The sequence below is a fragment of the Zonotrichia leucophrys genome, chromosome 3, assembly GCF_028769735.1.
Source record: "Zonotrichia leucophrys gambelii isolate GWCS_2022_RI chromosome 3, RI_Zleu_2.0, whole genome shotgun sequence".
In the NCBI taxonomy this organism is placed as follows: Eukaryota; Metazoa; Chordata; class Aves; order Passeriformes; family Passerellidae; genus Zonotrichia; species Zonotrichia leucophrys.
In genome coordinates this window covers 102668432-102812610 of record NC_088172.1, presented here as the reverse complement: position 1 = coordinate 102812610, position 144179 = coordinate 102668432, and the positions used below count along the sequence as shown (strand labels likewise).

Here is a 144179-nt window from a genome sequence, read left to right as displayed (position 1 = left end):
TTAGTCAGGGACCAGCAGGGTAGCATTAAGTATTTGTGGCTGCTCTGCTTTTCCAAGGTCATTTTAATTAACCAAAATAACACCAGGTGATAGAATATTTGATCTAAAATCCAGATAGCAGTGGGGATAAATGAGGAATAATTCTAAATGCATGTGCCAGAGGTGTTGGTAATGGATAAGCAGCATCACAGTCTGTTTTATACTGAGTGGGAAGTAGAAGTGGGAAGCAGGCTGCCTTTAAAATAAATGAATCTATTTAGGCAATCAACCTCTGCTGCACAGTCAGTGGCCTGCAGGAGGCCAAATTGTAATGTGGCAATGGTAGCTCCTAAAATGTCTTTACAAATGACATGTTTTCTGTTTTCTGCTGGGTTCCCTCAGTCAAATTGATGCTCTCTGCTTGGGGAGAACAGGCACTACAGTGTCAGGGAAAAAATACTGCTGATTGAGGGCCAGTAAAGGCTTTTGAGGGAATGGCAACACATCCTTTCTGCTCCCAAAGCTGGTCTGCACTTTCAGATGTGCGCTGATGCATTCCTACACTGAAAAAATAAAATTGTTGATGGCTGTAACTCTATGAAACACACAGGACTCACTGAGAGCCCTGGGGGCTTTCACTAATTGCACATACAAGGTTGAAATATCTTGATGTGAGAGCATTGAGGTTTTTTGAATGTGTCAAAAAGAGGCACATTTGATAATGATTTTTAGATGTTATTTTATGAAGAGAGTTAAACTCTCTGTAGCTCCAAATCAAGAATTATTTCAGAGTTATTTGTAGGCAGAGTAATAGGGATGTTATCTGAAAGTGCTGCAGTTGGAGCAAAGCATGTCAGGCACAAACTGAATACATCCAAGATATTTGCAATTCCACTAAATGTCTGTTCTAGCCCTGAATGCATCAGGATGGTGTTCAGTGGACCAGACACTGACTGGTTGAACAGAAGAAATGAGAATGACTGTTTCAGTCCATTTCCCAGAATATGTGTTTAACACTCCTGGTTGTGCATGCCCATCCTGAGGTTTCCTGTACCACAGCAGGCTTTTTGTTTGGTTCTCATGGAGCTTGTGCTACAATCTCTCACTCCCACTGCCAGACTATTCCTGGCTTCCTGGAAATGCTGGGTTCAAAGCCCACCTCTCCTGGTAAGACCCACACACCCCTTGCCTTATTTAGGGCTGAATGTGGCACTAGGGGAGCAATTCCTCTTGCCTCCCTCTTCACATGTTTTCTGAACTACATCTGAGTGGAAGTGATACATTTATAAATAAAGGTCACATAACGCTGGGTGAGGCAGGAGGCTTCTGTCAGTTATTTTGGTTTGGGTGCATCATTAATTAATAAGTTGAGCCTGCTTAAAAAAGTAACAGTAAATGTTTTCATCAGCTGTCAGTGTGACATGTTATTATATAACCTGACAATGTTAAAAAAACTTGGAAATTATCTGAAGCATTTTGGTCCATCATAGTTTTAGCATTTATTTTTCTCTCAGACCTGAAGGGGTAAGTGAGCTGAGGGGCTCCACAGGCACATCCCTACTGTTCCAGCAGTACAGGGCTACAAGACAGGCAGCTCTTGGCTCATGCAAAGGTCAGCTGGATTTTGTCCATCCCCCTTCTAAAGGTCTCTCCCTTTGGGCTGGAGAGGCTGGAAGAGAGTCCTTTGAGGGTCACTTGGTGCTGAACTCTGTTGTCACCTACTACAGTCCCTGTGTTGTAGCTGAAAACCAGGAACAGGCAAAGCAGGTCCTTATCTGCAGAGTAAAAGGGACAGTTCTCCCCTTGGCACCCCCTTGGTGACAGCAGCAAGTGTGCCTTGTCAGTGGCTTTGCTACAGTCAGAAATCTGAATCAGTGATGCTGTTGTGGCCAAAAATTCCACCTGAAAGGCAGCTGGCTGCTCAGCAGTTGGGTTGTAGGTGTGGAAAAGTTACAGGTAGGATACAAACAGATAGTGCTGGCCTTTAACATGTGGAGATGTCTGAAGTTGATTTCTGTGAATGATTGATTGGATCTGTGGGGGACCATGCTCCTCTTTGTTCATCATTAACACACAGAAGGAACTGCTTTCTCAGTGGATCCAATACCAGACAAGTCCTTGGAGCTTGACCCCAGAGCTTACCATTGCAGAGGCTTTAAAGAGCAGGAGGATTTGGGGGTATTACCTTAAGAGCCCAAACTTGTTCCCAACCAGTTCCCTGAGTTTCCCTGGAGGGTTGTCAGAGGAAAGGGTCCAGCTGCTGCTGCCAAGGATGAAGTGCTTCAGCAGGATGAAGTACTGGTGCCAAGCTCTGTGCCAGAGCAGAAGTGAGACACTGCTGCTTGGGGCTGCCATGTGCCTTGATGAAATTGTCGATCCTTACCAGGAGCAGTAGTGCTGATTAAAATGCCAATACTTGCTCCAGCAAGTTCCCTTTTTCTCTTTCCTTTTAGTTTCCCCAGAAAATGGCCATTTCCATGCATTGAAACCTTGCCTTTAAACCATGGTTACATTTGCTCTTGCCCTGTTTTTGCACACTATGGTTATAAACTAGCAGACAACTTAGGTTGCTTTTCATGTAGGGATGATATTTGCCCCTGGTATGTTTGGAGCAGTTTCCAGCCTTGCCCTACAGGAGCTTGTGCTCATCCCTTATTCCTGTGCCATCAGTGCTAGGTAGGATCCTTTAAAAATCTGAGCTTCAGGAGTGAGTCAGGCTCTTCATGCTCTTCATCTATTTTCTGCTGCTTTAGCCATAGCCCTCAAGCACATTGTTCAAGTGCAGTGCTGCCTTGTGGAGGCATTTGATTCCTTATTTTATTGTTTAGCACATTACTCTGTGCTTCAGAGGCTCACTTATGTCCATCTGTCAGACCCCATAAAAGCACAGGACATTAAGGTGTGAGGTTTGCACCTTGTGTTTCCCCAGTGCACACCCAGGAGTTTGATTTCTGGCTGAAATGTTGCATTTGCTTTGAACCTGCTTGGTAGATCTTTTTCTATTAGTATCACTGTCGCCAGCCATGGGTTTGCTGTTCTGTGAACTGTGTGTGGAAGGCTGCAGAAAGGCACTGCCATTGCATTGTTGTTCAAGGAAAAAGGAGATTTTCACATTAGGCTATTGTAGCTCTCAGATTTTTTTGATGCCTCCTCCAGATTCAGAGGTTTGCCAGTATTTCAGCAGTTGATTTAGTTATAAAGTTGGATGAGGAGCTTGTCTTTTTTTTTCTTGCCTATAGTTGTGGTTTGTGATTTTTCTGGCCAGGGAGAGTTTTAAATCTGTTTTAAGTAGAACAGAAATTTTGCCTGAGATGTTCCACATGTTAATTCCAATACATGAGCTTGTAAAGGAGGTGTTGCCCAGTTCATCTCTTTGCTCTCTTGCAGCAAAGGGAGAAATTAGACTTTTGCATCAATGTTCAAGTTAGGTAAGAGTTCAAATAAGTGTTAAGAGAAACATTAATCAGCTTCACATGCAGTGCTGTATTTTATATGTTTGTGATTTATACCTGTGTGAGTGTTTAAATTGAGTCCATGAATAAATTGATGATGACTGTAAAATTCAGCAAGAATTATAGAATATGGCTGCAGACAAGACAACAAACTTGGTTTAAATCTGTTAGAGAGAATAAGGTAAAAGTGCACCTGAGCAGACTGAAGTCACTGCAGGATTTTAGTCTTAAAAGCTGCTGAAGGATTCGTTAGACCACTGCAGAAGTTAGGAAATGCCACTGAACAGAGCAACAGAGGAACAATCCAGGAATTTCAGACTGGAAAACTTAAAAAAAAGGTGAGGTTTTCAAATTGGTATAAATAAATATTTTTTCAAAGCAACAATTTGAGTTTCATTACCTCCATCAAGCTATATGCAAGTACATTCTTCACAGTTTGTTGGGTTTGGGGTTTTGTGGGTCTTTTTTTTTTAGTAAGTAATAATATTAAATTTCAGAAAACTGAAGCTTCTGGCAAATGAGGAGAGGAGTTGCAGGAAATGAGAAAATATTCATGCATCAGTTCTATGATTCTTTTCACTTGCTCTTTGAAAAAAGCTATCAACTTTTCTGTGAGGGAAGGAGACTTACCTGAAATGGAGGTAATTGTGTCTTTGACCTATGGACTGGATTCCTTAATCTGGGCTTGTGAATTGCAAAAGTTGAATTCCTTTTGAAACCTAGTTAGCAAATATCTCTGGAGAATAAAGCAGTGTGAAATGGAGCCCTGGTTTTATTACAGAGGCTGCTGCAAGGGTGACTTTGTTTCATGTAATTGCTTGGGGACCTCTGTCTGATCTCTTCACTTGAAGCTGATACTGCAGGCTTTAATTGTGTGAGGCTGCTCTTGAAGTGGAAATAGTTTACATTGGGAGATTCACTTCTACAGCTGAATATCTTGGCCTTTGTCTCAGATAAAAATTAATTTTGTACCTCTGCATCCAGCACTGCTGACAATGGCACTTGCTGCTGCCCCTCCAGCCTGGAATTTTCAGCACCTCCAGGATCAACTCCCCTTTCCAGGTGGTTCAAATGCAGTGGTGAGATCTTTGTCCCTTTCTAAAATACTCCACATTAAGGGTGTGGATAGCCCAGATCTCAAATCCCAGGAAATAGCATTGACAACTTTTAAAAAATAGCAGGATAAAGCACAACTTCGCTTGTTTTCCTGCTTTCCAGTTTGGGTTGATTTATGAGTGTATTGCTAATTCTTTTAAAACTCAGGATTGTCATGGAATGTTTGGGAACCCAAGTGAAAATGAATGATAATTCCTTCCTTGAAGTAATATTTCAACTTGCAGATGGCAATTCCAGGTTTGGCTCCAGATTTAGAAACAAGAGAGGAATCTGAAGTGTTTGAGGTTGATTTTTAAAAATGAGAAATCCATTTGGAAGGGAGCAGGCAGAACAAAGGGCAGATAAAGCAAAATAATGCCTACAAATACCAATTTGTCTTGTACACGTCCTAAAGCCCAGCCTATTGTGTGAGATCAGGGTGTAGGAGAGTGCAGGTTGCTCTTATCAGTAAATGTTATCAGGATAGAAATCTCTGAGTGATCCTGGGCTGAAAGCCAGTCTTGGCATGAATGAAGTAATCTGTGTAGGTTTAGTGACTGAGAGCCTTTCTGGTCTCTGGTGTCAATCTTCTCCAAGAAAGGGCTGTACAATCCTGCTGCTGCCAGTTTCCGTCTCTGCTGATGCTAAATGTAGCAGCCTCAGGATTGGCTGGTGCTGGTAAAAATGCTCTTTGCTGAAAGAAAAACCTTTGTATTGATGAGACAAAAAGAGGGTTATTTTTAAATTCCTTGACCCTTCTGTAGATGAGAAAACACAGAACAGTTTGGTTGCAGGTGGCAGTGATCCTCAGCATCCTTGGACTCTGAAGCAGGTTTAGTCATGGTTTTGTTCCGTACTCAAAAGCAAGGAAAGACAAAATGCTTCCTGCAGAAGGCAGAACCCAGTGAGAAAACCTATTTATTATTTATCCCTCTGCCTCCTGCTGCAGGAGGGAAGTAGCTGGTGCTGGTCATAAAGCTTTTCTTGGAGACTGGTGCATTTTCTGAAGCAGTCTTGTAGTTCTGGAGAGTCACCTCTGTCTTGGATCTTCCTTCCAGCCCTATTTGTGTTTTACACCCTGGCTGTTAATGCAAACACACAGCCTGGCTTAAAATAGAACTGATACAGAGCAAAGGATGAATTTCCTGCAGTGTTTTTGGAGGTGTTTTTGACTTGTCTTTGCACACTCATGTCCACCTTGCAGAAAGCTGTCTAGGTAAGCAGTTGTTACACCTGTCTTGGAAAGTCTGTACATTTATCACAGAGAGTTGTGCTGCCTTTCATCACATGGCTGCTACACTTGGGTGAAGTCATGAGCTTGAGTCTTCAGCCAGATTCCTTTAGTGACCTACCTTGGGTTTAATCTGAAAGGATTTTGTGAGCCATTTACATTCCCTTGGGATTTGTCAGGATCATGACAAAGTATTCTGACAAATGACAAATCATTTCTTTTAATGCAGTTTGAATTAGCTGGATAAATATAAATGCTCTCTGCAAATTGAGATGAAATCCTGTCTGAGAGTTACACAGACTAAAAGGTATTTAAGTGGAAAGATCATGCAATGAGTGTTTTAGCTGATCCCTTTGATCACACTGACATTCAATATATCCAGTGTTTCTCATTTTCTTTGGGATCATGGGGTGCCATTTCCTACATCCCAGTATAAGCACTGGAAGAGAAGAGGCCGCTCTCACTGCCTGGTGCATGCTGGAGCATTTTTGTCAAGGCAGAACTGATTAAAAACCATTAATGATTAATGTATGATTTGCACATTCAGCATTCATTGTTGGAGCTGAAATCTCTCCTATTTGACTTCAATGTGCTGGAATATTTTCAGGAATGTTAGGCAAAATTACTTCAGTCCTTTTTTTCCAGTGAAAGAATTTAAAGGAAGAAAGGTTTTCCAGCTGCTGAAAAATGGAGACCACCTATCTTTGATCAGGTTTCTTTAGACTAACAGTGTTTTAGAAAGGAAGGTTGGGGGTGTAAAAGGCAAAACTATCAAACCTCAAGTTAAAGAAAGCTAACTCTTAAAATAACAATTTTTCTCCCCAATTGACCTTTATAATATACATAATAATTTGTACCAAACAGATTAATCATTTGAAGCTTATTCAACAAACACAGCATTACTTTTAAAACCTGAAAAAGGAATCATGGTCAGAAGACAGAGCCCTTGATTGCATTCAGAAAGCTGAATGGAATTCTCCATGCAGTCTCTGAGGCACTTTCAGATTTCATATAGACATCTTACAGCTTTGCTGAATGCTTTGATGTGATTCTCAAATTGCCCAGAATCACAGTCCTGAGCTGGATGCAGCCACGGTGGTGCAAAAGGTGAAAGAAGCAGCCTTGATTCTGCTCAGAAAATGGGGAAAATCAAACCAGTCTGCTGGCATGGCATGATCAGAACTGTTACAGCTCAGGTCGTGTCTTTTGGCCCTAAGCTGGTCTCAAGTCTTGGTTTATATGGCATTAAAATAAAAAAAATGGTATCAATATCAGTCAGTATAACATCTCTATTTTAGTATGTTGTTTTTATGTTTTATGTCACCCACACAATGGGGAAGAGGAAAAATGTGACAGGTTAATTGTGTAAAACTTCCTAAAAATTTTGATTCAGTTTAGAAATTTTATTTCAGTAGGCATTTGTAATATTTAATTTCTCTTATTATGTGTCTTTCCTCCAATGCACATTTTTTTCATCCCCCCCCCCAAACTTTTGATGAACACGATTCCAAAAATAACTCTCCAGCAATGATTTCTTTCAGGAGTGCTTCTGTTTTCAGCCTATAGAAATATAGAAATAATTTTATCTTCTTGTTCTTACGGCAGTGACAGATGATATTTTCTTTTTCTCTACATTTAGACACCTTATATTACCCAGCTCACTGAGGTAAAAAAGACCCTTCATAAACGGAAGCTAAAAAAGCCTTGATGTGGTCAGAAAAGACACTACATTATTTACTGTCATTTTCCCCTCATTTTTTGACATTACAACTGTAATCACTTTTATTTTTTGCATAAGGTTATTTCTGAAATCCAAAAGGAAAGAAAAATGGCCTCATTTGGTTGAGGCCAGGAGTGTTTTGAATGAATTTTTGTATTGAAAGTGTTGTGCTTGGATTGCTCCTGGTTAGAGCCAGCTGAGCTGTCTGTATAATAGATCAGAAGGGATAAAAAATGCACATTTTAAACCAAATCCTGCTATTGCTCAGGATGGGACTCACTCAGCAGAAGGATTTGAGGAATGGGAGCAGAGAGAGCTCATCAATATGGCAGTTCAAGGGATCTTTCTCTCAGGTTTTTTTTTGGTGTGTGCACACACAGGTTATTTGTTTAAAATTCCTTGTATATATGCATTTGTTGTGTAGTGACTTTTGGATTTTTCAGTTTTCTGGCTGTTGTCCACTGTTGTTGTTTTGCTGTGGAAAGGACAGGCCTTGAGGTGAATGGGGCCTAGTCCTCACTGCTGTGAGGGTGACAAGGGCACACAAACTATCCTACTATCCCCCCCACATCAGCCAGTTGGTTTTTATTGCCAAATCCCAGGGAAATGTGCTTTTCCTATAAAATAGTGTGTGTAAGACACTTAAATGTTTATTTTTTGGAAGATTTCCCTCAGGGCCAGCCGCCATTTTCCCCCTGAGGTGAGGCCGCCATTTTCCCCCTGAGGGGAGGCCGAGGGGTCACCAGGGCCCAGCGCTGGGTCCCCTCATGGCTCCCACGTCCCCTGCTGCTTGCCAGAACACTTTTGTCTGCTTGTACTGCAAATATTTTGGGAATTGAGCTTGATCCTTGCACCACCAGAGTCCTTGGCATCTGGGCTGCAGTTTTTCCCCGCAGAGTTGTAGGAAAAGCAGGACAGCAAAGTTCCCGTGAGGGGGAATCTGCCGGGCTGCGTAAGGTGAGCTGGGGCTGTTCATACCCTTCCCCTGTCATGGTGTTTGAGAATATGTTACTTTCTGTTGTCATAGGACTTAAAATTTCAATCTTTATTTTAACCCCCTGAACGCACTTAGTCCTCTGAGGAGATTTGCATAAAAATAGTAATAAAACCCCAAAACAATATAGGTGTGACTTGTACACTCATAAGAGCACTGGTAGATATAGAGGGATTTTCAACAAAATTGTCTTCAGCAAATCTAGAATTACTGTATAGAAAAGGCTGTGTGTTTCTGTGTATCCTGAAGTTATTGTTTATTATCCCCCAGATCACAATGTTTGTGGAATCCTTTAGCACAGCTGTGTGGGTTGTGCTGGTGAGCACTTTCAATATTAACTTTTTTGATAGGATTGTCCAGGGAAAAGCAGCACTTTGGTGAGGCATTTGGACCTTCAGCAGCCCCAGCAGAGTGTCCATGGAGGTTTTGTGTCCCTTCCTGGCACACTCCAGTTTGCTCCTGGGATTTGTGAATTCCTCAGGTGTCTGTCTGGTTTTGCTCTCCTGGGTGCCACAAAGCAGCTTTATTGGCTTCAGTGTGTGAGATCCTGTGACTGTTTAAGCTTGTCCTCCTTTGTGGCCAATGTTAGTGCTGCTTCTAGCCAGCTGCACAGCTTTCAACCTGAATGATCCTTCTTTTGTTTAAAAATAAAAAATCAGAGGTGTGTTTTATCTTCCCCTCTATGCTTGGCAGAGAAAAAAATAATCAGTGTGGCCCTGATCATGATAGATCTCAAGGTATTGGCAATATTGCTTTCAACTCTGACCCTCTGAAATTCTTTCTTTCATGTTCTGGGTAAAGCCTTGTATTCTTCTACATGTTTGTTCCATAGAGATATTGATAAAATCCTGTTTTATTCCTTTACAGTGCTCCTGACTCAAGGTAGCCTTTATGTTCATTTCTGGGACTTGATTGATTTCTGAAGTTAAATGGCTTTGTTAATTAACCAACAATTTCAGCTTCTTTACCAAAACCAGGGAAATCTGCCTTTTTGCTGTTGGGAGATCTAAAATGAGAGTGACCCAATTGCTGTTTCCCTGAACTAATTTAGAAAGGGAACTAGAAATGCTGGGGGCACACTTGGGTTTATTGCAGTATTTTATGTATTCCATTAACTTCTTCAGTTGTCGTGGCAATGCAGAGGCACAAGGATAGCAAGCCATGAATTAGTGTTCATGTTTCAAATATGACAACATCTTTTAGAAGATAAGTACAGTTGATACTTAGCACAAGCCCAGCTCTGATATGCTTCAGGGATTCCTTTGAATTCCTGTTCCTGAAAATGAAAGAATCACTCTGTGTGGCAGATGCAGAGGGAATTTCCTGTGTGCAAAGAAAAGAAAAACAACCCACCTTAATTAATCTTTCTGCTGAAAAGAAATCTGCAGGGAGTCAGAGGAGCTTCTCTGCAGTTGCCAGCTGTGGAATTTGCATTTTGGGCGTTTATTCACAGAAATCATCAGGGTTTTGTGGCATTTTTGTGTGGTGTTTCCCCTGCTCTCCACCCATTTAATTAGCATCATATTTATGATCCTCAGTGGTTCTAAACTGGTGTGATTCCACCCTGAATGAAGTGTCACAGTGGCTTCCCGCCTGTGTCGATGGAACAGAACATCAGCTGTTGGAGGGTTAGGGTCAGTCAGAAAAATAGTAAGTCAAGGATGGCTGGTTACACTTTCTGAAAATAGTTAGAAATATTTTTTTGTAATTTATTTCATTTTGGGGAGTGGGCATGCAAAAATAAAGTATCATAAAATCAGTTGAGGGAGATGTATGAGATACTGTCAGTAACATTTTTGCCTTCTTTTGTAAGAATTATTGAAAGTCACTCACCTGCTCTGTGTAGCAATTACTGGCACAGACTGGCAATTAATGATAAATTGGCAAATTAAACTGGTTTTGCACATCCAGGGATTCTGTTAAAACCAAAAATGATGTGGAGACTGGGCATGATTCAGCTGTAGACCTCTTGCTTCCCTCCTTCCATTTCTCTGTGTTCCCTTTGCCTCCAGCCATACAACTGCAGCTCCTTCTCTTGTGTCTGCTCCACATGTGAATTATCAGAGCTTGTCTGAATGTGCCACTTCACCTCCTTTCCCTCAAATCCCCTGGTACATCAGTAACATATGGGCAGCATTTTGGGTACAGCTCACATTCAGAGTTTAGATCCAAGTGTGATACTGAGCTTGGTTTGAGCACAGCTGCCTGATTTCCTCTCAGAATTCCCATTCAGAAATCCCTGTCAGTACAGTGCACATGAGGACATCACAAACCTATTTTTTCACCCCTGATAAAGTGCTGGGTGTTGTCCATTTTATCCATAAGCAACATTAGCTGCACCAAGTTCCTGGTGTGGAACTGATGCTGGGAAGGTGTGATATCATGACATTGGTGACACTCAGTAAATTCCTCCTGTCCCCTCCTTGTTCTTTTGGTCCCTTTCTAATTTTATTTCCCAACTACAAATATTTTTTCCAAATTATTTAAATAAAGCTAAATGGACATCTTTCCGGTTCATAGTTATTGTTAACTAATGGTAGCAAAAAGAGGCAAGATTAGCTGGTGCATGGCAGATGGGGATTGTTTCAAATTTGCTAACCTGGTAGAGATACAAATAGAATTCAGGCTGCCTAAGATCAACAGAAAATCACTTATTAATCTTAAAACAACGTTTGACCCAAATTTATTGAATAATTTTTTCAAGCTCATGGAAGTAAATGAGATTTTGGGATCAGCCTGTACTTGTGATTATTTAATTTCATGGGAAATAAGACTTATGAAATGTTTGTTGTTTTTTTCTTTCTAGTGAAACAATGAATGTTAACTCAAAAAATGTGAATTATTTGTAATTTCCTGTGGAAAAGCTTCAGACATCTAACCTCAAGCCAGAAGAAAATGCATCGTGTGTTAATCAGGCAGAACAAGGAATAGGAAAACAGGAGCCTGGATGCAAACATTTCACAAACCTCAGTGGTGTGGTAAGTGAACTTTGCATCTATTTGTAGCTAATTAACTTGCTTCTGCATTAGTGTAAATTGTGTTATTGTGGCACCGTGACACCAGGGTCTCAAGGTGCTCCCAGGGAGCACACAAGGAGAGGAGGCTGGAAAATCAAGGAGAACAAAAGCCCTGGCTTTTCTCCAGCCTGGCTGGAGAGCAGCAGTGCCAGTGATGAGTCCCTCATCATACGAGGGATGTGCCAGTGCTGTCCCCTCTCCATGGCACTGCTGGCCCCTCCAAATGAGGGGTCCAGTGTTGATCCCTCCCCAGCCTCTCCATCAGCCCCTGGTGCTGGAGGTGTTTGCACTCAGCAGCTGCAGGAGCTTTGCAAGGAGTTCTCATGGACAAGGTGGGCTTGGGAGGGAAACCCAATGCACTGCTCCTTGTGGCCATGAACCTTGCTCTATCCCCAGGAAAATAAAAATGTAATGAGAAGGAGGGGGAGCATTCCCAAAGGGCTTTGTGGATCAATGTAATGTTGAGCTCAAGGAAATGAGAGGTTAGCTGATGTTCCCAGAGGTACAAATGGTGTAAACTGATGTGTAAAGAAAGAATTTGCTCTGCAAGGAACACTCTTAAAGTGTTCCACACACTACCACACATTCACAGCTGCATTTGCAGTTAAGTTGCAGATCAGGTCAAGTGTGTTTTGCTCCATGGTTTTCGTTTTCCAAAGGTCTGGGACGCAAAGCTGACAAAGGACAGGTTTGTGCTTTTCCCCCTCAGTGTTTTGGGTGCTGTTGTATTTTATCACCGAGGGGCAGTTTACAGAAGTGTTACTTGAAGTGTTGCACGGACATTTAGAGGCCAGCACCAGTGATACAGCATCAAGAGGGGTGATAAAAGAGAGTTTTCAGCCTGTGCCCTTTCTGAATGTGGTCAGGTAAGTAGAAGGTAATACAGTTAAAATGTTGGTGTCATGCCTAAACTTCTGGCCTGTCTTATTACAAGTGCCTGATGTCAAAGATCAAGCAAAAACAGCAGAGATCCTGCAGGTCAGTCTGAACCTCACTGGGAGGAAGCTCTGTTCATCCTGAAACATGGCAGCCAACAGTGATGGGCACACTCACTGCAAAAAGGGAAATAAAGTTGGCTCAAAGTGACCCACAACCTTCTGTAAATAAAAAAAAAAAACAAAAACAAAAAAAAAAAGAAAAATAAGTCCAAACCATCCAAAACACAAGTGATGATGATTAAGAAAGTGCCTTAAGTCTACTGTTAAAATTACTTTCTATTGTGCAACTGTAATAAAGTTCCAAGTGTCAAATTAGCATTTCTGTTTTATTTCCAATTTCACTTCTTGTATTTTACATTATAACTGCATGAAGGTGCTATTAAGAAAAGCAGAGCCCAGATGTTGCTGCTGATTGTATCGTGTATTGTTGTGCAGAAGGAAAATAATACCTGATTTATGATAGAAAGCACTGTGGAGATAAATGCAAGTACCAGAGCTGGGTTTAAATGTTGTTGCTACAAGTGAGGTGCATTTTCCCTTTCCCCTCTGTTAGGGATTTAGGGAATACCTAAACCCCCTGTAAGGCTTCTAGAGCAATATTCTGCAGTCCCTGTACAACCCAACTTTCCTCAAGTCTGAGAGAGATTTAGAGTTATGTGACTTTTGTCACTCAGAGCATCATAAAATCTGTTTCCCAGCAAGAAAACAAAGACTGCTGCATCTCAAAGAAAAGCACAGTTCCAGGTAAATGCTCAGATGCTGTGATTTCCCAGAACTGCCTCTCTATTTTGGGCCATGTTGCCTCTTAGAATCACAGAATACTTATCTTTTAAAGATTCCTAGAGGCCTCTAGTCCAAGTCTGTGCCTAAATCAGTGCCAGCTTTCAGTTCAGGCACTTTGCTCGGGGTCTTGTCCAGCAGAATTTAAGGAGATCCCATGGCTTATCTGAGCCCCTGTCTGTGTTTCACCTCCCTTATCTCTCCCATCAGAATTTCCTGTACCCAACCTTGCCTTTAACTTGCAGATAAACACTATCTTGCCTGTACAGGCAAGAGGAAAGATTATCCTTCCCCCTCTCTGGTGACTCACTGGTGTAGTTCAGCCCCAGATCCCATACACTCATCTCTATTTATACATTAACTGACGTGTATGATGCAAATGGGATAAATATAGGTAATTTCTGCCTCTTGAACGAGACCAGATATGATGGCAATCAACCTGGAGTGTCTGCTTTCCATTTTGTTTGTCCTAGGCACAGCCTAACAGCCTCTTCTGAGTGCCTCACAATGCTTTTAATCATAATGCACTTTCAGACAGTTTAAAAAGTGGCCCTGCTGGGAGAATCACTATTTGCTGTTAATATAAAGCATCTCTAAAGGCAGCTTGCCATTACTGTGTGCTTATCGCAGGTAAGCTCCTGTTTTGTGCCAGGGGAGCCTCCAGCACAGCTGAGGTTTCCCATGTGTATAAATACCTGCCTCATTCTGCTGCCCCCAGCAGTGCTAATTAGAGTCATTAATTCTGCTTGGCTGAAGGGATGCACTGGAGGCTCTGAAGCTCGTGCTACAACCACTTCTCTGATGGCCCCTTAGGAAAAACAATCTTCTTTTAAAAGGCTCAAATCCTTTTTCTTCATTTTTGCATGTTGGAAGTGACATTCCGAAGACAGATTAGTGTGTGCTGTGTGGAGGCTGCTGCTGTGAGGCCACGTGTGCCCTGCTCTGTGTGCCCATGAGAGCAGGGTCCCTTGGGCTTGTGAGTCACTGCCTGTAGCTGATGTCCACGTGCGTATTCAGAACAGATTATGGCACAGGGAAGGATGGCACTGGTGTGACTCCAGCAGCAATTGCCATTAAATTGGTGCTGCTGACACATTGCTCTGAGTGACTTTGGCTGTTTGTAGCCATGATATTTTCTGGAAATTCCTTTCCTTAAGATTTTTTCTCCTGAGAAGCTGGGAGGCCTCAGGAACAAAATGCTAACAATGGTTATCTGCTGCTGTGGGATGCAACAGGTGGATCTGTCATTGGTCTCATGTGGTTGTTTCTCATTAATGGCCAATCACAGTCCAGCTGTCTGAACTGTCTCAGTCAGTCACAAGCCTTTGTTATCATTCCTTTTCTATTCTTAGCCAGCCTTCTGATTAACTCTTTTCTTCTGTTCTTTTAGTATAGTTTAATATAATATATATCATAAAATAATAAATCAAGCCTTCTGAAACATGGAGTCAGATCCTCATCTCTTCCCTCATTCTCAGACCCCTGCAACACCACCACAGCTGTTGGATTGCAGATCACCCCAACAGGGGAACCAGGATTGTTGAACTTTGTTAAACACAAGCAAGTGTTGTGATTAGGTTTAATATAAAATGACACCTTCTGCTGAGTTCATAGGTTCATGTGTGGGTCAGTTCCTTCTCTTCTCCCATTATTCCAGTTACCTGAAGATAATTCAGAGTTTTACACAGCCCAGGATTTTGCACAATGCAGGTGCATGGGCTATACTGTGAAATACATGGCAGTGCAGGCACTTGGAGATTTATTGGAGCTTGCAGCTTGTCCCAATAGACTTGGCTTAAAAATGCATCTAAAAGATAAAAAAGAGAAGATTTTTCCCATTCCACGAACCACATGAGACTTGGGTTTGTTCTGTTTTGCTTTAGGTAAAAAATTGCATTTACTTTGGATTTTTTCCTAGAAAAAAAAACTAAGGAAAGGGCCTGCACTAAGCAATGGTGTTGTGGTGAGAGAGGGAAGATTTTAACTTCAAGTCTCTGATGTAATAGCTTAAATCTGGGTTTGAGGTGATTCTCACTTTAATGATTAATGGTCACTTGGCTACTTTGGGCTGTAAATATTTTTCTTTTCATCTTCAAATTTCATTTGATACCTAAGGGCCTAATTAAAAAAGCAGCAATAGACTGGTAGGAAAAGCTCCGGATTTAAGTAACTCCTGCTTTTATTTTTTTCTTTTGACATAAATCACACATGAATTGGTGGGGGAAAAAACCCTAATGCATATGATGGCTCACTGGGCAAAATCAGGGCTACAAGTCCCACGCTGACTTCCAGGAGAAGGTGTATCCAAGAAAGTAAAAATAGCATTTAAATTGCTTTGAAAAGTCAATTTTCTCTGTGGCAAAATTGTTAAGTGCTTTTTGTTTTACAGAATCTATGAATATTTTGATTTTTTTCATGTTGATTTGGAATGCAAATAGGTACTGAGTTATCAGAATTTGCCAGTGGGCAAAAAAAATCTGACTTTCAATCAATTTTGCTAAGTACCCAGCAATGAAAGGTTTCTTAGCAGCTGTGCTCAATATTTTTCATTGTACGTGTACAAGGAAACATGATCCTGAATCTTGGAGATCAGCAAGTAATTAGTTTGGGTTTTATCCCAGTGAAAACTTCAGAAGTCCAAAATGCTACAGAGCATAGATTTGGTTTTTAATGGGAAAAAAAAATAGAAAATTTAAAAACAGCAAACTTTTTATTATGTTTACCATGAGTGTCTTGATTTTTCTTGATGAAAATTTAACTTTTTTTTTTTCCTTTCAAAAAGAGAAAATCTCACTGAGAATCAGCTTTGCAAATTCCTGTTTGGGTGGTGCAGGGGGTGCTGCTCCTCCAGCTGAGCAATACTTGTGTATTTAAAGTGGAACCTTTTGCTCCCCCATGGGCTCTGGTTCTGCTCAGTGCCTGGGTTTTATAGGAGTCATTCTGTGCCTAAAACTCAGTGCTTTATTTCTTGGGATTTTTGTGAAGAACTGTGACATTTTGGGCAGAACATGGAGCTGGAGTTTGGATGTCTGCAGTTACCAAGCACTACAGTAGGCCGTGGCTTTTCTCCCTGGCTGAGCTGCCAGGATCCAGTTCTGGAGAAAAATCCAGAGAGGATGTGCCAGGTGTGCAGTGAAGTGGGACAGGGAAGAGCTTCCACAAAGAAATGCAGCAAGTCCTAAAGAAACAAATGCACTTTTTCGCCAGCAAGAGGAGGCATTGTAAATGCTGCTGTGAGAGCAATATTAATATGGAATCCTATTTTTCCCCTGTTACTGGACCTTTCTCCATGCTGTCTGTAGAACAGGGGCAGTAGTGATGTAAGCTCCTCCTTCTCACACACTTGTGTGAGAGCTCTGAGTTGTTACCCTTGGGAGGTGAGGGAAGAGCACTAAAGGCAGCACCTCTTACCCATTTCTTCTAAACTCAGGATTTGCTGTCAATAAGTGCCTGGTTTCAAACTCTGATTTTTACCAGCCTAGAAAAATGTCCTTCTTTCCTTCATTCTCTGCTCTTCTATGAAAAGCATGTTTGTAGTTTATGTAGGTTGTGCAAGTAGGACCCATTATTTTGTCATAGTGGTCAAACATGAGTGCAAAAATGGATCTTCTACATCTTCTATTTCTTGTCCCTGCCATGTTCACTCTTTCCTGTGTGATGTTTTGGTGCCTTAAACCAACACCTTGGCTGCTTTTATTTCTACTTCTCTGTCTCACAGCATCTGATTGTTTTCTCCTTTTCTTCCTTGAAATGTATTAGGATCTTTAAGCATTTATCTTGCCACTTTCTTTAATATGAAGCTTTTAGCTGCATTAGAAGTAGTTGTGAAATCATTGCTTTTCACACTCAGATTTTTTTTAATGCACGATTGCTGTCTGGTGCTTAAGTGCAACTATGTGAGTGCATTAGAAATACCCAGAATAAGCAAAGGGAAAAAGAGAGATGACACAATTGCTACTTTGATAACGTAGATTCACTATTTGAAATGTCTTAGCACCTCAGGAGATTTATGGTGTGGTTTCCTACAACTCCCTCCTGGTGTTCTGCCAAGAGATTATCTTGAACCCTGACACCTCAAATCCTTTGTTGCTGCTCTTATCATTAGAACAGAACATCTTACACACATCTTGGCTGCTGCAATGGCTGGTTTGGAGGACTGGTGCTAGTACAGGGTACATTTGTCTTAAATGAAAAGTATTTAGAAACAAGCATGAACTGCTTCCCATATGGAATGGAAGATAAAGCAACATTTGTGGCTCCCTCTCCCATGCTGGGCAGGTGTAAAGCAGGAAGGATGTAAATGCAGATGAATTTGTTTACACACACATTCTGTTTTATTCTTCAGAAGGTAAAATGTTGTGCTTTTGTAAATCCTTCTCCATGTCTTTGCACATATCCAAGTTGTTAGGTGCTTGGCTCACATAAATCAGAAGATGTTAGAAATTAGGGAAATAAGTTGTTTTGTCTTGTTTGGGATGTTCCAAATCAGTGTGGTCAGGAGCTAATCCCAGTGATGGAGAATTTGTCAAGAGTGTCATCCTTTTGGGGACACTTTGAGCCCTTTCCTTGCCCTTTTCTGACTTTCCAGGAATGTGCCAAGTGCCTGTCAGCTTTGTCCATTACAGTTTAGTTCAGAAATCACTTGTGGGGGTTACCAAGGACACCAAGTAAAACTCAGCACTCTGATTTTGCAGTCACAGTATTCTGCAAGAACAGAATATTCTCCTCATTGCAGGGAGCTACAGATTTTGGGGTAGCACCAGTTGGAATGAGCATTGTGCTCAATGAGGGACTTGCAGGTAGGAGCTCTTCTATGGAACTGAGCTGCTAAATCCCATTGGTCCATACAGAATGGAAAAGAAGAATAAATCAGGGATTCATTTCAGCTTTTTGCCATTCAGATGAAAACCCAGATAATGACACAGACACTGAGTTTTCTTGGTTTAATTTGAACATTCAATGTAACTTGGTGGAAATTCCCCATTGCTGGGTTTAAAAAAATTTAATTAGAATAGTCACAAACTATATATGAGCACTTTCTTCAATACACATAGTCCTTTCCCAGTCAGTGAAGGATTAAAAATGAAAGTTGTTACTGAGAGATGAAATTAGAGTATTTGTGTCATTGTTATCCTTTCATGTTTTTTCATCCTTTATTATTCTTCTATCTTTAATCCTCCCCTCCTTAATTCACTCTTCAAGGCAGTGGGAATGTCTTATAAAAGGATGATGAAAGCATGAATGGAATAATTGTGGCTTTGGTTTCCAAGTCTCACCTCAGTGTTTCAGAAGGGCTGTGAACCATTTTAAGACCTGAGTGCCTCAGTGATTTGTTGGTTTGGCAGTGGTGTGTGAGATTGTGCAGGTCAGCCCTGCACTCCTGTGACCCCTTTTGTGCTCTGCTCTGCTTCCCTGACATCCACTCACAGACCTGAAATTGTGTTTAAATAGAATTTACTGAAAGAATGGCAGTTCCCCTTCATATCTTTCCTTGTAGTTCCTCATGATCTGAACTTGCCCTCTTTCTTACACCACCACATTTAGCTCAGTGATGAAAACACCATAAGAGAATTTCAAATACATTACAAATAATTGTTTTCTCAAAAAATCATCCCATTAATTTGCCATTGTCTGTAGCCAGCAGTCCCAGGACAAAGAAATGCAGAAGCTCTTTGCTGTAACTTTGGGGCAGGGGAGAACTAAGCAGAAGTTGTGTTTGTATGTGCCAAGGGAACAGGGAAGTAAATGATAAATTCTGTGTGTTGCCTGCAGGGAGACTGGAACCTGTCCATTTCCAGAATTTGTGACCAGCATCTGAAGCTTGAGAGGGTCATTGGCAGTGGGTATCTGACAGTAAGTGGCTGAAAGTAGCCAGGAGAAGATTAGGATTCCAGAGATTTCCTTTCACAGCATCAATCAAAGGCTTTTAAGGGATAAGGATCGTAAAGAGATGTGAACTGAGATATGAAAGAGTACTAGTTGTAAAAGCCCACCAAATGATACTTATCAGCTGGATTTGGATTAGCCTGAGACCATCAAGAGATACTTTTCTATGGCAGAATCTCAGGAAAAAACCCTTTGGTTTTTCACTCCTGTGTTCAAACATGATTTCTGTCATCATCTCAGAGGCTGGTAGGATCAGTCCAGTTGCCTGTGCTAATGACAAGCTGTTGATGGCTGTGTCTGTAATTTGTGATGCTGTTGGCATGAAGGAGGGCTTCGGGCCAATTGGGTAATTGATGGGTGTAAAATCCATGGCACCACAGTGCTGGTGCTGGCTACAGCTACTCCCAGCAGTGCTGCTGTTTGGGTGGGATACAAACTGAATAAACCTGCCAGATGCTGTCCTGCTCACCCCCAAGGTAATGTTGGATCCCACATTCCCTGTGGGCACCAAGGAAGGGGAGCCCCAGACCTTCCCAGGTCTGTGAGTTGTGTAGCTTTAACACAAGCACACAGAAGATGAATTTTTCCTTTCAGGACCATGTTTTCCAAGGGCACAGCTTCCCCTGTGGATGTTTGCTGAGAGCCAGAGTCAGGTCTCAGCACTTTTGTGCTTCTGTTGGAAGTTGAGCTGCTCTGTTCTATGCATGCCTAAAGTCAAAGCTTTATGGAGCAGTTCAGTGTTCAAGTACCTGTGACTAGTTTGCAGCCTCACTTCATATCATCCTGCATCCAAGACAAGAATAAGTGCTTGACTCACAGCAGGATTTTGCCTCCTCCTTGGAATCCTAGAGGATCTGTTTTTATTGCTGCATTATCAAATATCATCAATAATTTTTATCTCTCAGCTGTTACCCCAGTGATCATTGCTCTGTTTGGTGAATGAAACCTCTGTCCCATTAGAGGGATATCTTTCCACTGCAATCTCTGGAATTCTCATTCCTGGGATCATGTCACTGGTGCCAAAGCCCCAAAGTCCAAACTGATGTCTTCTCTTTGAGCAGCAGCTACATGCAGCACAGCTCTGAGCATCAGACTTGGGAGCATGATAAATTCCTTCTCTTTCCACTTCTGGAAAAAAAAAAACAGCTTTTGTATGCTTGCATTTAAACTTGTTGCTGTTCTCAGACTTCAGTTTGAATTTGTACATGAAAATGACAATTGTCATGCTTCTCATTAACAGGTCTCTGACCATTCTAAATAAGATTATTATAATGCTATTCCACTTTGCAGCAGCAAAAACAGATGCAAAGCAAGATGATGAGGCTTTGCTTCATCTTACAAATGAAGCCCATGGAATCATGCTTCAGTGAGCTTTGGAAAACATGGAACAGGGCCCCAGAGCAGCTGTGAAATCTCCATCCTTGGATGTAGTCACAGCTCAGCTGGACCAGCCCCAGCAACCTGCTCTGCCTTTGGCTCATGGTTAGAGCAGATTAACTGCAACCAGCATCCTGCTATGCTTGCAATTCCAGAGACAGGAATGACTCAGGTTTCCAGAATTCCAGAGCTTTGTTTGACCTCTCCCACTTCACGCAAGGTAAATGGTGTATTTTCCATGAGTGAAAAACTAAATTCTTTTTGGCACATTTTATTTTGCTTGGGACATGGCAGAGTCACAATTTCAGCCAGCTCAGTGCCAATCCTTTTTTTGGGAGTCAGGGCAGAGTTGTTGTGGTCAGGAAAATCAGAGTGGAAGCAGTGTCACCACTGAGCAGAGCAAAGGAGTTCATTGAGGCATCTCCACGCAGGCAGAGCAAACACCAAGCACCTCCTGTGTCCGTGAAATCCAATTGCATCACGTTTTATAGACACACAGCTGACATAATTGAGTAATTCTGTGTATACAGAAATCATTCCTGCAGCAGTTTGCTCAGCCAGGGATCTAATGTCACTGGTAACCATGGCACCATGCTCTGTGCATTTATCAACCTCCTCACACTTCATTTTGTGCTGGCCTGTGAAAATAAAACCAGAATCAGATCCATCCCTTGGTCTCTCTGAAGGCTGAGGGGTACATGTAGCAATTGGTTTTGCATCAAGAAGTGTTTGTGATGGAGGCAGAGGCTCTTTGGGATCAGCCCAAGTGTTGCCCAGCACAGAAGCCACTGCTGTGCTTGGGTGCCCTTCCCTGGCATCCCTTCCCTGGCATCCTGGGTGTCCTGAGGGCATGGAGCTCCCGCAGGCCCTGTGTGTGTGCTGTGCCATCTGGCAGGAAACATTGACTTTTCAGTGCCATCTCCAGGGACTCGTTTATTTTATCCAGCCATGGCTTTCTATAAAAGACACATAAATCCTCCTTCTAGGAGGATGAATGCCCTGATCACTGGGTTAGCAAGTTTTACACACATATTCTCTGCTCTTCATAGATTCTGAGGATGGTGTGTTTGGTTTTTACAGGGTGGAGAGGAATACTCAGCTCTGAGTCTCCCCTTTCCCCTTTTCTCATGCAGTTGCTATTCAGGCATTTTCCTTAGAGGTGAAAAAATGGAGCTGAAACCTCTTAGATGGGTTAGGGAGTTACAAAATCTTTCATGTCTTCATGTCAGCCTCATGGCAGATTTATCACAGAGCTGTCACATAACAAGGGAGGTGCTGGTGGCTGTGTTTGAAAGAAATGCTTAGTTCCAAAAAAGGGGGGAAAAAAAGGTATGAGGGAGGCTCTGACAGACCTGACTGTAACAGTGTGCAGGGGGAGACAGCTCTGCCCAGCCCCAAGGAATGTGCAAACTGCTGAATGGCAGCAGAGGCTCCTGCACTTCTTGAGTTTTCCTGTGTGGATGATCCCAGGGATCATCTCAGAGCCATCCTGGCACTGTGCAAAATTGGGCTTTTTTGTTGGTGCCTAGGTGAGAGCTGTGGGCTTTGCTGTGCTGCCCCCACCAGAAAAGGAGATGGCATAAAAATGAGGCCAGCTTTACCATTAATGAAATAAGAAGGATTTTTTTGGGAAAAAACAATTGGCAGTGACCAATTACAGGGTCAGATGCAAGTTTGCCATTGTGTTTCTCAGTGAAGAGCTGTAATGAAGATTAGTTGTTAATATTGCTCTTAGATAGATAGAGACATTCTCTTTTGCTGGTGAAGTGAGACCAAAGTTATGTCTGTGAGGAATATGAATTTTTCATAGGTGACTGGTGAAGGCCTTGTTCAAGGCTGAAGCTCAGTGGGTTTTTAGCTGAAAACTTCAGCAGCTTTCAGGTGAGCAGAGGCCAGGGGGTTTAGCAGAAAGAAAGCAAACAGCACATGGAAGGAACCCTTTGAGGACCTGCAATGAGAGAAGGAGTTAATTTCTTTTTCTGTTTTTTTTTCTGTTTTGGCCCAACTTTATTTTGCACCTCAATACATCTCCACTTGCATTTTTTAATACAACTGGATTGCTAGAGCAAAATAAAGCAAAAAGCCACAGTCTAATGCTTGCAAAATGCCTTGATTTTTGTTAAAGAGCAGCTGTTTTCTCTGAGCCTCTGTGCCTGCCACTGGCTGACAGAAATCAGATTTTCCCTGAGAATTTCCTTAATTAAGTTGAACATTTGACTTAACAAGAAAGAAATTACTATATTGGTGGATGGTGTTATGCTGAAAAATAGAGCTTTTAGTCATTTAATAATAAAAACATTTCCTTAAGCTTTGGCTTAAACAAAATAAGTGGAGATGAGTCAGAGAGCTCTGGAAGACAGACAGTGCTGTGGAATGGGACAGATTTTTGGAAGCCTTTAGCAACAATATCCTGACTCCTGAGTGCAGTGCATTTCTGATGGAATTACACACCCTGCTCCTCTATGAGTGCAGGAATAGTTCTGGTGACAATGGCCTTTCAGTGCATAAGAATTGAATTAATACTGATTAAATTGCATTACAGAAATAGAACATTTTCACAGCACTGGAAGCTGCTTTGCCAATAATGCTGTGCTGGGTATTGGGAACTGTTTCAAGCTACTCAGCATTAATGAATGGGAATTACTGAGTATAAATATTTTAATTTTTTTTTTTTTATTTAAGAGGATGGTTCTGCCAGTCTTGCTGATGTTGAGCTATAATAAGATATGTATGAGCAATTTTGATGTGAATTATATAACATCACATTTCTCACTTGTTCTCTGTTCCTCCTTCACTTTTTTTTGTCTAAACCATTTTACTCACCTTTAAGCTTAAGAGTTGTGGAATTCCACAGTGATTGATGCCTGTTTAGGCTCATAATTCAGCATGACTGCCCTGTGAGATCACTTGGTATGAGGCAAAGGAGAATTGTGCTTGTTCTTAGGTGGTACGAAGAATGCAGAAAGGTTCATGTAACATTGGCCAGTGACAGTAATAAATAATTTTCCTATCTCTGTTTACATAGAACATTTTCTTGGCTTGCACTGTAAAACCTGGCTATCAAAAGTATTTATGTTATGACTCTACCTGAAGTCATATAACTGAGATAACTTAATTTTTTAGCATAACTAAGTCCTACAATAGGGAGTTACCACTAAAACATTTATTACTGTTATATTTAAAAAGTATTCCATGTTTCACCTGCTGTACATTGTCATGAGAGACTGGAAATGAGAGGTTTTCTACAAAAGTCCTGAAGTAGAAGAATATGGACATCAAACTGTGTTCCTTTTCTTTTCTTTTAAACACCCTGTGTTTCAAGGACTAAGAATATTAGGAAGAACAATATGCTTTCAGGATTAATGTGAAATACTGACAATCACCTCCATTGGAAACAGTCTCAGAGAAGCTGGAAATAATCAGAAGGGAAGGCTGAAGATGTAGATGGGGTGAGTGGGATGTGCTGGCATGGGGACATTATTGTGCCCCGAGGGTTTAAGCCAGAGGTGGACAAGTGCCCATACTGGGGGGTCAGCACGAACCAGGCAGTGCAGTTGGGCAGCTCCCTGCTTGTGTCAGCCCTGGGGGATCCTTTGGGGCTGGAGCCACGAGCTCCCAACATCCTCTGTGCCTGGGGAGTGCGAGGGAACTCCCACTGTTTGCAGCTGAGTCATGGATCAATAACTCCAGGTACAATTTGTAACAGCAGCAGATGCTTCCTTAGCAGAGGTGGAAGTCCTGAATCAGATGAAAACACCAATATCATTAATGTCTGATGTTCCACTGGCAGCTATTCTAGTATCCAAACCAGAGGTAACTTCTGACCTTTGTTTTCGCCAAACTGTCAGAAGTGACAGGAATCACATTCACTGCAGGACTTTGTAACCTGCTGGAGGCTGGCACCCAAACACATCATTCAAACTTGTTTCCTCCCAGTCTTGTTCCCACATCACCGAGCTTTCATCTCACAATGCCTGTGCCCATCAATTTCTGTGCCTGCTCTACCCATCTTTGTGTTTTCCATCAGTTTGTTTGGAGCAAGAAAAATGAAACTTCACACAAAACCTCACAGTTCATTCAGGTGACCTGAAGTCATCCAGGGGTTTGAAAAACAGCCTTAGGGTAAAACAAATGTGTTTTCTGTAGACTGTGGATTGGCAGCAAGAGCATTATAGTGCAGGGAAAGGACTGGCAGGATGGAAAATTTCCCAAGCTCTCGTGGTTCCCAGGACGTTTTCAGACCAAGTTCACAAAACAAACATTTCCAGGTGCTGTGGTTTGATGTGTTTGCCTGAGGGTGTGTGGGCACCCCGAAGGTGAGCTCTGGCATTGCCTGCCAGGGTACCCTGGGCATGTCCTTGTTCTCCCAGGAGCTCCAGTGCTTTGGGTTTTTGTGCTGGCAGCACAGCAGCACTGACAAGCACATTTGCATCTTGATTTGTGTGCAGGATTTCTGGGCTTTCTTGCCCCAAAGAATCCACATCAAATGTTCATTTAGCTCTCTCCCTGGAAGGAAAAAGCAGAACAAGAGCAAGAACAGAGATGGATTTCTCCTTGCCTTTGCTCTGCTCAGTCTCTTGTCTGTAATTACTGTGTATCACCTCTTGCTGCTTTGTAGCAACATATAGAAAGAAATCTTTTCCTTTTGATGAAATGCCAACAAATCCACAGGATGGCAGAGCGCAAAAAAGAGCAGCTGACAGTCCTTTTATATTCCTATACAGACACACAAACAGAGCCATGAATCTTCATGAGAATGGCTGCAAGGTTTTCACAAGATAAATCATTTGAGAACCGAACCAAACCCATGCTACTGAGGCTTCACTAATTATATTAAAAATAATAATTTAATTATCAACAAAAATTAATGACAGGAACAACCTAGTGCCACCTGCCATGTGAAATTATTTTCAGGAGGGCTCAGGCATTCTGAAAAATGCTGCTCAGGAGATGGAGAGTGGTATTTTCTGTGTGTCCTGAGTCCCCAGTGTTGCACTGCTGACCTGAGGCTGAAGTGGAGGAAAGGACAGAAAGCTGCAGGGTTTGCAGTTTGGTACTGAACACTATGAATTAATTATTTACTCTGCACTGGTGAAAATGAAAGTGCAGATTTCTGGTAAAAGTAGCATGAGATTTCAAAATGAAACTATTCCACTTTGGATGTTTTCAAATGACTTCACCAACTCCTAAACCCTGTCTTTAGGGAAAGTGGTATTGCTATTTTTTTTAGAGTGAAAAAGAAATCCCAGGGGAGGTAATGAAGCAAGTAGGAAAGAAAAGAAACTAAAAGGTGTAAGAAAAAAGCAAAAACCTTGCATCAAAAGCAAATGCCTGCGTTTGGGTAGCACTGAATGTGCAGGAATCAGCCTTCCTGGATTGCCCGTGTCCCATGGAAAAGATCGAGCGCTGCCACCACTAGAGGACAGCCTCGCATTTAACATCTGGATCTCCCCTTACATCATCCCAGCCACAGTGAAACAGGTGCTCTCTGGGGAGGGCTGGGAGAGGCGTGTCCAAAAGGGACTCAGAACACTCGAGGAGTATTTTTAAAAGTGGATTTATACTTAAAGCTGCAGCTATTTAATAAGGACAATCTCACAATAGATCGGGGCCTCGCATAAATGAAATCTTCCCTATCCCAATCCAAGTAGTTGGCAGGGATTTTCTGTTCATTTTTTAGGGGGTTGGGTTTTTTTTTTTTTCCCCTCAAAATATTAATCACTGCCTGAAATATTTCTTGTTTATTCAAGGTGTACACCATGAAAGTGTTTGGAAATCATTCTGTATCCAGTTATACTTGTTGTAAGGATAGTGAAGAAATTCCAGGGAGGTTTTCCAAATGTTGAGCTGGTCAACTCCTGAGGAGGAGCAGAGCTGGGCATCACTAATTGCAAAACCAACCTCTCTCTCCACCTCCCCTGGTGCTGAGGCAAGAGCAATTCGAGTCAGTGCTAGCATTCCTGCAAAATAAAAATAGCCTGAGTGTTAACACACGGTTACAGGGAATGTGTTATTGTAGCCCAGCATTTGTAGGAAGAAAAATAAAAAGGTTTGCAGAGGGTAACAGGCATCAATAAACAAACTGAATGAGATCTTATATGAGGGGCAGAATGATAGCTATAGAAAATTCTGGAGTTAGGAAAGGTGGGGCTGCAGCAGAAGCCAGGTGAGGAAGACAAGTGCCCAGCTGGGCAGGAAGGCCCTGGTGCCACAGGGAAGGTGCTGGGAATTGTCAGTGGGTCTGCAGCTCTTAAAGGCCAGAGTTATTAACAGATCATAGAGAGCTCGGGCACAAAGGTTCACTGAAATACAGCAGGAATTGCCAAAGTGAGAAATTAAGTGCTCTGTGAAGGAGTTCAGAGGATAATTGGATGCTGTCGAGTGAACAAAGGGACTGGCAAATTATGTCTGTGTAAATATACAGCTTGATAAAATAGCAGTTTATAAAGACACACTCTCCAAATGTTTATTGCTGAGAAATAAAAATATGCAGGATAAATTTGTATAAGAGGCACCATATCAAAGATGACAGTGCTTATGGTTCATTTTTGAGTAAGAAAAATACCATTTCCTGGAGGGACTATAATGCAACAGATTTCCAGTGGACTTCACGGAGATAGGGAGCTTTCTGTAGCTTTTTAAGGAAAAGAACAATGGGATAAATGTTGAGAACAATGTAATGCATGTTTATGGTTAATGATATGACATGTTTGAAACAAGCAACAGGTCATGGGTCAGGGGTTGTCTTTGGAGAAGAAATTCAGTTTTCTTGATAGTTCATGAACCTCCACAGCCAAAAATGCATCAGATATCTGCTGTTTGCGGTACAAGGACTAATTATCAACACCTAAAATTCTGGCACTTGGAACAATCCTGCTGGCATTCCCCTTACAGAAATACAGGACAAAGCTGTCCAGGTGTAGACAAAAAAAACCCAACCATTTTTCTAGAATCTGAGCATCCTGAGCTCTTTTTCCAGGCCATGTTGCATTGTCAGTGTCCAAAGTACAGCACAGTTGTATTTCTTGTATGGATTGTCACGTTCCCAGATCCCTGAGTGACTGAGCTTTCTTCGGGTGAAAAATTGTGAAATGCACATTTTTGCAGACCAACTATCTGTCACTGAGAAAAGCCATGAATAATTCTGAGTGAGAAACAGACCTGAGGACTTTGCAGTCTGCTCACAAGCAGGAGAAGTTTCTCTGAATAAATAATTGGCTGGGAATCAGCTCGTCCATTCCACTTGTTACCAAATCCTTCTCAAAAGAGGAGTTGGCCTACAGGGAAACTACTCACAGGTATGCAGCTTGGATAGAATATTTGAATTTAAATCCATGAAGAAAAATATTATTATTTATTGAGCAGTGAACAAGAAAAAGATCCAAATACAGCTCTTTGGTGAAAGACCATGAAATACACAGTTGTGCTATCAAAGCTGGGTGTTAACAGGGAATGCTGAATGCAGATATAACTCTGGTGGCACTATTATTTCTTTGCACTGTTCCACAGGTATAAACACACTGCTGCTGGCAGGAATGCCTGGCATTGCTCTGTTGTGGCCAGGCTATGGCATTCCCAGGTAGGAAAAGAGGGGGCTTGAAATATCTTTGCACTGCAGAGGTTCATGGCTGGTGCCTCAGCTTTCTTCCAGCTTTTAGAGAGTGGAGACATTCCCTGGGGCTGCTCTAGAGGAGCAGAACAGAGAAGGAGAGAAGTAGCAGGATGTCATTTGTGCCTTATATCTGAGTTTTACCAACTCAGTGTCAGGCAAAGAAGAACCTCACAAGCTACAGAAGGGCTCAGATGTGTTTTGTCCCTAATGTAGAGGGGTTGGTCCTTTGCTGCTGTTCAGAGCCCTTGTAATCAGATGGGAATTCCTACCCTGGCTCCACCAGGAATGTGCTCAAAGGGAAAATCATACAGACACAGGGAAATGGGGCCATGCTGTGGTCCTGCAGCACAAGACAGCTCAGGAGCAAAACTGAACCAGGATTCTTTAAAATATGATAAAGTGAGGGAGACACTTTATGTTTTGTGTATTAAACTCTTCAGTGAGTCCTGAGAAAAACAGCAGTGAATTCCCCAGGAATGCCTGTGAGGAGCTGCCTGTGGGACAGGGCTCAAACAGAGCTCAGGAGACAGAGCCAAAGATAAGGGATGGAGAATCCCAGAGTGTGAAAGAGTTGGAATGGCCCTTAAGGATCATCCAGTCCCAACTGCTCACCTCCCACTAAACCAGGTTGCTCAAGGCCTTATCCAGCTGTTTTCACAGAGCCTGAATTCCTCCTTGGATAAGCCCTGCTCCCTCTGCAGATGCCCAGGCACCCTCTCCTGGCAGAGGATGTCCAAGGGCAGCAGTCTCCTGAGGCCAAAGTTCTCTGTGCTCTCCTGCAGAGTTTAGGAAGCTGTGTTTTAGTTGCTCTCAGAGATACAAGAGCCAGAAATATCCCAGCTTTTCTTTTGGGTGTCAGAGTGAGTTTGCAGAGCTGACAGTGGGAGAAGTCACCTTTTCTTTTCCAGGCCAGACACAAAAATACTTTTGTCAATTGTGTTACTTTTCAGAGAATAAAAAAATTTTAAAAAGTTGTGCTACAAAAGCCCTCTGTCTGTGGTGGGAACTGGGGTAAGTCCTGTGCCTGCTGTGAAATGTCACAAGGTGACACCAGTTTGGGTGTGACAGTGTCACTCTCAAGCACCTCTGTCTGGTGAGATCACCCCATTTAGAAGTTTGGGCACTTCCTCTCTCCATGGCATATGGGAGAACTGAGGACAAACAGAGGAAACAATATCAGGTCCAAATAGAAATTTGTGATGCTCATGGCTACCTCATTTCAAATAATGAAGGAGTTTGGGTAGATGTTTAACAAATATAAGCGTGTTGGGCTTCAACACCTACTCTGCTTTGGCAGAGATACGGTGCCACAAATATTTTAATTCCATCTCCGATTTTGTTGATTTTTGTTGTTTTCTAGGAAACAAAGAAACAAAGAAACCTGCTGAGTGCAGTGGTGACTTTGGATGAGGAGGAGCCCTGCCCACCATTGCTCCTCACAACAGTGGTTCAGTCAAGCAGTTGGAGCCCTGACCACCCAGTGCTCCCAGCAAGGTGTGTTTAAGTCATTTTTTCTACTTTAATCCTGCATTCTGAGCAAATGAACACAGGCTGATGGCTCTGGCTTTGCCTACCAAATTACACTCTGTTAATCTTCATTTCTAAAATAAAGGTACTGCTGCAGCACAGGAAGATGGGGCATCCCAGAACAAACCCTGATAGGTGCTCCACACAGATTTCTCTAACTGAAGGAAGATTCTGTGTGGATCTAAACCAAAAAAAAAAAAAAAAAAAAAAAAAAAAGGTTTTGTTTTTCTAAGAAAGCAGGGAGTAAAATGATTTATGTTTCCTGTTAGGTGCTCAGTGATAGGATCAGTTAAATAAGTTGCAGGATCTAATCATTACAGAGAACCCATTCATTTGGCTCATATGTATGAAAAGGCATCCAAGAGATAAGAAAACAACACACCACAGTCCTTTCACCTTCTGTTGGACACAGCTCCTCCAGAGCTGCTGCCAGAGTCTGAGGCAGCAACCCAATTTTCTGTCCCTGCTGGTGCCACTGGGCCAGGCTGTGCTCCCTGCAGGTGCCACCCCCTGCCAGCACCCAGATGGCCAAGGAGAGAATTGCTGGAGCTGTTCTGTTCCATTCCCCACGTGAGGGGAGCTTGTCAGGCAGCACTGGCTGGAGCAAAGGCAATGACTGCATCTCCTGTGCTGGACTGATGGATGCACACTGCCAAAGATTTCCAAAACATAAATAATTCAGCTCAATCCTTTCTAGGTGAGGGGGATGAAGTGCTGAAGGCCCAGCTCCCTGGAGAAGAGGGTAACCCAGGGTGTTAACCCCGCCCCATTTGGTCTCTCCCTGTGAAATTATGGCAAAAGTTGCTCCTCAGATGGCTTTATATTTGCATTTCTATTAAATATTTATTGTTCCTCTTCTTGCAAGGAACTATTATGTGGCAGCCATCCTATATATTTTTATATTCCCATTTTCTTCTGGCTTACATGTACTATTGCCCGAAATAAACATGCTCAATTATGAAAGAAAATCTAATTCCCAAGCTTATTTGAGCATTTTATTTCTGAAGGTTTCATACAATTAGCATTTGCTTTTTTTTCAGAATATGATAATTTAAGTGAAAAGGAAGGAAAAATGAAGAGAAGTAGGACAGATATTTACAAGCCACTGCAGAAACATGCTAGTAATAGTAATACTGTGCCCCTAGGATGTCTTTCCTCTGAGTACCTTGAAATGCAGGACATAAATTAATTATAAATGCACCTTCCATGGTCTCTCTGAAGTAGGTACTGCTAATTGAACTTCATAGGCAAAGTAACTACATGGCAAAGGTGTACATTTCAAAATCCATCTTCCCTAATAAGGCCCTTAATGCATTTATTAGCTGTGTCAGCAAGCACAGTTTAAAACAAGAATTTTCAAGTGCAGTCTTGAGAGAGAGCCCATTGCTGCCTCACTTGAGAGAAGGCAGGGCTTGTCTGACACTGCTCCCATCTTTCTGTGCTGCTCCATCCATCCTCTTTCCTCTTTCCCTCACAGGGATTGAGGCTGTGGGCACTTTTAGGATATTTTTTGTCACTGCCCTTGTTTGCTCAGCTCTGTTGCAAAGGAGAGGGAAGGTTTGGCTGCACCCCTGCAGGATGGGGCCCAGAAGCAGCTCCCAGGATCAAAAAATGGGGATGGGAGGCACCTCCCAGCAGTATAAAAGCCAGGAGTGGATCCAGAGCTGTGATTACTGCAGTTAAAAAGGAAGATTGGATTACTGGGTTGAAAAGGAAGAATGCTATAAAAAAACCAGAGGGGGGGGAGGTGGAGAGGGAGATAGAGCCAGGGTAGGTTTTGCATGGTTGGATTGCTGATTAAAGCTCATCCTCAGTGGGGCAACTCCTGGAAATGACTCTGGCGAGCGAGAGTGTCCCGGCTGTGCCAAGTGCAGGAGCTCCAGGGACTGATTTTCACTAAAGGTCCACAATGACTACAAGCTGATGAAGTGCTCCTGGCTTTTCTGAATTTCCATTTTCTAATTCACATTGAAAAACAGAGGTTTGAGATTCAGTTGGGTTGCAACTTTTATTGCAAATGTAATTACAAATGTAAAGTAAGCAAGTATATCTCTCAGGTAATGAACTCCAAACCTGGCACTGTGTTGTCTTGGATGGAATATTTCTTGCCCAGATTTATCCCATGTACTCATTAAATGCATCTAAGTGTTTCTTTAGAACCCATAGATTTTTTTACTGCCGTATTAAATCTAAATTAAATGCTTTTGAGGCATTTATAGTGCTATCATTTGCTCCAGCAGGGAATATGCAAAAGAAATGCTGTAAAAGAAATCAGGATATATTCTCAGGAACTCTGAAACAAAGGCAGGGAGAACCCTGTGCCGTGCTGGGCATTACTGCAGGTGCCCCTGAGCTTTGCTATCTGATTTTGGGGTTGCTGGTTAAAAAGCCATGCTGAATTTGAGTGCCAGCCATGATCATTCCATCTGTATGGGGTACTGACAAATTGGGTTCAGATGTGGCTCTTTGGGGCATGGATGATCTCCCAAAGCCGCTCTTGTGGGGTCCCTGGTGCCACTGGAGAAGCTGCAAGGTGTCTCTGTGGCCCTGTCCCTCCCCAGCTTGTGCTTCCCTTCCCTGTGGGAACACCCAGACACTGCTGCTGCTCCTGCTGCCAAATCAGAGCTTTCCACCTGAGTACCTGAGTTCAGGGCTGTTGTGGGAAATTGTGTGCATAATGGAATTCCTAAATCTGGGGCCTCTCTTCTGAATCTCCTCTGTAGGGCACGATGGTGTGGAAGGTGGGTGGAGTAGGACTTATCCAAAAAATGCCTAATGGTGTTGTCACTCTGTAATTTGTGTTTAGTGCTGCTAAGGCCTCAGTGATGAGGTGAGAAAACACTGTTAGGTCACTGAAATGCCGAATGCACAGACTTTGCTTTCCAAAGGGAGGCCCTGCAGGGAGAGAAGTGTTGCTGTGGTCTTCACCCATGCTGTTATTACCAGGTGATTTTGAAAGGTTCTCCTACAACAAATTTAGGATGGTAGGGTTTAGGATCATGTCTTGCTTTGAAGACAGGTGTCTGCTAAGGAAGGCAGGACCCTCGCCTGAAATGGAAAATGTAAAACCCCTCCCTCCAAATTGTTATAATTTTGAAATTAAGGGGGCTCTCAGGCAAAGACAGGAGAGTAGGAATAGCAGTTCTTTATTAGGAAAAAATAAAAATAAAATAAACAATGCAGTAATACAAAACAAGACTGACAGAGTCAGAATATGACCTGACCTCCCGTGGGTCAGGGCAGTGGCACAGTCCCATTCCATGGTGGCTCAGCCCTCCTGCAGTGCCAGCTGTGGTTCTGTTTGGATCAGGGATCCTGTCATTTTCCTCTGAAGGTCCAGTGGTGCAGTAGATGGGTCTGGTCCTCCTGTGGGGATCCAGTGGGAAAGGCTGGCCTGGTGTCCCAAAATGTCAGATTGGATCCAGGTAGGAATGCTTGGCTCTTCCCCTGGGCAGAGCATCTCCCATTGAGATGATAGAATTTTATCATGCAGGGACACTCACTGGCACAGTAACAGCAGAGATCTCCTGGAGGGAGGATTGGTTGTGGAAGAGATAAAGAAAACTGCCCAATGAACAGGAGATAACTGCCCCACCTCTAACAGATGGCATCAGGATCCACACATTGTCTTGCAATCTAGGACAGATCATAGCTGTGGCATGGCTGTGTCTCCTACACTCAGGATGGAGGTGCAGGAAGTTTGCACTGCTGTAGATGATTTTTCAGAGTCCTGCCAACTTGATCCAGCTCAGAAACTTTCCCCAGAAGTAAACTGTGGACAAATCCTGTCCCTAGGAAATCACCCTGAGATGGACCACTGACATCAGCAGGGTAGGATATCACAGGTGACCTTCTTGACCTTTTGGCCTCTTTGCCATCACTGCCTGAGTTGCTAAAAAATTGAAAAAATAAAAAGGCAGCAGCAGCACAGAATGTCACAACCTGCTTGTTTTGTTGGCACCAATGCTGAATTGGTCCTTGGATGCATTTGCTTTTACAACACACCACAAATGCCTTTCCCCGCCCTTGCCATTTCAGTGCTGATGTTTCATTTTAAACCCACTTTTTTTTTTCTGAGTGGATGTACAGTTCTCCCTAATAACAGCATCAGGGTTACTATGGCTACAGCTTTTCATTGTTGAGGTCCAGCATATGGAGAAGAGAAAAATTACTCCCAAAGTCACTGATAAATTTCAGAATTAATGTTAATATTAGGAAAAGGCGGCAGCAATGGATTAGCTCCCTCACATGTCTGAAATGAGCCTGGATTCCCTCAGTCACGTGCCTTCCATTCCTCCATCAATATCTGGCTTGCTTCTCACAGTCAGGAGTCAGAAATGTGAGGTGGACGTGAGATTTCTCCTGCCTTGGAGCAGAGCTCAGGCTGTTGCTGCCATTGTGATTAATGTCTTGAGTCCTTCCACACCTTTTTGCCCTTTCCCTGTCTCTCTTCTGGACTAAAAGGAAGATTAAGGTACAGGGAATTCAGTATCTTTGAGCTGTTATTTTCTGAGAAGTTAAAAAGATTATCTGAATTCCTGAAACCAGAATATGAGGATTAGGGTTTGTGGGATGTTTTTAAGTATTTAATGTTTTTCTGTAAATTAAGGTATTTTGAGTGGGGAGGGGAAAAACACAAAACCTCTGAGTGAACACCTATATCTCACTAATTTCCAATGATAAAATTATTCTTGTGCCTTCAAGATATTTGAAATATTAGCTATAATTCCTTTTGAAAGTTCAGAGCATGGGCTGACATTTATGTATTTTAGCTTGCATTACATATTCTTATTTTGCTGGGTCAGTGTGCAGGAAGGTTCTTGTGCAAATTCTGGTGATTTAGGGTTTGAGAAGAACATGCCAGCCAATAAACCAGAGAATCTTGGAAGTGAAGGAACCGCAGCAGAGGGGTCTAAAGTTCAAACAGTGTGTTGTTCACAGCCGATTTTGTGCAGGGTTGGCCAAGGTCTCACAGTACTCATGAATTATTCACTCTGTAATAAATTGCACCATCTGAACAAGGAAAATAGGATAATTTGGAAGAGAGGGTATTACTTCTACCATCCTAATTCACAATGTCTGTAATTTTATACTTTGGAAGGAATTTTCAATATTTAATAGTGGGATCTTTCAAGTTATTCCAGAGCTTGAATTGCTTGTGAAGTCCTGGCCTTAGACCCTGAGATATTAACAGGTTGATTTTTTAAAAAAAGGAAAAATATATTTATAGGGATCTCAGGAACAATTTAAAATATATTAAAAATGATTTAATATTCAGAAAATGTTTCAGCATTTAAAGATGTTCCTTGTGATTTTTAATGTGATGCCCTGAGGAGAAATATGCTGTGGTGAGATCATTATGATAGCAGCACACTGAACCCAGGACATTCCTTCCAATTCTGCATTGCAGTGTTTGAGCACAGAAGAAATTGTTAAAACTCTGAAAAAGAAAAATTAGCAGTGAGCAATCTGTGGGATGCCTGGCAGGTTGTGCTCCATGTTGGATGGGATGTGGGATCCTCCATAGATGATCCACAGGTTTGCCCCCTAAAACACGGGGGCTGGAACCCCCTCACCCAGCTGGATGGACAGCAGAGTAACTGAGAATCTGTTCATGTCCAGGTGCTGAAAATAAATAGGATTATTCTCAAACCTGATTTGGGAATAGCCCTAGCTGGTTTCTAGCTGTATCTTCAGTCAACTCTCTGGATGAATAATAATATTTCGTAAAATATTTCTAGGGCGCAAGGGGAAAACAAGGACTGTCCTCTGGTTAATGTTTGATGGTTTTATGCAGTGTACTGGTTCTTCCTCATGGGCTCACTGGCTGAGCTTGGTAAATTTAATGCTGTTCAGGTTTTGTGGCTTTTCTTGGAAGATATTTTTTCCTAGAGGCCAGAGGTAAGTCATCACTCTGGAGGATGCTCTAATTCTTTGAGCAAACGCTGCTCTAGTTTTACATTCACAGTTGCTTGAGTTTTAAGGCAGGGACTGAGTGAGACAGTGCAATTTTGGGGAAGAAACTGTGTGTGTTGTGGAGGTAATTACTGCTCTACTTCTTCTCTCTACTTCTCTGGCTCCTGCAGGGGCTGGACAATGAATCTGTGCTGATACCATGCTCCTGGTGACCTGGCAGAAGAAGCAGGTTCAAAAAATGTTTGTTTTCATGCATTCTAATCACTTTTGCTTGTACAATTTATTATAAATGGGATTTCAGCGATCATTATTTAGATGTGGCAGCTTGGCAAAAGCTTATTCCCCAACCTCATCAATTTAGAAAAAGTAATAAAAGGCAAAAAGAATTTAGTTTTTGTCTTAGAATTCAGATTGATTTTGCAGGGAAGTTTTGGGGTGTATCTGATGTGGAAGTGGTAGGAATTTCCACTGAAGAGTGAATGTGTAGAATTATACAATAGTGCAATATATATTGAGAGCTGTATTTGGTGCTGAGCACTTGTACTTGGATTCCTGAGATGCCTTAAACCTGCCCTTTTAAAAATACAATACATGGAATACACCTCATTTTGTGAAAGAAACTGAAGTATTTCCCCATTAGGAAAACTCCTGGCTTGCAGCCTGGGTAATGGCTTTGAATGTTTGGGGGTTGTTCAATCAGTTGAGAAGAGGATGCTGGTGACCACTTTGTGTCTCTGTATTGAGTGGAGTTTGAAGTTATCATGCTGGGCATGTTTACCTGAGTGATAAAAGTATATCTGTGATGTGAGAGATTCTAGGGTGCTCAGCTCTGTGGATGTAAAAATGTCTTGATTAAATATGTCCATCAAAACAAGATCACTCACAGGCAAGAAACTTTATGTGTATACAGTTATGTATCTGTACTCCTTCAAAAACTAATGCATAACATTCTTGGGGAAACAGCACAGGCAAATGCCTAATGAATTGTCAAATATAGGGAAAATGCAAAACATGAAATATAGAGTTAGGTGATCAGCAGCTGCAAACATGAAATTTTAATGACTGAGAAAGGCAGCCACCTCAGCTTTGATTAATAAAGCATTGCATTCAACATTATCATTTATCTGGCAGATGTAATAATATCAGAAGGGAAAAGCACAATTGTTTTGTTTCCAGTAGGTTTATCATGTTTGTGCATTAGTTGAGTCATGCCAGAGTGTGTTTGCTTGGTGATGGGAAAGGGAGGACATCTATTCACATAGAAACACTTTGACGTGTGCACTCGTGACATTTTTCCACTTTGCTTTCATCCCTTGAGTTTCTGGTGAAGGAACGTGTTACAAATGGAGAAATAAAGCTCATATTCCTTCTTGCATGTTGGCCAAGCTTCCTGAAGAGATTTGGGGCTTGTGTCAATCCAGGGTCTAACTCTCCATAGGATCAAAGAGCATCAAAGTGCACTGTTTTTCTAAGCCTTGCTCTGACACTTTCAAATGAAATGCTGGGGTTTGTGAGGGTCCTGACCTGTGTGAGGAGCCTGTCTCTCCCACTAGGCTGGCTGGGAGGCCAAGGTGAGGGAAGGCCCAGTTCCTGAATCCTGGCATACTCCTCCTGGAAGCAGCTGTGAGTGTGAGGCACTTCTGGAACAGCTCAAACCCAGAGGGGGAAGTGCTTGACCAGAGCACTTGACCCTGTGTCAGCACAGGAGCTGGTACCTGACTCTGACTGCTTCTCCTCCTGAGGCAGGGCTGCCTGTGGTCACACACTCTCATCCCAGGCAGCTCTTGAGCACTTCCCTGGCTGTGCCTGACTGACTGCACAGGAGAGAATTGCATTGCATTTGATGTTGTTGTAATAAATGCCGTGACTATTTCAATATTATGATGTATGATTTGCATATCCACAGTGATACAGCTATCAACAAAGAGAACTAGTTGCTAAATTCACTGTTGTTCAAGTGTCAGGTGTTACATGAGAAATGTATAAATCAGGCTGACAGAGGAAGAAACAAGAGTATTTAATCTCTTAGGTTTACTTACAGAAGTAAACATTTGCTTTAGTTGCTTTGCTGAAGCTGTTCATTGTGACTGTGCAGTTCCCAGGTTTTTAGTTGTTTTTTTTCCAGCTTTCTGCTCCTCCCCAGATTCAGTTCTGCAGCAGAACAGTTGGTGGGATGTGGTGAGAGCATGTGCAAACTGACAGGGTCAGGTGCCCCTCTGAAAGGAGCAGTCTCCAGCTTGGTTTTAACATGTTATTTGTCTTCATTGCCAAAAACCAGCCACGACTCATTTCTACAAAGTCTTCTCTCTTGAGAGTGCTTTGCTGACTTGGGCACTTGTTTTCTTTCTTCTGTTCTTCTCTCCTGACACTTTTAGTTGCCAACTTCTGCTTTGAAATCTGTGCTCCTCTGTCAGTCAGGAGCTCTGGGCAAACCCAGGACAGTGGGGGACAGAAATTCAGCTTTACTGCATGTTCCAAGCTTGGTGTCTTAAGGAAGGAGGTTCTGCAGAACTGATTTTTCTGTGCCTTGGTGCTTTTCCCCCTCACCTCCTCTGTGGATGCCTTGGACTGATCAACATTTTAAACTGGATGTCACAGTGGAGTTAAATAATCAGGATAAAAACCCCCTAATGTTGGGGTTTACCTTCTCCTCAGAACTGAATCTCAGCCTAGATTTGAAGATTTATGAATCTAAACCATGACAGCTCCCAGTGTCTCTCTGAATCTATTTTTTTCCCCTGTGGCACTCCTGGAATCTCTCATCTCTTCATCTCCTATTCATTGTCTGTACTCCATAACTGCTCAATTAACCACTCCAGCATTGCAGTGCAGCTGTAATGGGATTAGAGCAGCTCTGGGATGAATGGATACCACAGGAATCTTTCTGGGCATTTCTGATCTTTGGAAGATGCAGAAGCTGTTCATGTGGGGTTAAACTGCACAACTATGGGGGGTTACAAAAAACATTTGCAATGTTTTGGGGACAGATCCTTGGGTAGTACAGGTGTCACAGCTCCATTCACAAACATTGAACTCCTTTGTGACAGGGAAACTCCAAAGAGGAATGGGCTCTGCTCTCTGTGGTTGCCTGGAAAATGCTTCCTTTGTGCTTAGATTCTGTGCCTAATAAATCTAATTAAGTAGGATAAATTCACATGACTTTATAGGCTTGGCTTTTTTTAAAGGAGTTGAATACTTTGAAGGGTTATTTTGCCTAAAGCCTCTCAGCCATTGATAGAAAATTCTTGTGCACACAATTTTTTAAGGCATTTTGCAAAGGAACTCCCAAACAGTTTTGCTGTGATAGGATTATAACCGTGGATTGTACTCTCTTTTGGATACTTTACAGGAGCTTATGCATGTAGCTAATGGGCATTACTTAGTAAAGAAAATTATTACTAACTGCAGAGCTAAAGAAAAGGCAAAAGGAAGCCACTGAACAATTCCATTGTATCTTGGAAATAACTCCTGGGATTTAAAAACGTCAAAATAATTTCACAACTCCAATGGAGCACAAAGAATTCAGAGTATTCTTTGTGGTGATAAAACAACTATTATAATTCCTGTAATTTAACCCTGGGATATATGAATACTAAAATGCTGAAGTGTATGAATTTGTTAGCAAAAGTCAAATAACAACAAATTTGTCTGCAATATCAGCTTATCATTTATAGTGGAGAGACACCAAGCAATCTGGCAGCTAGAACCAAAATCAAGCAGAGGACAAAGTAGGAGAAACAACTGATTAAAGGGCCATGAATAATTTATATTTACTCAAAAGTCAGCTCATCAGATAGGGAGGTAAAACCCCCTTGGCAGAGCCCTCCTGGGCACTTTGTGCAAGAGGCCTCAGCAATCAGCTCCCTGCAGGGCCATTTCTCCTTCCCACAGAGGCTGTGGCCACTTAAACAGTTTGCCTTCCATCACTGCAGTTGAATTAGGTGCTTTTCTTACTGGCACATGGCAAATGTGCTTCATACCTTGCTTCCAAAAGGGAAGAGTGCCAAACATTTGGTATTTCCCTGTGCTTGAAACCTCCCCTGTAATCTCCAGGATATGCTGAAGCAGAGCACAAACTCCTTATGGTTATTCTCTCTGCATCTCCATCCTCTGCCTCATCCTATTTTTCATTCTTCTAAATGAAAACAGGGCATTATCTGCAGCACAGGTACAGCTCTCCTGACTGCAGTGAGAATGGAAATAGGCCTCATGTAGATAAGGTGTGATGGAGTGGTATTAGGCTAGCCTGTAGACAGATGAAAGATAGGGTTTGGATTAGTGGATGATGTCAAGGATAATGAATGATGGCATCTTCTGAGGTCTAAAATTCCAGATTCCCAGCAGTGAACTCAGTAGAGGGCCTAGTGATAAGCAAATTGCTAAAATGAGAAGCAGGACTGTGCACAGAAGAGAGATGGTGTGGTTTAACCCCAGGGAGTGAGAGCTGAATAAATGAATCAACAACAGAAACTCTGTTTACCTTGCCCTAGTTAGAGAAACTTCTCACTCATCTAGCCAAGTTGGGCTTGCACCATGCAGATACATTTTTGCATTTGGAAATAGAAAATGCACATCTAAAGTTTTGAGGTTTTCAAACTTTTTTCAAAGGAGAATAAAATCATATTTCTTTTATTTATGCTCGGCTTTTCCTTTTTTCTCTCAGGCTGTAGTCAGAAATTGTACTTTTACCTGCACATTTTTGTGAGGTTCATTTTGCAAAAGTGTGAATACCTTCAGTGAGGTCTTTGGGTCAGTACTTGCCTGAGCACTGCCCTGGGCTTCTGGCTGAACCCAGCACAGGAGAACCAGGGCGTCTCTTGCTCACCTTTCCTGACTTCTCAGAACTTGAGAGGGGCACTGGGCTCACACTTTCTGCTGGTTTTAAAAGCATCTCCTTGAATGCCAGAGGTGAATCTCTTTCATGTAATTCCTGTGATTCTCCTGCTCAGACAGCAGCAGAACAGAGAGCCCATGGCTGCAGAGCACCAGGGGTCTGGGAGCTCCTGCAGCCTTGTGCTCATCACTCTGCTCTGTTTTCTGGCTTAAAGTCCCAGTGAGAGCACACAGCCAACAGGCATTAACCCCAGAGTCCCATTAGAGCAGGGGAAATATTTCAGTGTGATTGAGCTTGGCTGGAGATGTCTTCCCTAACTAAGCTGTAAGAAAAACATCAAACACATCCTACCCCATTCCCAGTGCTCAACTTTCAGGATAATTCCCTGGGCCAATGAATGGTGGAAATACTTTTGTTTTGTTCCAGAGAGGACTTGCTAGGCAGCAGACCTAGGCTAAATAACATTTAATGGAAAGGATTGTGCCCCAGCCCTTCTCCTGGTGGATTTATCCAAGTCTGTATTTGCCTCACCCGTGCTATGAGACCTGGGAGATTCTGGAGTGGATATTTCATCATTTTCTTAGTGTGATACAATCAAGTTTTTACCAGAATTAACAAAAACCTAACAAATGCCAACACTAATTGCTTTTTCAGTTTTTTGGGACCTTTATAGTAACATCTCAGCAATTAAAAGGTGAAACAAGAGAGAAATATTTCTCTTACACAAGGCAATTATTAGATACAACCCAAACAGGCATTTGGAATGAAGCTCTCTCAGTTGCCAGGTAAGCAGAACATACCCTTTCAAGGTGCTGGTTGATTTGTTTGTGTTGGTTTTCATTTGGCAGCCATACTGACTATTCCCCTCACTCTCGGTTCTGCACCAGCTGCTGCTCTGCCCTGGTTCATTATTCAGAAGATCATTAGTGCTGTTTGGGGGAATTCACCTCGGAAGGGCTCACCCTTCTGAAACCCAGCTTGTTTTGGGTATGTCTTTGGAATGGAATCTCAATTATCCTTTGGCCTGAAACACCCAGGTGGAGGCCTCCCTGGAAATGTGGAGTGGTGGTGTTGCCCAATTAACAGATGGCTGGAAAATTGTCTGGGTAAAGAGATTTGTCAGCAGGGAAAAGAGCAGCAGCCAGGACATGGCCTGACACGTGCAGTAGCACTGAGCTGGCAGGTGCTGCCTTGATGGCAAGGGCTGAGGTGCCAAGTCCAGGATTCCTGCTTCTTGTGATCCTCCCCATTCCACTTCTTTTCCTGCTCCTTCAGTCACTGAAAGCTCTGGAACAAGCCAGAATGGCTTTCCTTAGTAACAACAGGAAAAGGGGAATTTTCACTGAGGGACATTAAAAGAAAAAAATAATTGAATCTTTTCTCCTTAATGGCTTACAATTTAATTTTGATTTCTTTAAAAATCTTAGTTCATTTGACCACACTTGAAGAAGCAACTCTTTGATGTCTCCTTATCTTGGTGGTATTGAAACAGCTCTAACACCCTTTTCATGCTTTTCTCTGAAGAGAAACAGCACCACACAGAATTTTCATCTGATGGTTGCCTTCCTTTTCTCATCTGTTTGGCAAAGGGATTACTTCACCTTTAACAGCAGCAGTTGCAGATGTTGGTATGTTGAGATTGTTCTTGTTCTTTGGGTCTGACTGGCCTGAACCTTGCTCAGACCATCAGATATTCTGCTGAGCCTTCCTTTTATTTCTCTGGAGACACTCAGCTTCATGGTATTGTTCAGATTTGTAGTAAACAGGAGAACAGATGACTTGAGTCCTTGTAGATGTTTTGGAAAATGGGGCAGTGAATTCTGTGGGGTTTTGTTTTGTTTCTTGTTTCCCCATCTCTGATACTGCCTGTTAACCAAATCCCAAATAGGAAGTTACTATGGAGGAAACAGTAACTACCTTAATGTCTTCCTTTTCCCAAGAAATGTGAATATGTGATACATCCAGGCTGCTCTTTCTCAAGGCATTATAAATTCAGTCTAAAGCCCAGCTAGGCAAAATCCACTCCTGGGATGGTCTTTGGTGTAAAATTCACCCCAGACGTCCCAGACCTTTTATTTTCCTTTCCCCACCTGTTGCTTTGTGGAGTGCCTTGCAGAAACTCAGCAGCCCAGTGTGAAGAGCTCACACATCATAAGAAATGGGAAGCAGGAACTCGCCTGTGCTTCCCCTGGGTGCAATAAAGGCAGTGTTTTTAAAAGAAAATTCTTTCTGTGGAACTCTTCCAAGGCCAATTCTCTGTGCTTGCATATTTTCCCCATTTTGCATGTAATTGTATAGATGACATTTTGTATGCTACATTAAATCCCTTCAGGTTTTGGAAGGGCAATTCTGGCATCATGCTCTGTGTAGCATGAGATGGGAAAGGGTGGGATCAGGGAGGGAGAGGCAGCATTCCATCGTGGTGGATTCCCCCAGTGACAGGAACTGGCCCAGGCACTGCTGTTAACAGGCAGTCAGGCAAAAACAGGACTGAGAATCAAAGATCAAAAGTCTGAGCCAAAGTGCAACATCATAAGTCTCCAAGGACAGCTGAGCTGTGCACAGCCATCATCCTGTGTCTATTCCCATCTAACCAGGGGACAAACAGGGAATTTAAAAATATTTATTCCATCAGTGACTTGAAACTGAAGAGTTTGACAGCAGAGTGTTTCTAAATGCAAAACAATGGGCAAAAGTATCTTTCAAATAGCAGTGTCAGAATTGCCATTACATACCAATTAGATCTACTTTTTATTAATAAGAAATTACCTGCAAGGTAAATGATCATGATAAGCAGGATCCACAAATGATTCCGCTCTGCTTAAAGGCATTTTTAAAATAATTATTCCAGTTAAATTATTTTTCATTGTCAATGAATATTAATGCCTCTCACTGCTTCTGTGTCAAAAGGCAGGCAGAGAGCTGTGTTTGAGTTTGGGCTTCAGGTGTTTAAAGATGTTTGGGGAAGCCAGGCAAAAGGCCATCCTGGAATGATAAATGAAGCAGCAAAGCAAAGGCTGGTGTTGTGCAGTCTGGGGATTGATGTGGGCTGTGAAAACCTCTCTACAATCCCTTGTAGAGGAGGGAGTTGTTGTAGTGTGTTGTTAAGTTTCTTGTGTTATTCCCCCAATTTATGTATTGTTCTCCCCTATTATGTGTAAAATGGTTTCGTTCCCCCAGTTTTTCCCGCCACTGCTACCCTGTCAGCTAAGTTGCTATAGTAACCGCTATTCATAGTTGCCGATATGTAATTGCTTCTCCCCTGGTTTCCCTTATAAGTGAAAGTTGTTTCCTCCCTGGGCCCAGTCAATCACTCCCTTTCTCCTCCCAGGTTTCGAGAACCTTCTCCTCTCTGGAGATGGTGGCTGGCTGGGGTCCCAGGACACCTCCTTTACCTTTTGATTATTGGTCTCCATGGAGTGTCAGTTCTGCGAAGTTCATCCCCTCACCTTTCCCGATTGGTTCCGCCTGTACCCACCCCCCCTCCTTTATAATCCTGTTTCACCCCCTATGGAGAAACTTTTTCCCGGTTGGTTTCCCTGCGTTTGAATCCCGCAACACCTTCAATAAACCGATGTTTAACCCCCGGGAAATGGTCAGCTCCGTTCCTCCCCAATACCAGCAGTGTACGCCAGTCCACAGCCAGCACAGCCCGAGGCCATCAGACGCCGAAGGGTGCTGGCCAGGAATTGCAGAGGGGCGTCGGCCTTTCGCCCTCAGCTAGTCGGACTCTAAACTTCGGGCCACATATGCCCCCCTCTGCAGGGAGTAACCATTAGGTGCTGGTTTCTGGGGGCAGGACATTTTCCTCTGCAGGGCTGTTGTAGTCCAGTCAAGAAGAGGAGCTGGTTTTGTGTGCTGTTACATTTCCAAGGCATGGTGAGTAAAGGACAGTGCAGTCTGGGGAGAAACCTCTGTCCCCTGTGGTTGGCAGATGTACACAACTATCAGCAGGACGTTTCTTGGCTGCATTTGTTGCACTGCTGCCAAAGTTTATTGAACAGTAAGTAGCAGAGTCAGAGAATCCCACAACAGTTTAGGTGGGAAGGGACCTTGAAGATAATCCAGTTCCAACCTGGCCTTGGACACTTCTAGGGATCCAGGGGCAGCTTCTCTGGGCAACCTGTGCCGGGGCCTCCACACCCTCACAGGGAAGAGTTTTTCCTAAAATCTGGTCTAAACTTACTCTCTTTCAATTTGAACCTATTCTCCCTTTTCGTGTCGCTCAAGCTTGTTGGAGTCCTGGATGCTGAGAATTTTAGGCTTTCTGTGCTGATAGACTCGGACTCCCACGAGAGCACTGCAGTGGAAAAGGCTCCCAAAACTGATTGATGGCACTGGGATTGTGGGTGTGTAGTTTGATTAGTAGTGTGTAATATCACAGGGTAGAAAACTCAGAGTTTAAGTGTTTAGAATATAGCAATATATATGGGACAAGATGGAGGTTTTAGGGTGGTAGCTGCTTGTTCTTTTTCACCTTCTTCAGGGTTTGGTTGAGATTGTGTAACTGGACAGAAAAATCTGCATTGTGGACTTCCAGTGATTAGTTATTGGGTTAAAAGTGAAAATAATTTATCTGTCGTTTCTTAATTGGATGGTTTAGCCTTAAAAGATCTTGTATAGAAAGATGGTTGGCCTTTTGTAGCTTGTTAGTAGAATGCTGTAGAACTCACAACTTGTACTATAGATAAGAAATAAGAAACATCTAAGCCTGAATGTGAAATTCCATCTCAAGTGCCGTCAATCCCAGCCTTGACAGAGGCAGAAAAAGAAGCCAAAACCAGCACAAGCTGTTGTAAATATCTTTCCCCATCTTTCCTGTAAGATCCTTTCAGGTACTTGAAGGGTCAATTAGGTCACCCCAAAGCTTCTCTTCTCCAGGCTGAACTATCCCAATTCTCTCAGCCTTTCCTCATAGCAGAAGTGCTCCATGGTGGTCTCTCCTGGCCCCAGTCTCTCAGCTCTGTGTTCCTGCAGTACACAGGGCTCAGAGGTCAGGTTTGGGAACATATTTGTTTTCCTAATTTGCAGATGTGCTTGGCTCCATGGATAATTGTGGCAGTCACTGCGAAAGGGGCAGGAGCCACCCCAAAGCACAGTCTGCCCATTTAGCATTCAGGCAGTTCTCCTCATTAGTGCCAGAAGGATTGTACCTGGATTGCAGCATATTAGAGCCCATTTGCATGGAAACTGAAACTACTGAATTTTTATCAGTGCCTCATTAATCCAAATATTCTGTAAAACTCTCTTTTATTGGTTGAGTTAAAGCATTACGTTTGGGAATTTTTCTGAGGCAGGTGACATTTTCACTCAGCAATGGAGGCATTATTTTTAGCAAAAAAAAAGGCAAAATTAGGAGACCAAAGAAGTGAAGTTACAGTGGAAATGGAAGATGTATTTAAATCTGTTAAAGAAATGTATAAAGATGTGTCTAAGATTAAAATCACGTTCCTCTCTTCTGTGGGTTTTGGTCATGAAGGCCACTAAACGGCTACGGAGCTTTCACTGATTCTGCTTGTGCTTATAGATAGGATTTGAGCCTGTCATGGTTTTCAAAGATAGCATTGTGAGGTTTCACTCGTCAGATTTACAATTTTGTTGTAAATTTTGTTTGCATATTAAAAAAAATGGTTGGTTAGTGTGATCTGGACAGTGCCAAGCTGCAGAACAGCTTTGAACCCTCTCTGTCCCCATGAAACCAGGCAGTGTTCAGGTCTGCCCTATCCCAAAGTGCTCAGAAATACAGATTTTGTCCCATTTTCCTGCCTCCCACAGTCATGGGAGCTGCATTTCTTAGAGCTGGGATTGCTCTAACCCTCCTATGATCTCCCAAGCAAATTGTTTTAGTATCCACAGGGAGCCAGAACAATTTTTATGGCAAGGGAGTGTAACCTGGCTGAGTTAGAGGATTAATGGAAATGTTACCTGTCCTTTAACACGTCCATTTTGGATTCTGGCCTTAGAACAGGGGAAAAACTGAGTGGGTCTCTGCCTCACAGAACTCATGAAAGGATAATCCATGGGCTTGAGGGTGGCATGAAAGCAAGATATGGAATTCCATTCAGCATCTGAATGGCTTTCCCTGACTGCTTTACACTGATATTGAAAAATTTCATGTTATCCCAGCCCCCAGATTTGTGGTTAAGGGGTTTTTTTCAAATTGTATTGGAACTCTTTTCAACTCTTGGTTGAAACTTAGGCTTAGACCGTAACAATACAAAGTTGTTTCAATTCCAGGCACATTTCAGTAGGAAGAGAAATAAGAAATGTGGCTAATTGGTGTAATGTTATCTCATCAAATAATTAGGGTAAATGTGCAATCCAATTTCTGCTGTACCACAGCTTCCTCCTCATGTACAGCAATGTATTTATGTGTAATGATGTTATTAAGTTGTTGTGCACACCGAGTGGAAATTGAAGAGTGTTCACATCTTAAATGCATCTGCATTTAAAAGTTTAATAGACTGACTGCTTTTAGTTAAAATGCCTAAACATGAGTCATTAAAATATTATAGATTAGCTACTGGCAGTGTAGGTGACAGCGCTCAGTTCCCACACCACATTCACAGTGATCCATCATCACTTGGATACCATTCCCTTGACTGCAATTAATCAGAAATCAACTCCACCATTCTGGTTAAGTGAACCAAGGTGTTTTACTTGATATTTTCAGGGCCTCATGTCTTCATGTAGCAAATATTGCCACTTTTCCCATCTACCCACTTGGGCAGCCAGGGAGGATGAGGGTGAAACAACTGCCAGGGGCTCTTATTGATATCTGATTATCTGGAAATAAAAATAAAAGATAAATGGGGGCCTGATACAAAATATTTAGCCTATCTGTAAAACAGCCAAATATGTTAGAAATCAGTCTTTTTTTCTGAAATAATATATTTTTCCCTATTTCTATAAAAAATGTATTTCCATGTTAGTGGAGCCCTTTAAATTATGCAGGGCTTTTTTCTCATTGACTTTTCTCTTTCAATGTGATAAACATTTATTTCATGAACCCAATTTTCTCTGAAGTTAGTGGCAAATACTTCTGCACAGAAACATATGAAGAAGCCATTAGTCTGAAGACCTAAAGAGCCATTAGTTAAAGTACATAGAACTGCACTAATAAATAGATACCAGATCAATCTTTAGTGTAAACCACAAGAACATTCATAGTGCAGGCTCCATTTCAAAATTAATGAGGTTTTCATTGCTTTGTGAAAAAGCAATTAATGACCTGACTTTGATCAGTTTTCTATAGACATGAAATGAACTGGCACTGAATGGAGAGGTGAAAAATCAGAACTTTTGTTGGTGAGCTCCAGATTCTCTAAGGATGAAAAATGAACCAAATATGAAATAAGGGTCACTCTGAATTTAATGGTAAAATGGTAAAAAGTGCAAATTCACTTTGCATTCGGGGGAGCAGAATTTAACAGCATGGCAGTGTTGGTAAACATGCCATTCCATAGAGCCCTGTTGTAAAGATTATATGACAACCTTTTTCACTTAAATCCAACACAGAAAAAACTGGATTTGTGTGTATGCAGGGAGAAATTATTGGTTTGCAATAGCCATCCTATTCAAGTCTATTTGTACAGAGCCATTCAAGTCTTTGCCCTTACTTTTGTGCACTGTAATGTGCTGGGGGTTTTGCTAAACTGATCTGAACTTCTGGTTGAAACCTCAAATCCAGACTAGGAATTCTCAGCAGCCAATCTGTGTCATTCCCATTCTTTGTACTTTATACAGTGTGCAGACAGCTGGGCTGGTGGATTTCTGGGATGGAAACTGCAAAGTCCTGAGCACAGCAGCTCTGCTTGGCTTGGTTTTATTTTGGGAGGTTTTGTTTTTTCAAAGCATGTGCCATGAGTGCTGTAATTAATCCTTAATCCCCCTGATTCTCCATAAAACCAGGGCTTGCACACGGGCAATAAAAGGTATTTATTTGAGCACCACAAGCAGGCAGTTATTTCTTGGGAAAAGGGACTTGTGGACAGATTTAGTGGTTCCATCAATAAACACTCAGAGGGAGCAAGCCAGAGGAGCCCTTGACTGACAGTGCTCTCCTTTCTCTCATCCTGATGAGGCTGGGCCAGTGGGGAGTCTGACCAGCAGGTCAAATATGTATTAGGGGCAAACACTGACAAAGAATATGCTAGAAAAAGTGATTTTCCAGCTGTGTGCAGCCATTTTCAGCACCCTGGGTGGATTGTTATTTGTGTGCAATGGAATAGCTGAGGACAGCAGGGCTGGGAAAACAGGGTCAGGTTTGCTGTGGTGGTAAAACACTGCCACTGGATTGAAGAGGAGGAGCTGCCTCCTTGGTTATTGCTTTGGTTTGCTTCATTTTGTTTTATTTTTGGCCACACGAATACCTGGTGCCAGTCTGAGCATTTCTGAGTCTGACTGAGCTCTCTGTCTTCCTTCCCCCATTAATAATTTATGGAATCCCCCTGGAAACTCCATCCACAGCCTGAACACAGCATCTCCTTACCTGCAGAGGTGATGAACCCATGGCTCAAAATCAGTTTCTAGAGACAGGGTTTCTTTTCATTCACTGCTGTTTTGTGATTTTGGTGCAGGAGAAAGATGTGATAAATGAGTAACTTCGGTGCACTTCAGGATATGTTTCTTGGGCCATTGCAGCTCTTCTCCTGAGGCACAGCTGAGGGATTCTGGCTTTGTGTCCATATGTCCAACATGTGCCTCTGTAGCTGAACACATGGCCCCACTGTGCTGTCCCCTGGGAATCCTGGTGCTGCTGGAGCATTGTGACAGTGTTCACAGGGGTCTGAGGATGAGGGAAGAGACGAGGATCTGCTCCATGTTTCAGAAGGCTGATTTATTGTTTTATGATATATATTATATTAAAACTATACTAAAAGAATAGAAGAAAGGATTTAATCAGAAGGCTGGCTAAGAATAGAAAAGGAATGATAACAAAGGCTTGTGACTGACCGAGACAGTCCAGACAGCTGGGCTGTGATTGGCCGTTCCTCACATATTGGCACACACATGAGAAAAACACAAACAAGAAATACCCCAATATTTACCTACATACATTTTTAAGCATATTTATACTTTAATATAGCCCTCTAGAACGTGATTGATGGTTTTCCATGTGACTCATAATAATGCAAATGATCTTTGTCCTGAGCTTAGAACCCCAGTTTCAGATAAATGAGGCCAGCTCAGCAGGAGATACAGTGCAGGCAGTTCAGACTGGAAGCTGCAGGTGTGTCACATCCCTCTTTCGCTCTCAGCTTTCCTCTGGCTTTCAGAAAAGTTTAAGAAACTGAAAAAAACACTGAAAAATTTAATTTTTTGAGTTGGGCTTCCATTGCATGATTTTATTTCCCTTCAGACTTGTTTTGACACAGTTATGGCTTTTTCTGTAACCCTAGGCTACTTTTTAGGTCTTTTCCTCCTAGGCAATACTTTTAATTTTGCCTGTGTGCCATTCACTCCTTGTAAGTGATAGCAGGTTTTGCCAGAGATGATGTTGGCTCCATTCTGAGCTCCAGCCAGTTCCTGACTTGCTCTGCATTGCTTTTTGCTTATAGCAGTGCAAAAGAGGAAATCTTGCAAATATATTTTGAAAGCTTTGAAGGTGTTCTTGGTAACAGCAGAGTCATTGTTAAATGAAAACATTTCTATTTATTGTATGCAAGTGCAGTGATGTTGTTTGTTGCCTTCATACCCAATGAGCAAAAAATCCATTGTACTTGTACTTTTAATTTTGCATCTCTGTGAGCAGTGTTCTCCCTGGGGGCTGGCAGAGGGAACCTGAGGCATAATCTTGATTTCAGCTGCAATGCAGAAGTGCAGCTGCTCCTGGTGACCACGTGCGTGACCTTCACGTACACGTGGGCTTTTACCTGACTTCTGAAGACTCCTCCTGGAGCTTTTTTTGGCTGCTGGCTACAAAACACAACCTAGAGGGCTTAAGAATATGAAAGAAAAATCCCTTTCATTAGAGGAGGGGATATTCCCTCCTCCTCTCAGGAGGTGAGAGAAATGCCTTAGTCCCAGAGATGGCTGATATTTGTGTGCCACCCCTGATTGTCACAGCAAGCAAAGAGTGGTCACACAGGATATATTTCAGGCACACCTTCTCATCCTTGTTTTCAGAGTGCCACAGGCAGTTTAGGGGACAGAAAAATCTTTCCTAAATGTGAAAACTGATAAAGTCTCACCACAAACCTCTGCAACACAAGTCAGCCTGCAGCAGCTTCAGGCAGGTGTTGGTGAACATCAACCCAGAGAGGTGTTTCTGGACTCCAGCACTAGGGCTGAGAGTCAGGGGCTTCAGAATTAGCACATTTTACAAGTCTGGCTCTCTGGTACCTGCTGAGTCAGTTTACCTGGCAGGGCCCTTGGAATGGTGATTTTGTGTGAGCCATGGCTGCAGCTGGAGTGGGAAGCAGTGCCTGGACTGTGCAAGCAGAAAATCCCAAAGGAAAAACTCCCATGTTTCATCCTGCCACAGTTCATCCCTGAGATCTTTGGAGCTGTGGCTCACACCATCCCCAGCACTAAAGGAAGTGCTGAGGGAATTCCTTCCATCACTGGGATGTGCCTCAAAGAGGCTCTCAGGGTGTTTGTGCAGCCTCACAAAGGCCATGTCACACTGTCACACTGCCCAGTGACACCTGGACGTGCTCTCCTGCCCTGCTGAGCCACCATCACCTTCCCTCACTCACAGAGGGTAAAACAGGGCAATGCTCCTGAGCTGAGGGGAGGTAATGTAATAACTTCTCAGGGCATGGGCTGAAAGAGAGCTCTTTCTTTCATGCTTATACATTCCTAATCTTTATTTTTTCTTGTCTTTTTGCCAGTCTTTTTTTCTCTTTTTAATTACTGATGTCATCACTATTAATTTGTATCTATCAAACCCTGCCAATACTCAACACCTAATTCCTTTTCTTATTATTGAACTCTTTAATTCCCAGAGGATGAGATCAGGCAATTCTTTAGGGGAGAATCTGAAGTGAATGAAAAACTCATGTATTTCATCTGTCAATGAAGTTAATCAGATGTTGATCCAAAGACTTGTGGGAGTGTGACAAACTGGGGTATATGAGGACAAAGACAAAGGGTGGGGTTGGTGTAGGGTGACTTTGCATGGATTAAAAATGGATTTGATATTTGGTGCTCCCTTAAGTTGTGATTGTGCTGCCGCTGTGCACTTAAGCCTGAACAGAGGCGTGTGACCAGTCCCATGGATTTCAGTGAATTGATTTCTGTGACAGAAGTCAAGTACATACATTTTGGAAGGATCCAGAGCTTTATTTAGGATTCTCTTGGAAAAACAAGCAGGCAAGCAAAGTGTTAGTAGTCTGCTGCAATATTTCCAGCAAAATGTATTTGGGTGCAGAGAGAGTAAATATTTTGCTCACAATACTCCAGGCTCAGATGTGCAAACACAGCCATCCTGTTGAGTTATGCTTTCAGGGCTGTACACATAAATAATAACAATTCAGCCAAGGTTTCAAAGCTCTTCACAAAGGCAGGGAAGTATTATCTTCATTTAGAGATGGAAAGGGCTTTAGATGAGGTGCCTGAGGTCACAAAATAACTGTATTTGTTTTGAAACCTGAGCTTACTGTCAACCAGAATTGAAATGTAATTGTCTCTGTTCAATTGTAACTTGATTTTCATCTCTAGATTAATGTTCAGATTTAATGGGTAAGAAGGTCAAATCTTTCTAACAGAAACATTTTAGTCAAATTCACCATCTTTATCTAAGCCTTATTTTTAATCACTTACAATTTATAGTTTCACTAATTGTGACTAATTACAGCACTGTGCTGTTAAGGTAACTTAATTTCTTTACAGTTTCTGATGTTCATGGTTTCCAGCTTTATTGCTGTCAATTGAAGCCCTGCTTGGACAGAAGCAACAGAGTGGTGGGGATGTCAAATATTCTCCATCTCCTGGAAGCCTCTGGGATCTCAGGAATTGTGTCCTAGGACAGAGTGACTCTGTACTTTATAATGCCATGATGTATTTTAAAATGCTGCATCAAGTGTCATATTTTAATTGTCATCTCTTGCTTCCTTGGAGCCCCATGAACCCACTCTGAGCAGCAGCAAACACAACACTGACTCCAAAGCCCACGTGGGGCTGGAAGGGGATAATTTCATCTGATTGCATTAATATTTTATTGGGAGCAGAGTGACAAAGTGGAGACTGATTGCAAACAGCAGACAATCACTAACTGGAGAGAATCCTGGCACTCCACTGGCACTTCAGATGCTTTAAGGAGCTGTTCCAAATCTGCAGCAAAATGGTTGAAACATTTTAATTCTGTAATTTAAATTGCATCACTCACTTAACCAGCTATTTTGATTGTGATTATGAAAACACTGTGATATGCTTAGAAAAACCTTAGAAGACCTGTAGCAGTGTGTATTACTAATAGACTTGTATGTTTTCCTTATCATTTTCTCTACCAGTAATTTAGGTTAAACCAATGAAAATATAACTATTTTGTTCCAATTGCAGAGCATTTTTAGCTTGACTCAATCAGATCCTTTTCCCAGAGGCACACAAGGTAAGAGATTATTAATGACTTTTTCTTTATTATCCATCCCTCTGAAATGGTTACTTTAATTATGGCATCTTGATTTAATATATGTAAAAGCATTTTGTAACAGAAACCTTCCCTATTTATAGAATGACTTTCACTGTTTCCTGAGATGCTGCAGTCAGGTCTTATTAGCAAAGTACAGCCTAATCCTCTAAGCATCTATCCACAGCTGTTCCCAGATTTAGCAGCACAAAAATGCTGAATAATGAGGATGCTGCAAATGCTCACAGAATTTTGGAAGGATTGCTTTGGGTCAGGGTGATGCCTGTGGAAATCTCAAGTGAATTGCTGCTTTTACTGACTCAGAATGATGCAGAGCTGTGAAGCATGGCTTGGGGCAGAGGGACAAACCTCTGTGCTGTGGGGATTTGGTTCAACGTGGAAGTAAAACCAACAGCTGAACCCAAAACCCCCAGTCCAAGGGGACAGGTGGAGAGTCAGCAATGCCAGGTGGAGTTTGGAAGGCAGAGATTTGTGTTCCAGCCCTCCCAGAGCCCACAGAGGGGACAGGAGCTCTGCCAGGAGCGCAGTGTGGGGGTGACATCCCCAAGCTCCAGCACTGCTTCAGCCCCCAGCTCATGCAGATCCCTGCCCTCTTCTGTCTTCCCCTGGAGATCAAAGAATGCCTCAAGGTTCAGCCAGAAGTCTGAGAAGACATTTACAGTCCTCCAAATAAATCACTTTGACTTCCATAAGGAAATCCTTCAGAAATTTGCTGCTCTTGCCTGAATCTGCCACAGTTTAAAAATTCTTCTTGTGGTGAAATTGCACTTTTTGTGGTTTACAGGCTGTGAGAGGGAAATGTCTCCTGTCCAGCAGAGTGGGAGGCAGAACTCCAAACACAGGTACAATAGGTATTTTCACTTTTTTATTCTTGCAAAGGAAATCCTCATAACTTTGTGCTCCCCTCAGCAGAGTTGCTCATAACCTTTACCATACCATGTTGGTGAAATTCTCCCTCAGTGTCTCTATCCTCTGTTGCCTAAACCAGCAAGTTTTTACTTTGTTGGTTATCCCCCCTTAAAGAATTTTCAAGTTTTTTGGAGTGTTTGCTATGTTATCAGATCCTGAAAGAATTTCCTAGCAGACCAGATCTCTAATTAATTTGATTCTTGGACATTTAAAAAGAAATCCTGGCTTCACTTACATGAAGAATAAATCTAGTTGAAAATAGGTAATAACTTTACTCAAAAGATGAAAAATATATTAAAATGCAAAAGTTAGAGATTTTCCTGGCAATACAGGGCTAGATGATCAAAACTCTAGCAGGAAGGGAAAGCTTCCATGCTTATTAAAAGATAGAAAGGGATGAGGAAGAGTAAAAATGCTTTATATCAGATTTCAAATTGGATTCATTCACTGGTGGGTCAAGAACCTAATCAGCTGCAGTGTAAATGCTGTACTGTCATACTGATATGAATATATCCCACCAAAATCTGAAATTTGTTCCTTCCTATGTGTTTTTCTATGTATAGAAACTAGTTCTGTCTGTTGCAAAGTTGAGCAGTACTGAACCTAAATCTATGTATTTCCCCCCCAGGAAATATCCAATCATCTTAATCACGTGCTTGAATGATGCATATGAGACTGTGGAGTCTGGAGATTATTGCTCAGGGACTGGTATCAGTGTGAGTGTGTTATTGGGATGGATAAATTACACCCAGCAGTGCAATTATGGCATCCCAGTTTGCCTTAGCTCCAAAGGCTGGGCCAGGGCTTAGGGAGGCTGCAGTTCCAGAGTCCCCCCTCATTCCTGAAGTCTGTTTTCTAACAGATCTGAACAATGTGTCATTGCAAAGCCTGAGACTGTTCCTTGTTCTTTCACAAGCTGCCCTCATCTCTTTTGTGGCGAGTGTTTATTTGTATACAGCAGGAGACAAAAGCATTGCAGCCCCACACAGAGACAGGCATGGAATATTCCCATGGATGATGATGTATTTCACAAGTATTCCTTGCAATTGCAAAAGCTCTGGGGGACAAAACATGAAGCAGCTTTTAAATTATTCTGTCTACTAATAGTTTGTCACCTGCACAGTATCAGCTTGTTGACTGTTCCATTCCTTTTTGGGTTGTACTTAACCTTCGGGGTTTAGTTTTGTGGCTTTTTACTGGTTTAAGTTTTCCTCCTGCTGTCTCATAGATAAAAAACCTTCTGGCAGTTTTGTGTTGAAGTCATGTGAGTTTTGCAGTGTTGGAAAAAAAACAACACAAATAAACAAAGAGCACACAAAAATCATTTGGGGTGAAATTGGATGGGACTCCTTGCTCTCCTCCCTGGGTGAGCTCTTAGCCCTTGGTTGCTCTCAATAGCAGTGTCTAATCAAGCTCTGAGCTGAGGAACCTGCACAGGAGACCACAGGGAATTGTTTTCATGGAAACTCAGTTTCATATCCTGTCAGTTTTGTATATTATTTTAATAGAGCAGGATTTATTCTGTAGTCACAAACTTCACATTATATTTGCAATGGTAATATTATTTGAAAGTGGTGCTCTAAAAACGCCTTATTTGGGAAGTTAATGGGAATTGTTCCAGCCAGTTGTTCTGATACAAAAGCGTGTTTGCACCAGGAATCTGGGAATACATGAGCACAAATGCTCTGAGATGAGAATTCTCACTGAGCCACATGGTCAGAAACTTGGTCACAAGAGATGTGACAATTCTTGTATGCTTCATCTTTGTTTCCAGTGAGTCTCTGATCAGGAAATAGAGTTCATAATATATAATTTCTGTGATTGTTTACACTGTGAGGCAGCAGTAGCAGTGCATCATTTGCAAGTGGTCTATAGATAGAAACATCTTTGCACGAATTAGTGGTCAAATAAGTTGTATTTGTTCAAATCAGCTCATGAAGAATTAATAAAGAAAAACCAAGAGGCCAAATGAATTCATTTAACACCCTACTGCAAGCAGCTCCCCCATCTCAGTATTTATGATTTCATTGCTGTGTTGTTGGTATCCTATCACATGAAAAGCCATAATAATTTTTGTGGAATCCATGGTCTTATTTCTAGGAAAATAATCTCCACTGCAAGGCTCACAGATGTCTGGAGCTATTTGATTCCATTTCTCTTGGCAGAAGGCATCCCTGGTTTTTTGTGCAGGAGGAGGAAGGAACAGGCAGTGCTGGGAATGCAACTTACTTCCAATGCTGCCTCTTTTCCTGTGGGATTGACAAAAATTGTTAGTTATATCATGATTGCATTATAGCATCCTGTACTGCTCTAACTTGTATATTAAGTCCCACCTAATTAGATAACATGGAAACATTTCATCCTGGTGCAGATGTTCCCACATAATGCTGTGCAAGGTGCCAGAACCCTTGTTCCTTGAGGCATGGAGGTGACTGATGTGAGCCCTGTGCACCCATCCCTCTCCCCCTTTCCCCTGCCAGGCAGCTCGGTGGCTCAGGAGGAGCCCAGGTGTCCCTGGCAGTGCCCAGGCAGTGCTGGGTGGCCTCACCTGCAGCCCCACAGGAGCAGGGGGTGTTTGGGGAGGTGTGTGGGGCTCCCTGGGCTCTGCTGGCACGAGCAGAGACAAGAGAAGGGGCTCTGGGTTGTCGCCCCAAGTGGCTTGGGGAAAGCCAGGAGTTACTGCAGGAGTCACCAGCAGCAAAGCCCTGGGGAAGGATGTGGGGGAGGCAGTGCTGGTGGTGAGGCTCTGATGGGCTGCTGAGCTAATCAGCCCTTCAGCTGCTACAAAGGTCATGTCACAGAGCTGACACAAACCTCCTCCTCCTCCTCCAAAGTTCTCTTACAAGAATGCTGTCAGACCCCAATTCAACTCTGTATTTTTATCACTTGAACAAGCAGCAGATATTCTCCCAGCATATCCCACACAGCTTTCCCCCACTCCTGTACAGAGTGCAGGCTCTTCCTTGTGTGTCAGAGTTGACACCGTTCATGAGGACACGACACCATGTGCTGTTGGAGGGTTCCCACAGGTCAGGCACCCCAAAGGGCTCAGTTCTGGTGTCTCTCACAGCCCCTGGAGCTGGACAGGCCCACTGGAACCAGCTGTGGGCACTGGGGTCTGCTCAGAGCACCCTGCAGCCCATGCCCAGCACTGGCACCCTCTGCAGTCCCATGGGGGACCCTCAGCCAGCACTGACCCCTCTCTCCACCCTGACCCCCCAGTGGTGCTCCCCCTGCTCCAGCCTGGCCAGCCAGGCCTGGCTCTCAGGATCAGTCCTTCTCCTCATGCCCCCCAAGGCCTGAACCTGAGGGCAGCAGCTCCCAGAGGAGCTGAGAGGTGTTTTTCTTTCTCTGCTCTCTCTCTGTGAATACAGGCAATGCAACTGTGCTTAACCTCTCCCAGCCACAGGCTACGCGTCTCTGGGATTTTCCAGGGCTAATACTGCTCCAGAAATCATATTATATGAGATAATAATCTCAGAGATAAGAGATGTTAATAATATATTCTGTGAAACTGATGTTCCATTTCCACTCTGTTTTCAGCAGAAACCAAATACATGCCATTAAACTCAATGAGAACTGTAGCCAGCTGCCTTGACAGGGCACATTAGAAATACAGCTTATTTTTCCCCTCCTCAAATACACAGAAGGTTTATTGATAATATTTTCTGTTAGCCTAAAGCATCTTTTTTAGAAACAAGTGTCTCTCTTGTGGCTCTTTATCGGTGTCACTTCAAGCTGAAATGTTTGCAGAGCAGACCAGGAGTGCTTTCTAACCCACTTTTGTAGATTTAAATGTATATATTATGCAGGGCAATGGGGGATCAGACTCAGGAGTATCTTCAGGAATAATTGAAAGCAGGGCTTGTCCTGGTACTTTGTAAATAGCAGCAATGACTCTTCACGTTTCACACACTATTTGAGCTGTTAAAATTCTGCTGTGCCATTCTGTGACCAGAAGTGAAGAGTGAAATCCTTTCAGATCTCTTGTGATTTAGCAGACAGCTTTAAGGGGTAAATCTGAGATAAAGAGGAATAATTAACTTTTTCAGAAGTCACTATCAGCCAGGAGAATTTAAATCTTTCTTTTAATCTTTCAGATTGACCATGAACCTTGCATTCATTCTGTGTTGTATAAAATTATGTGTTGCAATATTTAAGTGGGTAGAACTGCACTGTGGACAAAATGAAGTGTGGAAAGTGTTTTGGAGGAGATAGGAGCAAGTAAATGTGAAGTATATGAAAAATCTAATCAATAAGATAACAATTTCAAAATAAAAACATTAGCTGCTAGAGAGTCCAATAAATCACATCAGTTGTGTGGAGCAGCACCATTGGATTAAATTACAGAGTGGTGAGAAGCAGAACACATCAAACACAAATAATCTCTCCCTCTCGTTTATTTTGGTTTATAGCTGAAGGTGGAGGAATTGCTTTCCCCAGCAAGACAGAGAGAAGGAGGAAAGCAGCACGTGTAGCAATCACAGCACAGCACAGCCTGAGCCATGTCACAGGTTTACAAAATGTCACACTCTGCCATGGCAAATGAGCCACTGTCACACCCTTAACCAGCTCTTTTGAGCTATCCTAATGCACAAATTATGGTTGTTGTCACATCTTATTACTGTTATCTTGTGGAAGATTGAAATGTTTTACTCTCTGATAGCAAATTCCTAATAATTTACCTGCCTGAGACACAAAGAAATTAGGTAGAATGCCAGTTCTTTCTGGAGTTGTTTAATATTCCCTCAGTGGTATTTAATACACTTTGCTGCAGGAATGCATTTTGAAAATTCAATGTATATAATTTCAGGACAAACAATATGGCTTTGGTCTGATCTAAAGCCCCCATGGCACCAGAGGAACCTGCTGGAGGGGACAGACAGTGCAGCTTTTTGTCATTTAGCCAACACAGATCAACAGGATGGCTGGGGTACTTTCAGTGAGGAGAGGAAGGACTGTGCTGAGAGGAAGATGTGATATTGGACATTGTCCTGCTCAGCCAGTGGTAAAGGTGTCGTGGCAAAAACAGTGACAGCAGCACAGTGTCCCTCCCTGCAGGGTGGGTCACGTGCCATGCCAGCAAAATAAGTTTTTGTAGCATTTTAAAACAAATCAAACACTCTTCCCTTGCTTGTTTCGATCCTTCAGTGTGTCAAACAAACAGGAAAGATGAAATATAGAAATCCATAAGGGGGAGATCAGTCAGCAGGGGGGCAGTTTGTACATGGCTTGAAGGCAGGATGGGGATGCCCACACCTCAGGGAGTCTGTCTAGGATTATCCAAGCAGAAAGGCCTTGCAGGAAGCTGCTTGGTCATGTTTTCCATACATTTGGAGGAATGTGCTCCATCCCTGGCAGGTTTGCTTGGACCCCTCCAGCAGGCAGGACACAGCTGAGTGTGTCAGGGTTATGCAGGGAGCTCCTCATCTCCAGGGGAGACTTCCATTCCAGGGTGGGGAGTGGAAGGAAAACTACTGGAGTGCTGGGAACAGTGCACAAAATCAGTCAGTGAGGAGTTTTGTCTGGGCAACTTTCTAAAGAGTTTCAGAATATAAATCACACTGTCCAAAATTAATAGACTCCTCAAGCACTGCAGTTTATTAACGTTCCTGGCGAGTCTGCAGAAGCTGAAGTAAATTTGGTGAATTCCATCGTGCTTCTTAAGTGGAAAGAACACTTCTTAAGCAGCTTTATTGTCTTTTAGTGTCGGACCCTGAGACTATTAGGGCTGCAAAATGATTTATAATGATGTGCTAAACTGAGGTAATTTCAGTCATTTCATGAAGCCCTTTGTGGATGAAATGGAGATTTGCTGGGGCTGTGTTTCCTTTGAACACACTCCCTGTGCCTGTGCAGAACATGTGTGCAGCTCCTCAGCAAGGGAGGATGCAAACCATATGGCAGAGCCTGAGGTGCCAAAGTGCAGTTCTGACCTCTTAGTGACAATTCAGATGTGTTACTGCAGTGTCTCCCAAAACACTGAGAAACTCCTCTGTGGTTTGAATGTATGTTATTTCTCATAGTGAAATGATCTGTCAGTAACTGTAGTGATTAAGTTACTGTTCCTAAAGAACAGCAGTTTCACTTTATTCCCTATCCATATTTTCCTTCCTGTGGCTCCCAAAGATCATTTCCTTTGAGGTGATGTTTGGTTAAACTTATGTGATTTTATTTCTGGATATTTTTCTCTGTAATTACCTGTAGGACAGTCACTTTTGACAAGATTTATACACAAAGAAATGCTAATATCTAAATGTGGTTTCTCTTTGAAACTCAGTTGAAGCTTTTCAGTTGTATTTTTCACAGTGTGCCTAGAAGACATGTTTAGGAAAATGCAGTTCTATGGTTCTGCAGAATCTATTATTTGTATCATTCATTAACTGAATTGCAGGTTTTTTTGGGGAAAGACATATTTTGAGTCTTGGGTCACATCTGTGAGGTGCTGGGGTGCAGAGAGCAGATCAGTTGCAGTAACAGGCACTGAACTGAGAACAGGGCATGGAGAAGTGCTCAGGTCAAAGATTTATTGATGCCCTTTAACATAAGAACTTGGTAATGCTCAGCATTGAGGACATCTCTGGCAAACAGCTACTCTGAATTTACACAGAACCTTCCAGAATACTGAATTCTCAAATGCAGTGTTAGTACTGCTTCCTCTGCTTTTCTTTCCTTACAGTCATTTGAATACTGCTTTTGGTTTTCTACTCAGTTTTGAAATCTGATTTTCTCTCCAGGCCAGTGTAATACAGGCTGTCACTGAAATAATTAACAAAGCATGAGGGAGAATGTACAGATTTTTTCAGTTACCTTTGCAACTGTGAAAAGCCAATTCTCTTCCACTGCTTTCCCAGTATCATAAATGCTCCTCAATGTTCAATCAGTTATAATTGTACATAAAATCAAAGGACCTCAGGATCAACACCTTAGAAACCAGAGAAATCTAAAAATTGCTCAACCTGGGATGGAAGGCCCTATAAAGAAGTTAAAAAAAAGTGCTACATATTCATGAGGTTTTACAGAAATGAAAATCAGAGTGATGAAAAGTGTATCTGAGTGCAAAATGCCCATGTTCATTAATCTCTTTTCAAAAATTCACAGGGCAGCACAGCAGCTTAGCAGCTTTTTGGGAGCTCAGTTCAAGGGAGATGTTCTGTCTCAGAGCTGTCCATGGTGCTTTTCAGTGGCTGTGAACAGATGCTGCACAGGTAGGACTCATCACACAAACATATTTAGAGCTCTGTCAAGTCCATGATAACTAATAAAAATTGATAAGGTTTGGAGTTTTTTCCTTTTCTCTATTTCTCTCGGAGGGATGCATGTTCTATTTTACTTCTTGTTTTAAAATTATCATCACTATCAAGAGTTTGACTTCACCATAGAGTTTTGGATGACATGGGAGGTAGTTCCAGAAATTGAGGGTTGTCTGGGTTTGGGGGGAAGAAAAAGCAATGCCCAGCAATCTGTTGAAATTTATTAGAGTTTTTGTTATAACAAGGCCATCAGCTGCTGCTCTGGGTGCCATGGAAACAGGCATTGCTGCAAACACAGGAGGCTGCTTTCAATCCATTCTTATTTCAGAAAAAATAAAAGAAAGAAAATGGGGTTTTGTGGGCTGAGCCATTTATGGGACTCTACCTGTGTCTTTAGCAGAGCCCATGACCACTGCCATGACAGAGGGACCAAAGGACTGACAGACACCTCTGACTGCTTTCAGCCTCATGGAACAAACCTGGAGCAGCTCTCCACTGATCTCATCATCACAAATGGGGAAGCCCCAGCCACAGTGGAAGGGCAGAGGATTTCTTTTCTAATTGTAATTTGGACCATGATACAGCTTGAACTGCAGGTTGGGCTTCCTGGAGCTAATCTGGGCCCAAACCAGACAATTCCTAATGATCTTCCATAGGAGAGAAGGAAGGGGCAGGAGAGCACTGACATCATCATGAACTCATGCATTTGTTTCTGTACTCAGATATCTCAAATTTTAGATCATTTTTTGTGTTTCAGTGCAATATATTCCCTCTCCATATTCTTAGTAAAACTCGTAACAAGTAATTTCTCACTCCAAAAATAATCTGTGGGAATCAGCACTATGGTTTTCCCATTAGAAGCCCAGTAAATGCCTTGTGCAGCAGCAGGATTCAGAGAGCAGCTGTTGGGATTGTTGTCATAGAGATCCCAGGATTGCTGCACTAAATGTAAAAGAGTCCATGCAACAATTTATGTCCTGAGTTTTATAGCTGTAATATATCAGCTGGAGATTTCCATCTGAAGTTTCCTCAGCTTTCCTGCTGGGTGGGAGGTGGGGTTTCCCTCAAAACTCAGAGAATTGTATCAGAGAGAATCAGAATGTGAGATGTTACATGTTAACAGTCATCTCAAAATATTGTGGTGTTGATAATAGTCACATATTTTTATAAGATTCATGAAAAATCCAGATTTATCTCTGAACTGCACATATATTTTTGTTCTTCTTGTTATTCAGTAATACAGTCATTTATTATGCTTAAGCTGATGTTTTTCCAATTTCTTTACATTTGACTCATTGTTTCTGTGCTTATGTGAAGATGAAGCCAACACATCCTTGCACTCCATGCTTTATCATTTATTTCTATTTTCCTCAATTTTCAAGGTATACTGGAAAATAATACAAATAAATCAGTGCATAGAGCTGTATTAGAAACCTTGAAGAAAACCTAAATAACTTTGGCAGGTCATAGAAAAAATATTTTTAAAGCTATTAACTGTCTGTCAAGTTACCCACCGCAGAGCCTTCAGCTGATTAGCTGCTTTCTGGCCCAGTGGAAATCAATTGCACAGAAAACCCTGAGAGCACATCATTGGATGTAACATGGAAAATCTGATCTTTTTTAGGATATGGAGAAAGCTTCTGGAGAACAAGAGCATTTATTTACTGATAACTGCCAGGGTTGGCTGTTTAATTGTGTGTTGCCCTGCCAAGCCTTGATGCTTGTAAGGATAAAGGTGTGGGTGAACCGTGCTCCAAGTGGGAGCCTGGCTCTGCTCAGGGTTTTATCAAATAGATGCTGCCTCATCCAAACAATTACAGAAGCAACATGCCAGGCTTGGCAGAAAGATGTGCTTAGTGGAGTGCCCCTGGGGTGAAGGAAAAGCTGTGATCCCTTTTGTCTGTCTGTCTGCAAACACTAAAGAGGGATAAAAGAACTTCCTGGGGCGAGGATCTGCTGACTGTCATCTCCAGCTGGGCAGGAATTGGGCTTTTATTCTGAGTTCCATCAACTATCACTTAGCACAGAGGGGCAGAAAGACAGGGACAGGCTCTCATCAGCTTAGCTTGGAGTAACAGAGTCCAACACAAGATTTTTTTGTCCCAGGACAGGAACCCTGAAGGTGCTGTCACACCAAAGCCTGGCCCTGCCCCTTGGTGGCTGCAGAGCTGTGGTGGGAGCTGAGGCTGGGGCTCAGTATCCCTGGGCTGCCCTGGGCTTTCACCACCCAGTGGATCACTTAAAATAAAGCACAAGCACTTGCAGCTGGCAGAGCTCTCTGCTCCCTGACACAACCTGTTTGTTGTTGACAATCCATTTGAAATGCAGGATTTCATGTGGCAGTTCAGGCAAGAGATGAGAGGAAGCTCAGAAAGCCAAGGACTCTGATTTCTTGTAAACACCATTAGCAAACCCAGTGGGCTTGATGCTGCGTATTTGGGGTGGGAAGGAGCATGGACAGGGGCCAGGGCACCTGTGGAAAGAAACTGGGGATCAGTTTGTTCTGATCTCTTGGACAGCACCTGGATATCATTACTACACATCCCTTCCTGTCAGAAAGGGACAACCCCTTCTCTTGAATTTCATCTACCAGATTGTGTGAATATGACATCTAAAATCTCTGGGTTTAGGAGGTGTATTTTCCTGCAAGGGTTTCAAAGGAAATGTTTCCTTTGCTCTTTCTTGTCTCTCTCTTTTCACTGCCAGGGACTGGGGTCATGGGAATGGGATGGCCAGGAGGAGGAGCACAGAGTCCATCTTTTGATCCTACAGCAGCTGCGATGGAAGAGCTTGGGCTGTGTTCCCCATTCCTACAGCTCTTCTGGGCTAACTCAAAATGCATAACTAAGCTCTGTCAATTATTTGAAAAGTAAAATAGCAATTAGAGGGGAGAAAAAAGAAGGATGAGAAGCCTTTGGCATGTTATCACTCTTCCTGCCAGGAGACAATTAAGCAAAGTGAGCAGCAGCTGTGAGGAGCCACCAGCCATCCTTCAGCATGGGATCATTGTCACTCACAGCAGATGCCATCCCCTTCTTCCGCTGGGATGTTCCATTTATTTCAATTACTGGAGCTGAGGAAATATTTGCTTGTTCCTTTGGTTTTACATCTCTCCTGTACCTGAAGTTTCTGGTACTTGTCTCATCATTAATATTTCTTCCCACAATGTGTCTTCTTCATCAGCAAAGGTCATTCCCTATCAGCCCACACACCTAGAGAGGCATCATTCGTCTTTCCAGGACAGTGTGAGGTACTCAGCCATACCTGTCTGTCTGACTCCTGTTTGTCTTGCCATCTGTCTTGTTCCCATGTGTAACATCTAATTAACACCTGTGGTAATTAATTATGCTGTGGTGTCTTTTGTATTACCTATTATTGGTGTCAGCAGGAATAAATCAGCACATTGAACACAAAGGGAATTGTGGTATTCAGTGATGGAGAACATAAAAAATGCACTTTCAGATTTTAAATATTCATCAAATAGAAGTCAAGGACCATAATTTTTCATAGAAGATTTTGTATAGTGAATAAAACTACATTTTCCTACTTCTTTGTAGAGTACTAACAGGGCAATATGTAGCTGAGGTCCCTGCACACACAGAAGACAGTTCAGTGATCAGTTCATGGCAACTGCCTTGGAGAAATAGTTGAGCTGTATTGGTTTTAAGTTTAAATATTTGCAGGTTTTGTCAGGTGTGTTTGGCATTTTGGAATTGTCAGTGTGGAATGTATTGGTCCATAAAGATTGCAGACTAAAGGTTGAATGCAATTATTCTCTATGGATAATCTCTTAGCAAAACTTTTGGCCATCAGTGTCACAGAACATGGTTTCTGCCACAAACTCCTTGGACGATCACAAATGGGAGTATTTCTGGTTTAAAAATCAGATTGATTTCTGCTTTTTCTGCAAAATAATTCATTTTGGTGATGCAACAGACCTGTGCTTTTAGGTCCCCCAAACATGTAGGGGAGCAGTGCCCCAGTGGCACCAAAACCCTGTGTATGTGACATGCAGGGAGTGCAGTGTTGATAGAAGCTGCCAGATCTGCCTCAGAGCCAGACAGTGGCTCAATTCCTCCAGTGGCTGCAGGAGGAATTCCCATCCCCAGCTGTTTCCCTGTGCCTGGTACCACACTGCTTAGTTATTCCACACACATTTGAGCCAGAAGCAATAAGCTCTTTACCCTCTCAGATCTAAGAGATAACACAGGAAGAGTTGCCTAAACCCTGTTATTTTGTCTAGGATGCTTTAACAGAACTCCAGGAACACTTTGCCCTTCACTGCTCTTAAGCTTTCCAGGAGAATACCAGAGAATGATTCCCAATTTTCAGTCTTCCAGAAGCTGAAGATATTTTACTGATTTAATTCCTGTACTGCTTACATTTTCATGCAGGATCAGATTTTCCATTGTTGAGGCATATTTCTTTTCAGCTTAGGTCATTTTTTACAGAAAAAAAAATACTTTCTCATGCTGGGAGCTGTTCTATGAAAGAAAAATTACCTTTTTTCATGTTTTCCAACTCCTTTGAAAAGATGAATTAAATCTGAATCTGTCTCAATTACTTAGGGATTGTATTTCATTGTAACTAATCACATTTCATTATTTTTGTAGATTAAGCATAGGGACTGGCACTGTGGCTTCAGAGCTCACTGACAGTTCTACTTGCAGCCCTGTGTTTCTGAACCTGAGAGAAAAAGTGAAATGATTTTTTTATTTGTTGCCCTGTGTTGCTTTGAATGCAAAATCCTGTCAGAGCAAGAGGCAGTGGATATCAATTGATTTTTAGGGAATTCCAACTGTTGATTGCTAGGGGCTTTTTGAGTTGTTGGGCCTCTTTTTTTTTTTTTTTGGTCCAACTGGACAAAAGTAAGCTGTTCTGACTGTGCTCTGAGAGATGCCTGGACTGCAGGATCACCAAAGATGCCTTCTTACATCAGCTTTTCCGTGTGTTTGAATTATCATCAGGAAGAAGGTACAGAACTGCAAATGTCTGAGCTCTGTGTTTATCACAGGTATCCCCTGCACACACCTGATTAGCCAAAAATTATAAAAAGCAAGAGAAGTAGTGGGGGAAATGTTCCCAAAATTGCTGTTTGCTTTCTGCCCTGATGGACTTCAGTGTTATTTTAATGTTGCAAAAAAATAATGGGTGGGATGTGATAAATGAGGTGCCTGTTTCAATGAGCTTACACACCCAGAAACAGATGCTGTCCATGCATTTCTTAAATGTGATTTCAAAGAATTGTATTGCTCTTCCTCAGAATTTACAATGAAGTAACTGCAGGAAAAGTAGATAAATCAAAAAGCAGTGATTGGGACATAGCATGACGTTTACTTTTTACATTTCATGCCTGACTGTTATGATTTTATTCCATCCTCTTTTGTCCTATTTGAATGTTTAAGGTAATTTTAGTCCCAGCTGCAGCTTCCTGATGATTCCCCTCTAGTTCTTTTTTATCCCCACCTTTTCCAAAACCCATTGAAACCTCTTACTGCAGCCTTTGCCTCATGTCTTTCCAAACTTTCTTGGCCAGTGTGTTGCCTCCTAGAGAAAGGGAAAATTCATGGTTCAGGGAAAATTCAATTGCTATATATACTGGTGAGTTACTTGCCCCAGAATTACTTCAATAACTAGCAGTGATTTATTTATTTTTAGAAGAAAAATGATCTCCTGTTTTGTTTCAGTCATATGAAAACAAAAGGAAAGATAAAATAGAAAGAGAAGGCAGTACTTCTTTCTGCTGATGATGCATTTGATGGATGTCTCTCTGAGGACCTGATTGAACTCGGTGTTATACCCCCCAAATGAAGATAAATCATTGGTGAAGGGTTTGTGGAGTACATGCCCAAAATCAATTATGCTCACATGGAGATCTATTAATCTATTTCTTCCTGTTCAGTCTACCCAGCCTCTTTTAAATGGCTTTTTATCATTCCAAACACGGGTTACCTTTTTTAAGTGGTGGTACAGTTCTGGGGGTTTGCATTAAAATGAGAGTTGAGCCTCATAAGTGAGGAGCCCTTTCACCCCTTCCCTGTGCTCAGCCCAATTACCTTAACCCACTTTAAACCATTTCTCCCAACAAAATCTCTGAGTCAAAGGCACACTGACCCTTTCTGCAAAGGCTTGGTGGGTTTATCACCTTTCCTTGTTGATAACACAGCAGCCTGGCAAAGATTCATGTATGAAAACACAAAGTCATGCATATATCAGGATGAACAGCTGGAAACACTGCAATGAAAAAGAGATAGCCAGGAAATTGTCTCTGCTGCATGGCATTTCAGGGAAATCCAATGGGGTTCAGAGCCAGAATGTGTCAGATGCTCCCTCCATTCCCAGGGAAAGACAATCTGATCACAGTCCATGCCTCTCATCAAGGAAGATGAAGAGGGCAGAGCAAGCATTGAAGGGAAGCTAAATAACAGCTGGGAGTTTAAAATTTTAAACTTTTGTCAGGTTTTAAATTGTGAGTCACTATTTGTTTCTCAACCAGAACCATGGTAAGCAGCTAACTCCAACCTATTGCTTTCCATCTAATATTTCATCATATTAACAGTGTAAAAGGCTGATCAGGCAGGCAGGCAAAGCATTCTGAATGAATCCCAAATCCTAGCCCAGATAATTTTCATTCTGTCAGTGAATGCCTGGCATTAGAATGACCCACTAGTTCTGTCTCCGGACTGAAATATTGGCAGCTAACATAAAGAAACCGTGTCATTGAATTCCATCATGGGATGGAAGCACTGCTTGGATTTGATGATCCTAAGGGTTTTTTTCAGCCTAAATTATTCAAAATGAATCCATGAAATGAGTGGTGTCCATGCACTGCTTTTGTAAGGCCAACAGCATTGCCATCATTTGGTGTAGGGAACAGCAGCACTCTGATGGCACAAAAAGCAGTGTCTTGGGTGATTTTTGTGGCTGCACTTGTAAGTTCAAGGATCTGTGCACTAAAGCCTCTAAATCCCACATGAACATATTGCCTGGGAGAATCCCCTGAAAGACAGGAGGCACTCAGGCGTTTCTGCACTTAAGATTCCATGTTTTGCTCCAGGGCTGGATTTCCAACTTGTAGCTGGCAGAAGAGCTCTTCAGGGACAGAATTGTCTGCCTTTAGAAACAGTTACATGTTGTCTATGTTAAGCAGCTCCAAGGAAGGAGAAAAATCACCTTAATTTTAAAAGGTGGTGCTTTACAGCTCTGCAGGTGGGCTTTGACTCAGACATGCTCACAGACCTCTGTCTGAGACTTTGGGGTTGTCCAATAAAGTGTTCGAAATGCTATTTTTTCTTTCAGTAGCTCTCTAGAGAATATCAGGAAGAGCCAAGAGGAAGCAGCATGCAGAGTGCATCCAGGCCTGTGGCACTCCAGAGCTGTGGCCTTTGGGAATTCTGCTGACAGGTACCGTGTAGTTGCATTTGTAAAATGAGGGACCGTCTCAGATCCCTCTTCTCTGCAGAAGTGAATTAACATCCTGTCATAGACCCTTCCCAATTATCTCAGCCCTGGGCTTGAGTGCAGAGGTCCTGTCAATAAAGTCTGATAAACAAATGCAATACTTGGAGTGTTTAAAAACACTGCATCAGATTCGTGGCTGTGAATTTCATTGACTTTCTAAGCAGAATTGGACTTTTGCTGGTAATTCATTCAAAGCAAGTAGCCAGTGAATAAATCCTTAGTTCTGTGGTAAAGCCCATGCATGCAAAATTAAACTGGATGAAATCTAGAAGCCTGTGGGTGTTTTGGGTGAATTTACAGATTTTATATTCAGCGTTTCTTCTGATGGAATTAATAAATGTTTGGGATTGTTGCAGCTGCAGTCAACTCCTGTAACATATTGATTAGCAGTATATTGACAAAAATTGGTCTCTGTTAACAAGAAGCAACACAGTGATTGATAGGTTACAAAAGTTATACAAAGTGTGCAGACGTGTTTGGAGAAGTGACACATCTCACACAGTCAATAATGATGAAATTGGAGCAGAATTCCACAACTCAGCCTTTATTACCTCACAGAAACCGATCCTAGGCTTTTAGGTAAGGAATAACTTATTTTCATTTTGTTACTATTATTATTATTATTATTATTATTATTATTATTATTGTTTTTGTTTTTGTTGTTGTTGTGTATTTTCTAGCCCATAGCCATCAGGGCTACAAGAGTGATGTTCTCAGATTGTACCATCAAGACTTTCTGAATCCAGGTAAATACAGTTTGGCAAAGCAAGAACTGAAACTGCTGCCAGCTCTCTAATCTGGTTCAAGTCAAAATCATGTTTGACATCACTTCAGCATTACATGAGAAAGAAATGTGTTTTAAATACAGGGAGATGACTTCAGACTACATTTCATGAGCTTTATTTAGTGTAAGAATTCTTTGTTTTCCAAGTGAGTTGACATAGGAAAGGCATATTAGAGAAGCTATTTTCATGCCTCTTTCAATCTGTCAGATAAAACCACAAATATGGTTTTTGTTCGATTTCTAGTTTGTTTTACCAATTTGTGGATGCCATTCTGATAAAAAAAACCTTTTTACAAATTTAAGAATTGAGCCCAACTATCAAACTTGTCCAGCTCCACTCCTTTTTCTAAATTTTTTGCTTAGTGTAGGAAGAAAGAGGCAGAACCAACAGAAAGGTGTTGGAGCTAATGAGAGAAGGAGAAATAAAGGAACACCTTTTTTTAGCTGAAACCTGGCTTCAGAGAAGCATTTACTTTCTTAGCACTGCTTAAGTCTGAAAAGATCTATTCATAGTAAATTCTGGGCCAGGAAAATGATTTTTTTAAACTCATTTGGCTTTTAAGGCCTATTTTTCATTTTCCTTTTGTTCTGTGCAAATACATATTTCCAGACCTTTGTACAGAAGCTTCTCATGTTCCCTTTACCATTCCCCTTTATGGGTAAGTCAGAGTGGACATTTCCCCAAGACAGAATTATAAATGCTGCAATACAGCCTTCAGTAATGACACTTGGTATCACATTTCCAGAATCCTTGCCATTTTTGTGTTCACTGAGCAATTTTTTCATGTGGGTTTTCCCCTAAATCACTGCAAATGTGGCAACCACAAGACTCCACATGAATGAGGGCAGAGAAAACCAGTCCAGTGTGGCTCAGTGAAGACTTCAAAGTGAAGCTTCATTCTTCTGAGCCTACTGAAGGACAGAAAATACTGTCACCGACTTAAGGAGAGTAGATCAAGGTCTAAGGATGGTCAGTGAAGCATTTTCAAAGTAAGGATTGGAAATACTATCTGTACACTGAAAGGGCCTGGTGTATTGAAGGATAAAAGGGAAACAGCCATGCAGACAATGGGTTTGCAGCAAGAGAAACCACCAAAGCCTGCAGATTTCACAACATAAAATGCAGTGAACACAGCCTCACACATACATACACGTGGCTAACTCATGGCACATGTGGCATTAACACATGTGAATTTAATAAACCTACACTTAGTTGTCTCATCTGACATGATGACAGTTCTCAGACATGGCAGTTGCTGCCTCTTATTCATTGCAGGAGTATTTAAAGGGCTGATCAGCCATAAGTGTATGGCCAAGAGGACAGAGGGGCCTTTGGGGCATCTCCTCTCTCAGGACTCGCTGATTTCACAGGTCCTTCTATCAGCCTGTGGCTCACCTACAGACAAAGAGGCTTGTCCTCCTTTTGCTGAACTCTGTAAATCAATCTGGACTGATGTGAAAGACAAGTAACACCTGAAAAACCTGTGTTGTGTCAAAGGGATGCAGCACTGAGTAGTTTTTTTAGAGCTAATTTTAGTCTAAGTGACAACTTAGACTAAAGCAAGCAACTCTTCTGACATTTGGTACTACGATCATACCTACAGAAAACAAAATATTATCTCCCTCATTGTCAAAGGAAACAAATTACATAGTCTGAATTAAACACAACTTATGGAGGTGGTGCAAAGACACTACAGAACTGCAGAGTAAGAGCAGGTGTACAGAATCAAGGGGCTGATTGCAGCACGTGCAATGGAGTAACTGCCCTCAGCTGTGCTGGAGCCCCGGAGCGCTGAGGGGGAACTGCCGGCAGCTGGGAGCGCTCCCCCGGCCGGGCGGCATTCCCTGTCTGGCAGCTGAGCAGGGCAGCTCTGCTCCCTTTGTAGGGTATTCCTGGACCCCTCATGGCTGTGGGGTGTTCCTGGTGTGGGATCCTTCATGGCTGAGGAGAGTGGCCGCTTCTCTCTGAGGGCAGGAGCCAGGTAAGGCCCTGAGGCAGCTTCATGAGGGGACCTGGTTTGGGCGGGAAAAGGGAGCTGTTACTTGGACTGGAGATAATTGTGGGTTTTTTGTGAATTTGAGAGCCGAATGTGCTCATGATTTGATGATTTGTGACGTTTAGTTAAATATTCTGTGTATTTGAAAGTGCTGGAGTTTGGCAGGGATTTTGTGTTGGGGTTTTTTCTTTTTCTTTTTCTTTTTTTTTTTTTTTTTTTTTTTTTTTTTTTGCTATTAGGTTTCATCTGTTAAAATATTTAAATTACGAGCAATGTGTATGAAAAAATTGCTTTCTTGTCCGATATCCCTGAAAGAGAAGCTCCTTATATGAGGGGGACTGTATGTTTGGGTATTTTGGGGGTTTTTTCCCAAATGTTGGTAATGGAGGACTGAGGGGAAGAGGGTGTTCCTGTCCCTGGATCCCTCACGGCTGAGCAGAGCGGCCGCTTCTCTCTGAGGGCAGGAGCCAGATAAGGGCCTGAGGCAGCTTCGTGAGGGGACCTGGTTTGGGCGGGAAAAGGGAGCTGTTACTTTGATTTGAGAAATTTGTGGTTTTGTGAATTTGAGGGGTTTCTTTGTTCATGCTTTGTGAGGTTTATCAAGTTTTATATTCTGTATTTGGAAGTGCTGGGGTTCGGTGGTAGTTTTGTGTTTGAATTTTTCTTTTTTTGTTTTTGCTATCAGGTTTAATTTGTTAAAATATTTAAATTAGGAACAACATGTATGAAAAACTTGCCTTCCTATGCAATACCCCTGAAAAAGAAGGCCCTTATGTAAATGGGCACTATTTGTTTGTGGAATTTTGGGGGTTTTTTTCCCAAATGTTGGTAATGGAGGACTGAGGGGAAGAGGGTGTTCCTGTCCCTGGATCCCTCACGGCTGAGCAGAGCGGCTGCTTCTCTCTGAGGGCAGGAGCCAGGTAAGGGCCTGAGGCAGCTTCGTGAGGGGACCTGGTTTGGGCGGGAAAAAGGAGCTGTTATTTGGACTCCAGTATTCCCTGCTTTTTTGGGAATTTGAGAGCTGAATGTGCTCATGATTTGCGAGGTTTAATTTAATATTCTGTGTATTTGAAAGTGCTGGGGTTTGGTGGGGATTTTGAGCTTGGGTTTTTAGTTTGGTTTTGTTTGTTTTTTGCTATCAGGTTTGATTTGTTAAAATATTTATATTAGGAACAATGTGTAAGAAAAACTTACTTTCTTAAGCAATACCCTTGAAAGAGAAGGTCTGAATGAAAGAGGGAACTGTTTTAAGTTTTTGGGGTTTTGTCCCCAAGCGTTGGTAATGGAGGACTGAGGGGTAGAGGTGTTTGCTGCATGAGAAAGAAAATGTCTTTCTTGCCTAATTGAGTGAGCATGGAAACACTGTGGCTCAAAACAAAGCTGTTCTTGGGTCTCATGTGAAGGTTTTTTTCCTGCATGGTAACCATAAACACAATTTGCAGTGGCTTATCTTGCTATAAAAAATAAAAATTAACCATTTCCATCTACCTATGGCTTGTATCTTCTGCTCTGCAAAAGCACTTGGTGGTGGCAGCTGCAGTTAATGAGCTCAGCTGGGAATGATGGTGGGGAAGAGTTTGAATTGTGTTAATGGCATTTTTGCCACGTGCATTAAATATTCCTAAAACATTTATCAAGTTTAAATGTAAGTAGCAAGGAAAACTATGCAAGAGCTTGTTAATGTTTTCTTCCTCTGTATGTTTTGCTTATGAAATGGACCATTACTGGCTTCTGTTTGCATTCATTTTTAATATGAAAATAATTTTGCTAGTTGGAAATTTAATAATAGCTTTTGTGCAATTGTTTAAATGAACAGAACATGTGTTTAATGGTTTGTGGGGATCTAAGTTGGAGCAGCTAAAGCTTTGGTATAGAACCAATGCTAATGTGGTTTTGTATTAAAAGCCCATTTTAAGACACCTACCAACAATAATGTGCTACAAAAGGAAATTGGTTGGTGCATGGCTAGGTACCAGATGAGTTTTTAAACCTGTGAAATGGGTTTTTCTAATAATAGATTGGGATTTCTTTATTAAAAAACAATCTCTTATCACAGTATTTTTCATCAGTAGCACTTCAACCTCCTCCTATGCTACAAAACTTGCAAATCTGAGCTGCTTCCCTTTTAAAAAATAAACTACAAAAATAAAAAACCCAAAAGTCAGAGGTGTTAAAATTTAACCCTAGTAGCTTTTGGTAGCTTAAGATCTGTGGTTCTGTTTTTTTCCTATCCTTTCCTTTCTCTTGAAAGTCAATGTAGAGCTTCCTTTTTGACATTTTTCTTCACATCTGCTGTCTTTTTGTATTCCCTGGAGGAAAAGCCAAATGCCAAGCTGATACATAATTACAAATACACCTCGCAGTATTCCATTAAGAAAATATTTCATTAAAAAAATTCTCCAAGTCCCAAAGCTATCACAGCTAATGATGTTTGACGCCTGCTGATTGAAATGATGACTGACGGAATAATCGCTGTTACATGTGCTTACTTAGCTTGTCATCTCACAGAATCGTGTCTTAAAGATGCATGTAACTCTGACCACAGAGATTCATTTCCTGGGAGATCAGCTTTCTGTGGTAGTCTCATGATATTCTGAGAAAAAAACATTTGGAACATTATTTTAAGATTAATTGCCCCATATCTAACTATTGATCACTAGTAGCTTGAGAAAATGGTTTCAGTTTTGTCTTGCTGAGCTCTTACAGCACTGAAGCAGGGTGAGCTCACAAGGACCCACCACTGCATAGGCACCTCTTACAGGGATAAAAGAACATTTTTAATGGAAGTGGCTGAAAGTGGGGGTTGCTGAAGAGTAGTTCCAAAGTCTGGATTTATTCTGTTTGGCAGGCAGCAAGAAACAGTCAAAATGGACAATGCAAAGCACTGAAGGTCAGAGGAGAGCGTTTTGCTATATCAGCATCCTTTGATGCTTTAATGAGCATTTTTTTTATTATTCATCCAATTATGTAATACCTTAAACTGATTTCACTTGCAAATATATTGCCTATTCCCAAGTCAAATGTGCCAGAGAGCTCTGCAGTTTTTCATTTCCACAATATTTCATGACTTTTAGTGAAGCCATTACAGTAGTGGCCTTTCCTTTTTACAATAAATCCCAGGCATCAGTTATATACTTAGAAATATGAGACGTTATTTGTGACTTTGGAGATGCTAATATAGACAATTTTTTTCCCCAAAAAAAGAGAACTTTTTGTGCAGTTATGAGTAGTGTCTTTCTGGGACTGAGTTAATGAAGTCCTTGAGTTTGTGCTGGGTCAGAATCTGCTCTGGTGTTGCCCATTTCTTACACAAGGGATTTAAGGTGTACAAGAGGCTTTGCTTTCATAGCCCTGACTTTGCTGGCAGTGAGGCCCAACTTTTGCCAAAAGGAAAACGAGTCCTCAGCTCACCCTGATTTCCACTGCTGCCCCCACACCTGCCTGGAGGGCTTAAATTGCTTCACCCTCTGTAAAATGCTGCTCTGCAGGGCTTGGGTTTGTGCACCCACCTCAGCAATTACAGAGCCCCTGGCACTTCATTTGGGAGTGTACCTGTGTGAAGGGAGGACAAAATTGCTGCTTTCAGCTGCTGGTGATGGTGCTCTGATTTAGCTTTATCTGGCAGCTGAAGTTTGGCCATTTCCAGGCTCTTCCTCACAAATTAATTCTGGGCTATTATCCTCTTTAGTATTTTCCCTTTCTTGTTCATTTAAAATCCAAACTTTGGCTAACATTCTTTCCCAGGTTAGAAAAATCTTACCCAGCCTGCTGCTGTAGTTGTGTTCATTGCAAGCAGCTGCTTTGTGCCCAGCCAGTGAGAGGGTTGATGTGATCCCTTTGCCTGCAGCCCCAAACAAGTCAGTGATGAAAAGGCAGCATCCTTGGGATTGGCCTTTCTGCTCCCTGGAATTGCTGCTCCCATGGTGAGTGCTGGGCTGCAGGAGGCCAGGCCAGCATCTATCACACAGTGACTCAAGACATGGGCTTGCAAAAAAGTGATCTGCATAATCTTTGATAGTCCATTCCTGCCGTGTTGGCTTTCTCTGATGGAAGGCCAATAGTTCTGCTTCCCCTCAGAAATTACTGTCAGATGATGGAAGGGATGAATCACAAGATGAATTCTTGCATCAAGGCTGTTGAAGCCAGCTGTTATGGGAATTTCAGGGAATATCTGCTTCTGTAGCCTGGCTGCAAAAGCTGCTTGATCCACATGCAGTGGCAGTTGGGAAAGACAAGTACAGATTCATTAGCTCAGGTTTTCAACTGTTTGACTGGATCATTTTCTAGCAGGCATTACCCTTTTCCCGTGGGCGGATGTAGCCTTTGTTTTCCCATGTGTGACAATCAATTTTAGGGTCCTGTTGTGGGGTGAATTTATGATGAATGCATCCCCACTCATCTGTTTAACCCAGAAATGTTTTGCACCTTTAAAACTGGTTCCAAGAGCAAAGCGGGGGAAGAGAAGAATCAGGGATGCCCAGCTGCCAGACTGCAGTGTGTGCTGACAGGAGCTGCAGTATCCCTTAGCCCAGGAGCAGGAATTGTGCATGCAGAGCGAGTTCCTTTACAAATGAGAGAGCCCTGCCAAGCTGAGCTATCCTTGGGATTTAATGGATGTCCCAAAGCACAGCAGATGCCTTGGGCCTTGCACACAACTCTGCCACTGTTACTGAGAACAGTCTGGGGCTCTCTAAAGACCTTCCTGTAATCATGCAGAGCAAACCTGGCCCTGCCTTGGTATGGGTTGTTTTCCATCCCTGGGCTCTGAGGCTGCAGCCTGCAGGTTTCAGGAGTGCACCCTGCCCACATTGTCCAGTTACATGTGGCACAAACACAGACTTCCATGTATTGTATAAAAAACCCTGAAATCTCCAAACCAGAGGAGTTCAATATTTAATAGTGAGGGCTAAGAATGGTCTTCTGTGGTGGGAATCATATTCCTGCACTTCAGTATGTTTTGTGTTGGGCTGTTTGTTTGCCTCTGGTGTTTACTTTGGTCCCATTCCCCACCAAGTAAGAGCAGCTACTCCTCTCTCCCATCTTTAGCTGGGAGCACACTTTGCAATAGAGGGAATTTCTTGTTTAAGAGCTTAAAAACAATTATTTGGGTGAGTAGTATTGATCTGAGGATTGTGTTCAAAGTACAAGAGTGTGTAAACTAGTGGGTTTAGAAATAGCAGTTGGTACATGGCTTCAAGTAATTCACTTCAAAATGGTGTTGGAGTGTTCTTGTGGATTCTGCTGAATGTTTTGTGTCATGTTTGGAGATCTGTATTCTCAGAAGAGTTGCACTGCATGGTTTATATAGAATCAAATTATATCCACTTTGATGGTGGAAACTGCCAGCAATGAGTGACCCCTTTCCTCCAGCTGATATTAAAAATGTTCTTTGATATGATGGGAATTACTCAAATACTGTGATTTTTATAAAAGCTTGAAAGTAGGTGAGATGTTCTGCTGCTGTGTGGGAGAAAATATATTATTTAACATAAGAAACTATGCATGGCACATTAAAGAGGGTTGGTTGGCTTGAATGCATTTGAATTCTTTATCATGACAGTTTGTGCTGCTAATGAGGTGCTATTGGGAGTGAAAGCCATTTTGCAGAATTGCTTCCTCAGCCATTTTGCACGGTAATGAATCCCCTCCAAGCTTGGGGCTGCAGGATTTGCCTTTCCCTCTCTCCATGGAAGGGGACCCCTCACTCCGGCAGAAGCTGCAATTAGAGCTTTGCTGGAAGGGCCTGTGCTGCCCTGTGTGCGCACCTCGTGGGTGTGGGCTGGGCAGAAAGCCACTTGGGGAGCAGAATGCACACACTTGCCTTCTGAAGTTACTCAGAACAGAGTTTTTCAAGTGCTTGAAGTATTTTATGCTGCATTTATTTCAATTATTATGAATTATATATCACTCATTATGATCTGTACTAAGCCATATTTTCTCCTGAACCCGTCCTGCTTCCAGCTTTTACTCTCCTATGGCACATTGAGGTTCATAACCAAATAATCCTGTTCCCTTGTGAGTAATGCCTTCCTCTCTCAGCTGTTTCCCTGAGGGCTGCACAGCACAACATACACTTTTCTTTCATGGTCCTGAAAGAAAAGCATTTCCCCTGTGCCACCAGTCAGAACAGCAAGACATTTAATCAGCTGTCAAGCCTGTCTGATAGGCTGGCACGTTTAAACCTTAAATCAGAATGGGTTTGGTGTTTGTGTTTGGTTGGTTTTTATTTCCTTTTCCCCCTACACTAACAAACCTCAGGCAGGGAGATGTGACAGCTCTGCTTAGTGCCAGCAGCTCTCAGGGAGGTGAGGGGACAGGATCTCTGCTGTTGGATCACAGCAGCACCATCCCAGTGATCTGTATTGCTCATTATCTGCTTTAGTATTCCCTCGAGTGCACCAGATGTGATGGATTTTATCATCAGCTGGGATCTTGGATTCAGCTGCATTTATTTCACCAGGGCTCTACAGAGGTCTGCAAACCAATACCTGGCCTTAGATGTTAAACAAACAAAAATATGATCAAAATATGATCTTCTGATCAAATATCCTGCTGAGGTACCTAATTTATTTAACCTTCTATTTCCACACTTAATTACCTTTGATTCTTACAAAATCTCATAGTAAATCTTTCTCCCCTTCTGCCTTTCCACAGAGAGCAGGAGCTTTATTCTTATTTTTTTAACAGCAGCTATCACAATACCTCTGAAAAATGAATTTATTAAAAATGTTTTTAAGAGTGGCTGTTTTCCTCTAAGCAGGAAGCAGATTGAGCAACATACAAGTATTCTTCATAAAAATCATTCAGCTGAAGTTAATGAATGTGAGCATGGGGGGATCAATCAGCCATGTACAGGAAATGATACAGAAACACATTATGCCAAGAGCTCACCACAACTTCAGCTTAGCTGCCTGAACAAAGTCAAGCCATAACTTACCCCCTTCCCAGATCTTACCAGATGCTGGTAGAGGTAAATCTGTGCTTGAGTGGAGTGTGGTTTACAGCCAAAAATGGGGGCTTGAGGTGGGTTGCAGGGAGGCTCCAAAAAAGAAAACCCCTCAAACCTTCAGCTCTTCTGGAGAAACTTTATCAATGCAATACCAGGATATGTTGAAATGAAACCTAAACTTTTGAGGGCTGATTGGTTGGTTTTCTTTAGTTAGAAATATCTTCAAGTGTTCCTTAAATCACAGACAGGTTGAATGCCATTTTCCATGGAGTGAAGGACACTGTGTTCACCTAGCAGTGACCTGCTTCCCCTAACCAAATGGCATTTGACTTTGGTTTTTGTTTTCCGAACATTTGCTCTATAATGAAATGCCAGGTTTGAGTTGGTGCTGGTTGGGTTTGGGTTTTTTGTGGTCATGGTAAAGCTTTCCTTTGATCTGCTTTGTCACTTGTTTTTGCATTCCTGCTGTTCACATTCTGTCCACATAGCTCTGGACTGGAATGAGGATGTGTCCCTCGATAACAACAATCAGGGACGTTTTTATTCCTGGCTGCAAGTCATTCCATTCACAAGTGCTTTTTAATTGCAAGGGGCTTCCACTAAGTGGAAGATAGCTGGGATTAATTTCTGTGTGGAGCAGCTAATTGTGTTTAATATTCGACCTTGCCTGCCATTGAACTGCCAGAACCATCAGGAACAAACATGAAGTCTGGCTGGAGCAGCTGAGCTCAGCCTGGCAACCATAAGAGAAAAAAAACCCAACAAAATCCCAAAATTTATGGGGGCTGGGCTGTGAGAGCTGTCTACACAGCCTCTTCCTCAAAAGCAAAGATGAATTTTTGTCTGTGGCACAAGAACAGTGCGTGGAGTAGTAATATCGTGAAGCCATGGCTGTTTTTATTCCTGAATGAGGAACAGCAGAACTACTGTCATTTTCTCCAGTCCTGCTTGCCTTAGGCTGGAGGGTAGAGCAGCACTTGTTTCCATGGAGATGCTTTTTTAGCAGGAGAACTTGGCCTTGTGAGTCTCTGAGACAGCAAAGAGCTGATTTCCATCACTGCTGTCCGATGGAAGGACATCGTGGGTGAAGGGATGTCTTTCATCCTAAACCTTGAGGGGAGGGGTGGGCTGTTGGAAAAGGTCATTGGCACATTGGGATCTTGCAGTTCAACTCCCAGAAGTCATAAACTGCCCCCTCACATCTGGAGCTGCTAAACATCTAAGCATGAATGTCCATAACAATCCTGTGCTTTATGAAATTGGAAATGCAGCAGATGAGAGAGTAGTGGGAGTGTTGTCTTCTTGTGGGATTTTTGGGAATGTGTAGACTTGGAATCAAGGCCCTTTACAGATGAGAAAGGAGACAGCACCATAAAGGGTGGGTGGATTAATATCAACCCGTTGTTGATATTAAGGTTTTCTTATAAAAAACCCTTCTCTTTCCTCACATCTTACAAAACTAATGGGGCAATCTAGGCTTAGAAAATCCATTGAAGCACAAGCAAGAAGGTTTTCCATTGGCTTCAGTGAGAAATACCTGTGGCTCTGCTCTTGCAGCAAATGAAAGGCTTTCAGATGTGCAATGGTATTAGCAATGGAAATTGAGATGCTGCTCCCATGGGAATGAATTTCTTTTTGTTGGCGTTAATGACTGGAAGATTGGGCTCACAAAGGAAAAAAAAATCCATTCTGTTTGCAAAATGAAATGAAAACTGAAGCCAAATTTTGGATAGAGCTTTCAAAGGAATGGCATTCTAGATATCTATTGATGATCCATGCAAAGTTGGTGAACTGATCCAGTCGGGATCCTCCCCCAGTCCAGTGCCTGGGCATATTCCAGTCCAGGTTTTTCCCCATTCCGGTTTCCCGGTAGAATCCAGTCCAGGTTTTCCCTCCCCTTGTCGGTCCCTGCCCTGTTCCCCAAGATTTGTGCAGGAGAGGTAAGGGGAAAAATTCAAGTTGATTTTTGGAGGGAAGCTGGGGTAAGATTTGAAAGCATCTTATACTCAGTGAGTTTCCCATTGGCAGCAGCTGCTTCCCTCTTGCGTAGTTATTTCCAACTAATTGGGCTTGTGGCAAAAACTCCGTGTGAGAATTTACAGCCAAAATGGCCTCAACAAAGGCATCAGCAAGTGCAGACAAATTCAGTGAAGTACTTCATCCTGCCTAACAGTGAGAATTACTGGCACAGGTATGCAGGCAAGATTCTACCAAAATGTGGATGCTCTTTAGTGCACAGTATTCAGGTTTTCCACTTCAGGATAAAGCCAAATAAAAACAGACTCCTATGAGATCTGTTCAATTTTTAAATACTTATTCATCATCCCATACTTATTTCTGTGGCTACATTTCTGTTTCCCTAAACAAATTTCCATTTTAATCTTGTAGTCCCCATGTAACTTTGAAAATTCTTAGGTGACATCTTTTTAAAGGAAATTAGAGCAAGGATGAGCATTTTACAGTGCTTCAGACTCTGCCCAATGTCATCTTTTCTCCAGTAATAAGGCCAGCGTGCTTTCAAGGACTATGCTTCCAAATATCCCATTTTTTTAGAGGAATTGCCAACAGAGAAACCATTCTTCATCTTTAATTATTTAGGAGAGAGACTGCCAGCAGCAAGAACCCAAGCACAGACCTATCAAATGAATGGCAGCAATTTCTGGGGCCGGTACCTACTGGGGTTTGTTCACAGCAAACAAGGCCTGAACACTCCCAATTACAGAGATGTCCAGGGGTGTCCAGGGCACCTTTTAATGGGACGGGACCCCTCCTGATTTTGCAAGGAAGCTCCTTCTGTTGGCAGGATAAAGGAAGCTGCTCTTGGAATAAGGTCTAATTTCCATTTTCCAATGGAAAATTTATTCTTGGTAGCTCCCTCACCTTCTTCAGCTCCAGCTGAATTTCTTGGTTTCTTCCTTGCAAATTCTCTGATTCCAACAGGGTCACAAATTTGCAGGTGTGATTTATGTGGCTGTAGAGCTGCAGGAAATGCTCAGTCATGGCTTCTGAGGTGATTACAGACCCCAGGAAAAGGAAGTGGTTTTCAGAAAAATCATGGCAGAGTTTGCATTTATAAAACAGGCCAGATAGTTGTGATAAATACCTTTACATCTAAATTGTCAGAAAGTTCCAGACTGAAGGGGAAGAGTGTGGGTTGGAAGTGACGAAAAAAGTCAGGCAGGTAAAGTCAAACTCAGTGCTTACCAACATCCATCAAGGCAAGACCTTGGCAGCGCCTTTTCTGCTTCTAAGGTGCACATTAGGAAATACTCATTTCAAGACACCAGGAAACAGCGACAAACTGCCCACTGACATATCCATACCACTTTTGTTTGCATGTAAAGAAGTTCTTATGTGGCAAGATTCACTTAACTGGTGCATCTGTCAATGCACATGCTTCAATCAAAGCTTTTAATATAAAGAAACCTCCTGTTACTCAGCTCTCCTCCACAGGGTGTTACAAAGTTAATCTTGATGGAACTCAGGAAGCTGCTGAAAACCTCTCTCTTTCCAAGAGGTCATGTGGGCGAGGCCAAATTCCAAATATGGTCATGTGGATGGGGCTGTGCTGAAATAAGGAAATGTGGGCATAGCCAAATTCCAAATATGGCCATGTGGGTGGGGCTATGTCCAGATATGGTCATGTGGGTGTAGTCAAATTACAAATATGGATATGTGGGTGGGGCAGCACCCAAATAAGGAAATGTAGGTGTGGTCAGATCCAAATATGGTTATGTGGGTGGGGCTATGCCCAAATATGGTAAGGTGGGCATGGCCAAATTCTAAATAGGGTCATGTGGGCCGGGCTATGCCCAAATAAGGAACCATGGGTGTGGTCAGATTCCGAATACGGTAATGTGGGCGTGACCAGATTCTAAATGTGGTGATGTGGGCGGGTTATGCCCAAATAAGGAAACATGGGTATGGCTGAATTACAAATAAAGTCATGTGGGTGAGGCTATGCCCAAACATGGTCATGTGGGCATGGCCAAGTTCCAAATGTGGTTATGTGGGCGGGGCTAAACCCAAATAAGGAAAAGTGGACGGGGCTATGCCTGAACAAGGAGATGTGGGCGTGGCCAAATTCCAAATGTGGTCCAGGATCTAGTTGCTGCAGGGTTAATAGTGTCAGGATGATATTTGCATTAGCTAGCTAATTATTTGATTCATCTGCATGTTAAATGTCTGATTTTTATGTTAATTGGACATATTTCTGGCAAGGGCAAAATAACATCTGACAGTGACATTTAATGTCATTTGAATCTGGCTAATGTTGAAGCAGTAATTTCTGTTCTGGTGTTAGGATGAAAACAGAAGTGTTCAATGCTTTGGTAGCAATTCCCACATCCCACAACTGCAGGGGGAGATGGACAGAACTCCCCCTGCCCTGTCTGGCTGTGCCACCACTGTCCTTTCATTCCCTTCTCCTGATGAAAACACAAGGATGCAGTTTGTCCTCCTCTTCCCTCTGCCCTCCATTGTGCTCTCTTGTCAGCTAGAACAGAAGGAGTTGAAAAAAAGCTTTGTACTTTGCCAAACCCCCCAACTTAATGACTTTGGCTTGTCTGGGTTGCTAGGCCTGCATTTTACATCACAGTATTTTGAAACGTTGCTAAAATTTTAAACTTGGTGAAGAACTGGGGGAAAATAGCTCCTTTATATTAATAATTAAATGGGAACAAACCAACAAACCCATTTCTTTTTCTACCACTTTGATGAGAAGGAAATAGCACAAGGTGGTTTGTGCAGGGGTTGGTTTGCTTGCAGGGACAGATCAGGTGATCTGGGAGCCTGAGACACTCAAATGATGGATGCTGGGGTTCAGCAAGGCACTTAGACATGTGACTGACCTTAAACACCTTGGACAAAATCATTGCTGCCCAAAGTCAATACCGTTGAGCTCTGGTTCCTCCAGCACAGGCAGTGGATCATCCATTGCAGGCCTTGGTGCTCCCTGCCAAGCAGCAGCACAAATGTACCTGTTGGAAGGTGTAATTGGTGTGTGCATGGAGAGGTTTCTCTCTCGGCTGTGGGGAGGGAGAGGAATTCTTGTAGTTTGTGATATTGTAGAAGCTTGCAAATATTTCTCAGCAAACAGTAGTTCCAAGCCTGTGGGGCTGTAAATGAGCTTTGTTTCGTTGATTTCCATGGCTCTGTGCCAGTTTACTGAAGGACAAGATAAACTTCTGAATTTCCCTCTGCCCCTTTGCTGTTTGTTGTTCCCAAAAGCTGCTCAGAGCAATCTGAGGCTGAGTGTCTGTCCCACGAGCTGCTGACAGCAGAGCTCCAAGCCCAGGGCTGTTGCAGGGTCCTGGGGGATGCACACTCCACTTCTGCTTTGTCAGCCAAGGGTGCCTCAGTCACAACAGCAAGCTGGCACTGAAGTTTACTGACTTGGCACTGTTGGGTTTGGTTGGAGACTCATAAATGTGCTTTAAATCCAAAGGCATGGGGTGTGCCTGAAGCATGGCAGTACCAGCATTCTTTCGTTAGCTGAAAGAAAATCAGAAAGAGCAGGTATGAAGCCTTACCTCTCTCAGGTACCTATCTCCTGTGGCTCAGCAGTGCTGGAGAGTTACAGCCCAGAGCTGCTGCTGCTGCTTCTTAACACCTCGTTTGTGCTCCTGGCTGGGGGCAGATGGATTCATTCCCTTAAAGCAGAGAACAACATTGGCTGCTCTGTGCAGTGACCTGAAGGACACACTGAGGAAGTGGGAGACTCAAAGCTTTCTCTCTCTCGTTTTTACATTTCCATAAGTGTGGTTTGGAGGTACCATAAATCAGTCACCTCTTGCCACCACGTTGTAAAGAGGACAAGTGAGAGAGCTGGGCTAAGAATACAGGACTGAAGTTCATATTCCAATGACAAGGTACTTGCCAGGGGGGGAGTTTTGGACAGCCAGCAGGGGCCTGGGTGTGCTTAGGGAGAAGCCTGTGTTACAGCTGGAATGACAGCAGTGGAGCTGTACTGGTGCTCTAACTAGAGAACCAACCTAAATGTTGCATTACATACAAAATATACATAGTTTGAGACTGATTTAGACACCTAAGAAGCTCCACTTTGGAGGTAGCATTTACTGATGAGTTATTGGCTGTATCTATAGCTCACTGAACAGAGCCCCAGCTCAAATAATTTGTTTGCTATTGACAGGAGCTGAGGTTGAAGTAAATTAATTTAGTCAAGCTCATCGATTTTTCACTACTTATGAAGAAGAGAGGTAACATTATCTAGGTGCTGCAATCACAAGGCTTCTCTCAAAGGGTCATATTCTGCTTCCTCTGAAGGTAATTCAAGGAAGGTGATAACTGTGTGTGCCTCCTGCATTTTCCCAAAGAGGAGCCAGTTCTGACACTGCACTTAAATTTAGGGTGACGTTTTCCAAAGGCTGAAATCTTTTTGGAAATCAGAGAGATGTAGTCATGGTAGCTGTAGAGATTGCACAATCTCAACAAAATGAACAGTAAAACACCAGGAGCAGGAATTTTACAGCTTCAAAGGGGATTTGTGTTCTGTCTCCTGTCTGGAAGTACAGTGTAATCAGAACTGCAAGGTGGAATTTATCTCAACATGTCCAAGAGAAACACTGCTCATAAATTATGACTTGTGAGCCTAAAATCCCTTTCTAGTTAGGGTATGCCTCGAGGCTGGGGGAGGTTGGGTAAGGTACCAGGGGTCTGGAGGAGAAGGGAAATGCCTGGTGCCTCACTGAGCTCACTGAGTGCCTGTTCCTGGGGGCACTTTGCCCTAATTCCCAGGGATGGCATCTTCCCATCACTGTCCCCTGAGTGATGCCACCAGGCTGAGCCTCCTCCTGCCATTCACTCTGGGATGCCACATGAAGTGTCTTTGTGCCCTGATGGGGAAAGGCAGCTTTTGTGTGAGGGCAGCTGAATTCTCTGAGCAGAGATCAGTGGATTGGTTCCTTGTTTTATTTATACCCTAGTCCTGTGTAGCAGTTGTTCTCAAAAAAAGCCAACCTCTTTCCTTGTATCCTGAAATCCCCATGTCAGCCAGGCAGGCTGCTGTACTGCCAAAATGATCCATTATTTACCTATGGATATCTCAATTGTTGCTATCCTTGACTGGGCTTGTTCTTTTCTTTATTGGTTTTCTTAGGGGGATTAAAATTAACCAGATATTGAATGGTTTTGTATCAATCAGATGGAGATGCATTTATGTACAGAATTAATGCAGCTCTGCCCAAGTGATGAATCAGTGGAACTGTGAGTGTGTGGGCTCGGTGTGTGGTTATGCCAAGGATTTAGGGAGAGGTTAGCACTGAGACTGCTAAGCCCAGGTGACTTTGATTGACATTCATTATTCATAAAGGTTTAATTTCATTTAATAGCAAGATTAAACTCATCAGTATCATTTATTGAAACTGATGGGGGGGAAGTATGCAAAAATTACTTATATCATTTGCATGGAACTTCCTTAACGAAAAAAAAGTCACAGAACAATAATGTAAAGTATATAGGAAATGGTCCTGTTAATTATTTGAGAAGTTATCAACATTTTGTGTTGTATCAGGAATTATTGGAAAGTCTGATGTGCTCTGCCTCAGTCTCGTTGATACCAAAGTGTTGGGTACTCTGTGGTGCCTTGTGAGCATTCTGTAGTGCCCAGTGGTTTGCATGTGCATGGCTGCCATGGCACAGGTTTGTGACACACTCGTTTGTCTTCATCTGTCATCAAAATGCCTCATTTAGGCAGATGGCCATGCTTTAATCAGTCATTAATTACTCAAAAAAGCCCTTGTGTGGTAGGGGTGATGTAACTGCAATTACCTCCTATTTAAGTGTGGGAAAGGTGTGATAACTGCTCACTCAGTAGCTGAATTTGAGCTGATGGTTATTATGGTGTGCAGTGTAATTGCAATGCAGTTAAAATGCAGAGATTTCTAATATGAAGAGTACTTCATCTATCAAGTGGCACTAATAGGTGGATCACTCTCAGGAGCTCCCAGTTCCATTACTTATCCCATGTCAGAGCCCAGAGTTTCCAGCTCTGTCAGTGCCCAGCTGCTCTGGGAGCTCACCTGTTCAAACACGGAGCTCCTGCAGAGCCAGCTCAGTGATATTTATTCATTTGAAATGATGTGGATGCTTCTGATTAAATAGTTACGTGTGACTTTAGGAGTAAAAATAGAGCTTCCTTTATGAGGACCTACCAAAGAATATGTACATTGTAAATGGAATTGCTTGGCAGTTGTTTTCATCTTGGGACAAGTATGATCATCTTCTGAAGGGAAAAACAAAACATCAAAGGCAATAGGGTCACAGGTTTCTTCAAGAATGTTGTATTTGCAGATATAAAGACAAAACTGCTACCTGTAATTTTTATGGGAGGTGTTAAGTAATGATAGGGAGGTTCAAAATGCTATGTAAGTTCAACTTCTGCAGCTTTCAAACCAGTTTTCTGCAATTATTAAGGAAAAGAATCCCGTCCTACTTTGGTGCTGAGCTAGAAAGGGAATTAGAAGGGTCTCCCTCTGCACAGGATTGCAAGAAGCACTGGGTGATTCCTGCTCTCACTGCTGAGGGGAATCTCTGCTGCCTTTACAGGCTGCTGCCATTGCTGCTGGAGGAGAGGCCACTTTTAACCCAGGAGGGATCTCCTGAGGCTGAACTTGACTCCAAGGGGATCAGGATTGGAAGTTTCACCCTGAAAGCTTACAGGGTTAGGTTGTGTGTGAATAAAAGCAGAGTTGTGGAGCTTGGGGCAGGGTCTAACTGTGCACACATCATTTCCAGCTTGTGCTGTGTGTAACCATGTAGGGAAATATCCCTTATTGCTTGTAGCCATGTAGAAGCAGCTCCAGCCACTCTCTCTTCAGGGTTTTGGAGGCATTTTATAAACAAGGGATATTTGCCTGGCTGCCAGCAGTTGTCCTGGGAGTGACAGAGAAGTGATCCATTTGTGCCAAGCTGAGTTTGACTGTGCTGAATTTAGAGTGTGAGGGCTCTGAACAATCAGGGAAATGAGAGCAGGAAGGGATCAGCCAGCACATGTGAGCAGTGGGATCCCAGTGCGGGCGTGAGCAGTGGGATCCCAGTGCGGGCGTGAGCAGTGGGATCCCAGTGCGGGCGTGAGCAGTGGGATCCCAGTGCGGGCGTGAGCAGTGGGATCCCAGTGCGGGCGTGAGCAGCGGGATCCCAATGCAGGTGTGAGCAGTGGGATCCCAATGCGGGCGTGAGCAGTGGGATCCCAATGCGGGCGTGAGCAGCGGGATCCCAGTGCGGGCGTGAGCAGTGGGATCCCAGTGCGGGCGTGAGCAGCGGGATCCCAGTGCGGGCGTGAGCAATGGATCCCAGTGCGGGCGTGAGCGGTGGGATCTCAGTGCAGGTGTGAGCAGTGGATCCAAATGCTCTGTGGACAGAGAGATCAGGTCGATAACATCAGGCTGCAGGAGACAAAAAGGCGTTTGAATCATAAAGCAGCTGAAAACTTGCCAGACTAATTTTTCTTCCCCACTTTTTGTCACTCTTTGAACAGCACAGAGCTCCCATAGCACAGCCACTGGAATGGGAACACAGATGCAGAAAGGGAAGCACCAAACTGTGGGGGTGTACCAAACTGGCATCCCAATTGTGGCATCCAGGAGCTGGGTGTTGTGAGAGAGGGAGCTTTGTAGTGTGTCAGGAATGAGCTCTTGGCCATTTTTGGTCTCTTTTAAATTTGCCATTGAGGATATCGAAGTAGCAATCTTGGTCTGAGATTGCTCTGCAGCTGCTTGCTGTGGCCTTGTGGGCAGCACCTCCACACACATTCCTTCCATATCTGAGGCATGTGCATCTCCCAGAGCTCTTAGTGGAGCAGTGTGCACCAATTCAGTAGCTGCTGAAAGATGGAATAAGTGAGTACTGAAGATCCCTGCTAACTGCACAGACCAGAGACATTCCTTTCCCTTGGAATCCCCATTAATTTCTGGATTTGTTTGGGTAAAACAGTCTTTTGGTCTGAAAATATCAGAAGCACTGACCTTTATATACAAAACAGGCACTTTGGTAATCTTCCCCTCTATTTTTCATGGTTTGTGGTTATTGGTGCTCAAAGCCTTTAAAATTTCTTATTTGAAAACTTGATATCCTTCTTCAGAGAAAGAAATTGTTAAAAGTTGAGCTCATGGCCTTCCTAGTTAGAGATGGGATGTGAGAGGTCAACTCTTAGTTAAGGATTCCTTGATAGATTTTTTTTTTTTTGGGGGGGGGGGGAAATGTGGAGAGTGGCTAGCATACATTTTTGATTCCTTTCAATTAAAATGCTACAGTATTTTTATGTTCAAAGTGGCATGATTAACTTTGTGTTCTGGAAAACATTGGAGAAACTTTTTGTACATTGTTCATATGGGTGCTGTGACCGTCAAACTGCAGCAAAGTGTCAGCCCAGCCCAGGGCTGGTGCAGCCTCTGTCCTTTGATTTTTACTGGCTACATTTTAGATTGCTGACATCTTGTTGGGTTGTCTGATTTGGGGATGAGCTCAGTTTTAAAAAGAGCCTGATTTATTTTGTTTTTCAAGCTAATTGTCCAAGTAGAGATCACATTTATTGAGAATAACCTTAGCAGTTTAGAATATTGCAATTGGAGTTTTCTCTGCTTTAAGATTGGAATAGAAACAAAAGCCATCTGCTTTTCAGCTTTGTCTGTGGATATCCATCATCTCACTGGCAATTTTGTTCACTGTGCTCCCTGCTGATGTGTTTCCTCTGACTAAATTCCCTGGAAAAGCACAGAAATTGTATGGCTCCTTCTCAGAAATGGCAATGAGAGGCAAACATAATAGAGAAGATACATTTTAACTTTTTCCCCATCTGAAATGTTTTATGTTAAAATGATATAGACCTGAACCCAACCTGTGTGGCTGGCAGTGACCAGGTAAAGCAGCAGGCAGTGATTTTCAAATGTTTTGATTATTGTATTTTTACACCTTAGGGATATTTAATTCAGCAATAACTTAAGGCTAATGTATTTTAATGTACTGTAGCATTTTAACAAGTGCCTTGTAGCAATGGTTAAAGTCACAAAATGGTTTCTGTTAAACTTTGTTGTTTTCAAACACTCCAGACTTCCTCTGTCAGCATAGATAGTCTGGATTTGATCTGTGCCCAAAGCAGATCTCCTGGGGTTTGTTACTTACCTCTATGCATTATTTACAAAAGCAAAAGGCTTGGCTTCTTTTGAGTCATGGCCATCATAAAAATTGTCCTTTGTGTTGGAGTTTATAAGGTAAAATTGCAAATTTCCTCTTTGTGGGTTTCAGAGAGGTACCATTCAACTCTGAACCTCAGAGCTGACTCAGAGCCACGTCCTGTCTGCATTTTCATGTGTTTAAGCCTCGTGTTAGTGAGGACCCTGCTAGAGGGATGAGGATTTGAAGGTCTTGCTGCAGTAACATTTTCTATTTTGCCACCTAGGAAGAATCATTCAGTCTTGTATATTCCATGTTTTGATAGACAACCCGATGTTTTTGAACAAAGATGATTGTTTCTCTTTTTTAAAACCAAATGAGCTGGGATGCCTTTTGAATAACTTCAGTGGCAGGCACAAATGACTTGCAGATGCCTCGTGCTTTTCTTTGCAGTGGCTGAAGAGCTGATTTCTCTTGTAGCTGCTTCTGGCAGGTTTGATGTTCAAAAGGTTGGTTACATGAGAATAAAAAGAACTAATCTTAAATGGCATCTTTGAACTAGACAGAGTGTAAAATAAAAATTCTAAATGGTTGATATGAGGCTTGAAATGTCGCTTGAAGAGAAGACTAGGACCAGTCACCTCCTTTATGAGGAATCTTTTCTTGAGGGTTGGCTTTTCTGCCTCCTTTGCTGAAATTTCCATGCAGCTATTTTATTGTCCAATTACTGCCAGTGAAAGTTATTTCTTTTGTCTTAACAGCCATTTCTGAAAGTTCTGTGCCCCTCCTAACCCCACAAAAGCCTCTTTATTCCATTTGCCTCTGTGGTAAGCAGCCTGTGTGTCTGTTCTTTGCTTCCTTTGCACCTTGGTCTTCATAATCAATACTGCCCAAAGTTCAGATCTAATGCTTGCAGTCACTTGGGAACCTCCAGCACACACAGAGGTGATCAGAACTGCAGTGCTCACAGAAGATAGCACGTGGGATGGGGGTGTCTGGTCCCCCTTGCATTTCCAGCATCTGTGTGAGGTATAAATGTAACCTGACTCAGTTTACCTCTGTTTTGGGTCAGTGGTTTAGCACTGGGTCTGCCAAGCGACTTTTTCTCTTTAATTTTGTCTATAGTCTCAGCTCCAGTTAATGTGTACCTTTGTCTGAGGAAAATAATCTACTTTCTGATCATTTTTTTCCATGCTTTATAGTTGGGATCATCTCTGTTTAATCAATATTCAACTGGATTTTTTTATCCAGCTCATTATCAAAGATGTAAAATTGTATCAGTCAATGTGACAGCAAACATTGCTGTATCTATTCCTTCCACTTACAGTCTATACCCTTGGTTTCCTTTTTAATTAAATATTTTCAGTGTTTTTCTGCATGTTAGCACATTGTTCAGGTATTGCCTTGCCAGATTCCTTACTTTAAAATTCCAGGGTTATAACCAGCTGATAAATTTTAGTCAAATTAAAAGCATATTTCTCCTTCCCCATCTCCTCTTTGCTCCATCAAGCAATTTTTTCCTCATTTGTGTTTTTTGCAAAATAAAGCAGTTTGGGTTGTTGCCATAGCTGCTTTGAACTTTCATTGCTCAGGCTTGAGCCCTGCAAACAGCTCTAGAAATGCCTCCTGCCACTGATTTATTTTATGGAAATGTTCAGCCTGTGCCAAGCAGGAGAGGGCCCTGAGCTGGAGCCCAGGTTCAGAGGTGTCAGGGCAGGAGTATCCATGGAAACAAAGCTCCCTGCGGATGTGCAGGTGTCCTCCAGCCCAGGCAGGCAGAGCTGGGCTGTGCTGCCCTGTGTGTGCCAGCCCTCACCTGCACAGCTCTGGGCACATCCCACAGCTTCCCTGCACAGGATCACTTCTGCAGGGATGAAATCATGGATCCAGCACCTCATGCTGTCTTTGTAGAGAAAAAAGGAACCTTTTCCTGAAGGCTTTATCCTCTCATCTGGCATCATAAGCTATTCCTTCCCATTTTGCTGGTTTTTTAAAGCAGCTGTGTTCAATCCTTTCCTTCACTTTCATCATTTCCACCCTTCCTGAGTCTGAGCTAATCCAAGCAAGGCCTGCAGCCAAACCCAGCTTGCCTGGGCCAACCAGGCAGTTCCAGTGAGGAATATCATAGCTGGGATAAGGTGCACAGAAACATGAGAGGGAAGCAGAGTTCAGGTGCTCAGCACATCTCATAAACCAGCCCTCAAGTAATTCTCCCTGAATTCCTAAAAGAGATCTCTACAAGGTGATGATTTTTTTTTCCTTTTTACATTTTTTTATTTCTCTTAAATGAATCTAACCTTGAGCTCAGGTAAAGGGTGGTCATGTGGGTAAAAGTTGGCAAAGGGAGATGGGAGCTGACAGCAGAATTGCTGGCCTGGTGTGTCCCCCCTTCATCCCATTCTCTGGTTCGTTCCTCTGGTTTTGCAGCCAAAATAGCAGGCTGTTAATGAAGTAAATCCTTGTTTTAATAAACATTAACTAGGCAACATGTAATTATAGATACAGGAGCAGAAAATAATAGCTGCTACATTAAGGAGTCTCTGTGTAAATAATGAATCTTAAAGCTGCAGTGACTTTTTTATAAAGATGTCGAATATCTAAAGGCTTCTCAGCTGGCTCATGGGGGTGTTCCCAATTCCCTTGGTGTTTGCATCCCTCTGTAGTTCAGCTTTGTGCACCAGTGCTGTGATGTGCATTTGTTATACAGGACTTGGCATGAGCTGCATGAGGGATCCCCAGGGGAGTCCCAGTGGCTGCTTTGGCACCTCCTCTGTGGTTGAGGTTCAATCCCAGGAGCCACCTCAGACTCTGTTTCTTTTCCCAGCCATGCACTCTTCCCAAATATGACAAGAGACTCTTGCTAATTGCAGTTGTTGTGTACATGGGACAATGAAAATAAATGGGATTTGTCTGACAACAGGTCAGAAAAGCTTTTTAACTTTGTTCTTTCTGTTTAACTTACTGTCTTGATAATGGGGAAATAAATTCTTCAGAGGTGTCCTGTGTTGTATCCTAATCTGTGGCACTTGGATCACATGCTCTGAAATAACTACAAAGAAATGAAGCTTCATTTGTTGTTTGCTGAGTAAATCGTGGTGTCATATTGCAGAAAGAGGTTAAAAAATGTCAGCTGTGAGCAAGCAGGGCCTCCTGCACCTCCCTGAGCACTCAGCAGTGCCAAGGAGTGGGGTTCTGTCTGGGTGTGAGCCCGTGGGGCGAGTGTGATCCATGGATTTACCTTAGGGCATGGAATGGGTTGGCATTGGCACATCCAGTGCATCAGGGAGGAGCAGTGGTGGCAGAGCACGACAAAGGCCTGATAAATGTCATGGATAATTAGATGCCTCCCTCAAGGACTGGCTTAGGCAGCTATAGAAATTGTTCCTGGATAATTCCCAGCACTGCCAGTTGTATTGGTTTTCCCATAATCTGGTGGGATTGTAAAGCATTTACATTGTAAAGGACTGAGAAGCATGGTCACTGAAGTCAGGATAATTATTAGTAATTGTTATGGTAATTAATAATGGCAATTATAGGACCAATGGGTCTCATCCTTTCAATTAGCTGGCATGAGATGAGGCTCTTCCAGAAGAAAAGAAGGAAGAAAAGGTACTTTGGTTTGCTGTGCTCATAGCCAGCCCTAGAGCAGATAGGGAATTACAGCAGAAATTTGTACCTGGATTTGTGGCTGCTCTCTTATTTTTCCAGCACCATTTGTATAATCTGTTACATCATCAGCTGATGGAGCTGTGCCTGTCCTGCCTTTTGCCTGAGGTTTGCTGCTGCATCAGCAGCCAGAGGAAAGCCTTGTGTGCCCCAAAGCTGCGTGTGCTGCTCTAATGGGCATCGTCCTGTGCCTGCAAGCTTGTCCGTAATGGGGGAAACTGATTCAAGGGGTTGTTCATGGGGAAAATCCACTCTGCTGCTTTGGACAGCAAGCCCAAAGATGCATTAATTCCCCAGGCTCCACCTGGGGCCCAAGCAAAGGACAGCCAAATCAGGTATCAGTCACTGGGACCTGGCAGGGCAGTGCCTGAAGTGACCTGGGAATGGCATTTTATGGGAAATAACACTCAAAACCCTTAAAAGGCCAGCAAGGGGGTGTTGAAGGAAGTAACCACTAAGGTGGACACATCTTCCCAAATCAGCCACAGCTCCAAAAGCACATCTGCTCCCTCAGACAATTCAAACCCCATTCATTCATTCATTCATTGATCTCAGCCTCCTGATTTTCTGTTCCCCCTGCCGGGAGTGAGCCTGTTCTCAGTGGACCCCTGGGAACTGCGGTGGCTCCACGTGCAGAATGGATTTTGGGAGAGCTGGTGTGTGGCAGGTAGGAGGATGCTGACTTGGGAATCATTTATCAGAGCACTAATCAACCATGCAGTCGTTTCCTACTGCAAGCTCAGCCTCTGTCATCCTGAAATATTGAAACTGGGCAGATTGAAATGCTCTGCAAATGTAGGCCCAGTCATGGGGAAAAATGAGAAGTGCCAGCCCCTGATGAATGACACTGAAGGCAGTGTGGCAGTGTGGAGCTGGGTGAGTGTCTGATGCTCTGCCCTGGACTTGTGTCATTTGTGCTGCCTGGGAGCTGTGACAATCTGCACTTGCTGATGGGAGCTGCAGGGACTTGGGTGAGCACCTCCCATTCCCTGCTGCCCCCATCAGCACCCCAATTTTAGAAGCAGTTAATGGGAGGAGTCTGTTTGATGGGTTGGTTTAATTCCTCATTTTTTTCCTTTTATTTTCCCTTCTTTGTGCCGATCCAGCCCCCTCAGGAGACCATTCCCCAGTCTGATTGCTGTGGTGGTGGTGAGGAACATTCACTCCTGGGAAGTTCTGCAGCTCTCACACTGCAGCTTATGGAGCTGCTTTCCCTCAGTCACAACAGGAGTGGCAATTCCATTCATTTTTACTTTGGCTAATCAAGCCAAGGTCTCTCAGTTCCCAATTTCCTTCTGTTCCCCAATTACCCTGGTAGTTATTTTCAGGCCTGTTTTACTTGCTGACTTTTTTACAGCTCTGGTAGCCTTTGCTCAGCATTTCAAATGAGGTCATTAGGCCTTTGGACAGCAGCTTGAAAGCTCAAAATCATTCTCACAGATTTAATTCTTCCTTTTTGTCACTGCAAGGCAGCTTAAAACCAGTGTCTGTTCACCTTGGTGGTTGTCAGTGAGTGTTCTACCCCACATGTTTACATCACAAAGCTGCTACTGCCTGAGTTTGTACCTTGTGCTGCTGAGTTTTACCCTGTCCTGCTTTCCCTCATCATTCATAAACTTGGGCTTGCATGGAGAAAATCAGCAGCTGACAAATATTGGTAATAAAAGCATGTTGAGAGCTGCTCAGAGAAGAGCACTCTGATATTAATTCAGGGCAACAAAAATAGATGAAGCAGATAAATCTGAGGGTAGATGTTAATGTTTTATTTTGGAAACTGTTTTCTCTGTTTATTTTATGCTTATTTTCTACTCTGAAGTAGAAGAGAGCAGCAGAACAGGGGCAAAACCCCCCAAGCTCCTGGATTATGTGAATCATGTATGAAAAAACACCTTTCAAAATTGATTTGGGAATGATAAAATTATTTTAAAACCTTTGTGAAAACCCTGGATTTTGTAACTGCATTTAATCCAGTCATACATTGAGATTTGTCTCACAGGCTTGGAGGCCTTTCATGTTTTGGCTTTGTCTTTGCTCCTTATCTTCCAGCTTTACCTGAGCTCCTCATGGAATCCCATCCCACAAAAAAACCCTGCAGATTGAAATCCAAAATTCCACAGGTCCTATTGCAACTCAGACCAAGTCCCCAGAGTACAATCCCCACATTCAGGTGCTGCTGAGAAGACATCAGACAGTTATACTGCTGAATATATTGGGAAAACTGCAACTTGTTGTATTTAGCAAAGCCCCTTTTTTTTAGGAAATAATCTCCAAATCTGATTTGTTGTCAGAAAGATTTGGGAGTGAGGAAAGTTATGCACAGGAAAAACTTCTCATATTTGCAATTACCTTAGCAATCTATAGATTATGATATGCTTGCTGAGACTTTGAATCTACCTGCACATTGGCCAAATAAAATTAGCATTGGAAGAGAAATTTCAGTGAAGCAAAGTGGGTGAATTTCATAGGAGGAGCTGAAATTTGCATTTGGCACGTTACCTCACAGCTGAGGTTCTGATCTATCTGTAAAATCAACTTAAGGTAAAATTACAGCAAACCATATCCTCCTGTCTTGACTTCTGCACAGCTCAGATGTTGCAGGAGATAACTCCCAGTTTCATTTCCAGATGTCCTGTGCAGCCAATGGAGTGCAAAAGTCTTGAGCAAAGTCCTCTTGGATTATCTGATTTAATAACAGAGAGGAGGGAAAAGAAAATTTCCTCTTGAGTTCTGCATTGGTACAAACAGACATTACTTTTGACTTGTGGAGGCTGTTCTGAGTTGCTGACACTGTGTTTCCAGTACAGGGGTTTTGTGGAGTTTTCTGCCACAGAAAATGTAGGTTCTGTTAAATGCAAAGGTGGCTTTATTTAAAGGGAAAAGGGACAAAAAAGGCAAAGGGAAATGTCTCCATTATGCAGGGTGGGGGGAGAAAAAAACCAACAACAAAATGGCAAAGCCTTTCTCTTCCAAAACTTCATCTATTCATATTAAAGGTCATTAATTTATTTGGATGGGGAAAAAAAAAAAACCAAAAACCAAACTTAATGAAAAATGTAAGCATTTAAAAATTCCCTTCAAGAAAGAAGGTCCTCGTGGATTCTGGCACTGCAGTTGTTACTGAGCTGGTTACAAATAACAAGTTTGAATCACAGAGCCCAGCCTAATTCAAGATCTGCTGTTATCATCATTTTGGAGGAATTCAGAGCAGGTTCTCAATGAGCATGGAGTGTGCTAAATGCTAGGGGACTTGCTGGGTGAGAAGTTTTTTTTCCCAGGATGGCAGAGTTCCCTTTGGATCCTTGAGCATTTAAGTCTTAAGTTAAGTTTTGATATTTAAGTCTTAAATATCAAAAATAGGAGCCAGATCCTCAACTGACATTGGAAAACAGTTATTTTTGAAAGTCAAGTGGTTTTTATTCACTTTTTTTATGAGCAGAGATGTTTCCTGACACGTGACAAGTCTGTTTTCAAGGGGTCTGTGTAAAGCATTTGCCATAATGACAAATTAATGTCTTTGTGCCAGCGTTAAGACTTACAGCCTCATTCAGCTTCATTAATGCAGCCAATTTGTTGTGCATCCCACCTGCATCATGCTCAGGCACACAAATGGCACCCTTGATATTCTGTAATGATTGCCCATTCCCTGGCAGGGCAGGATGTGTGGCATTTACATGAGGAAACAAATCCTTTCGAATTACTTTTTTTTCTTTTTACCATATTCAAGCTCGGCAGGGTAATTAACATGCAGCAGGGTATGGTCTAGATGACCAATTAACTTCAAATAGGTGTGTTCTGGTAATTATTCCCCATACAGCAGTGCAAATATTAGATTAGGTTTTAGAGTGAATTTTATGGATCTTTGAGTTTGAGTAATTTAAGATTAAATAAATTGACTGAACTTCACCTGAAATTCCTGTTAAATCTCCAGACCACTTTCCCTTCCTTCTGCCCAAACACAGAACTGCTCCAGTCAGCACAGCCTGGAATTCCCAAAGAATCCCTTCTGCCTCTGAGCTGGATACAAAGCAGGAGGATGCTCAGACACCCCTGGGCCCCTCTGCATTCAGGAGGTTGGGTTTGCTTTGGATCTTTGTCACATTGCACACATATCCAGCACATACTCTGCAAATCCGTCAAGGCCATGGAGTTAATATCACTTAAACAGCCTTTAAATGAATAGTGAGTAATTGACTGCATTGCAGCCGCTAATTAAATGTTTCAGCAGAGCTGCTGGTATCTGACACCCAGAGACCAAAATTCCACATGAGGCATCCTTGCTTTTCCACACATCCCTCAGAACTTCTCATGGCCTTTTCCTCACAAGATCCCCCTTGGCCCATGCAAACCAATGAGTGCTGCTGTAAATTTCTGCTCACAGGTCAGCAGTTTGTAAATGAGAAGGTTGATGCATCTTAATATAATAATAATAATCTGGATAGTAAGTAAAAGTAAAAGCAGTTGTGGTTGTGCATTCCCAAAGCCTCTCACAATCCCCATCCACAGGGAATCAGCTCCATGGCTCAGGAAATCCATAACTCTTTTCCAACTGGTCAGATTAACACAAAGGAGGAAAGAATAGTTAATTAAACCCTTGCAGAAGGAGCAAGTTCCATACTGACAGCTGCAGGAGAGAGAGCTGGAAACTCTATTTAATAATGCCTCTAAGTCCTGTGGCACAGCCACATTTCCATCCCTGAGCAACCCCTCTTCTCTCTGTAGTCACACAATTATTTCAGTGAGTATTGACTTTGCATTTGTGCAGTTTCAAGAAGAGTGGATGTTGCCACCCACACTGCAGCCCTTCCATCAGGAACATGAGTTAATATTGCTAATATTATTGCCATTAGTTAATAAGCACTGGTTGAGTCGAATTCAGATTTTCATAGCAACAAATCCAACTGTCCAAAGGTGCTTAATCTCAATTACATAAATTCATCTCTACCACATGAAGTGCTCTTCGAGGGGTTCATACAAGCTGGTGCAATGAGCTTTTTTAATAGCACTATAATTGAGAACTCAACATGTTTCCAAGTGCTGTTTAACAATTAATTTGCCAAATATCAAATTTAATTTAACTATTTTCAGTCAAAATAGAGACACGCATGGGAAATTTCAGGTGACTGGGTTTAACACAATTGACATTGCATAGAGATGCCATAAAGGAGGTTGGTTGTAATTAGTTTGGCACTGAAGACCTGTCTGCTTAATTTCTGAAAACCAGCAGATTTCCAGCCCTGGCAAAGGTCACTCAGGATAGGAATAAGTCTGTGCCACACCAGACTTGATACCAGTCTGTTAGAGCCTGAAAAATATCAGTGAGCAGTGTTCCTGTCAAACAGTTTTTCAGAAATTTAAACCTTTTTCATGTACAGTCTCTGGTCTCTCAGAAATACCACAGGCCAGGCTGGGTGCCAGCATGTACCAAGCTGCTTTCTGAGGTACCAGCTCTCACCTTTCTGTAGATTGGATGGGATTAAAAGCTGAGCTGCGAGAACTCTTTGATCACAGAAGCAGCTGAAAATTGTACAGGCTGCATCTCTGAGCTGCTCTGTGCAGCTCATCCAAGGCTGGCATCCGGCTCTGGCTCCATTCTGCCATTCCTGCCTGCATCCAGCATGCTGCTCTGAAGCCCAAAATCCAAGTTCCACATAAGCCAGCATTTGCCTGAAACCCTGAGGATACTTTGGTATTTAAAAGTGGGATTTTTTTCTGAGACATATCACAAGTATTAAAAAAAGGGAAATTAAACAACTGCAGAGTGGATTTTTTTTTCAAACTTTGCAAAGGTTTTTATTATACATGAGGATATGAGGGAAAGATCACTGTAATGAATGTCATAAGCCTTTGATTTACCTGCTTGGTTTTAGTCTCCTACTGTTGAATTACAGTAATAAAAGCTGGTCAGGACAGCAAGCAGGAAATGAAGCAGCAACTGGTGATAAAAGAAGCTTTTAGGGAAAATACATCAAGGACCCTCCAGGAAACAGCAAGATGTTCTTGCTTCAGAGCCATTTGTGGGCCTGCTTCCTGTGGGGCTGACAGCCTTGCTTTAGTTGGTTTAGTTTTGTTTAGTTGGTTGAGTTTTGTTTCCTGCTTTATTCCCCAAGCTGTCCGAGGCTGGAGCTGGGGCTGCACATCCTGCCTGTGCTGAGGCAGCAGCCCATGGGTGAGTGTGACAGGGGAGCACTGAGGGCTGATGTCAGTCAGGCAAACCCTTGCTGGGATTTGTGGCCCTCATTTGTTTGCAGATGGGTTTAGATGATAGCAGGAACTGGTGCTTTGCAAAGTGCTGTTTTATCACCTGAAGCGAGTGTAACAAGCAAAGATGCAAAATGTAAATATTCCTGGAGGGGCTGGAGGTTCACTCTGCTGATGGCCTGGCAATGAGTACATGAAAATTAATTGCATGAGAAACCTGCAGGTTTGGCAGAGGAGTTGTGACAGTTGCTGATGTTTGAGCTGCTTTCAGTTCATGCTGCATCTGAAGTGCAGCATCAATGGGCCCCTTTCAAAAATGTTGAATGTTGAGATCCTCAGTGGGTGATTTTCAAGGGCTGCTTTATGAAATCCCACCTTTCTTTGCAATGGTCTGATTCAGGAGCCTCCTCATGGCACAGAGGTGGCAGCAGGATATGTGAAAGCAGGATCTGGGCCCTATTTTGGGAAAACAATGTCATGCTGCTTGTTTGCAGTCAGCCCAAAACCTGGTGCTTTGCATCTGGAAAGTGAAGTACAAAGTACTTCAGAGGTTGTCCTCATAGGCAAGAGGCAGTTCTGCTGTGGCAAAAATGGGATTTACCAGAGCAACAAAAACATCAAAGGAGCCAGGGTAGGGCCCACCAGCAAGGGATGTGTCTGACAAGGCTGAATCAGTGCCAGGGTTCAGTGCCTGCACTGACAGTCCTGACCCTGCTGGAGTTCAGAGCTCCCTCCCAAAGGGAAATTGGGTTTATCTGGCACTGCTGAAGTACATCTGAAGGAGAAAGGATGGCACAGTGGGGTGTTGCTTTGCTCCGTAACAAGTGAGGGGAAATGCCAGCTGTTTATCAGCAGTTTGGAGGTCTGACACTTGATGGATGAACTGAGAGCACTGCCTGGGCTTCCCCTGCTCCTCAGAGAGGCTCTGACTTGGCTGTGGCATTTCCTTAAATCAGAGCAAAGGCTGGGAATTACAGGCTGGGTGTTTGCATGCAAAGGAAATGCTCTGAAGCTGCTCAGAGCAGCTACAAAAGGGCAAAGGAGCGTATTTCAAAGAGAATTGGAGCTGTAAAATTTGATTCACTTGGAACATCTGAGTAGCAGATGGTAAGGAATAAACTGAAGACTGTGGAAAGCGTGTGGGTGTGTCATGGGCACGAGTTGCCAGCAGGTGAAGTGTGGGACTGGTGTAGCACAAACCACAACCCCATCTCTGGAGCAGGAGCAGCCGTGACACCTTCCCAGACACGAGGGTGGCCCTGTCTGTGCCACCCTGGGGCCACAGGAGCCAGCAGAGCCTCAGCAGCTCCACTGAGGCAGCTGCAGGGAATAATCTGGCCTTGTTCTGTTGGTACTCCTGGTGTATTCCTGTGGGAGACAGGAAAGTGGTCCAGGAGGTGCAAAGTCCCACTGGCTGTCACTCTTTCAGCCAGCAGCAAGTTAGAACTGCACTGATGGGATCCTCCCAGGCTGCAGCATCCTTCTCCAGGGCAGAGCTGCCCTTTCCAGAGCTCTGCATGGGAGCTCAGAGGGATGTTGGGTTTTTACATGGCAGGAGAACATTCCTTGTTTTCTTCAGTTCCACGTGGCTCAGTGCTTTGGTGCCTTGCTCAATAGCTCAGCTGCTCTGTTCTGACTCCTTGGATCTCTGACAGTTTACTGGATTTAAATGGGAAGAATTCATCGCTTTGATTCTTGGGTATCGTCTATCTTTTGGACATAAAACAGCAGTGGTAGTGAAAGCTTCCTGGCAAGTATATATATTTTTGAATTTTGTAAATGTGCTTTCCCTGTCTTCTCACCTCTTGTTTATCCCCAAGAAGGTGGAACATGGGGAAACTTGTTCATGGACCTCACAGGAATGAAAAAGGGGAGTGACTGTAATGTTTAGTTTGTGAAAGAGGGCAGACATTAGCCCTGGGAACTGTGCTTTTAATTATTAGTCACAAACTTTGCTTTCAAGGCTGTACAGAATTGGAGAAAAATCACATGGAACTGTGCTTGCACAGAGAAGGGGATTGCATAACTGGGCTGAGATGACAAAAAGCTGTTGTTGGAATCAAACCTGTGTGTCTGTGGGAACTGTCTGGTTTTACTGTCTGTAATTTCCAGTAAAAAACGCAAAGAACACATCCATAACTGAGGGTTGTATCAATAACTTGTGTAAATAACAAATCATTGCAGTTTTCTAAAGCCCTTGCAGAGCAAGGGATAAACCTGTGGCAAATTCAGCATGGCCTTGGCAAGTGCAGTCCTGTGGTTCTCACACAATATTCAAAACTTTCTTCTCCATCATCTTCAGCTCTTCACACCCTCCAGGAGAGACTGGCTGAGCACCCCCAGCCCCCACGTGTATTTGGCTGACATTGGGGTGCAAGGAGGGGATTAAAAATCACTTCTGGAAGCATGTATGGGAGCTTTCAGGGTATTTCTGGCTTTCCTCACAGTCAAAAACTTCTGGAAAAATAAACGTTCTGTGTCCTAGTATAAAGAAGTTCTCCTGAGAGCGTGTAAGGCAAGCACTGGAAGGGAGGGTATAAATAACAATAGTAATAGGGGAAAATGTAAGAGGGATTAATGCCAATTGTAGGGAAAAAACCTTTACTCTTGTGCTTTAAAGCACACCTATCATAAGGTATATCTTTTGTTGCATGGTTTTCATGAAGCACAATCACATACTTGAAGCTTTCAGAGAGTTCATCCTTTGAAATACTTTTCCATATCAGGGTTTTAAAAGCACCCACAAAACCACCCATATTGCTGGATTACTTTTTCCCATCCAGCGTTGCAGCATATCCCTGTCCCATCCATCCTCAGGCTTTTCACTTGTGTCTGTAATGTTTTGCAAGGATTTCACTGAAGTCACTTAAATTAATCTGGATTTACCCTGAGAGTTTGCAGAGCAAGAGCTGCTACATCTCATTTTTAAGGGTCCTCTCTTTTTCAAATACAGGCCCTGCCTGTAAAGGAGTGTGTGGTATTTTCAGGGTCCCCCATCATGGGGAGGAAAGACGAATCTGACTACATACTCTCAGAAGGCTAATTTATTATTTTTTGTTACTGTATTATATTAAAGAATGCTATGATACAGAAAGGATACAGACAGAAGGTTTAACAAGATACTAATGAAAAGCTCATGACTCTCTCCTCAGTCTGGCACAGCTGGACTGTGATTGGTCATTAAGTTAAAACAATTCACATGAAACCAATCAAACCTCTTGGACAAACAATGTCTAAACCACATTCCAAAGCAGCAAAACACAGGAGAAGCAAATCAGATAATCATTGTTTTCATTTCTCTCTGAGGCTTCTCAGCTTCCCAGGAGAAGAATCCTGGGCAAGGGATTTTTCCAGAAAATGTGATGGTGACGGGGATGGGGGGATTTTTGGGAGGAGGGTGTAGGATCAGGTGGCTGCTGCTGTTTTTCCATCAGTGAATGGGCTTTCCATCAGGGCAGTCATCAGAGGGACACCCAAAGCAGCTTTTCCTGAAAAGGGAGAGGTAAAAGGGTGTTAGATGTGGGAATCCAAATAGGGATACGGGGTCTGTGGTTACCCTAGAGGAGCTGTGTGTGTTCAGGAGCACTGGGACAGGATGGACGCCAAGTTCCCAGTTCAGGGGGGTGCAGGATAACTGCAGAGGTTGTGGCACATCTGACATGGTGTAGGTGATACACAGGAGGGCTAAAAATACCTTATCCCCACCAATGTGCAACAGACATCTTGTTAATTATGCATCTTTTAAACTTGGTTTGCAAATTGGCTTAATAACATATAATCATGATTTACTTAGAGACAAATTAACATTTGACTTTGAATTTTGGATAAGTCACCTGCATTCCGGGTGTGTTGTTATCATGGAGCTCATGCTTGGCACTTCTTGGCTTTTAGGTCAACCATGTGAACACACTGGACAGTGGTTTTCTTCCTGTTTCATAAGATTTAACATAAATCGTGGCCTTAAGCAACATTATGTCATTATGTGAATCTGGTGATGCTACTTATTAAAAGTACACATGACACGTTTCTTTTTTCTTCCAATCCAGCCAGTCAGTTGTTGCTGACTTTCTGGGTTTGTATGTTATTGATCATGTAATACAATAATTTTTGTCAATAAACAAAAATCTCCATGTTGCCGAAGTTAAGATGTGTTTGTGCCACAAGGAACTGACCCCAGCACTTGGGTACATGACAGACTGGGGTGTGTGGAAATCTAACACACTGAAATGTGCTCTTCTCTTCTTTTTTTTATAGAAAAAAAGAAATTGCTTTTGAAAAGGAGAAATAAATCTTAACCGCCTGTTTTCCCTGTGATCCACATTCATTTAATTCTCTGTTTGCTGTGGTTCTTCTATCTGTCAAAACTTTTGGTAATCAAGGAGCCTCAAAACACAAGGCCTGGCAGCCTGACGGCAGTGTCAGAACACTCACAAGAGGGGAGCACAAAAAGGAGGTGAGAGCTGCACTGTGGCCATTTAATGATCAAAATCAAGTGGTTGAGCAGGAAAAGCACATTCTGGGTATTTTTTCTGCTTTATTGTTTGCATGCTGCTGCTCCAGTTGCACAAGGCTCCTGGGAGTCTCTATAGTTTATAGTACATGACTCACTGGTCTTTTGACACTGAGCTGTTTGACACAGAAATTTTTATTTGTACTTCCATGGAGAAATGTATGTACAGATAAAGGTTACAGAGGGAGGTGAGTGGCCCTCAAATTGTGTTAACTTTAAAAAGTCTGTTCTGCTCGATAATGTTCAATAGGATGGCAGTGATGTCCCTTCCAGAAGGCTCAGAACGTGCCTCTGTGTTTGTGTTCATACAGCCAGAGTGGGGGTAATGAAAATAACATTTACTGACTGTTTACTTCTCACATAACCAAAAATGGCAGTGGAACACCCATATTTAGAGTTAGATTATTTAGAGTGCCTGATTGCAAACCAGACCTGCTTCTCTTCAGCCTGGCTTAGCAAGCAGGTAGGAATATTAAGCAAGGGAATGTGACCATACTGGAGTGTTCTTCCCTTTCCCTTCCCTTTTCCAATCATTATTGTGGTGCCAGTGATCTCAGGCCCTTTGGCCAGTGCCTTTTAGGAGGGGTTTTGTGTCTATTTTTGGGCAGTTCCCAGCAACACTTAATGGGAAGTGCCCTAAATATATTTGCACATGAACACCCAGAGCTCGGCAGCAAACTCCTCCAGGCTTTACTTAAACATTTTGTAGGTTCAAAAATGGAAAGGCAGGAAAGCAAATGCTGAGGATAACAAGAAGATCTGTGCCAGGTAGGATCTCCTGGGAGCTGCTTGGAGGCAGGGAATGATTTTATCTCCCCACTGCTCTCAGGAGCCGTGAGCATTGCTGCTCTCATTCCATTAGAGAGGAGCACAAAGGAGCCAGAGCTGGGCTGTGTGAGGGTCAGACTGTGGCCTTCCCTGTCCTTTAAAGAAATTTATTCAACAGTGCATGATTAATTTTTTTTCTTCCAGTGCATCTCTCAGAGCCACTGAGAGCATTTTGCCCAGAAACACAATAGTTACTTTCTCAGCTGCAAAAATCAGTGGGTATTTAAATTTCCTGGAGGCTCAATAACCCCAAAGCTGTCACTTGCTGTGAACCCTTTGCTCTGCCTCTTTCTAATGCCCTGCACTTTGGATTCTTGTTGGAATTCTTATTCAGGGGTTTATCTCAAAGACATAGCAAGGAAGACTTTGCTATTCCATCTCTAGAAGAGCTTTCCTGACCCATGGCTGAAAGTTTCTCTGGTTATCTCCAGGTGTTTCAGAATTTTAAAATTGCTGTGGAAAAGCATCAATTGTTTGAGGCAGAGTGTTGGAGAATTTTGCTCAGACATGGCTTGAAGGAAAAAAGGCCATGAAAATATACAGCTGATGGAAAAGTAAAAGGCAGTTGTGAGGAGCAAATTCTCAAAGCCTGTTTCTGTAAACAACAAGATACTCAGGCACGTTTATGTAAACTGCAGAAGTTCTCAGGTTGTTTTTAATAACAAGTAAATACCTTGTCCTTGGATAAAGTATGGGAAAGTAAAAGTAAGTTTTGAGAACCTTTCATATCAGGGTGAGAACACAAATCTTGGTTTCAATAACAAACCACAGGTATTGAAAACAAAAGGAGGGGTTGGTGTGTAATCTCTGACCTATGATGAGCTCGGATTTTGCAATATGTATGAGCTTAATTAACACTGTTATAAAAGGTGACTGATTGAATCAATAAAGTTGGAGCTCAATGCTGATCAATGAAGATGGGTCGTCTCCCTTCACTTCAATAGCAGAGTTGGTTGGAATTCTGTCCAAATGAGATGATTTTAATGTGTGTGGAAGGAGGCTGCACACAGGAGTCAGTCAGCCAACCTGCTAATGACCTCAAATGATTATAAATAGCCTTGTGATAACTTGAAGTGATAGCTTCTCATTTTTGAGTGGCTTTTCTGTGTCTCAGGACAAAGATCCTTTATTTTGAAGTTTAAAGCCCTCATTCTATACTCATCTTCTTGATGGGGAAGTGGGGTAGAGAAAAAAGGGAAAAGGAGGTTCCTGTTATTCCCCACTCTGCCCTGAGCGCTGATGTAAAGGTGTCAACAAAACAGTCATGGTGTGGAACCTGTACAGGGATGGATATTCTGGGATTTCCTGATGCAGCTTGCAGGCTTCCATTCCCAATCCTTGCGTTTCTTGGATCTCAGATTTCAGTCAGGCAAATCTTCCTGAGAGGAGAATAAAAGGAGTTATAACCTACATGGGACCTTTCAGTTGATTAAAATTTTCATCCTCTGAGGAAAACCCTTTTTAGAGGTTGGGAAAGCAAGGTGGTAAAGTGTGCCTAATTACAGTTGACTGCAGTGGATGGACTTCAGTTTTAGTCTGGAAAAGTTGAAAAGGAGTCCATGGTTATTTTAAAATTAATTATCACTCTTCTGAAGTCCTGCTGGAAAAAAAAAAAAAGGGACAGCTAGGCAAAAGCAGGCAGTAAATGACTCACAAAATCTACCATATGTCAGCTGCACCTCAGCCCAGGGGGGTGCTGCCTTTGTTTGTGTCAGTGGGGTATTTGTGCTGAGGTTCCAGGACACCTTGTGCTTCCCATGGCACAGCCCCAGCACAGCAGGAAGAGCACTGGGCTGCCTTCTTTGGGTTTTTGTTTTACAGTTAGGTGCTGAGACCCTCCCAGCACTTATAATTATAATGTTAATATTTGAATTTTTTATTTTTCATAATTGATCACCTGATTCTAACATCTGCTGAGTACAGGTGATGCAGGAGCTGCGGGAGCAGAAACACATGTATGGATCTCAGCAGGGTTTTGGTTCAGCTCTCCTCAAATATTTCCTCCTGATGTTGGTGCTGAATGCAGTGCCTCCCTGGTGGCATCAATGCTGTGGCTGCTGAGGGCTTTGATGTGCTCCAAGTCACTTACAGTGCCTGGAAAGCAGGGAGCAAAGCTTGCTGAGAGGCCTCTGAGCAATTCCCTCTGAGTGGGAATTTCCCTTGGGACATCCCTGGAAAAGGAAAACTTGCAGTCAGGCCTGGCCCAGCCTGGTGTGGGACTGAGGGGTGTGATGGCTGGAGGTGACACTGTCCCTGACATGGCGCCCCCAGCCAAGGACAAATCCCATGAACCAGGAGGGACAGAAAGCTGATTGAAGTTCTTGCCTTGGAGAGAGGGAAAGAATTCTGCCTTCCCTCCCTAGGAATAGGGAAATTTGTCATTTCAAAGCTCTGTTCTGGTCACTGTTTATCCACACCCTTCCAAGCATTGCACAGGCTGTTACAATGAGTGCAGCACCCAGGAGTGCTTTGTCCAAGAATCTGTGTAGCAAAAAGGCACCAGAAAATGCTGCAGTGGAGCTTCAGGGCAGGAAAGCAGCTGCTCCAGTAGTGATGAGGATTCTCTTCTTTTGACTCCCTTATCTTCTTTGCCCTCCCAGATGACAAACAGAAAGCCACTGTCACCTCCTCGTGCAACTGTGTGACTGGCAGGAGCAGCAGCAGCAGCTCAGTGTTGCTATGGAGCACTAATGAAACGCTTGTTAGTGGGCTTGGCTGTTTGTGGCCCTGATGTTGGAGCTGCAGTGGGGGTTTCCCTGTTGATCCATGTTACAGGAGGCTGCACCACGGACAAGGAGCTAAAATTGTATTTTATGGGCTGGATCAGCAAACCTTTTGAAGTTCATTGATTAAAGCTCAGCACAAAGTTATTTTTGGATGTCAGTTCCAACCTCTCCCTGACTTTGCAGAGTTTAGAGAAACCCTAAAGTGTGCCCCAGGCTTGGGCTGGTACCGAAGGGCAGAGGAGGGTGGTGGCGGGGGGACACTGGTGAGGCACAGCTGTGACAAGCAGCAGGCACTCCCTGCGGAGCCCAGACCCATGTGGCTCCGTGTTTCCTGCAGGAACAGGCTGCAGGTGGCTCAGGCAGGGCTGCAGGGAGCTCCTTGGGCAAAAACCTTGTGGTTCAACGAATGAGGCTCTGTTGGACTTCCTGGACAGTGGGCTTGATGTGGTGAAAGGGGAATTGCAGAGCTCTTGGAGAAAGGCAGAGTCTCGCCAAAATCTGCAGGTGTAAGAGCTGCCAGAAAAGCTTTAGATGCATTGTACTAAATTCAGCAAAAGCTGAAGTTTGAAGAAGGAATTAAGGGAGAGAAAACATCTGAAATAAATATCTGACAATGATCGCCTATGTGCTGGAGGGGCAGACAAGGAGAGGCGCAAAAAAAGTGGGTGAAAGCATTTTATGGAGACTGGAAATCCTTTGTGCTGTGAAGTTCCTCTCTTGTCCTCTCGCTTGAGGAAGGACTCAATATTTGTCTCCTGGGCCCAGCTGAGAGAGAATGTTCCATGTGGTTTAGGAGATCAACATAAACAATTCGATTCACCTAGAGAAAGAAAAATCAGGCATCACCTGTGATTAAACCAATCTGGGGCCATTCTGTTCTGTCTCAGACATTCCACAATCAAAAACAAGGGAGGATCTTCAGCCGGGTTCTTTGCTGTATAAGAAATGTGGGGTGATTTATTTTTCACCAATCAGTCAATGTACTAAATGTACAACCAATGTATTTTCAATGTACTTCAACTAAAACTACACAACAAAGCTTTAAGTCAGTATTATGAAAAAAATCAACACCAAAAATACCCCAAAACATGTCCTCCCACCAAAAAATACCCAAACAAGCCAAAAAATCAACCACACAAACAGAATCAACAACCAAACTAAAAAACCCCCAACAAACAAAAAATCCAGAAGGAATGGTAAATGTTCTCTTATTGGTGTCTTTGGAGAACTCTCACCTCTAAATGTTACAGAGGGTGGTACAGGTTTTTGTCATGAACATCTAAAAATGATTATTTGTCCTCAGTCATTGCTTGATGAGAGTCCCCTCTCCTCCTGGTCAGTGCAGGAACACCATGCACAGCTCCCTGGGATCAACCAAGGAGCTTGGTATTAGTTTCAGGCTCATTATTTTCCATGTGGGGAAAAAGGTGGAGACGTAATAAGGTCAGTGACCCTTGGAGGTAACTCAAGTTCTGCTCTCTGTAGTTAATGAGCAAAGTAGACAGGAACCTAAAGATGAAGGTGGTTATGGCTGTCAAAAGCTGCAGAAAAGTGACTGAAAGTCTAAGACCAAAATAATGATTTTGTGTATAATTAACAGGAACTTATCAACAGTTGGCATTAATGTTCCTGGGAAGGTGATGCAGGCGTTTGGTTATTTGGCTTCAGTCAGACTTTACATGCTTAAAGCAGAATCACAGCCAATGAAACAGCACAATTTAAATCTCTGATTCCTGCCTAAGGAGCTTCCTTAGCATCTCTCAGGGAGCTCATTCCCAGCCCTTGTGGATCATGGTACTTGTTATGAGAGAACTCACATTGTGACGTTTTGAGTTGGAAAGATATGCAAAGCTTCCATCCCAAACTGCCATTTGTACGCTGCTAAATGCAGTATCCCAAACTCTGAGAGCAGTTTTCCCCATGTTGTAGAACAAGTTGCTAGCATCCAATCTTTACCTGCTGGAGAAGAATCCTGTCAGGCATTTGCTGGGCTATCTCGGCACTGACTGTATATGTGGTGTCGCTAATTTCTGTGTTGGGAGCTGCGGAACTTGCTCGTGGCAGGGATCATCCTAAAGGGCGTTTGTGTTCTGCACCCGCGTCATTGTGGATTTGGGGTACTCGGGAGTGTCTTCGCCGTGCCTCTGGTTTTGTGGGATGCCTTCATTGCCGCGGATTGGCTGCTAAGTCTCTGTTTACTTTGTTTTCACAGTTCTGCCACTGCCAAGCAGCCCCGAGACACCGAGTGCTGAGCCCAGCGATCCTGCACGGGCAGCGCCGCTGACAAAGCCCGCGAAGAGGCGAAGGAGCCGCGGGAAGCGCTCCCTCCCCGGCCGCTGCCTCCCGGAAGATGGAGCTGTTTCCCTGACACAGCTGATGGAGACCTGGTAAGTTCAGTGTCACGTGCAGTTGGGGAATTCTTACAGATGTCAGAGAGTTCTTCTTCACAGCTGAGAGAAAGAAAGAAATGAGCCCACTGACCATAATTATTTTATTATAAAGTAAGAGTTTTATTTGTCTTTTACCTCAGTAAATTACGCTTCTTAACAATAATAGTACATGAAAGTGAGTTCAGTTATTAGAGTCCAGATGCCAACCATTTTTTATCCTTTGAAGGTACACATGATTCTTGGCAGATTTTGGTATATTAAGCATTGCAATTTTCTTGAGTTTATCACTTGATTAGAGAGGGAGTGATTTGTTTTACTGACAGCAGTCACTCCCTTTTGCTGAAGCAAATATATTTACTTCCCTCTAGGATAGAGAGGGGTATTTATTTCTGGTGTGCTTTGGTTTCCACCTGTGAATGATAAGGCTGGGAGGGGTCTTAAATTTCCACATTAAAAATGAGGTGAAAAAGTCATGAGCATAGAAGATTGAAAGCAAAAGATGGATGTTGCTTCTTGCTCAAGGAAGGATGGTTTGTGGGAACCCACAGTCCCTTGAGTTGGGGCTGAGCAGCAGAGCCCTCCAGGGATCAGATGATGAAGGAAACTGTAAGTATGTGGGGATTTGAATATATCTATAATGTGCTTGTGTGTGTTTAGTGTCTGATCTTCTTCCCTTAAAAGCAGAGTTAACCCTCTCCCTGCTGCCCTTCCCTGCTCACCCAGAGCTGGGAAAAGGCTCTTGGTCTCTCTGAGGCCTGGGCACACTGAGGGGTCCCTCTGGGAGCTGGACAAAGCTGCTGCCAATGGCACCAACAGCTGTCAGTGTCTGAGCCTTGCTGTGAGGGCTGCTGGGAACATTTCACTTTCCATTTTATTGCTGCACATCAGATACTGGTTTTTACAGCTCACATGTGTGCTATCTAAACTGCAGAAAAGATTAAGAAGAAGGGAAGTTTTATAAGCACTGACGTGGTTGTCATGACTACCTAGGCCACTTTGCTGGTGCTATACAAGTCTTTCACGTTATCTGTCTAGCTTTTATACAAAAATACCCCACATTTATTTTTGCATGAGAGTCTGGAGGAACGGGGCTCAAGAAACATCAGTGAGCATCAATATGTGTGTGAGGTGTGACATGCAGGTGAGGCTGAGGCTCATCCCCCCAGTCAAATCACAAATATCAATGTTAAATTGTGTTAAATGCCTTGGACGGGGAGAGAGCCAGGTCTGAGGTATCTCTGCTTTGGTCTGAACTGACAGGATTGGAGTGCTGGCTCCAAATGACCAGGCTGCTCTGGCTTACTGGGAGGTGGTGTCCTCCCTGAAGCTGTCAGCAACAGAAAGTTTGAATTTATGGATAACATATTCTAAAAGAGCCTCCCATCTCTTTTTTGAAGGCTGTAAGCCTCTGCCACAGGCCTGTAAGGCTGGAACAGCTGGCATGTGTGAATGCTCTCTTGGAAAAGTACAGCTGAGCCTCCTATGCCGTTCTTGGTGGCTTGGGGGCTTTCTTTTTCCTTTTTTCTGTGAAGTAAGGGTTTTCTCAGTGACAGAGTTGTGGATCATGTGCAAGGGAACAACCAGAAGCAGGAGTAATCTGTGTGTAAATGTTGGCATATTCCTGGTGCTTTATTTCAGACCAGCAGTGGGTAATCACAAGGAGAACAAGGAAAAGCACTAAGAGTGTTTGGAAAAAGAAAAGATGTACCATGCTCTGGGCACAGGGTCTCCAAAACAACAAGGGGCAGTTTGAGATAAAGTTTTGTTGCCAGGAGACTGTAACCATGAAACAGAAACGCTGATTAGCTGAGATACTTGTGAGATGATGAAAAAAGACATCTCTGTGTCTGTGCTATGTCAAAAGCATAAAACAACACACTTATCTTGGAAAAGCTAAACACAACAATGCAGATCCTAACAGCAGTAAATCCAGCCCAAGTGGTCACAGGCTGATTTGAAGTTTAAGAACAAGCTGGGGTTGGTCATTTAATGCCCCAGGAGTTAAATTATCAGAGGAGGAGGAAGATGAAGGTAAAGTCATTCTTTGAGCACTGAATCAGCTCAAACCTGCTGGAGAATGGGCAGCTGAAGTGAGAGGAGTCTCTGTGAGCTGTGTGCACAGCTTTGTGCTTCCCTAAGGAGCCAGGAGCTTCTGACAAGGATCATTACAGCATAAAAAAGCATTTTAGGTTCCAGGTGGGCATCAAAGGGAAAAGTTTAGGAAGAAAGCTGAAAGAAATGAAATGAAAGGAAACAAGAATAGAATTTCAGAAGACACAGGTCTGGTCATCAGGTTCCTGTAATGGGAATAGGAAGAGAGTAACTTGCAAAAAAAGAAGCCCTCTGTTAAAAATCTCTTTTATGTTGCCCTGGAAGGGCTGTCATGGTCAGAGGACAAGAAAATTGTCCACCATGCTGGGGCAGGCTTGCATTCCTCACTGGCATTTGGTTCCTGACAAAGCTGGCAAATACATGTGTAAGAGAAAACATCTGCAAAATGCTCCTGGAGCTGGTGTGGATACAAAGGCAGTTTCAAATAAAACCATTTCAATGTTTTCCTTTGCTCTTTTTGTGTGGTGACAATCTGGAGTTGTGAAAGCGTTTGCAACTCCTGAAAAAATTGTAGACTACTCAATCATGTTATTAGAATAAAATCAATGATTCATACTAAGAATTCCTAAAAATTGCAAAATGTAATTTAATTATTTTGCCAGTGGGGAAATGGTGAAGAAATGAGTTGTGCTTGCTTAACTTAATTTTTGTTTCTTAGCACGAGGTTTGTAATTACTTTAAGTAAGCAAGTTATTTGTTTCTATTAGCAATAATTGACGAGTAAATGTGATAGTGACATATTTTCTCCTGGAAAACTCTACCAGCAAGTCCCTGTAGTTAAGAGCTCTGACCACAATTCCCGTGCCAGGTGGGTTTCCAGTGTGTCATCCCAGAGACTCAGCTGTCCTTAGCATAATGTACCCCTTAGTAACTGGGAGCTGCAGGTCCCTGTCCCTGCAGTGACCCCCCTGAAATCCCAGTGAGAGCAGCAACACTAGCAAGGGAAGGAGGTTTTATTGCTGTTTCTCAGCTAATCTGTTTCATTGTGACTCAGGCTGCTCTGCCAGAGACAGAAAACAGGCCTGGATCTCTGTTTTCTACCTGTGGGATAAGTGGAGTTTGGAGTGTGTTACTCCAAGGGCTTTCCTTCTGCTGCTGGTTTGTTATTCCCATCCTGGGGGTGTTGGATTCGCAGTGTCTGTGAGCAGAGTTCTGCCCGTTCCCAGCTCCTGGGTCCCCGTGCAAACCTCTCCAGGTGCTGTTCCCAGAGCTCTGCAGTAATGGCTGTGATTAGCTGCTGCTGCTGCTGCTGTATTGATTGGTACCAGGTTAAAGACAACCTGTCAGGCTTGGCTTCCTTGCAAAATGTGTGGCAGAGGCTGGATACTTCCAGGAACTGTTTGTCACTGGGTATTTGCTCCTGTAAACAACTGCTGGTAGCTGCCTTCTGTAAATGCTAAATAAAACTGCAATTTCCCCTGCCTTGGGTAACCACAGCGTGTCCTCAGAGCCCCACAGGAGTCACTGGGGTGGCTTTTACCAGCCCGTGGCAGGAAATCCATCCTGTGGCACTGTTAGTAGGGAATGCCCAATCCCCTGCAGCTCACAGATGGCTCTGGAGCTCCTCAATGCTGAAAGTCACCAAGTAATCTTAAAAACCCAGAGCTCATAAAAATGAAGGGGTTTTTCATAGGCAGAGTGCATCTCAGAGAACATGCCCTGTGTAGCTCACCCCCAAGTAGCTCGGGAGTGAGAAATTACAGGAAAAAACCAGACTGGAAAGACACACACAAATCCTCAGGGAAGCATAGCTGCCTGTTTTCTCTCTTCCCAATTCAATTGTTTCCTGCCACGAGGAGATGCAGGAAAATAAACAGAATTATCCCCCGGGAAAGGACAATGCCCATTGATGAGTGCATTGTGTGGCAGCAATCTCTTCATTGCGCGGGGAGGTGACAAAAGCCGTTCCTAATGAGGGCTTTCATTGCTCGGAAACTCGGCGCTGCTGATCAGCCCCTCACGGATTAGGGATGTCCAGGAGCAGCCAACTATCTGCAACAAAGGAGTACATTTTCTCAGGATAAAAAAGCAAGCTGAGGATTACAAGGACCCAACAGTCTTTATCTGCAGAAAATCCTTGTTTCAGGTCTCTTACCTCTTCTTAAAGGCTTGGAATAAATAACATTGATTTCCTTTAAAACTTAATGTGTTCACTGTTAAAGTATTCACACAGCTTAGGAAAGAGAAGGGATTATTTTGCTTTTAAGCCTTCTTTCAATGCAAAAAGAGGTCTGTTCTGACAAATTTGTCTACAAAATATAGAATTTTAGACAGATATTATATATATTTATACTTATTTGAGCTGTTCTTTCTCACCTCCTAACTGGAGGTGAAAACATACTTGGAAACTTTCCAGTTCCCATCTCTCAGTATCAGTGCTGATAGGTGGATGCAGGGGAAGGCCCTTAAGTTGGGATCAGTGGAGTTGTTCCCTTGAGCTCTTTTTCCTGCCTCACCTGCCCTTTGAGCTCTTTCCTGGCAGTGATACCTCCTGAGTCCAAAGGAAATACCTGAGTGAAGGTTTGTTGTGTACAGTCTGTGTTTAATTTTGTGGTTTCCAAGTGCTGTTATCCCAGCCAGTCCATAACATCTGGCTGCATTTATCCACTTGGCACAGAAACTCTCTTTTAAGTGCTCTGGTTCTGCAGAGTCATGGAAGATTTTCTCAGGAGCTGACCCACAGCAAAACATATCCTGGGAGAGCAGAGCAGCCACGGATCACCTGCAGGGCACAATTGATCCCAGTACCTGCTTTACCGGCAGGGGGAATCGAAGCCTCTCCCCCGGGGCTGTCTCTCCATTAAGGGCTCGCTGTCAATGCTGCCCCCAGGCTGGAGCAGGATGCACTCAGTGGGGGAACAGCCAGCCCTGGCAGGCATCATGGGCAGTGTTTGTTCTGTAAGTGAGTGCTGGGCTCTCAGGTGGAGATAACCAGGAGCCACGTTAATACCTCACTGCTCCAGGCACTGGGGTTTGCAGAAATTCCCTGTACTTGGAACACTGCTGCCACATGCAGAGTTCAGCTGTGGCTTGTAAGCTGCTTAAATATTAAATGGTTATTGATTTCTTATCCTGAGAAACTTGATTGTTTAAGCCAACTGAAAGCTCTGCAGGTCCTTAACAAAAGTGGAGGTGATGGGTTTGAAGGGAGAATATGGCAGAGCAGCTGGAGGGGATAATGGCCATTACTGCATCCCGGTGTTACTGAGTGCCAGGCACAAAGCCTGGAAATGCTGGATTGCCTTGCTCTGCTGTGGGTTTGGGAGCAGCACAGGGCTCAGTGGCTGCAGCAGCAGTTTGCTGGTGGAGGATATTCTCACTGAAGGCCTTTGCTCTGCAGTTAAACTGGGGTGCATTTTGGATGGATTTAGAAATAAGGCTGTTCTAACTCAAAGGCTGGGGCTGAGGGACGTTCCTTTCTCCTGTGGCTCAGGTTCTCTCTCAGTGGCTTATATCCACTACAAAGAGATTCCAGGAAAGGTTATTCAGCATTAAGTGTTCAGCCCTTGGAGACCTCCAGGGAAGAAGCCAAGAAAGTGAAGTGCATATTTTTGCAGAGTATTTTTCCATGCAGCCCTGGCCCTTTGATCTGAAATGTGTAACCTGTAACATGCCTATTCCATAGCAGCATATCCAAGCCCTCAGTTTAAGTTCAGGTGTTGAATAGAGAAGGGTCTTTTGCAGAGGTGGATTTAAACTTCTTCAGAGTTTTGAAAGATTCTATTTTTAATGAAATTCTTTCACTATCTGTCTCAGATTACAAAATCTATGCTGCATACTTTTACTTTCTTACCTGACTTCAGCAGTGTCTGGGTTTGCTATCACTCTCCAGGCTGTATTTTTCCTTTATTTTAAAATTGTCAGACATTTAAAAATGAGCAAGCTCCTGATTAATAACTAATTGGCTTTAGCAAACAGCTCTTGCTGGGTGGTTACCTTGAGCCAATTCTTATTAGTATTCCAACACACGCAGGAAGTGTTCTCTCTCTTTGGAGGCTGATGTTACATCTCTTTAGCCACTTATAAAATAAAGCTAAGTGAATTAGTATTGATTCCCTTACTTGTAATAACAGGAATGCAACCTAATCGCCTCTCCAAATCACCCAGGCATTCCTGACTGAGGCTGGAATGAAAAAATGTATGGAGAGGACAGGAATTTTGTGTTGCTGAGGGCAACTCTCTGTGACAGGCACTTCCCCAGGCAGGGCTTGCTCCCCACCTGGGCACTGAGAAACATTTGGAATATTACAGGTACAAGAAGTTTGTTTTCCTTCCATGGTGTATTAAATTATATTTGGGGTTTATATTGACAGCAAAGATTAATTAATATTTTACAGGCTTCACTCAGAAGTTCAATACCCCAAAGCATTTCTCCTGTTTTGTTAAGCTCACACTCTCACTCTCTGTGAGAGTGTTGCTACTTTATCCATTTTTCTGAGCAGGTCAAGAAGTTTATTGCTCGCATTACAGGCCCTAAATGCAGGTAAAGTGGAGAGGAAGACAGATAGGAAGTTATTGTGATTTTCTGAGCAGCTTCATCCTTTTCCTGTCTGAATAATTCTTCCCTTCCTCAGTTTTAAGGAGGCCCAACCCTCTTCTCTTACCTCCCCTCTTCCTGCAGATCCTGGAACATCAGAGCAGAACACTATGTTATGCTGGACCATTTACAGAAGTTCTGTGCATACTGAAAATCCTCTTGCAGGGCTCAAAATACCTGTGCTGCTGCCAGAAATGCTGCTGCTGTTCAAAAAACAAAATAATAATTTAAAAAGAGACCATACCAGAATAGAATTTGTCATTAAGAAATGCTGACCAGCTTTTCTGATCAACCTGCTTTGTACAGGAAGCTATTCCCAGGTACCACTTCTCCTGCCAAAGGTCACACAAGTACCCCAAAAATGCCATGCACAGCTTTTGCAGGGCATTTAGGACCTAATCAAAGCCAGCAAGGAAAGGAACTACTTTCAAAGGAGATGAAATCAGGTTTTGAAATGTTTATCCTAAACTGCTGATGTTTACACATAGCTGAGTTTGGAGAGAGGTTTGTTCCTCACTGAGCTTTTCCAAGTGCAGTTCTTCCACTCTTCATTGCCTCAGCTTTCCAAGCCTTAAGGCAGAATTGCATCTTCAGTGAGGGTTCCATGGAATGTCCCCTGCTGTGACATCCCGGTGCTCCAGTGCTGTGTCCCTCTGCCCTGGGCATGGCACACCTGCTGTGCTTCCCACAAAACTGGTCTTGGATGATCCAGCAAAGATTAAAAGGGACCCACCCAGCTTCTAGTTTAGTGTCACTTCCAGATTTATTAATTTTGATCAAATAATCCTTGTAGTGGCTGTTTGTGTGCAGTGGGCAGAGACAGACATTGGAATCCAATGTGAAATGAACTTCCTTGGGGTGACTCTTCTCTCTGAGTGAGCAGTCACCAAGGTGTGTTTCAGAGGACAGCAAAAGGGAAACCTCTATTCAGAAACCCCTTGCATCTCTTAAAATGAAACACTCAGTGCATTTATGCAAACATGAAAGGGATAATAATAAACTTCCCTGTTTCTCTTGCCCCTTTCTACGTAATCAGACATCTGCTCAGTTTCCAGAATGACACTCCCCACCTGGCACAGATGAGCCTGCAATGTTTGATGCTTTTATTCCAGAGAGCTTTCACAACACTACACTGAACAAATCTATTCAATATTCTTTTCATTGCTGTTGGTTTTGTGATGCCAACAAACTCTGCAGAAATTTGCTATAAATGCAATGGTAGGGAAGAAATTTTCATTTAAAAAGTAGGCAGAAAATTGCAAACTAAAACCCAGTGATCAGGACTTTGCTGAGGTAGAAAATCTCTAACAATCAGTTGAAGCAAGCTTGGAGTGTGCTCAGGGACTGCACTGAGACACCTTGAGCTTTCCATGGAGGCTCCTATAGAATGTTCCTTTGGGTGAGCACCAAAGGCCTGCCTGGAAACTGAATTCCCAAAGCCATTCCTGGCTCCTGAGAATTCCTGAATTCCCTAAGCCATTCCTTGGTCCTGAGAATTGCTGAATTCCCAAAGCCATTCCTGGCTCCTGAGAATTGCTGAATTCCCAAAGCCATTCCTGGCTCCTGTTGTGCAGGGAGAGCTGCCTGCAGGACCCAGCTTTGCCTTGGGAACATCATGGCTGTTGTTTGAGAGGAAGCCCTCAGGAAGCTGAATGTTTCATTTCACCATCTCTATTTGAAGCAGATACAGGAATTCTGCAGCCTCTCCCATCTGGAATTTCACTGTTGCCACTGGAATTGCCAGTGTTGGTGTGGATGTCACACATAAAATGGTTCCACATTTGTGTTTCTTTCATTGTGATTGTGACACAACAGGAGCTAGGTTGGGTGCTGAGGTCTGGTGAAATGTGTTCTGCCATGTGCAGGGGCAGTGGAGTCCTTTGGGCACTTTTATGGAGCATGAGTTACTGCTAGGTTGGCTAGAGGTTAACAAAAGAAAACTCAAGCTCTGAAAAGCCCTTTTCCAGCCATTTTTCACTTCCTTTTTGTTCCATTCCTTTTCCTGTCACTCTGCTGTACAGACTTGTGTAATGCTTAGGATATACAAATAATTTTTAAAGTTAAAATGTTGGTTTCTCAGGATGAAAAGTTACCTGTAATTCCTACCATTGCACGACAATGATCACCAACAGGAGTTGTGGGAGTCTTTAACCAGTGAGAATCAGGAGAGGTTCCTGTTATAGCAGGAATTTATAAATATGAAAGTTGATTTCTTTCTGATTTAAGGCTAGTTTGACAGGCTATGGACTGGTGATTCATGATTAAAAAATAAGAAATATCTTTCAGAAAACAGAAACCTTCAAGTTTTTCACCTATTTTTAACCTGAGCATCATTCTTCCCTGAGAGCCTTTTAGAATTTGCACACAGACATATCTACTTGCCTTTGTCCTATCTGGAAATAACTATTTTGAATCAGGAAAAGTATTTTCCTGCTTAGTGTTTTATCTCCATTTTCAAGATTTTTTTTCCCATACAGAAGTAAAAAGTGGTTCACTTCTGAATGTTGCCATCCACTAACACCTCCTTTAGGAAAGGCTTGGATTTGCTCATATCTAAAGTCACTGCAGGGTAGCATGGAAGGTAATGGAAAACCAAGTGCCAACTGTTGTCTTTTTACAATAAAAACATGATCAATATTCCAGGAGCACATTATTTCAGAGAAAGGTTTCCAGCTCCATAAAGCCAAGATGTTTGACTGTGAGCAGTGACATTGCCCAGACTTGCCCTTTTTTGGCATTATTACTAAACCCCAGGGTTCCTCAGAAAGGACAAAATCACCTTCAATCTTTCCATTTTGTGCTCTTGCTACTACTTACATGTTTTAGAAGCTGGTCTCTCTGGGCTTAATTACTTGGGGGACACCTTGCATATTAAACTGAATCATTTTTAATATTAAAAACCTGCTTGAAACTCTTTGTGCAGCATGAAAAGCTTTCTACTCTCTTGTTTTGCTCCTTAATGGAGCATCAAACACTGTCTGTTTGCTTATTCCAGGAACAAATGCAAGCAATGGCACACAAACATCCTGTGCATCATTTTAGTTATTGTGGGGAAAAATCACCACTTTATTCTTGATTTTTTTATTAGATCCTCTGAGTCTGTAGCTCACAGCAGGCAGCACTCTGGCTTGGTGCTGTTTCTGGGCTGAGCCCTTCATCTGGCAGGAATAGGTGTGGTTTTGCTGAATTTCCTCAGCTCTGAGTGGCTCCAGAAGTGCTGTTTGAAGCAGCAGAGTGCCCAGGCAATGGGAGAGCCTGAGCAGGTTTGTTCTGTAATGGGAAGAACCCCCTGAGCTGGCAGCCCTGCTGAGGGCAGGAATCCATCTCTCGCTTCCTCTGCTCACAGTCAGACACGAGGAGCATCCCTGCTCTCCCCAGAGCAGCTCTGCTGGCCCTGCTCAGCCACAACTTCCTTTTCTTTTAATTACAGACAGGGAAATGTTAGCACAGCTCAGCTGCTTCTGAGCCATTGATCCACATCACTGACTGAGCACAGGGGGAAAGGGAGCATTTTGCACACTGCTGGTAATCAGCACTGCCTTCCAAGGGAAGTGTGCACAGAATCATGGAGGGATTTAGGTTGGAGCAGCCCTCCAAGCCCATCCAGTCCAGCCATTCCCCCAGCACTGGCAAGGCCAGCACTGTCCCCAAGTGCCACATCCACACAGTTTTTAAATATTTCCAGGGATGGTGACTCCCCCACTGCCAGGGCAGCCTGTTCAATGCTTGATGATATCCCAGTGCAGAAATTTTCCCTAATATCCAATTGAAACCTCCCCTGTGGGCTGAGCATTTGTAGCTGATGCCACAGGGTGCAAGAAGAGGCTTTCCCAGGAGTTTACCACTAATTGTATCTGTAAAAGGCAGGAATGCTGGGCTAATTTCAAATGATGGATTATGTGTAAAATTAGCTTTCCTTTGGAAAAAATTCTCCTTTATGGTGAGTAATGAAAATAATACTTCTCTGGTCAAGCTGAATATATTAATGCTAATATAAAATTAAGATAAATCACTGGTGAACAGTGCAGTAAATATGCACTGAAATTAATCAAGTTTATATCACATCCTATTAATTACTGGGATTGTCTTCCACCAGAACAGGCTGTATTTTGTTGTGTTCACTGTGTTCTCATCCTCCTGGGCCACTTCCATGCTCACATCCCAGCTCTCCCAGAGGATCTCTATCCCCTCAGTACCCACTCCCATCTTAGCAAATAGATCTTTGTGTACTGAATACCACAGCACTCAGCCAAGGACCTGCTGTACTGGAGGCCACAGGCTGTTTGGGGGATTTAAAGCTGATGGTGCTGTTGAGGAATCTTCAGTATTCTGCTCCAAAACTAAGCAGGTTCATTAAGGAGCCACTTAATTTCCATTCCCAGTTTTGTTCATGTCCCACGGAACTGAGAAAGTGGGAGGTTCTGTGATCAGCCAATGTGAGGCCACCAGTGGTGGGTGAGTTCTTTGTGTCTCTCACCATTTATTTATTTATTTATTATTACTATTATTACCCATTTGGTCTCTGTCCTGAATATCCTGATGGACTTGTCCTCTGGGCTCTGAGATGCAGCTGGACAGCAGCACTGTCAGGGATCCCAGCTGAGGCTGAGCAGGGGGCACATGGGACACCCGCTGTCTCCTGGCTCCCCTTCCCCAGCTCCAGCTCTGGGCAGAGCCCTGGGGCTGCTCTGCCCCAGGAGGGGAATCCTAAACCAGCAAAGCACCAGGGGGTGCTGCTCCTGATGTGATTCTTTGTGTGGACAGAGGAAAAGGGAGAGGAGGGGAAAGGAAGAAAATAGAATTTCCACAAGCTCTGGTTTCCCTCCCTTTGTTTCCAGAGCTGGTGTGCACTGCCCAAGGCAGGAGCAGGATTGGCACGGTCTGGGCTCTTCCTTTCCCCAGTGCCACGCGTGCCAGGCTGGTGCTGCTGGTGCTCTGTGGGTGACAGTGACCCAGAGACACGGCCCTGCTCCCTGCCCAGTGTCCCAGCTGTCAGCTGAGCTCACCCGTGTCCTGTGGGTGCTGGGGACAGAGCCCTCCCTGCCTGTGCTGCCACAGAGCTCAGCCTGGCTGAGGCTGGGCCTGGAGCCCACTTTCGTCTCAGGCTTTTTCTGCTTTCATGTGTTTGACATTTGGAAGGCTGAGCCTCATTCCAGGCGGGCAATCGCCGGCACCAGGCTGGGAAATGAGCTCTGGAAGATGGAGAGCAGATGAGAAAGGGGAAAGAGTGACCACAAAACTAAAATGAGATTTGAGGCAGCTTTTTGTCTTCTGTGATATCTGTTCAAACAAGAACCTGGAAACCAGAGACCTTAAAAATGAGAGCAAATGTGGTCTCTCTTTACCCTTTGGGAGACAGAGACATACTTGGTTCATTTGGTGCATTTAATGCTCAGAACGCAAATTCCCCTGCTGATGTTCCAGCAGTGCTGCTTGCAAGGTCAAGGCTGCTTTTGTGAGTTATATTTTTTAAAATCCAGCTCTCCTTCTCTTTCACATTTCTAAATAAATGCTGTTTTCTGCCAGTATCAATTGGTTACTGCAGCAACAAAGTCCTGTACCAGGGGCCAAGGGAAGGCTAAAGGAAAACACAGCTCCTGAGCATCCTCCTGGAATGCTGGAGCAAGCAGGCAGATGGCACAATGTAAGTGTTTGTGTCTGTATTGGTGACAAACTAAATTTCACTTGCAAGCTCAGTTTCTGCCTTTCTCAGCCTCTTAATGAGGCTGATGTACCTTCTGAGAATGTCAAACAGTGCCTTCAAAATAGAATAAATTCTTAATAATGTAATCAGATAGTTAAACATAAGCACTTGCAAAAATTTTGGCATTAAGTGTTCTCATTAAAATCTGTTTCTTCCTTGTTTATGGCAAATAGGGCTAGGAATGCTGAGGCAGCAGGATCTGAGTCTCCTTCAAAACCGCCCCAGATCCATCCTGAAGTGATGTGGCAGCGCTGAGAGAGCCAAGCCCATGTCCAGTAATGCCTTAATTGGGTTGGAGCTGCAATGGTGCCCAGAGGGTCTGTGCAAGGTCAGCAGCCAGCTGGGATCCCAGAACCTCCTGAGCTGCCTCTCCCCAGCAGGATCACTGGGGACAGCTCCTGGCCCTGCACAGACACCCCAGGAACACACCAAGGCCTGAGTCCAGAGAAAGCTGCACCTCAAAAGGCCTGGGGAGCTGGAAGATTTTCCCTCGAGGCAAGGAAAGCTGAGGCACAGCAAGTGTTGCCTCTGCCAGTGGAGATTCTGGAAAATCAGTCTTGGTTTCTGCAGTGGGGGAGGTTTTCCTGGGATCATGGTGCTGACCTGAAGCTTTTTTGAAATCTCATTTACACAAGACTTTGTCTTGGGGTTTTTTTTTCATTAAATAGGATTATTATTGAAAGGTTAAAATGCTAAAGAAATTACAATATTTAAAGCATGTTATAATAGCTAGGATTTTTTTTTTTATAAGGAGTCAAAAAGGATCTCCCAATGTAAGATCCACTCTAAGCTGCAAAGTCTGGCTCACCAAAGCTGTGTTAAAGGGGTCTGGAAAATTAAGATGAACTGATTCTGCTGAACCCACTAACATGGGTTTACTTGTTTGTTTGGTTTTGTTTCTCAGACAGAAATATTTAGAGGAAATCAAAATGGGAAATTACCAGAACTGTAACTTCCTTTCCAAACATCTTGGTGGAAAACCCTCAAAGGTTTTTGTAAGCCATTTCTGTGGCTGTGAACATAATTGAGACCTCCAATACACTGTGCTAATGGTTATTTCTCCTGTAACAATGTATCCTGAAATGTATCCTGCAAGGAGGATGGCAAAAGAGTTTTAAGTTGAGAGTAGGTAATATTTTTCCTTAATCAAGAGGATAATATTAAATGACTCCTAAAATAGTTGGCCAGATGCAGTAAACAGAGGTTGGAAAAAAAGCAAAGATATTCCCTTGGTTCCCCACCCCAGTGGTTTAAGGAATGGATTTCTAAAAGATAACAGCCTTTAGAAATGTGACAAATAAATGATGCTGTGTCCTGAGGGAGGAGTGGGCACACCCAGGGGTTTCAGCTCAGTGAGGCAAGGAGGGAACAGCACGAGACACAGAAGGGAACATTTCTCCTGCAGAAAAGCAGGGACAGAAACTCCGCTCAACCAGTTTGTGCTGCAAAATGTACTTGGGACTCTGGTGGTGAAGAAAAGCCCATTCTGGATTCTGGGGAAACCATCTGAGCCCCTTCAGGATATTAATAAAAAAGAGCTGAGCTGGGGTGCGGGGTACTGAGGCATCCCAGCTCCAGATTGCCTTCAGTGATTTACTGAATTCAGGGGAGTTTTTAATGAGCACTGGCTCCAGGGAGGAAACTAGTCCAAGTGGTAATTAGGCATTTACTGAGATGACCAAAATAAAGGCTGCAAAGTCATTTTAAAACTGATAGGCTACCTTTTGGGGTATTTTTCCTAGGTGAGAGCCATGGGTTTCACTGCATTTCTCTCTCCTTTCAGCCAAAGTGGGATTTAATAGATTTCAGAGAAACTATAAATGGAGAGATGTACGTACCTGTGGTGGTTTCTCATACCTGTATTTATTATAAATACTAAGAATACCTGCAAGGCCCTACAAGCATTTGCTTTGCTGCAGCTGTTTCCAAATGTTTTTTCCACTTCAAGGCTGGGAATGAGGGCAGGTCTGAAAACAGCACCAGATAAACATGGATGGTGGATGTGGTGGTTTTTAATTGCACATTTCTGTCTCCCTTGCAGAAGCTGAGCAGTTTCTCTGCAGTGCTGAATTCAGCCCCACTGCTCTGTGCAACCCCCAAGCTCACCAAATTCCTGCCTGTTAAATGGGGAATTGCTCCAGGAATGCATCAAAATGCTGATACCCATTTTTAATTTATTAATTGAACCCTTGAAAGCAATGCTTTGGCAAACAGCTCTTTTTGTAGCTCTGATAATTACTGAATAGGGATAATCCAGCCTTCCTGCTATTCCATGGTGTGCTGGGAATATACACATTGAATCATCTGGTGCCCCATGTTTGGCTCAGATGCCAGCATGAGTTAGTGCATAGTTAAATATCTGGCAGATTAATAAAAAGCATTCCCATCCTCTTTCCATGTGCAAGATACTTGCAGTGAAAATATAAGTGAGGAAAATAAAGTATTGGAAAAATAAAGCCATCTGGTGTGAGAACAGCAAAGCTTGTTGAAAAAATGGTGTCTGCTCTGAAATGGGCACAAAACAAACAAACAAAACCCCTCCCTGTGATTCTAATTTCTTCCAGTTGCCTTAGTTCAATAAATATATTCCATTCTTTTCCTCTCCTCCACTGAAATGTAGTTTCCAAGCTTTAGAAAGAAGAGCTGCTTTGAAATGAGTAATTGAACCATTCCATTTTCATTCCTTAGGACAGAAATAGGATTTCTTTTTTCCTAAACAAAACACTTGAGTGTAAGGTTTGACTCCTGCAGGAGTTCATCCAAAAATGTGTAAATCTGGGGAAAGTTTATATTTAAAGACAGGGGCATTTTTCAGTGAAAAATATTAACTTTGAAAACATTAAATCTGAAAGTTTCAGCCAGAAATAGTGAACAGGGTCCAAAGGCAACTTGAGTCAACAAATCACTGAAGAAAAGCCATAAATGGCATAACATAATCCTGAAGGAAAATTGAAATGACAGCCCTATGGCATGAAAAAAGTGAGTAATTACAAAATCAGCCTGTCAATGTTTTGCTCCTCCACCTATACAAGTTTACTGAAGAAAATTCCAGCTGCTCTCCACTTTTACCCAGCACTGGGAGCAGTAATGAGCACGTGGCAGGGAGGAGCCACTGGAGGGGTGGAGGTGGGAGCAGGAAGGGTCTCATTTCTCTCTGCCCACCACACTTAAACAACACTTGGAAGAGTTTTCCATCATAACTGTCAGAATTCCTACTGAAAAGGAGAAAACTCAGTATCCTGTTAGTGTTTAGCTCAGGTCCCAAGTTCACGTGTTCAATGTTGACTTACAAAGTTACTGAGTTAAAGAGCACAAAATTTCTAAAGTCAAACAAAAACTTTATATCCTTTCCCTTCCCAGCTACCACCATTGTTGTGTACGTAATTACAATTCCAAATAATTGTAATTAATTAGTGGCAACTCTGGGGGAAGGAAGAGCAAAGGTTCTACAAAAAATACAATTTTAGAAATAACCATAGCTCAAATGCATCACTCTGCATATTTTTTTAGAAGTACATGTTGGCAATATAATCACATATTCATCCTCCTCTAAAAAGCCATCAGTACAAATTCATTCTCACCTTCAGATGTTCAATGCCAGATTTTCTGAAGATTCACCTTGACAGAATTTCAGGTTCATATGTGATGTAAGATTTGTTCTTTCTTTTTCTTCAAGAGTCTTCCTTGACTGTCTTTACCAACTGAATTTCCATTCTCAGGAGAGGAATGTTTTCCCATCTTGCATTACTTGCACAGCTAAAACCTGGGTTGCCTGTGATCTCTCAGGCTCCCAAAGTTCACATTCTGAATTTCTCTCCCAAAGTTCACATTCAGTCCCCAGTGCCAGCCTGCACCAGCCCCAGGGCTTTCAGCTGGAGTGGAGAAACTGGACAGGTGAGGACAGAAACTTCCTAAATTTACACTTCTTAATGACCTAAAAATGCTTATTCAGAGACTCAGTAAAGCTGCTATTATCCCTACCTCTGTTCTGGAAAGCAATTACCAGTTTAGAAAGTGGCACATCCCTAAATGCTGTCCCAAACCACAGAGATTAGGGACCATCACTCTGGATTAGGCAATGGATTACAACGTGGAGAAAAAGAGACTGGACTGGTAAGGTTATGTCTAGAAAAGGAAATTATGCTGCTTGATTGATGCACCCAATTAAAACTGTCTGAAAGAGCTCAAAATTCAATCACAGGCACAGGGAAGTGCTCACAAATGCTCTGAAGAGCAATAACTGTTCATACAAATTATGTAGGAGAAAATTTGTAGAAGAAAATGTGCTGGAGAAAAATCCAAACTTTTCACAGTCAGTTCTGGAGTAGAAGCTGCCAAAAGTCATTAAATTATTCACTAACCATCAATTGTTCAGCTCAGTGTATCACAAAAGTTATTGATTAGGAAGTTTATAGGAGTTGGATGTATTTACAGAAATGGGTTTCTCTTCCTTCTTGTTACTTTGTAGCATGTTGGGATTTTCTTTAAAAAAATGCAGAGGGATTAAGTTGTGCATTATTTATGGCAAATGCTCCCTGCTCAGATCCTGAGCTAATGGGGATGGCACCATGAGAATTTTTTAACTATTCAATATTGCATTTCACTTTTCTAAATGAACAGCCTTTGTCTAAAAAATACATTGGAGATAATGAGAGAAGAGCCAAGCAAAAATCACAGACATAATACTTATAAAAGAGTAAAAGCTTTCTGGTGGTTGTTTATCAAAATCTTTGCTGTTTGAAAAGCAGGGTTGTTTTTTTTTTTCTTTTTCCTCTCTTTACTCCAGCACATCAGAACTTTCCCCAGGTGGGATTCAGCAGCTTTTTACCTTAGAGCAGCACAAATTCTTGACTCTTAGAGTGGGCAGTGTTGGGTATTGTTTATTATAAATCCTTGGAAGTGGCTGGTACCTACAGAGGGATCCACTTGGCCTTTAATGAATTAATTTCTATTACAGGGGATCAGAAACTTTTCACTGTTCACTAACAGAGACAAAAATGCCTCCTCTTGAGCCCTGAATTCCAAGTGTGTGGGAGGAGGTTTCCTCCCAAAGCCACAAAATGTAAATGCCTATTTCCAGCTGTGCAGAGGTGCAGGGCTCCTGCAGCACTCACTGAGATCAGGGGGGGACAGGAGTGTGCCAGACATCTCATCTGCCTGCTGTGGGATGGAAGTGCAGGGGAAAGTAGGACAAGGAGTGCTCACCCTCTGATTACTGTGATCTGGCATATGCTTTTAATCTCTTGGAAGGAGCAGGAGAGTTTAAGCCTGAGAGGATTAATGTGGTAGTTTGCTTTACTTGTGCTTTGTAAATGGAGGCTTAATGTTTGCAGTGCCTTACCCTGTCCCAAATCTCCCCAACTCTGGCATGCTGTTATTTCTGGATTTGGCCCTTATGCAAAATCAAAGGTAGTAAAATTCCTTTGGAGTGTGGATAAGAGCCCAGCCCGTGGGTGTGGATCTGTAACAAGCTGATCCTGACTGTGATTCTAAAACTCCTCCAGTGCAGTGCCTGTGCTGCGGATCTGGGAGCTGGAGGTGTGGAGGGAGGTGCCAGACTGTTCCTGAGAATCCCTCACTGCCAGCTCAGCACAGCTATTGTTACACAAGAATATGCAAAATAATGCAAAATAACTGGGGCTGATTTCAGTGTCACTTCTGGGAGTTTCTGTGCCGGCAGCCACAAATCCTGGATGCCAACATATGCCAGTATGGAAAAGGCCTGTTGCTTTCAGTGGAAATCATTTTACAGCCTTCATTTCCTGCAGGCTGACAGGATCCACTGTGGCAGCACCAGGAGAACGCTGGGCACTGCTCAGTGAGGGGCTGGAGAGAGCTGATGACTAAAAAGGACAAAACCATCTCCCTTTTTAGGGCTTGTCCCTTTTGCAGTTACTTTGGGAAGGTTCTTACATTGCTAAGCCCTTTTTCACCGGTGGCCTGAAAGCAACAGATGTTTGAGTGTTGCAGATTATTTAGACAATTTCTTCCTAGGAAAATGCAGAGTTGTGCTTACCAAGGCTTAGGGTTGAGGTTCAGTGTCCACAACTGGAGTTGCAGGAATTAAGCAGAAGTGATTTTTAATGAGGAATTGCAATTGGTTCCTTGCTCCCTGGCAAACTGAAAAAGACACCAAATCAATCAAAACTCAGTGCAAATTATTCATCTGACTTGACTGAGTTTAGCACAAACAACCCAACGTTGCAGCAATAAAAAGCCCTTTGCTCTGAGGGGCAACAGAGCCCTGAACCCAAAGCAAGGCTGAGCTAAAAAGCTCCAGTTTGGGTCTCAGGTCCTTCCCCAGCCCAGCTGAACAGACACTTGTAATTTCCCAGACTCTGCAGGGAATACAGTGGGTGCTTAATGCAGGGAAAAAGTGCAGGAACCACCAACATTTCACACCCAGTCTTAAGAAAGGTACCAAGCTGGATTAGGAGAAAAATGAATCTTTCAGATTAACAAATGTTCAAATCCTGGAGCAACGTGCTGGTGAGACAGATGTTTAATGAACTCTTTAGAGGTGGTATAAATTGGCACAGCTTCAATGGAGCCCACAAAAATAACTGGCCCTGACTTTATACAAATATACAGTAATGATCTCCTTTTCTTGTGTTGGGAAGCTTTTATCCTCAAAAGCCACGTTCCATGTGAATTATCTTCATCATTTTCCCCCATTTTAAGCTACAGGCTCTGGCCTCTCTATTTAACCATAGCACTTTCTATCAGAAAATCAGGCAGTGCTTTCTAAGGGTAGCTCATGCATTGAATTCAGCTGTCACAGCTACTTGTGCTGCCTTGGGTAATTGGTTCCTCACAAATCTTTATCTAAAATATAAAGGCAAATCACTATTAAAAACCTTAACCTAAATGGTAGCAGTAAATTAGCTCACAAATTTCTTTTACTGCTGCGTTTTGCTTGGATTTACTCAGCCCATCAATCAGAGCTGGGCAGGAGGTTTGCAGGGTGGTCACGAGGGGCTGAGCCTGGAGCTGAGGAGGCTGAACCAGGAATGATCTGAGCTCTTCTCCATACAGGGTCTGCAGGTCCTGCTGCTTCCTCAGGATCACAGGACTCTGTCTCCATTTTAAACACCTGTGGGATTGTTTCAGGGATCATTTTTTAGCCGTAGGATGGGAGGAGGTTGGTGGGGGCTCAGCTTTCTCCAGTGAGCAATGGTTGGAGCCACCACTGAGACCACAGGGCAGCGGGATTTGGCTTCCTCTTTATCCCCTTTGGTTTGAACTCATGTGCACAGAAAAGTGCTGGGAAATGGGTGGAAAAGGGCAGGAAGAGCCAAGGAAATTATGGCTGAAAGAATTGTGGGGGAGTTTCAGGCAGGGCAAGGCAGAGGGCTTGCTGGACTGAGCCTCCTGTCTCCTAAAGAACATTTCCAGGAATTGTCCAACCCCCAGACTGTTAAGCCTTGGGAAAGCAAAGATTTGGGCTGTAAATACTTTGGTGAGGTCAGTTGGTGGTTCTGACTCTGAAGCTGCAGTTTGATTTGTCCTCTCAGAGCAGTGGGTCCTTGCCCCTTGAATCTGACTGAGCTCTGTGTCTGCCAAACCAAGTCCTGGGATTGTCTTGTAAAGGTCACTCGAGCTCCTGGGTGCTCTTTCAACCTGCAAGGCTGAGGAGATCCATAAAATAAAGATTTGCTTCTGCTCCTTAGGGCTGCTGGCTAAAAGGGTTGGTGAGTTCATGGAGCTGCACAAGGAATGTCCCAGGCTGTGGAATTTATTCACCTCAGGGCCACTTCTCAGGGTTGTTGGGGTGTTAAGAGGTGAATTTGGATTTCAGAAGTGTTACTTGAAGATGAACTTCAGAAAACAGATGTTTTTCTGGACCTGGAGTGCCTTGTTCTTTACAGCAGCTGTTCTGTAAATGCTGAGGGTTTTAGTGATGTGTAATAGCAGATTCTTAGACAAATTCACCCAGTTCAGCCAACAAACATTTTGTAATATAGATAAGATGAAATAACTGGATTTTCCCTTTTTATGCTGGGGGTGGATTTTTGCCCCCCCGTATTCAAAATAAGTTTTCCTCAGAGGGAGATGCTGTTCTAGAGTTCAGTGAAATTGTGACACCAACACTTTAAAAGCTCCTTGACGCCAGTTTGCAGTGGATTTTGTTGCTAACTCAGAATGGTCTCCATGGTTCCCCCAGTCTCTGAATTCCTCTGTGATGTCAGAGTGTTTGTCCGTGTCTTCCCCATGCCATGTAAATCCTGTGTCATGTATAGCATTAGACTGGTGTGAGGTGTGATTTATGTCATTGCTGGAGCTAAAGCACGAGAAGGAGCAGCCAGTATTTAACGTCCTCACATTCCTCTGTCCTAATGCAGAAAATCTTTTATGCACAAATCTTCCAAGTACTTCTGGCTCAGGTTCTGCATTTTCCCTTTTGTTTGGGTTCTGAATCCCTGCACACCAGCCCTGGTCAGCCTGACCTCCTATTTCTGCCATCTGTGCTCCACAGTACAGATTGTCCAGAAATTCTGGAGCAGAAATGCTTCTCTATAAATCATGCCCATCAACACCTGAAATGTGTTGTTCTTCTTTCTGAGCTGTAAATACATTTAAAAGCCATTTTGCCATTTATGTTCCCTGTGGGCTTGTTCCAGTGCAGGTCTGCTGTTTGTGTTTTCCAAGTCACTTCTTTTGCTCCTGCAGCTCAAATATCAGCAGATCAATTGGGTGCTGCAGTCTCAGTCTCTGTTACAAATTCCTCTACAAACTTGGCCAAATCCCTGGATTTTTCAGTGTTCTGTTTGTAAGCTGTGAAATGGCACCTGACTCTTCTCTCGTGGTGCTTTTTACCTTTTTTAAGCAGTCTGTGTAACCTTGGCAGAATTATAAGTTAAAACTTATTAAGAACAGTAATCATGGTCTGAAATTGGTTGTGACCTTCACATTCAGTGAGGTGGGGCAGGGCAAAGCTGCTCATTGCTTTGCTACAATTTCCTGTAAATGTAAGCCTTACATTCATTTCTTTGGTTTAACTGAAAGGACTTCTCTTTTCTTTGTTTTTCAGGAATGCCAGACCTCGTGCAAATCATGTTGGGGTGTTCTGGAGCAGGACTGCTGCCTCTGCCCCCACACTGCAGCTGCCGTGGGGCTGTCCCTCACTGACCCTCACTGTTCCTGCTCCATCCAGAGCATTCCCAGCTGTGCTGAGCAGGACCTGGTGCTCTCAGGGAGAGGTGAGTCCTGACCAGCTCCCTGTGCCCTGGTTCCCATCTGAAAGGAGAGTAGAAAGCTGTTCCTTCCCTCTATTCTTTGACAGCAGTAAAAATGTTTGAGGTTCTTTAAGGTTTTCTAGGTTGGTGGGGTTTTTCTGCTTGCGGGAGTTTCCAAAGGAGACTCATGCCCACACAGGGCTGGAGGAGGAGGAATCCCTCCCTCTGGCTTTGTGCAGTCCTTGCACAATGGGGTGCTGAAAATCCCCTAGTGCTTTATAGACTAACTAAAACTAATTATATTTATCTTTTAATTGAGCCCCTTTGGGGCAGCAGCTGGTGCAGTTTGTGGATATTCATTACTTTTTTAGTGCCCTTTTTCCTGGGTTCAGCTGGCTCCTTTTTTCCCAGCCAATTCCAGCTGCCTGAGTAGGGGAGCAGCCTTTGGAAGGGGCACATGGGCTTGAGAGCTCTTGAGGGGAAGCTTCAGTGTTTGCACCAAAGAGAGTCTATGGAACCTCAGCTCCCTCAAAAGAATTAATATTTGTGTGTAAGAGATTTTTATCAACTTGGAAAGGCTGGTGAGGGTGGGGAGATGCAGTAATTTTGTTTCTATAGAGTGTCTGGAATGTTCTTACATCTTTTTCCCTGAAAGCACACTCTGAGTGTTGGATGCTGATTTGGTCCCACAGCTCCTGAGAGACTGATTCTTTCTGGGAATGTCCACGTGGACACATCCAATGGAGAAGAAAGCATAGTCTGGCTCCTCAGGTTGGGGGGAGGCTGGTTCACAAGTAACCATGGCAACCAGGCTGTCACTGGGAGCACCAAGACATTTTCATACCAAAAATAAAATAGCCCAAACACACAACAGACATTCCCACTCCAGCCTCCTTGGAGATCCTACCTCAGTTTTGTTCCTCAGGGATCCTGGCAGCAGCAGCAGGTGAGCAGATTTTTCCTTCCTCTATCTCCTGCATCAGCAGCAAATATTGTTTCTGATGATAAACTTAATAATGGCTTCCAATTAAAAGGGGATATTTGAGTTTTGAGTTGAAGAAACACTGAAGATGATTTTATGTTCACCTTAAAAAGTTTCCATCTGTCACACACTTCCCAAGCCAGTGTGCTCACATCAATATTTATATCAGCCAGCCCAGTGTTTTCACAGAAAAGCCATTAATACAACATATCAGCTCTGGTGACAAGTTACATTTTATTGCTGTCAACAAACAAAGATGTTCTTTGTCTGCAAACTCCCCTTTTTTCCCTTTTCTTAATCAATCGTTAGGTTTGAGTTTTGAAGGAAATGTGTAGATGTGCTTTCCAATGTTTGCTGGAGACAAGACAGATGGAGCTTGTAGGAGCTGATGGAAGGCACTGATTAATTTTCCTAGGAAATAAAATAACAGTTTTGGTGCAGGTTCTTTGCTTGGCATGATGAAACTCGCCAAATTCCTGAGGAGAACCAGGCAACTTCAGGAGGTGAGTCCCCAAAATAAAGATTTAATTTTGAAAACGCCTCAGAGTATTGATCACAGCGCCGTTGTTCCGGTTTAATTCCATTTGTACTTGTTCCCACTGTTAAGGGGACAGGGGCCAGATCAAAGCCATAACCCTTGGGAGTCTCATGTCACTGCATTGTGGAGGCACTGCACACTTCCAGGTGTCCCTGTCCTGCTCAGAGGGGCGTCCCTAGGGCTCTGCCACACCCCTCACACCCCTCTCCACATTCACTCCTGCAACTTGACATGAGATCTTACACGAGCCCTCTGGAAACCAGTGTTTGGATGCACTCTGTGAACCATGGCACTGTTTCTTTTTCTTCCCATGCCAATGACTCTGTTAAGAGGTTTGTCAGTGTGTATGGAAGTAAAACATTTGATATAAGTGGATTTTTTTTTTCAAACAAACACCAGTTTAAAAAGCTACTCATGCCAGTGGAACTAGTCAACTCCAGTGGTTTTAGTTGGATTTAAGCAGCAGTAGAAGAAAAATGGCATATCTGAACCAAACATGTCAGCCTTGCAGCTGGTTAATGGAACTGTAACTGTGTAACGATCCCCTGCTAATACCCAATTTTTAAGCCACTTAAAATCAGATAAAATAGCTCCATTCCACAAAACTATCCATTGGGTCAACTGTGCCTTATTGTTCAGAATTCCCTTTTTCAGTCCTTGTGGAGCTGTCCAGCTGTCAGATCTGTTATAGCAGCCAAATGACCCGCACACACCTGCCCTTATTCCTTATCATGGGCTCCAAGGGAAGTTGGGAGCACCTGGGAATTGTCCTCAGCTTCCACTGAATTTTGGAGCTGATAACAGACTCCCATTTCTCTGAAGGAGGAGTGTGTCATCCTTGGTGTTCTGCCAGGTTCTGTTTAATTGCTCTTTATTAAGAGCAGCCTCAGGCATGGGATAATCCATACAGAGACCATGATCCATCCTGACTGAGCTGCATCCCATGGCTTGGGAGGAACCTGCTGCAAGGCTCAGCCAGGTAAGACTCCCAAAGGTGCAGAAAAACCAAATGCAAGGTGGTCTCCTCATGAGGGTAAAGGAGCTCATGTGTTCAGTTTTCTGTTCATCATTTTCCTCTCCTATTCTGCCATCTGGTTCATCTCTCATCTCGTTTGGAAAAGCAAGGGACAAATGGAAACACACCCAGAGATAATAACACTGCTCTGACAGTGCCATGATGGGATAATGATCACCCTCACTGTGCTCTCTCATTTGGCTCTCATTTGAAGGTCATGGCTTGGAGTATCTCTGTGAACAGAGCTATGGCCAAAGTAGGGGGGAAAATTCCAGACTGGGATCAAAATGTAGAACTCTTAAAAATCCTCTGCAAGCCCTAGGAGTCCATATCTGTCCACATACAAACTGTAGTTGTAATTTGTGTAGTCTGAAGGTCTGGGCAGTCCATGAGCTGTTGTTCCAGCTCATGTAGACTGCAGGCATCTCAGTGGTTCATCCAGCTCCAGCTGACTTTAAATTGGGAGCTGGTGACCTCCCAGAAATGCACTGGGGATTCCAGCTTTACTGAGCTCAATGTTAACTCCCTCTGACTCTGAAGGCATTGGGATCGTGTGGCCAGTGCCCAATATGGTGACACAGAAATAAAAAAAAACAACAAAGGGAAATCACATTTTTTTGCCTTGTCTACTTCCAGTTTTACAGCTGCAGCAGAGTAAGGGAATGTTGCATTTATGCTCTTCAGCTGGATGTACCATTGGATATTTTGGTTATCAGTGTGGAAAAAGCCAATTTGAAGTAATCTACTGAAAAAATAATTTTGAAGGTGTTTTTAATGTCTTGCTTTAAGAACGAGAGTGGCTGAAGCTTGGATTCAGGTGGCAAATGCAATTTCCTGTCCTGAATGGCAATGCCAGTGTGGTAATTAGACCATGAAGGACAATACTAATTTTAAGGTGTATGTGGGTGGAGAAAAAAAAGATTGAAATAATCAACATGTGAAATCATAAGTGAATCCAGTTTCCTTGGCAACTTCTACTGTGCAGCCTGAGTATCCCTGAGAATTCCACTGGGAAGCAATGGGCAGCAGGTACTTACCGGAGGTGGGAATGCTTTTGAGGGACAGCAGTGGGAAACTCTGGTTCAAACCTGCTTTACGTCTGCTTTTGTTCTTCCCATCGAGCTCTGTGTCATTGTTTTCACTTCCCATTGAATTGTTGGTGGTTCCTTTCCCTGGCAGAGGTGGGTATGGCACTGGGAAGAGCTGTGGATAAGTTTGTTGAAGTCCCTTTTATTTTTCACTGAGAAATTGAATGGTCATTAATTTGTGTTACATAAGTAGTTACAGCAGAAGAGCCTTTGGTTAGAGATAGACCAAAACCAGTTAAAAAGCAGTAGAAAAGTATTTTGCTTTGGTGTTTCAGATACAGCAGTCCCTACAACCATGCTCTGGACTGATGTATTCAGTCCCTCTGCTTCACGCACTAAGTCATCACAACTGAAGCATCAAAGAGCTCACCAGCCTTATAAAAAAGAGGAAGTGTTGGGTTGTTTAGCTTTTCCCATCCACCATTTCAATCTTTGCATGATATCTTCAAAGATTTTCTTTTTAATAAAAATGGAATTGCTTTGAAATCCCATGAGAGGTCCTTTCAGGGAGAAAGTAAAATTGCAAGACCCTAAAAGTCACAAGGAATGACAATGAAATTGGGTTACAGATTTAATTGGCTTTAGTTGGAAAAACCAGCTACTGGAAAAAAACCTCAAATGTAGCTAAACAATACTTCCTGAGGAGGGGGGAAGGATTATAGGGGATCAGGAAAGGAACAAGGGATGTTTAAACCCAAAGAGGAAAAACAGAATAATTTGCTTTATACATCTCCACATAAACACAATTTTATATATGTATTTATATGTGTAGATAAATACATAAATACTATTGCCCACTGTAAATCTTTTTAGATTTCTTGTACAAAATATCATTATTGGGATAAAAAGTTGAAAGATATTCTTTAATACTCTCTCTTCCATTGCCTTTTCTATCTGTGGTACTTGCAACAAAAGTGGAGCTAATTCTGTTTCATGTTTGGGCACACATTTTGATTTGACCAGAGGAAACTGCCACAGCACTGATGCTGCAGGGGTTTTTTAGATGAGTGTCCCAGTGTAATTCCCAGGGGCTAAACACCCTCTGGAACCCAATGCCAGCTCAGGCCAGAAGGGCAAACCTGGCACATGGGCCCAAAATCACTTTCCTGTGCTGGTTGTTGACAGCAGCAAAGCCTCTACAGGAGCTGGGTGTGCTGAAAAGGACAATTTATTGTGATTCTAGAGAACTGTGATCAGGATTTACAACTCCACTGCATCCTTGCTATAACCAACACCAGATGGTAAATGAAGGAGTTTGTGAGGTATTTCTTTAGTTTCTCCAAGGTGCTGGTACCAGATCTAATGCCAGCTGCTCATCTTAATATGAACACTTGCTGGTGTGTTAACTCAGCCTAATCCCCTCAAATAGCCACTTCTTTACTGTAATTGATATGTGACCTTTGTGAGCAGAGTGTCTGAGAACACAGGGAGGTTAATGAATTCTGTCTTTTCTCACCAGTGTGAGGCACTGAAGTAATAATCTCTCGTTAGAGAAGGGAACAGAGGGCACACGTCATGTCCAATATTTTACCTGTGGCAGAGCTGTGAACTAACCCAGCTCTCCAGAGCCAGGCTCAGAGCTGGAGCAAAGAGGGCTCCTTGCTCTCACCAGACCATCCCTGGGATGAATTGCAGTGCACATTTAGAAGGCACTGCAAGCTTCTGAATCCAGGATACAAATTTTCCTCTGCAGATTTTGCCTTCGTTGCTCTTGCTCAGCTGCCAGGGTGGTGGTGTCGTGTTGTGGAGTGCCAAGGTTCTGGCATTGCTGGAGGAAAGCAGTGCTTTGGTGCTTGGGGCAAAGACAGCAGAGGCTTTTCCTGAAACTATTCTGTGTGGCTCTGGGCCAGAGAAAACGCCTCTCTCATAACAGAGGCAGTGCTGAAACACTTTGGGTGAGAAAGGGTGTTTATTTGAGGACCCCCCCCCAAGGCTTTCAGAAGCATAGCAGAGGCATTCCCATGTCTTACAGCACACAAGGTCATCCACTGCACTCACAGCAATGCCATTTAACTTTGCCTTTCTCTAACCCAGGTGCCACTCCTAATAAAGGCCACAGCCTTGGAATCAGGATGAAGCTGGAGCCTGAAGGAGCCAGGCACACTCAGGAGAGGGCAAGTAGCTGCCTTGCTGGGATTTGGTCCACATAACTCTGGACTCATACTTTGGATTTGGTTTTCCTTATTGTAGCTGACCGAGAGGCTCACAGGCAATCACGGGGCCCTCCGAGGCAGACTCATTTCAGGTGCAACGTGGATCCACATCACTGATCATCCAAAAGATAAGTTGGGGGCCACAGCCTGGAGATGGGAGAGTAGCTCCAACTTATGGTTGGAGCTGCCCTGCCCTGGCAGGTAGTCACAGTTAGGTAGAACAGTTGTAGAAATTTTACTGTTCATCTGTCTTCTATGGGATTTTGGGTAGAAAATTTATCAGCCCAGAGTGGGGACAAGTCCTAGCAGTCAGATAGCCACTCGTTGACCCTTCCTGCTGTCTCACTGGTCCCCGAGGCTGCTGATTTCCCCAATCTACCATTTGAATCTACCATTTGATGTCAGGGAGCAGCAGCCAGAAGATGTGTCACAGCACGTTCTTCAGCGTCTCAGGTAAGGGCTGCAGCGAGCGTGTAAGTGGAAAGAGTGTGTGAGCGTGTGTGAGAGCACATGGCTGTGTCTGCTCATCTCTGCATGTGTGAGTGCCTGCTGACTGGATTTAACCTTGTGTGTGTGACTTTTGCTTTTCAGGTTTTGCAACTCATTGTTTAGAATAAAAAATCCCCAGCTGCCTTCCCCCCCCACCCCGGCTTTTTTTTTTTTCTTGGTCCTGGTCGAGTAAAAACCCAGAAAAACACCCCAAGATAGGCTAGAAAAGACCCAAAAAAACCCAGTAAAAAACCCCAAGATGGGCAAGAAAAACCTAGGAAAGAAAACAGAAAAAAAGCCAAGATGGGCAACAAAAAACCCCCACAAAAACCCAGGAAAAAAAAACCTCAAGATGGGCAAGAAAAAATCAAGAAAAAACCCAGAACAATCCCAGGAAAAAACCTCAAGATGTGCAAGAGCAAACCCAGGAAAAAAACTGAAAAAAACCCCAAGATGGACAAGAAAAAAAAAAAAAAACAAAAAAAATCCCAGAAAAAAAACCCAAAATGGGCAAGAAAAACCCAGAAAAAACCAAGAAAAAAACCCCAAGATGGGCAAGAAAAAATGAAAAAAAGAAACCCAGAAAAATCACAGAAAAAAACCTAAGATGGCCCAGAAAAAACACAGAAAAAAAAATTAAAAAAAGGGGGAAAAAAAACCGAAAAAAATCCCAAGATGGGCAAGAAAAAACCCAGAAAAACACCAAAGACAAAGCGCGACATATAAAACCCAAACACGACGTCGTAAAATAAACCATCGTAAAACAATAAAGGAAAAAAAACGGAGTAAAAAGGCGCCGAAAAAAATCGTAAGAGCGGGTCAGTAAAAACCCAGTAAAAGCACGACATGTCGTAAAGACGCGTAAAGGACTGTCGTAAATACGGCCGTAAAGCGCAACTGTCGTAAAATGCCGTAAGGCGGACTGTCGTAAATACGGTCGTAAAGCGCGACTGTTGTAGAAGGTGCCGTAAAGCAACAAGGACAAAACAAGGACAAGAACCAATGAAACCACTTCCATTTTTGTTTGCAATAACCTGCTCCAGTGTCAGCAAAAATTCCTGATGCTACTGGTCTAACTCATATTTGAGAGGGAATGGCAAAAAAATTATACATTAAGTAATTTTTGTCTTTTAGACTTATGAAAAGTGTCTTTTCTGTCCCTCTTTCCACTCATTCTTTCTTCCTTCTGTTGATTCTTTGGTTTGCCCTTCCCTTCCCTTCCCTTCCCTTCCCACCTTTATGTCCCCATTATATATCAAATGCACATATTTATAGTGGATAAATCCGACCCTTTCCTGGCCAGCAGCAGCAGATCCCCATTCACACTCCATTTGGGTCTTCTGTGTGTCCATCTGTACATCCCTTCTTCTGTCCCTTGTCCATGGGCTGCCATCCTGATGGTGGCACCTGGGGGCAGCTAAAGGGCCTTTCCCAGTGCTGCAGGGTGAGCTCCCTCACCACCATGCAGAGCACACATGGAGTAAGAAGAATTTGATTGCCATGCAGGGACACAAGTTGTGTGCTACAATGCTCGGCCTTTGCTCAGTTCCCAGTTAACATCCTGTGTGACTCCCTCCCACATTGCTCTCTAATGCAGCTCAGGTGAGGAGAGAGGAGCACCAATAGTGTGGATTCAAGCAATGTGTGGTTTTGGCAGGAGCCCCAGCAAATATTGCTGCCATCCATCTCCCATTACTGTGCTGACACCTTCAAATGGCAGCAGCCTTTACAGGCTGTGTTGGGAATTATCCTGCACCTGCTTGCTAGAATCACTGTACATGTGTTTATCCTTTCCTGCTCCCATCTTTGTACCACACTGATTTGCCAACACAGGGAAAAAAGGCATTTATCAACACAGCACCATTTGTGCAGCACTCCAGCAATTCTGAAAGGGGTTCTGTTGGGATCAGGTACCCAATATTGTTCATCCAGGAAAAACAAAGGAGAAGAGCCCAGGGGTGGTAATCTGCAATATTTTACTGCACACACACACAAACATCTCCTTCCTGCTTTTTCCCAGCCATAAATTATAAATGGCACTGGTGGGAGGAAAAGGTTTTTCCTCTCTCTGAACAAATTCTCAATACCTGTTCTGGCTTACAGGACCTACATTGATCTGCCTGTCATCCTGCTCCATTTGGAGTGATAGAGCTGCAGAAAAAAGCTTTTCTTTAATTGGGATAATATTGTATTTTCCCTTTAGGAGGGAACTGTGGTATGAGGGATGTTCTTCCTGCGATAAAATGACTCTGGCAGGTGAAGTCCTGACAGCAAAGCCCTAATTCAGCACTTGCTTAATTCTGCTGACTAAACAAGGCGCTGTGCTGAGCTGTGAGCACTGCTGGTGTCCCACGGTGAGACCCAGCACACTGAGGGCAGGTTTTGTGCCCAGACACATCCCTGGCATTGAGCTGGGCACTGGCTCAGAGGGGATGTGCAACTTCCCCCACAGCTACCCTGGTTCTGGACTGCTCTCAAAATAAAGAGGTTTTCTTCTTCTTCTGGTCCTGAGTGAGGACTTGAAGCTGTGATGGCCATTCCTGCCCTCACCCCAGGCTGCAGTGTTGCCGTGCTCCATCCTGGGCAGGGGCAGCATCTGGGAGGGAGCAGCTGCTGAGCACACTGGGGACACAGGGACAGCCCTGGGTGACTGTGCCAGATGGTGCCTGAGCTGCCCAGGGCCCCAGGCAGTGTTTGGGGTGACAGTGTCCTCAGGAGTTCTGCTGCTCTCCTGGCACTGCCAGCAGCTGAATTCTGCCCTTCAAGGGAGTGACATAAAACCAACCTGTGCCCCAAAAAGGGGGAAGATCCCATGTGTGACCCAGGGACTGCACACTAGAAAAGACCATTCAATTGTTAATTTCTGGGGTGCCTGTGCTTGAGGTGCCAGTCCCAGTGCCTCCATCTGGTAAGAGCTTAGGGAAATGTTTGTTGCTGACCTGGACTGTGTTCCCTGCTTGGAACTGCTGTAGGTCTTGTACTGAGCGTGTCACTGATGTCACTCTCAGGTTCCTCACCTGCCTCTGCAGACATAAGGGGCTGGCACTCTAAAATTTAAAAAAAAGGAAAAAAGGCACCAAAATCTGCCTAATTTGGAACTGTAGCCCATTTCTTTGGGAAATACTGTGCCTCAATCTGCACAAGCTCTTTGCTTAGATTCCATTGGATTTCTTCAGCAGAAAGCATGGCCTTTAAACAAGGAGGTTTTTACAAGCACACATAACTCAGAGCCACAGAAAAAAGAAGTTTTCTTGGAGAAAAATGAAATGGCAAGGCGGTACACATTTATTTTATCAAATTGAAGACAATATTAAAAGGGAAGTGGGAACATTAAAAAAAAAAAAAAAAGAAGGCTGAGTTGCTGCATTGCCTTGCCTCACCATGAGGAATGTTCCTGGCAGTGCCACTTTGTCCTGACTGAAACCCTCTGTGGCAAAGGGAGGCCTGACATCCTTTATTGTGGTCAGGGTTTAGTGTGAGTTACTGAGGATCCCTTCAGGAGACAAACCAGTGCAGCCACCCCTGTGCTGAGGTCGGGGAGAAGGGTCAGGAATTATTCCCTACCTGCTCTCCTGTGGCAGCAGGAGGGCATCAGATCCACCCCCACAGGCCAGCAGGGGCCAGGCAGGAGGGAGGGATATTTGGAGAAGGAGCTTGAAGCTCCAGAAATATTTTATGTAAAGCTCTTTTTCAGAGTCTACTTTTGTTTTGAACCAGAATTTTCCAGCTTTATTTGTTCTTTGTTTCCTGAAGAGGTGAGGACACAATAATTTTCACTTCTTTTCATGGACTGTCACCTCAGCACATGACCACAAGTTGTAGTGGTCAGCTCCACACACATGGAGTGGGATCCACACCATCAGCCACCACAGAACTGGGGAGACACTGTGACCTAAAGACATCAATGGGCTGGAGGGGAAAAGTCATTAAGAGTTACAGATTTATAGAAGGAAAACATATCTGGAATGTTTAGGTTGATCACTTGTTTGTAAAATAACTAATGTTTAAAAATGGTATCCAGAATTGGGGTGGGAATCTGGCTAGGGGGCAGGTGCCCACATTCTATCCCTTGCACCCCCACACATGCCCAGCTATTTCTGCCTGATAGTTCACTGATATTAAATTATGAGATATCTGCAAGAAACCATAAAATAAAATAAAATAAAATATTAAAGCACTAATTCCTTCATTAGCTTGTCATTTAGATGATAATCCAGTTGTCTCAGTCAAATCCTGCCTGGCTTTCCCTGCCTTCTTAGCAATTCAGACTGGACAGATTCCCTAGAGCTGCTCCTCAGAGCCAGACCAGCGTTTTTTCCCCAGGATGTTGCAGGAACAACAAATTTCTATCATGTGCAAGGCAGCGGGACATGATTGATAAATAGATGAGATAGGAGATAAGAGATGTTAGACAGATAGATAGATAGATAGACAGATGATAGATAGATAGATAGATAGATAGATAGATAGATAGACAGATAGATAGATAGACAGACAGATAACAAACCTGGCAGCACTTCCAGGCCCTTGGCTGCACAGCCACCATCCAAGGCCATGGGCAGCACAAAGGGGAGCACTGTGTGCTGTGTGGCACTGCACCCTCTAAGCCACCATGCCGTAGACAATGTGGTGACAGCCTCCAGCCCCTCCTGCTCTCCCCACCCCCATCAAAAAAGAAGCTAAAAATACTAAGAAAAATGTTTTTGCATGCACACCTTCCAATTCTGTTAACAAGCAGTGCATTGCTTCTAGTGAGATAATGATTTCTTGATGGACTCCCATCAATGGCCTGTTTCCACATTATCTGAAATAATTGCTTCAGAGTGACCACAGAAGGAGCAGCAGGTAGGAAATGAGGCTGCACTTGCCAAAACATAATGGATCATTTAGTCCTTCTCGGAAGGCCTGAATGCCTCTGTGCCTGATGGCACCGTCCTGCTGATAAACCTGGCTGTGGGGATCAGGTTCTGCACAGCAGCAGATCAGAATTCACATCTGCCATATCAGAATAAGGCCCTCAGAAAATAAACATCAAAAAGTAAAAGCATTCAAAGTGGACTCCTGGCTTGCAGGCACTACACCCTCTCATTGAGCTGATGAACATCTCAGTCAGGAAGGGGGGCTCTCCATCCTGTTTTTAGCAGGAGGTGTTGGTTTCTTCCTATATTTTGTGACTTTTAATGTTTCCTTTCTTTCTTTTATTTTTCCCTCCATTTCATTTCAAGCCCTTCTTCCTCCAGCTGCAATACAGACAAACCCAGCCATACAACCACTTACAATAGGTCAAGCCTTGAAGAATTTTCATTTTTTAGCCATTAAAACCCTTGTGTGAAGCACAGGCTCCATACATGTCCAGGGGACATAATAATCCTTTTTTTGGGGGGTGGGGCCTGCTTTATGAAAAAGAACCAGTCAAGCCATTTAAATAAATGTATATTTTTAAGTGACCTATAATAGAAATTGTATTTGAATTATATTTTTAAATCTAGTACTTTCTAAGGGGTATTGAGGTTATAAGTTTGAAAATAGTCTTAATTTTTTATGAGTGTTTTAGTGTACTTTTAGCAGAAGATGTAATTAAGACTGTGGTTTCCCACATGGTTTCTCAGCAAGGAGATCTGCATCCATGGATGCCACTCAAGATGGTTTTTGTTATGGCTCCATAATGAACCAGGTTAGGAGGACAAGGAGCAGCTTTGTAGAGAGCATTTGGACTGATTTGTGTGTAGCAGCTACTTCTGGGATTGCAGTCTGGGTAATCATGTCCCTAAATAGCCAAACTATTTGTATAGAGCACAAATGGGTTTGCACTTTGCAAACTCACTCAGCCTGCACTGAAACTCTGTCAGATTTGGTGCAGGCTTTGGCAATAGAATGAAAATGGGGATCCATTGGAGAAACCAGAGCCACCCCTCCCAAAGCAACAGCCCATAATAAATGCAATGAGGAGATGCTGGGTCCTGCCCCAGAATGAGGGGCTGCAAAGTGGGAGCACTGCACTGACCTGGGGGTGACAACCAAATCCCATCAGGGACAGGGGAAAATGTTACAGTCAAGGACCTTCAGCCCTTCAACAGGCAAGGAAGACACAGCAAAGGGAGTGGGAAACAACCTCAGCTAAAATTTCCTTGGGGCTTTCTAAGGAAAAACCCACAGCACTGTGTTTAAAACTGTGTTGGGTGGAGGTGGAATTCACAATTTGCAATTTATGAAAAAAAATAAATCCAGGCCAGTGAATTTCCAAAGTGCTGCAGAAACAACAGGCAGCTCATCATTGGGATCAGTTGCATTTGCCTTACTGTCACTCATCCCTGGCAAAGGCAATGAGAAGGGACACATTTGTCCTGCTCAAATTTGTATTTCAGAGATCAGGGAAAAGGAGTCTGTTCTCTGTCACAGTGTGCTAAACAAAGGTGATTTCTTTTCCTTTGATTATAAATATCCCCTGCACCAGAGGACCCCCACAGCATGTGACAAATGAGGCCAAAACTCTCCTCCAGAGTTTCACCAGCTCAAATGAGACTGAGATAATCCCAGATATATTGGAAGCACAATGTTCTCATTTTCAAACTGAGAGAATCAGGAAATAACCAAAGTGTTGGGTGTTAGAACCCATTTTAAATATGATTGGCCT

At 43.1% G+C, this 144179-nt stretch overlaps 2 long non-coding RNA genes across 3 annotated transcripts in view; both read left to right on the top strand.

Moving 5' to 3' along the window:
• Positions 1–61620, top strand: part of LOC135445054 (uncharacterized) — a 62107-nt gene extending 487 nt beyond the window's left edge. Inside the window, exons 2-7 of one of the 2 annotated variants that reach the window (XR_010439445.1) lie at positions 11278–11449; positions 29442–29575; positions 52863–52911; positions 53735–53792; positions 60961–61067; positions 61510–61620. This is a non-coding gene — a long non-coding RNA (uncharacterized LOC135445054). The remainder of the gene's footprint in view (positions 1–11277; positions 11450–29441; positions 29576–52862; positions 52912–53734; positions 53793–60960; positions 61068–61509) is intronic. The other variant, XR_010439446.1, reaches the window with a different exon arrangement.
• A 9595-nt stretch (positions 61621–71215) lies between these two features.
• On the top strand, positions 71216–132222 carry LOC135445053 (uncharacterized). Its single transcript, XR_010439444.1, has 4 exons — positions 71216–71339; positions 109574–109748; positions 131136–131304; positions 131973–132222. It is a non-coding gene; the product is annotated as an uncharacterized LOC135445053 (long non-coding RNA).
• Positions 132223–144179: the final 11957 nt, after the last annotated feature.